The 144179-nt window shown below is 37.4% G+C and overlaps 5 protein-coding genes across 8 annotated transcripts in view; 2 read left to right on the top strand and 3 right to left on the bottom strand.

Annotated features, from left to right (window-relative positions):
• Positions 1-27926, top strand: part of LOC139121182 (small ribosomal subunit protein mS29-like) — an 84090-nt gene extending 56164 nt beyond the window's left edge. The window contains exons 4-12 of the mRNA XM_070685869.1: positions 6163-6264; positions 10970-11171; positions 22553-22686; positions 23550-23630; positions 24438-24599; positions 25523-25582; positions 26190-26282; positions 26693-26807; positions 27521-27926. Coding sequence (XP_070541970.1) covers positions 6163-6264; positions 10970-11171; positions 22553-22686; positions 23550-23630; positions 24438-24599; positions 25523-25582; positions 26190-26282; positions 26693-26807; positions 27521-27606 — 1035 coding nt within the window. The 3' untranslated portion in view covers positions 27607-27926. The remainder of the gene's footprint in view (positions 1-6162; positions 6265-10969; positions 11172-22552; positions 22687-23549; positions 23631-24437; positions 24600-25522; positions 25583-26189; positions 26283-26692; positions 26808-27520) is intronic.
• A 2086-nt stretch (positions 27927-30012) lies between these two features.
• LOC139121181 (uncharacterized) lies at positions 30013-63336 on the bottom strand. Its single transcript, XM_070685868.1, has 14 exons — positions 63268-63336; positions 56242-56387; positions 53176-53311; positions 52056-52219; positions 50889-51015; positions 48693-48858; positions 46341-46489; positions 45774-45930; positions 44189-44524; positions 43577-43712; positions 42271-42481; positions 39255-39533; positions 38367-38683; positions 30013-35154 (listed from the first exon to the last, which is right to left on the bottom strand). The coding sequence occupies exons 1-14, from the start codon at positions 63326-63328 to the stop codon at positions 34048-34050; spliced, it is 3492 nt and encodes a 1163-aa protein (XP_070541969.1). The 5' UTR covers positions 63329-63336; the 3' UTR covers positions 30013-34047.
• A 963-nt stretch (positions 63337-64299) lies between these two features.
• LOC139121178 (cilia- and flagella-associated protein 161-like) lies at positions 64300-74335 on the bottom strand. The gene is made up of 7 exons (XM_070685860.1): positions 74147-74335; positions 73460-73549; positions 72586-72827; positions 72015-72096; positions 71324-71482; positions 69736-69809; positions 64300-66320 (listed from the first exon to the last, which is right to left on the bottom strand). The coding sequence occupies exons 1-7, from the start codon at positions 74213-74215 to the stop codon at positions 66167-66169; spliced, it is 870 nt and encodes a 289-aa protein (XP_070541961.1). The 5' UTR covers positions 74216-74335; the 3' UTR covers positions 64300-66166.
• Positions 74336-77102: 2767 nt separating this feature from the next.
• LOC139121176 (Golgi phosphoprotein 3-like) lies at positions 77103-91110 on the top strand. The gene is made up of 4 exons (XM_070685859.1): positions 77103-77512; positions 83383-83629; positions 87155-87468; positions 88065-91110. Exons 1-4 carry the CDS (start codon positions 77324-77326, stop codon positions 88173-88175), a joined length of 861 nt encoding a protein of 286 aa, XP_070541960.1. The 5' UTR covers positions 77103-77323; the 3' UTR covers positions 88176-91110.
• A 2338-nt stretch (positions 91111-93448) lies between these two features.
• LOC139121175 (PDZ domain-containing protein 2-like) lies at positions 93449-127049 on the bottom strand. 4 transcript variants are annotated; one of them, XM_070685858.1, is made up of 10 exons: positions 126057-127049; positions 123219-125167; positions 122314-122463; positions 114602-114738; positions 105320-110428; positions 103554-103792; positions 102908-103097; positions 100163-100297; positions 98755-98771; positions 97674-97823 (listed from the first exon to the last, which is right to left on the bottom strand). In XM_070685858.1, the coding sequence occupies exons 1-9, from the start codon at positions 126279-126281 to the stop codon at positions 98764-98766; spliced, it is 8142 nt and encodes a 2713-aa protein (XP_070541959.1). In that variant the 5' UTR covers positions 126282-127049; the 3' UTR covers positions 97674-97823; positions 98755-98763. The 4 variants fall into 4 exon arrangements, 3 of the variants coding, with proteins under 3 accessions (XP_070541957.1, XP_070541958.1, XP_070541959.1); XM_070685856.1 differs by lacking the exon at positions 98755-98771 and having other exon boundaries at positions 93449-97823; XM_070685857.1 differs by lacking the exon at positions 98755-98771 and having other exon boundaries at positions 93449-97823; positions 103554-103708.
• Positions 127050-144179: the final 17130 nt, after the last annotated feature.

The following is a 144179-nucleotide window of genomic DNA, read 5'->3' as shown; positions in this document are numbered from 1 at the left end:
GTTCTATTGAAAGGCATTCACTAAAACTGAAGAAAAAATAAATGTTCTTCTTTGGAATATTATATTGGAAGGTTTTTACTACGAAGAGAAATAAAAAATATGTCCTTTCTTTTGCGCATGACGAAAACACAGAACGGCATTTGCTTTATTAGCGTATTTTGCGACGTTCGAACATCCAAAGTCGCTACCGGATAACGGCAATTTGTAACGCACATAGTCAGGATTAGCGATGCATTTATTCTCGGTCATATTTCGAATATCTACTGCATGTCTGTCATTTTCATAACTTGATGTGTGCTACGATACACTCAGTGTGACAGTTTTCGGACAGGGTAGTAAATTTCGCCCAAAGTCGTTTCGTAAATGACCAGCAATACAAAATCTTATTACCATACCTTTCGAAACTTTATTCTGGTTATCCTCAAACTCAGTTGACACGACAGGAGTGATATTTCGGGGTCAAAGTTGCCAAAGTTTTGACCCCATGTCGATGGCGTAGTAATCGGACTGCAATCCCAGAAATCGGACGTCGTGTTTGGAATGTGATTAGGAGCTAAGTATTGATAATTTGATACTTCAAACCACCGATTTTTAATGTCAATGTGTTTAGAAAGCTGTATATAAGAATATTTCATGATAATTAGTTATGTTTAATCCATGGACGACTCAACCGTATTTTGACGTGTGTGGTGCTTACTTTACCGCACATGGGCTGTCTGTGTGTGTTGCTTTCGGCACCTTGTATCGTACGGTGTGGCTAACTTTGGTAAGATTGTTCAGTGAGTATTACTTATAATTGTTTCCATTGCATATTTTGTTTGTATTAGAATAACACAGGCATTATTTAATAAAAATAGCGAGTATTTTCATCGTATGGAATTATTTACCTGTCAAGTTTTTACGCGGTAAGTCACTTACTACGTTCACACGATTATGCTAAATGTTTTCTGTCCCACAACTTGTACACTTCTTACATTCATTAAATGTACTTTTTTTCTCGAAACAACTGCGCAGTTTTCGTTAAAACTACATGCAATCGTAGCGAACAATGGAAAGAATATTTTCAACATCATTATTCTCCCCCACATTCAAAATTCAATGCTAAATCAGGACTTTAGTCAAAATTTCAGTTACTTTGACCTGACGGCAGATGTTGACAGTATCACTGACGCGGTGTCAGACGACAATTTGTTACCGCCGCTCGTAGCGAACTCAATAGCTTCTACCAAAAAAACTATCGAAAACGGGACAACAGTGCCACCTGACCTAATATGAGGTCACATGACCTGTAAAATGCTATCGATACGGAGCGAAGTGAGTGTAACTAACAGCATATCACTAAATGTCCGAAAACTGAGGTCGTCCGAAAACTGTCACACTGAGTGTACCATTTCAAATTTCATACGTCGTTTTTGCGACGGAATTTGACTCATTTCATCGATAAATAATGTCGTCCAGAAATGATTTGCATACCCTTGTGTATATATATCATTATGTGAAACGACGCAGCGCAGGTCGCGCAAGTGTACATATAGGACGCGTATATATGCGTGCGTCGTTCTGCCGCAGCGTTTAGCATCGAAAGAATGCGGTCGATGTGGTCGCTTGTGACGTTCACGTAGACACGTCCAACCTTGATCTGGTTTTGTAGCTAAGTCGGCATTTCAATCTGAACGGCATTCTGTTATAAATTTCTTGCACACTTATCATCAAAGTTCGTATTTACATATAAGCTGCTTAGTTTATTCAGACTATCAATTCAGAACAACAGAGTGCCCGTGGTCTGTGTTTGAAAATGTCTGATATGGTAATAAGAGGCATACACTTATGTATGAGAACTAAAAGTGTTTTCCCGGGAGCCTTCAGCTATGTACCCAAACTATTCTTTTTCCCCAAACTCCCTAGTTTACTGGTCTTTAGTACAAACTGACACGTGTGTTCCTAACATTTACTTTTGTTGTACATGATCTGTCCAAGTTCATTGTTGAAATGTGTTTAAGGTAGTACGCGCATCGAAAGTAACAGACTTAAACCTTTGCTCAAACTTTCCTCAATAAAACTGTCAACCATACTCTTACCAAATCAAGAATAAAAACCATTGGTCATCATGCAAAGTTTGTTACTAGAGAAGCAAATTATCTGACAGTATCCAAATTATTTGAAATTCAAAATTGCCGTTGTCCTTGTGTTAACTCTATGGGGAAAATATATATTTTGAATTTTTTGAAAAACTAAGTGAAAATGTTTCTCACTCCAAGAGCTTTGAAATGAGTCCCCACAAGTGGTGGATCAGAAAAGAATTGTAAGAATTTGAGAGTCCCAATATCTGTCCCCTGTGGCACTCTATCTTCATATACATGTTTATATACACATCAAATAGCAGTATCAATTCAGGTCAACAGTGCTGGGCAATAGATCAAGTCATTATACTCTGGACTGACAATTACCCGGCTGAAAAGAGTACAAACATCAAAGAGAATCAATGTCCTTTTCTTCCAACTTGAACTTTTATGTGAATGGTATTTCCTGCCTTCTTTCCTCCTGGCACTTCAGTACAGTAGTTTGAGCACCTTTAAATTCATCATTTGGTTTGAATCATAGACCATGATTGGTACATTACTAATATGTGCAAGTAACATAGCTTACACCAATCAGTACGTCCGGCCACTTCATCACCACATTTCGGTTTTTGCCAAATTACTCACCAGTTGTGAAAAGTTCATAGCAATAACCGTAAACGGGAACTGAATAATTTACATCTGTCTCACGCAATTTATGCAGTTTTTATTAGCGGTACTAGTATGCAAAGAATTCTGTTGAGGCTGGTGATTTCGAACCACATGGTATCTTTCAAGAAACTCAAAATGTTTCACACCAATTTTTGACATGTCATGTCATGTGTAACCCTGATGCAATGATCCATTGTGCCATCATTTGGACACCAGGATGAAGGTAGAATGTGTATCAGAGACAGATAATCTGAATCTAAAACTTTTACAATATTCTTTTGACTTACCTCTGGTGGGGGCTCATTTTGACACTTATAGGGTAAATAAAGGTTTTACCTGCTTTGTTTTGTGAAAATCAGGAATTTTATTTTCTCCATACACGTAACACAAGAATTTCAGCCATTTTGTATTTTAAATATCATTAGATATTGTTAATTTGTTTCTCTTGTACCAAAATTTGCACATTGACCCTGATTTGCATTTATAATTTTGAAAGAGAATGGTTGAAAATTTACTTGAGGAAAATGTGAGCAAAAGTTCAAGTCTAGGCTTTTATTTTCAAGGCACAAACTACCTTCAACCTTTTCTGATATTGAAAAAATACTGTACATATGAAACCATACAGGCGGTTGAATACAACTGCTTGGACAAAAAAACTGTAGATGAAGGGTAAACAACCACATTGGCATTATTAAATTCCCGTCAACCTTTTTTTGCCCAAAAGTACAGGAGGTGCAGAGTATCTCAGCATATTTTAGATCATTTGCCATAGCTTGCACTTTGAAGATACACACAGCCCCCAAATCATCCATTAACCAAGCAGCAATACAAAACTCTGAACTGTATACATTTAGCATGACAAACACATCTTACATGAACTGTGTCAGTGTTAAATTTTGGAAAAGTAGATAAGAAAAAGCATTTTAATAAGAGGGATAATGTATATACTAGTATTCATCTTTCAAATTCCTGCTGATTCCAAGCTCTATCTCCCATGTCCAAAATGAGACAATCCTAGACTACCACTGCGGGTAATCCACATCAGCTGTCACTGAATATTCCTGATAACAGTGACACCTGTGGAAAAATCAGGTCAAACCCTAATTTTTCCCATCAGCTGTTGATTGCCTGAACCCCAGAAAATTATCCTCCACTGGAATGACTTCTCAAAGTTTGACTCGATCTCCATAGATTACTGTCTGCTACTGAATGATGTGTTTGGCTTTCGAAATATTTTTGTTGTTTGAAAACGAACGCAAGTCCACCTATATGCAATTTGTGAGTCACCATCAATTTGTTGAAAAGTGCTTTGAGTATTACACTATCAGCTGTGGTTTATGTGGAAACATGTTACGTGACTGCTTTTTCGAGGGGTCAATAATCTAAAATTAGATAGTGGAATCAAAAACAGGTGTATAGGAAACAAACTGTTATGAAAAGGATCCATATACTCATATTTAATTCTATCACAAGCTTTCAAAGAGTGCTGTTCACTTATGAAACAGCTAGAACATTGTTCTACTTACCTGTGAAATATAATGTGTACAAACTTACTGATTAATTTCTGTTCGCTAGATCTTATGGTCACCTCATGCATCAAAAGATTACTGTCACATATTTGCTACCCATTGTCCATTGCACCCACGGGCAGTTTTTTAACTATCACATGACAATGTGTCACGTTCTGCACCCTGTGACTTTATGCCAGTTCCATTGCACAACTTACTTTTGTCATCGTAGTGCAGTCAGAACAGTATAGAAAACAGTATAATTGAAGGATTGAAAATTGAAACCAAATAGAAACACGTTTTGAAACATGACAGATTCTGTTTGCTGATGATTTACTGGTATATGGAGTTTAGCAGCTTTTTACAATGTCCAACCCTGGACGAGTGATTGTCATGAGTATTTTGTGGTTGGCCTAAATCCAGGATGCAGTCTCTCAAAACATCCCTCCAGCCTGCTCCGCATATAGCCCCATCACATCACAGCAAAATGCAGATTACCGGTACTGTGTAACAGTTAATCAGTCCCAGGGTTCAAAATCCCAGAGTGACAGGTACCACGTCTCCATGTTTACAATAATCACAGGTCTCACTGCCAGTACGTTGGAATATTATATCCCTAATGCTTTCCACTCAAGTTTTAATTTAAAGTTGAAAGTACACCTTCTACTGTCCATTTCAGCATCTATCAAAGCAGGTATGCATATATTTCTGTTGCGGTAGAATGTGCCTCGGTGACAGAAATTCCAGCTTTCAAATTTTAGCAATTCTCTTATATCTATCTACCACTTGTGAGGGCTAAAAAAGCTCTTGATGAAAGAAAAATTTTCATCATCTTAGTTTTTTAAAATCAAAAATTTTATTTTTCCTCCATAGAGTTTACACAGGGATAGTGGCCATTTTGAATTTCAAATATCGGGAAATCTTAGGAAATTTGTGTCAGTAGTATCAAATTTTACACTATGACCCCTGATTTTTATGCTTGCATTGGTAAGAATGCTTGAAAGTTTCATTGACAAAAGTTTGAACAAAAGTTTAAGTCTTTCACTTTTTAAAGGCACATTTTACCTTAAGGTAGAATGTGCCTCAGGGACAAGCATTCAGAATCTCAAATTTTTTCATTTTTTTCTGTTTTACCACTTGTTTGGGCTCATTTAAAGCTCTTGGAGTGAGAAAAATTTTCACCAACTTTGTTTTTCGAAAATAGAAAGTGTTGTTTTTCCCATAGAGTTAACACAAAGATGACGGCCATTTTGAATTTCAAATATCTGTAAATGTTAGGTAACTTGTTTCTCTAGTACCAAAATTTGTATGATGACCCCCTGATTTTTTTATTTTGTAAAAGAACAGCTTAACTTGTCATTTTGGAAAGTTTGAGCAAAAGTTTAAGTCTTTCACTTTTGATGCACATATTACCTTGGGTAATCTTCAGCCTCTCTCCTTCTTTAACCACAAGACCATTTGATCTATACCTGTCAATCACATAAAGAGTCAACATTCATTTCAAGATTTATTGTTTTGAAATACCAAAGGCACTGGAATTCCAACTTCAATACCAATTATATAGGGATTAAAATGGCTGTCAGACTTCATTTTGAAGGGGTGGGAAAAAATTCTAATGGGGAGATTTCAATTTTTTCTTGAGAATGGTTGTTGTATAGGGTTTTAAAATTCCATATACATTATATGGACTGTGCCCCTTTCTGTACATCTACTTTCGCTGTGAAAGGTAAGCTTGTGACGTACTCCTTCTGTTCAAAGAATTTTAAGATTTTCCTCGTAATCTTTGGAAATTCAGCTCTGATGGTATGCCAACAATGCGTCTTTGAGTAAACAGTGATTATGAAACTACTGAATGTTTGTTTATTTATTTTGTGCTTTATTTTGTCTTATTCTCACAATTTTTTTATTCAATGCCTTTTTTCCAGGTCAGGCACTCATTACAACATGAAGCCCAGTTTTACACAATCCCTGAAAATGAAGTTCAATCCCTGTTTCCTGTCGGCTTCAGAAAGAGATTTGTTAAACAGGTGAGGAATGCCGCTAATGATAAAACTATTTAGTATTCAGCCACCATCCCCTAGGGTTCTGTATACTTAGATTCACATTGCACTATGAAGGCCACCTCCGTTTCCTCCATCTTAACCCTTTGAGTGCTGCACAGTAATTTTTCCCCACCAAAATTTACTGCAACATTTTGTCAGTTTTTATGAATTTTTCTGTAAATTTTTGGATAATTTTGGACTCAATGAGCATCAAATGTTATTGGCTACAGCTTGTTTTATCAAAATTTTGGGAAAAGTCTGAAAAAAATTGACAAAGGTGCATTTTGTAAAGATGATAAAAATTAACTCAAAGGGTTAATACTCATGCACTTGGAATGATGTCAGTGATACACAAAAGCCTAGTAGAATGAACACAAAGTATCATCGGGCTTGTCATTTCCAGACTGTCAAAATCTAAATCTTTGAAAGAAAATAGACAAAATCCATTGAAAAATGAACATTCTGAAGTCCAAAATGTTTCTGTGTATGAGCATGAGATCATCACATGCAAGTACAGTAGAGATCACATGCAAGTCCAGTAGAGATCACATGCAAGTCCAGTAGAGATCACATGCAAGTCCAGTAGAGAGCACATGCAAGTACAGTAGAAATAACATGCAAGTACAGTAGAGAGCACATGCTTATATGTGGAAACTCCTGACAACAAAATGCAAGCACGTGTAAAGAAAACAGCCTTTCAGTTGATTTTAAAGTTGAATGCAGAAAAATGTACATTTATAGTATAGTCTTCTATGCCATAAAAACTATATTTTGTAATGTCTGCTGGTGTTTTGATAAAAAGTACAGTTAGTCCTAAGTAATTATAATATAATTTTTAGCTCACATTTGGTGTACCAATGTGAGGTTATCGTATAAGCTGAATCAGTTCATTTGCATCTGATTTGCATGTCTGTATGTCTGTATATTTGTGGGTATGTGCGGATGTATGTCCGTCGCACACAAAGGCTCCCATACCGCCAACGCTACCATCTCAGTATTTGGTGTATAGGTAGATGCAGGGGTTGAGATGTGAATTTGTTCAAATGAACACATCAGTGTCAAAAATGTGCAAATGAGGTAAGAAAAAGTGAAATCCTGCAAATGTGCAGGAGGCATGCAGTGAGAAACAGGCAAACTCCACTGATCTTGACTCATTTCCTGTCATTGTTCATGAACTGTTACATATTAACAGACCAGCTGCAACCATAGACAGTAGATGGGGAAGACCGTTTATACTAAACTAAGAGGGGCTTGTTTCTGCTATGCATGTTGCTAAAGTTGACCTCCAGTACCTTAAGTTAGACCTTAATTACTTTTGTCATTCTTGTTTTTCTGGTTTAAATATTTCTTGTTGTTTTTCTGGTTGTACTGTGCAGAAATCATTGCCATAACATCAACGTAGAATTTTCCTCCACTGAACAGATAGAAACAACATTTATTGTTGATCATTGGTAACCCATACTGGTATATACCAATTCTGATCAAATTTGAGCGACACCGTATAATTGCGGTATTTTTATCTCTTGTGGCAGTAGAAGTGTTAACAGGAGACACTATTAAATTCTCTCACATATCAAGGCAAAATAAAAAAAATAGGAAAAGGCTGAGATACTGTCACATGACCATTTAAAACACATATTGCATAGTGCACGGGATGAGGCAAAAGGTTTAAGTTGTTCAATCTCCACCCTCCCCCTCAAAGACTTAAAATCTTTTCTCTTTAATCTTCCAATCCCAAGATTTACAAGTCATTCAACCCTTACCCTCCCCCGCAGTGATCACCTTCCTCACAAAATTCAGGATTTCCAATCTACCCTACCTTGATTTTCTTCATCCCCTCACCAACTTCTCATCTGTCAAGATAATCAAATGTATCAATTTACTTCAGTAAACTGTCATTGTAACTTGTCCCATGGGTGCAGCAGTCGAGGAAATAGTTTTTTCATTCTAACAACATTTAAGAAAAGACAAATTTATGTGAGTCATTATTGTTGAAAGCAATTAAATGACACAGACAGAAAAAATATTTAAGATTTTCTTCCAAGCCATTGACTGGTGATCCAACAAAGTGATAAAGAACACCTGTTTTGTTTTGATTAATTAATTAAATTACTTCAGGTTTTCACTTTTGAACGGTACGACAAAGGCCAGTCTTGGTGATTTATGTTACATTTTAACAGTATACAAGAGCACTTCAGAATTTTGAATGGTGTTTAAATATTATGAAAAGCTAGACATGTTTGATCCATTTCCTCTTTTGCATTCCAATACAGAAGTGATATTTAAATCTATACATCAATACAGTACAGAATTTTTTATTATGTTGATAGTGTGTATTTATTGGTTTACATTGGTACTCATAATAGGAGGCATTGAGGGTAAAAATAAACCCGACACTCCAGTGAAAAGAGTCGTTGTGTTGAAAGCATCATTTACCAGTCTGAACAGATCAAAACGTGAATGTGATGAGTATAATAACCGCCTTTTGATGGATTCACTCAAACGCTTTACGGCTTCCTGTCCTTTGTGTGCCATGTTTTGTGTTGTATCGAGAGTGCATGTGAATGCGCACATGATTTGACGCCTCAGTGCCAAAATGTTCGTAATCCGGTCTGACAGTTGCAAAGTGCGATGTGATGCAACAAGTGCTTTTCAGTTTTAAACAACTTCTAAATCCTGCACTTATATAATTTTTTACATTCAAACAAAAAAAAATCTCCTTGGTACAAAATGGCCAGAAATTATTGAGATGAGGATTTATTTTGAGAGAGACAAATTGTTCTATCAAAAAACCAACATTCTTTAAGCAAAGAAGTTCACTCATGTAATATATTGCTGATTAGAAAAATGCCATGAAATTTTTTTCAAAGAGCAAAAGAAATAACATTCACCTAGGTACTTCCTTGATTTTTTTATCAGCCCTGAAGACTAATCTTAAGTTAATTTAACTTTAATATTTCCCAGCCATTTGTCAGAAGGTGCTGGAAGACTCAAGGACATTCCACAAAAAATGCAACAATTTTTGAAAAGTCTCTTTACAGGCTGAGTCAGGGTTCACTTCAAGACAAGAGACTGTTATTGCTGTAAACGTAGTTCTGTGTGTGTAAGAGTAATTTTAAAAAATAATTTTTTTCATGGGATCCCTGTTTAACAGAAAAGTAAAGGAAAGTACAATCCACGAGTGACAGAAGTAATATTATTCTTCAAGGTTACTGGAATAGCATTATAATTTCTTTTAGAAACATCATCAAAATATTATATCATACTACTAAAGAATAAATTGCCCTTTCAAAAGGAAATTTTTTTTTGAAAATTAGGATCACGTAAGCACAGTATAATGAAGTGTTTATCACAGTATGGGAACCAAATTTCAATTAACTGTTGTATTGGTAATTAAGTGTTATATTTGTAGATTCATCATTTTGTACCGCACTGATGACTTGCCTTTGTAAGCAGTTGACCATGAAATTGCTCTTCATCAAGCTAATGATGCAACCAGGTGCGTGAAAAAAGAGAGAAAAAAAATTGTATGACATCATTGAGGATATGATCAACCATAACTGCATGTCTTTTCGCCTGATGTGCAAGAATAATTTGCGCCCATCTCTCCTGTTGTAACAGATACCATGATTGGTTTAATTGTTGTCATGTGATATCATTTGGTAATCCAAGATTGGTCAGAGAGATTCCCATCCAGCACATGCTGTACATGTCATCAACGTTCACATTCACCCTCAGATAAAGACCCACTGTTGTTCAAATCATCAGTTTTGAACATACTCCTTTTTTCAACCTGCCCTAGAAATGGAACAGAATTTCCAATTTAAAAAAGTTTAAATCAATCAACAGAAAGTCTGCCAAATATCAAAATAGCACTGAGTTTCTCAATTATCCTTCAGTGAGATACTGGCCCAGAGCATCAAGTAAAAAATATTCTGCTAGAGCCTTTCAATTTAACTATCATTCTATTTGCTTTTGCACTATTTTTTATCACTCAAGTCACTTTGACAGCAAAGGCGTCAATTTATGATAATATTGATGTGAGTGTTCATTTTTTAGACAAATATTATTGTGTATATTTGAAAAATTTCAAGGCTTTGGTTGATTGAAGAGCCCACGGATCACCAGTGTGTATCACACATGTACACATATATGTGATAACAACATAGACTCTACATTTTGTGGAATTCGTAGCATATTGGGCATCTGTGTGTAGGGTGATCTAAGCTTGCTCTAATGAACCTTCAACAATCCAATCTGAATCCTCCACATAAAATTTGTGCGTAGCCCGGAAAAGCTTTGCTGTTATGAGGCCCAAATCCTGCCTTGAAATCTGCCTCTGTTATCCAACGCGTAATGAGGGAATTGTGTGCTGCTGGTGGGTCTCAGCTTCATTTCACGACATTAGACAGGGCCTTGTCAGTAAATTGGGTCTTCATGTTGTATTTATGATCGCCCAATCTGCGGTCTACAAGCATGGTATTAAATTGATGACTGTTACTATCTGCCAAAGTGCTGCAATTTTGTTCATGAACTCCATTTCCACAGGCAGTCCAAAGATAGTGTTGTCACTCTTGTCAGCATTAAAATTTTGATTTCTTCATCATCGTAAAAAAATAACTGACACAAAATAGGTACAAAACTACAGGAAAATAATACCTTCTTCCACTCTCCCATTTTTTCCTCTCAGATAAAAACTTTCAATGAAGCTGCTGTCATGATCAGAAAGCCAGCTGTTGAAGTTATACACTCACTGAAAGAAACCAACTTTGAAAATCCACCGATAAGATATGTCCTGTTTGGCAAGCGGGGATCTGGCAAGACTCTGTGTCTGGCACATGTCATGCACTATTGCATGAAAGAGGGATGGCTTGTCATCCATGTACCAGATGGTAAGTTCCTAAAAAGCAAATAAATCAAGGTCTGTGTGTAAGTACCTACCAATGAAAAGACATTCAGTTTCACAGGATTGTCTATGATTTGTCACTATTCCTTTTTGAAGCCAGCTAACAAACAGGTGTGCATATATTAGCCTTGTGGATATTAGATTTACATCTTCTGTGGCACTGCATGCATAAGCCCCATATAGACAAATAATAGTTAATGATGTTGTTTATGTCAAATTGTGAATTGTAATTTCACAACCAATCTTCTATGTGGCGTTTTATGTTATGTTATAATCGTACCAACTACATGTACCGGTATGTTATTTGATCACACATGGAAAGGTTGTCCGTCAAACACCTCATACTCATAACACGATGCATTGAACGGAATAAACTTGGAAGATTTTGTTGATCCTGCGCTTGAAAAAGGGGGAAAACAGGAAGACTTAAATTACTGCTGGTATAAGCAAATATGAACCAAAATGCAAAGGGGAAGGTATACCAAATGTGAGGCTTGAAATTTCCCCAAGGAGGGATTTTATTGCAGTATTCAATAAGACCAGATCAATCTGTGAGAAAACAAAACATAAATCAATGTGATTACATTACCGTCAATGCAGATGTTCAGGTCTTCATGCACTCATACAAGAGATGTTCCTACAGTGGTTTTTGACATTCAAAAATAAATATTAAAAAGTGCGTGGGTATGTTTTAGAGAATTTAAATTTCATGTCCATGAAAGTTTAAAAAGTATTCCTTACTTTTAAAAATTTATGACTTCTTAAAATTGTTGAGCTCCGCTTTGACAGTGAAGGTGTAAATTTATAAGAACATATTGATGTGAGTGGTCAGATATTTAGATGAAAAATGTATGCGTATATAATTCAATCTAGATTCGTGTATACACTGATTTCTGTGACCGAATAAAACAGTTCACAATTAATGATCATGAGCAGAATTGATGTCAAGGTAAACTTCATTCATTTCATTTATGATATTTACGTTCAGTCCAGGACTGTGGTCCCTGGCTCGTAAATTGAAAATTAAATGTTCTTCCCATTTTAGTGATTGTAATTTAGTTAGTTTTAGAGAATGCATTGTGCATCTGAATGTACAGCTGTCTTTGTGGTCAAAGCTTTGGTTATGTTTTATATCATTCCCACGATGCATCTCAGCCAGTGCGCCTTCTAACCTTCAAGCTCTGAAAATTTCTATGCATCAGCAATATACCAATGACTACGAACTAGTACATGTGAAAATGTAAGGTTTTCTTGCATCACAGAGAATTTTCGTGTCAGTCGCGTGTTTTACAGACTTTTATATTTTTTTGAATATCTTTTAACCTTCCATTTCGGTATCTTGTACATCAACATTGTGTGCATAGTACACATCATTTGTGTCTAGGAATGTAGCATGTTTCAGAATATATCATTATTACCAGGTAGCTCTGAAGTACAACAGCACCGAGGTAGCTTTCAGAGTCGATCAGTCTGAGCTCACTTCCAACTATCAATTTACTTGTTAACTTTTGGAATTGCTGTCCATCTATTCACAGTTCATGTAGCATAGCATTGCCTTTGTGTTTTATTATCACGTGCTACATAGTGCAGTGAGCTTTGCTACATAGGGCAGTGAGCTTTGCTACATAGGGCAGTGAGCTTTGCTACATAGGGCAGTGAGCTTTGCTACATAGGGCAGTGAGCTTTGCTACATAGGGCAGTGAGCTTTGCTACATAGGGCAGTGAGCTTTGCTACATAGGGCAGTGAGCTTTGCTACATAGTGCAGTGAGCTTTGCTACATAGGGCAGTGAGCTTTGCTACATAGTGCAGTGAGCTTTGCTACATAGGGCAGTGAGCTTTGCTACATAGTGTAGTGAGCTTTGCTACATAGGGCAGTGAGCTTTGCTACATAGGGCAGTGAGCTTTGCTACATAGGGCAGTGAGCTTTGCTACATAGGGCAGTGAGCTTTGCTACATAGTGCAGTGAGCTTTGCTACATAGGGCAGTGAGCTTTTAATACTACATAGTGTAGTGAGCTTTGCTACATAGTGTAGTGAGCTTTGCTACATAGGGCAGTGAGCTTTGCTTCATAGTGCAGTGAGCTGTTATCAGAAAATAGATTGGCTTAGCGATAATGTAAGAATCCTGTGACATCTTGCACACACTCTGAGAGGCAAACCTTTTGATGACGGGAATAGCTGAAGGAAATGCCTCCAACAGCAAAAGTTTTTGATGCTTGTGACTGCAAACTTTCTCTGAGGTTAAAGTTTACCTCCCATTATTCATCTGGTTTGGACAAAACAAAAATTGTTTTTAGGAAAAACAAACATTTTCAAACAAAGACAATCATTGCTGAGTGCAGTGCAGACTCTGAAAATTTTTAAATACTTTAGAAGTGTAGTTAACTGAATACAAATTTTCATACATTATCCATTGAAGACGCATCTGATCATCATCATGAGGGTATTTGCTACTGTGTCAAAGCATATCTGTTTATGTGTATCTGTTTATTTGTCAGTCCATCTGTGTATGTTTTGTGGATTATCTTTGCTGCAACATTTTCAAATTTTATACACTCAAAATGTTTATTCATATTTTTTCAATTAGCCTTTTAAATAATTTTTGCCTATTGTTTGTAATTATTATATGTTGATTACATTTTTTAACATTCTGGCACATTTAAATTTAACACCGGTATTCTCTGTATATATATAGAGATAATTTTATATGTGTTGGTTGAGCCTGAGTCAATCTAGCACAATGAGATTTATGAAAATGTCTTTCTGGTTGACGTCTTTTTGATTTGCTGAACAAGACAAAAAAATTTACATTCTGACATCTGTTTTTTGACATCATGTTTATATTGATGTGTGCAAAATATGGAACTGAAAATTGCTACATCAAACTCTCACAACTGTAGCATCAATATAATGGCCGTATTTTACTGGCATTGGTGGATTTCACATTTATCAGTAAAGCTGTATGTCTCCACTCACCTACTTCAACGCTTTTATTGCACGTACGATTTGAACACAGATGTACCCAGCTTTTGAGAAAAAGCCGCACACTCAACATCAAATGAGACACTGCAGTGTGACAAATTGAAATGCAACAATACGGCGCAATTCGACATGGAATATGACCAGACAACAATAACGCTTACCGGCTTTTTTAATACATAAATTACCCTCCAGCCTAACCTCAATTTGCTTTCCTTATCTGAAAGTGGCACCGCAAAATAAATGAAATTCACACATTGTCCGATATTAATTTGTTGAGACTTGTTCCACAAGTAATGATTGAAAAAATCAACCGACTATTTATCGAGATCAAGCATGTTTGTGTAGAGAAAGTAATGGAATAGTGTCAAGATGAGAGGTTTTTTTGCTCCCTTGCAGAGCAAACACCAATTATCAATCGTAACCGTCGGAGCCGACAGCATGTTTTAGTTGTGTACAGTCGCGACTGCTATAGATTATCCGATAGCTTGGGGGGGATATAAAGTCCTATAATGCCTCGTGGTCTCCTGAGAACTAGCTTGCAGAAAACAAACAGATAATTGCTAGCTTAGTGCGGGATTTGCGTCTCTTTGAAATGTTACCAACAGTGCCAGAGGAAAGAAAGGTTGGAGAGGAAAAGAAAGTAATTCAAAATGTATTATCCATCAACATACCTGTCGGTGTACAGCTAAGAATTTACTCTTTCTGTAGTCATTTTTCAAATTCTAGGTTAACTGAGATTCTGAAAGTCTGTCAAACAAAATTTTGCACTCAACAAATTGTGTTGGCCATAAAGTGATATAGCACTTGTAATAAAATTTATTGACCTCATGCATTCAGATATTGACCCGACGTATTTCATGATGTTATTATAGATATATACCAGAGAGTATAGGATTGAAAAATTAAAAAACAGAACTTTGATAACTTTGAGTCTTCATGGAGAAATTGGCTTTTGTGTCAACATGACACAAGTCATCAAATTTTTCCGTGCTGAATATCGATGAATGCTGACCTGAGATATAATGTGAATATTGACTCCAGATATTGACCGATTGGAGGTCATGGACTGAAGTATTCTCTCATGAATGATACTTTCCCCATCAAAGTAGCTAAGGAATGAATGTGTTTGCATGGTAAACACAAGTCCTTTTCATTGCAGAGGAAATTTCATCAGGAAACATCTCACCGGAACAGGTTTATGTTTTCGTTGTTAGCAATAACTGTCAAATTTTTTGGAGATTGACCAACCGCAAAATTGCTTTCAGTTTTAATGTTTTTGGGTAAGAATAAAATATTTAGAGGCAGCGAAAAATGTAAAATTGGTCTTCGATGTAAAGTGTTCTCAATGAACCAGGCTCATAGATTCACAGAGCATATTCACTGTAAATAGCATAGTTGCTGCTCAAGTCTGGAGGGACCGGTTGAAATTATAAGCTGTATGTAGCAAGTTGTTGTGATCATTCTTTCAATCAAAATATACTTGACTTTATTCCACTACAGTTCAAAACTATTATTCCAATCAGCTGTAAATATTATTGACTCGATCTGCTCACAAGTATGGACCAGAGCATCATGTCATGTGACCTGAGACACTGAAATATTGACTTTGAAACATACTTATTGTTGACCGCTGTTGAGGGCAGCAAAGCATCAATCCCATGACAGCATATAAAATAACACACCATTCACAGAATTAAACATTACCAAGCCCATTAAATTTTGATGAATTATATAAACCATGCAACTCACTTGTCGCAAATTGATTTTCAAGACCTTGAGAAGGAATGCTAGATATTGATTCATGGATAAACCAGCCTAGAGTGTCAATCTCTGGTTGTCATACGTTTCAAGGGCGACAGGTCAATCAGACTACAGGTTGCATGCACTGCAGGGAAATGGCACCATCACCATCAGTATGTCCTGAAGCTGTTGCACAAATCGCCTAATTCTGAAAAGCTCACCCACGACCTTTGTAGCCTCTTAGCTCCAAGTCTTGACCATGCAAATAATCAAATGAAAGGTACCGCGAACTCAAAAAGACATATCTACCGTATATTAATGCGACTTACAACATATGATGTTAAAATCAGAAGCCCATTTATACAGGCATCATACTCATTGTCAGAAATATAAATGTTTGCAATATTATTCATGTCTTCACTTACTAGATATATTTTAGATGATTTATGTAACTTGTACATGATAAACCATATCAGTATTTGAACCAAATCCTTTTTTGATAGAATTTATTCAGCCTAGTAAAAACCATGTTCTATGTATAGGATAAAGCCCGAGTACGAGGGCTCTTCTGGTGTATAAAGTCCAACCCGACGATAAAATGTCGAGGCCGCAGGCCGAGACATTTTATAGTAGGGTTGGACTTTATATACCAGAAGAGCCCGAGTACGAGGGTTTTATCCGACTTAAAAACTATCGCCCCTAACTGATATATTTTCGTTTTCAATGTGTTTACGTCAACCGTCCCCTTTGTCAATGTAACATGTTTAGGATATGAATTAAAACTTTTATTTGTGAAATAGCCTTCCAATGTAATGGAACATCCTATAAATGCCCTAGTGCACATTATATAAATGCCCTAGGGCACAGCAGATTTTGTATTGCAGCTGGTTTCCGCTGTGTTACCAAATTTGAATATTAAAATGTACCAGATGTCTACAGAATATGACATGTTCACTTTTGATTGGACAGTACTTTACTACGGCGCTGTCATTCGTTTCTGGAATTTGGTGACCAAGGCTTTATGAGTAAATAAAACACCCTGAATTGAGCACTCTGATTGGTCAATCAACAGTAGATAGTTTTTAAGAAGGTAGTATACACTTCAATTTCATAAGGGAAATAAATGTGTAAAGTGTTATAAAAAAATAAGCATTCAAGTCTCACATAAAAAATATTTTTTCAGTTCATTTTTGGTATAATTTATTGTAAATATCCATCATTGGTGGGTAAGTAAATTGTTTGATTGCACTAAAAGCAACCTAGTGTTAAAATTCCAATTTCCTGTATTTGGTGGAAAGATGGTATAATTACAATTTGTAGAGAAATATTGGTTTTGATTGTTGAATTTGCATGTTATTTTGACAGCTATCTGGTCCTGGGCCAGGGCAATGTAAATTTAGCCAAGAGGATAGTTTTTGCCAGTTTTTGGGCCATCTCATGTACAAATGCCAAAGCGTGCCCCCAAGGCTTCTCAAACATGCTTGCGATCTTTGTCAGCAATTCATCGATCCGTGCAATCGGGATGTTATTCCAACCAGTTAAAACAAGACTATTAACAAGAAAGGAATAACACAACCAGCCTGGCATGAAATTTGATTATGTCTAGTTAATTAAAAAAAGATGAATAATTCATGCATTGCCGTTTAAGCATAATTAGATTAATTCTCTTTGAAATGGATGTTCTTTGTCTTGTAATAAAAGCCTCAAATTTAAGTACTGATGATCGTTTTATTGGCACAGGTGCTGCAATTACAGTAAAATGTAAATTTATTAGCTTTCTGTGATGATAAACTGTTGATTTTTCTGATCCATCCATCCCCTGTTATTTTTATGACAAAGGTGTTTTTTTTAAATGGATGATGAAACACAGTCAGTTGATAAGTACAATGCTGTTATTGGTTTTGTTTTTATCTTAGGCTTTAAAACCCGAGCTGTGCAGGTTTTTTGGCCAGGGAATGTATTTTTGAAACTGTGAAATTTTAGCAGAATAGTGCATCTGTGCTTGTACATGGTTTGTGCACAGAGCAAAATTCATCAACGGACAATACAGACTGTACAGTCAATTATCTGAGTGCTTTAATTCATATTCTGTTCACAGACAATCTTTCTATTCTACCCAAGTGTAACACCCCCCCACCCTTAACACCAACAACCCATTGACAATGCCCACGGCTTGCATTTTACAACCCGCAACTTTGCCCACCAAAACACCAATATCAGTACACGCCCACCCAGACTATCTGTTTACCGTTCCATTCAGTTCAACTGAAGCGTGAAAAATGAACACAAAGCAGTACATATGTATCAATTTCCATAGCTTTATGAGGGCATGTAGTGATGATAGCCAAATGCTGATAGCGGTACCAAACATCAAACCAAACTCAAATCATAATCCTGATTTCCACCATATCGGTTTAAATGTCAGAAATAATCTGTTCAATAGCTATTTTCCCCTTCTGAATTGTTTCTGTTTATTTTATTTTTTATCACAAAGGTCATATAAAACTGGTCTCCCTTTTATCAGGTGTTTGTGTTTCCACTGTATCTATCAAGTTCAGCTTTTCCAAAGTTCAAGGTTTTATTGTGCAGCAGATGAAATTTATCACATTTTTGAACATTAAGAGGTGAAGTGCCAACTTTCTTGACAACCTTATTTTGCCATTTTTTCTAAGTTATATTTTGATGAATTAATATGATATGTTGCCTTGCCACTCCTGAAATTTGGGTCATAGTTGATATAGATTTTTACTTACTGATATACAAACCAAATATTGATATTTACCTCTGAAAATTGACAATAGGATGCCATTTTATTTCATCGTTCTGGACTTATACACAAGCATTGTTTCAAGACTAATAACAATTTTTAATCAGGATAATTAACATTTAATGGGAGTTCGATAAACAAATTTACACCATTGATATCTCAGGACTGGATGTGTATTACTCCCATGGATATTGTCTGTAATAGTCTCAGGACTGGGTGGGTATTACTCCTATGGATAAAAATATCAAGGAAGGATAAGTTTAGAGTTACAGCCTATGGCTTAACACAAAGAGTTGTATTTGCATATTTAATTAAAAATATATTGAAGCCCAGGCATTATGTGAGGGCGCCTTCACTAACACGAACAGTCAGCATGGATGCTGTGTCCCAGAATGCATCAGTCCAGTGGAACAACAGGGTCATCCACTACAGAGTAACTTTAAAACTTCAATGGGAAGCACTGCCTAGATAACCAAATACACACAATAGGAAGTACTGCCAAGCTAATCTAAACACACACATGGACAGTTTATACAGTCACTCATCACATACCTTAGTATAATTGAGCCTACCATGGACTATACATGTTATCTAAATACCTCACTAATACACAGTAAACATTGTGGTATATTGTCTGTAATAGTGCCTACTTAATCCTCCATGGTGGTCTACCATGCTGCTATAAATGAAAGCTGTGATTTTATGTTGCGGAATCTCAAATTAAAACCTTTTCTAACTGCAGCTGTTTGAAATGTAAGCTCAATATCTAGGTGATGAGAAGTCATCCGTGGACGTGCTATGAATACCTATTTGGAGATGGATGTGCCATATAAACCTCTCCAAGGATACACAACCTTTTCACCCCATTGCTGGCATAATGGTTTAAACCACAGGATAGGAAAAACAATGGCTTACCCAAGTACCATTGATGAATTTACAGAGTAAACAGCTTATCAAAGATGTAGCCGTTTAAGAAATGATCGCAAGCTCCATATCGTTCCATCTCTGTGAAGTGTTCAAAATACCCACAGGGCCGATTTTTTTTGTTGCAGTTTGTAAATGAGCAGGTGGTTCATTTTCCCATCCATTTCACAAACCTGTCTGGCTTCATTTTCACAGCCATAACACATAGGCTGATGTGTATTGGAAAAATATTCCTTTGCCAGTTGAAGGTGTGTACCAGCTGCCATGTGTTGGATGCTGGAATGCTCCATTTTCCCCTCAAAGTGAACAAATAAACCTGCGGATCTGCACTGAACTGTATATGCTTGCTGTACTTTGTAGCATTCCAAACAACATTGCCATTTTATGTAGCAAGAAAAGTATCGATGTTGACACAACAGGTTTAAAGGGAGAGCGCCTCTCTGGACAGAGTTTTTTTGACTCTCACAGTTCTACAATTCACTGCTGGCTTGCTTGTACCATGTGTGGTCTCATTTCAAATTTGATAGGGGAAAAAAATGAAGCTTTAAGATAGTTTTATTGACTTTCAACAGTATCTTCATGTAATTTGCTGATAGGCCAAAAAATAATAGGTTTGTTTCTGGTCATTGACATGTGGCAAAAATGATGTGGCGGCGCGATATTTTTTTTCAATTGTTTATTTTTGGTGGAATTTGATACATAGTTCCTTTTTTTCCATGGGACAAATGAAAAAACAGGAAAAAAAAGAGTTGACGCGCATTCTTTGAAGTGATGCGGGCGGTGACCAGAAACAAATCAATTTTTTTTTTAACCAGTTTTACTTCATTGGGCTTCTACTCAAAATATGAAAAATAGAGATTGTGTGAACTCTTACGGAATTGAAGTTAGAATGTATGTGATCTTTACATTTACCTGTAGATAGCCTGCCCTCTGTATCACTTATCAGGATAAATCGCTCAACTTAATACATGCTCTTTCCTTTATTGCAAACTCTGTTAAACTGCACAGGCACTGCCCAGCCCATTGGAATTAAGGTAACAAATGTCATGACCCTATGAATCGTTTCACATTAAAAGCCGATGCTTAAGTGGACTTTTAGAATTGTCATCAATAGTCTCCGTGCCGTAAAAATAGAATGCTTATTTCCGTTCGGCATGACCCCGTTGACCCTTGTGAAAAGTTCATGCAGAGTTTGTGTGTCTCTGTACAAACATCAACACTGTATGTGAGTTCGCTACTGTACTCTCAAGAATTAGAAACACGGTTAATATCACACTCCAATCATCAATCTTTTGTTCTCATCTGTGATCCAATGAAGGATTTTTTACACTTTCTTCGACATTTTTGCAACATTTTCAGCAGTAGCATGTATCCAAAAAATTGCAGCAAATTCAAGTCACTACAGCAAAGCACCAATAGCATGAATGATTGACAGCATGCAAATTAGCCATTTGACTTCTGACCCCGCAAACATCAAATGTTAAAAGGCCCTGTTCATTTGTTATGCTCAATTTCATTCAAGCAACAAATGTTGAATTCTACGGATCACACAAAGTATTTTGCTTTTGTAGGGTTTTTGCTTTGCTTTCATAGTTTTTCAGTTTCTTTAAAACATTTTTGGGCAGAGATTTACAACTTTTGTACAGATTATCAGAATTCAAAATTTTACCATGTTGTACGGTATAACTGCCTTTCATTGACTTGTTATAGAGCTGCAGAGAAAATGAGATTAACAGTCTCGCTTCATGAAAATAACACATTTTAGTTTTCACATGGATTCATAGATCCTAGAGTGTATGCTAATACAGTGAACTAATGCTGTTATTAATGTAAAATATACTGTAGGTAATTTTTCGGCAATAGAGTTCTGTAATTGAAAAAATGGTAATTGATTTAAATATTCTTCTCATGGCTTCTCTTCACGTGAAGGATGAACCACAAATTGTAACATTCATCCTCAGAGCACACATCACTTCAAGGGCTGTTTTGGCTGTTTTACAGTCTGAGACGATGTTGTCATCTTCATTGATGTGAAGAACAGAATATCTGCATATTTTTCCCACCTTCACGCTGCCCAATTCTTTGTGAACTTCTCTCTTCTCAGCGTGTCTGTGAGGTCAGTGCAAGAAAGTTCATACTCCAGTGTCCATAAAGCAGTGCAGGGGATGTTCATATGTAGTGTCAGTGTGCCCGTGATGAGGTTTTGTTAAACAGGTGCACACGTTTGTTTTTGGTCTTCATAAACGTCAGGCTGTCTATGGTACGAATGTGTTGATTGACTATCAGGAGAACCTGGAAAAGTGATCTCGGATATCAGAGTAACATGTACCGGTATGCTGTCTTAAAGGCACTGTTCGTGATCCCTGGGATTGCCTTTGTTCTAGTCTGTTAGAGGATTATGGAAGTGTGATGGCCTTTTGTTTCCATTGAAATTGTAATCTGGTGGGTAAATTTTCTAATGAGACAATCTGGTGCCAACACAGGCCTTTAAACAAACCCAAAGTGTACATGGAAGTGACATTTGACAGGGACAATATTCGTATCCATAGCAGTGTAGCGTTACAGTATGTTACATGGTTTCATCCAGTTTGTTTGTAAAGCATACATGGTTGTCCCGTGAAGGTGCAAAAATCTGAGATTTCTCACTATTCTGAAATGAATGAAAAAAACAGGAAAGATCCAAGCCCTGTATGTTTAAGATGAGTTCAAGTCAGGAATGGTTTCATGTCGCAAAACTTAGTTCCCATCGGAGACATTTCTATTTCTTTCTTTCTTTGTTTATGTATTGATCTGTTTGTTTGCACAAAGCCATTCTTTCTTTGAGTCATCCGATAGCATTGTTATGACTTTGGTCATAGCCAAAGGAGAAAAAGGCAACGTTTTCCGTTCATTCATTCGATCCATTTCATATCTAGATCTCATTTATTTGACCTCCTGGTACTCGTCCATTTCAGGTCATGGTTGGAACCGAGCCAAGAGATGGGATGTGAACGCTTCATCTTACAATGAAGATCTAGTGGACAAACCAATGACGGGCATCGAGTGGCTCAAACATTTCAAAGCCAGAAATGAAGGGTTCCTCAAGCAGGTACCACACATCAGTTTATTACAGAAAGAAACTTTTATACGATCATTGAAATGACTAATACTTTAACCCTGGTAATATTCTCTCAATACCGTGTAAATAGGCCACAATCACAATGGGTATTGGCCAACAAACAATAGTCACTATGGTGAAAGGGTTAAAATTCAAGTCAAAATATCAAAAAATTAAAATTAACGTTTTCATCGGTGATGGAATTTTCCGATGTGTTTGGATCATGTACAAATGCATCCGTAATGAGCAAATCTGATGTAGGCAATGTATCATATGGCTTAATTTCATGCCTTCATTCCTTACTCATAATAAAAATTACAATTCAACAGAGATATTTTGAAATAGAATACAAAGATATGATATTGTTAATGTTACCCCAACTGGCTGTAATTAACTCTCACACAATAGACAAAGAATATTGTAAAACCAACGTACTGCTAATAAAGATAGTAAATAATATTTTAGGAAAATGAGACTTTACCTCAAAAGAGGAACATTTAAACTTTTGCTTAAACTTTTCCTAAGGAAACTTGAAAACATTCTCTGTTATAATGAAGAGTAAAAATCCGGGTCTCGGCACAAAGTTTTGGATGAGAAAAACAAATTACCTGAAAGTCACTCATATTTGAATTTCAAAATGGCAGCTACCAGACGTATATGGAGAAAATACTCAATTTTCGCAAAAACCAGGACTCAAAATAAACCCATACAAGCAGACATCTGAAAACTCTGAGTGACATAAATACTTGCCCCGAGGCACATTCTCCCTGAAATACAACCTTTCACAGTAGTGAAAGCCCCTCTATAGAGATCATGTCACTCACCTTTCACCCGCTTATTTTTTGCAAAAAAAGTTGAAAACAACAAACAAGTACACGTGGAGCAGACGTGAAGTCACCGAAGCGGGTCAGCCTCTGATGGAAGTCGTTGACCAGGTAAAGAAAAACACACTTATTAAACATAGGTCAAGTACGGGAAGGAGCAATAATAACTCATTTAGTCATTGATCAAGTTTAATGCACTGTGCTGCATGAAGGATTAGGTCAAGTTCAAAGGTGTTCAGCTAATGACAGCCCGCCTTTCTGTCACAGAAAATCTAGTATGAACAGAAACAGCACAGTGTTTTCACTGCATGGGTAAGACATTGAAGACATTGACCTCACTGGGGTGATTGAGCTTGAAGATATAACCCTGTTGACATTTGTGAAACCATGATACAGCCGGGTGCAAATACCAGCATGCTACATTGCTGACAAACAGGGGTATCATATTTCAAAGGGAGCCCCTCATCATGCTGCACGCCTTCAAAACAAACCATTATGCTAGTTTCCTGAGAAATGTCACGCCCACCATTCATGAATTCTTGCCATTGAAGAAAAAAAATACTATTACTTTAAAACAAACCAATTTGCAGGGCAGTGGCATGGCAGAAGTCAGTGACACAGTTTGGCACAGTTTGGCACAATCTCCAATATGTTAGCATGTGTATTTTTCAACCGCAGAGGGCGCCCTTCTGTAGTTGCTATCTGTAACACATTGTGGTTTTTCCTTGCCAACTATAGGGCTTACTTCATGCAGAATTGAAAAGCTCATTGCATTATCTGTATTATAAAAGCATCACACAGCTGACTGAAAGTTGGAAGCCAAATGCAGAGTTTTATTTTTCTGCATTTTGTTTATTTCTGAGACTTTTGATGTTTATTTTTGCTCATGAAAAAATGCCCATCACTGATTAAATGCAGGGTATCAACAGAGCCAAGAATTCCTGTGATGCAGTGGGTGTCGTACTCAAAGAACTGCAGCTCCAAAGTGGGCCTGAAACTTTCAGACTGCTTCTTGCTGTCCGTGGCGTCAATGCCTTCTTTGGCGACGTCACACAAACCAGGAGAGATGACAAAACTATTGTGAGTATTGTAAGCTATACTCTCTGCTTGGTAAATTTGACCAATACCCTTCTTGTTTATATAAGGAAAACAATGAATAGTCATGGAAGCATTTGTAAGAAACATTATGATTGGATGAACTTGCTCACAAGTAACCTAGGTGTAATATGACAGCCCTCAGTGTCAAAATATCTGTAAAACATTTCATACAAACAACATGACAAACATCTTAGTCAATGAATTATAACAATTTTGTTCTGTTTTTGAAATGCTGGTTATTTTTTCTGCTCCCAAAATCATGTCCAAATGCATAGCGTTCAATTGTTATCACAGCTTGTATGCATGCAATGTATAATTACAACTGGATTTTTGCAAAGACTAAAATTTCATTTGCCAACAATTATATCATCCATGGTACCCGAGGCATGATGTCAGCGAGGCCATTAAATGTACTTTGAATTTCATTGTACTCCAGGGAGACAAATAAGAAAATATATTTATTTTCTGTAATAAATAGAATGAAAATGTTATCAAAACTTATGACCACTGTGTCCCTAAGATCAGAGAAGTGCTGTATTGAGACATAACACTGATTAGCTCATATTTGGTTTTATATATAAATACCAAAAAGAGCTTATATGATGAGTCTGAGTGGCGTCTGTGTCTGTATATTTGTGGGTATGTGCGGATGTATGTCCGTCACACACAAAGGCTCCCATACCGCAAAAGCTACCATCTCAGTATTTGGTGTACAGGTAGATGTAGGGGTTCAGATGTGAATTTGTTCAAATTAACACATCAGTGTGAAAAATGTGCAAATGAGGTAAGAAAAAGGGAAATACTGCAAGTGTGCAGGAGTGGTGGCAGTGAACTGAATCAGCCCACACATCTGAATAAGAGGATTTTGACCTTTAACGTATTTTTTTTTATTTGTCTTCAAACAGGTACATGTCAGAGAACTGTCATTGGTTAGACATTTTAAAAAGACGCTGAAAAGTGACTGGGTAAGTGTTTGTCCTTAGGTATTCAATCAATCACACCCATTACAGCAATACATGGCTTCTTTCTGATAAAGGTAGGGTATATAAAATTACTGAATTCAAGAACCGTGGCAAAATACAGATTATTACTGAAAAACAGCATTTTTGATGCGTACAGTAATAAGCGTTTATCAAGGGGAAAGGCTCTGAGATACAGGTCCTGCAAATTTACTCATTGTACATTTTTGCTACTGTTAAACTGATCCAGAATGTCATAGAAAGCTTTCCTTCACTGACTGATTTTATAATGTAAAAACAATTTCTATGTGTAGTAACACTCATGAAGGAGAAACATGCAGTGACCCACTGAACAAGTCACTCAAATTCTGATCAAATTTTCATGTCAGACGTACTTACTTCATTGCCGTCGTACAAGTGTGTATCAGATACGGACAGTGAAATAAGCCATATGCATCAAGTCTTTGAGGCTAGGCAATTAAACTTATTATGGCAAATAATACATCTAAGTTGACTAGACTTCTTTTGATGGAGAAGTTGTACTGATTTCACCTCTGAAAATTTATCCAGGATAAATTCTTAGATTATTTCATTCTGTCTTCGCATTTTGCAGAAAAATGGTGCCATAGTAAGCTCAGTGGATCAACATGGAGCTTACAAACAACCAGACGAATCACATCTACCAAAGTATCTGCTCACAAAGGAGGTAGACAATATATTTTCATAGAGTGTACACTCATGTCTGCGATAAATGTATCATCCATGTCAGTGTCTGTGGCTTGATTGTTGACATTGTGATGATGATATCCCGAGAATGCACCTCGGTAACAGACACTCTCAAATTTGTACAATACTGTTGCTGTTTGTGTTGACTCATTTGTAATCTTATTGAGTAGTTTCTGAACTGTGTGTACATACTGTATCTAAATATATTTTTACTTACATCAAAAGTGTGATGTTTTGCCTGTTTTTCCCAGTATACTTACTTGATCTGCAATCAAAAATATCATGCGTTGGTTCATATGGCACAACAGGTGGTACTTCATAATTATATGCAAATTTTGTGAACCTAAAGGGGAGACTTACATAAAACGCGTTGATTACTTTCCACTGCAGGGGTTTGAACTGATGGATCCATTCATTCCTGTGCATGTTGACAAATACAGTGAGAAAGAAATCGAGAGCTGTTTAGATTACTACTCAGACAGACAGTGGTTACAACATCCGCAGGGTGAGTTCAGCTTATCTCATAACTCGTCCTGACCTCTGCACTGTATTCCTTGAATAAGTATGTATCTCAGTGTCTGACGTATGCATCGACCTATGCATGAAAACCCATATTTGGTTGCATTGATTTATCATGAAATAAGGCAATGCTGTTGAAGGCAGCGGACCTGAACTATATTTTTGTAGTGGGACAATGACAGAATGCATGAGCTCTTGAGTCTGATAATCCACTTAACCGTTCAGAAGCATGCAGGACAACATCAGACCTTGTTTTCCAACAACGTGACCTTTGTTTATGCATCGTACTAGTCCAGCATAACTGATGCCAGTGGTAAACTGTACCAATATACATGTACATTTATGGTGTTGTTTTCATTCATTGTGCCAATTCTGTGCCTAGGTTTAACCCTGTTGCCACCAAAGTTTGATACAAGCTAATTGATTTCGATCACAGCAACTACACACACGTGCACTTGTGATGAAAAAATTGAATGACTGATAAGATCAGTATTTCAGTTGCTCATTTGTAAAATTCTAAGGTTCTTCGTTCGCTTTAAAGTTCTCTGTATATATGCACCTTGGAGATATCATTTTTGGTGTATTGTGAAAATTAAAACCATTCAAATTTATTCTGATTTTGAGAAGGATTGACAAAAGCAATGTGAAAGATATATGTGTCAAACTGACAGGTCTCCTAAAATTTCATTTGTTTTTCAGCACAAACTGAAGACGGCAGAAAGGAGTTGAAATTTCTAAGCTATTACAATCCAGCTGAGCTTGACAGAATTTGTGGCGGTCTGTGAATCACTGGGATAGGTGACAAGGATGGCCTGAAGCTGCCAAGATGTACAGACTTGATGGATGGAATGTAAAAGTTACAAATATGCCGCCATAACAGCCTTTCAGTGAACTGAAAGAACTATTACAGTAACTGTAACTGAACGATTGTCTTCACAGAACTGACCAGAGAGGGCGCTCTATGCCATTGCCATTATTGTCCTGTGAACACTGGATGGAAAGAAGTTGACTATTTGTTGTTTGCCATGCCCTATTTGGCGTAAAGAAACCCATGTCTATGTAACTTAATTTGAATTTGAATAAAATGTAGCAATATTGATTAAAATCTGTCCATTTCGAATATTTCAATACACTTGAATTCCAAATGTCATTACAAGTAACTACACGCATTGCTTTTGATATCTGGAAGGTTGAAATTTCTACCACATATCAATTCACAAGTCAGATGGTATCATGAATCAGAAAGAATATACCCTATTCTTAAACAATAGACAGAGAATATTGACTGCATATCACTGTAAACTTATGGCATCGGGATTGTACAGTGATATGGCAGCCATGCTGTTCTGTTCATGAACTGCTCAGAAAGAAATGACATGCTTACACCTCGTAATTGAAAGATTTCAACTTTTGCTCACATTTTCCTTAAGAAAACTTTTAAACCATTCTTTATTGAAATCAAGAATAAAAATCAGGGTTCAACATGCAAAATTTGGAACCAAAGAAATTACTAGTACCCAATAGTAAATTGACTGACACTTCAAATTCAAAATGGCCACCATTCCTGGGTTATTTCTCGGGGAAGAATATGAAATTTTTGTTTTTCACAAAAAATAAGCTAGTGAAAATAATATTTATTCAATGAGCTTCAAAATGAGCCCCCACTAGTGGTAGACCAAACAAGTATTGAAATAAGTGTGAGAATCAGAAAATCTGTCTTTGATGTACATTTGACCTCAAGCTGAAGCCATTGAAATAGAGTGGGGAACCGTCGTATCACAGACTGCGAAACCAATGATGTGACTGGAGGAAGCCATCATTTTGTAACAGTGACAAATTGACAGTTAATTCAAACTAATGTCTTGGGTGACATTATCATATCATAAGGGACAGTCTCAGATTGTAGCACAAGTTCACAAAGCGAAAATTGTTTGTTTATGTGGGGAGGGGGTTTGACCTCCATTCAACTAATCAATTTCACTTTCGCACTTTTATTTTGTGATGACAAGTCCTCTTTACATGTGTAAATATTAACAAAAACTGCACACTCGCACCAACAAATTTTACTGTAAATGTTTCCAACTCTTTGTGTCGTGCTATTGTTTACTCCCAAACACAATTCACTGACAGTAACATTGTACGCTAAACGTTTCATTCATCAAATTATACAGATAAAAAGTATCGTTTTTAAATTTGCTGAGCATCTGCCTGCTTTAATCAGACATGCACCTTGTCATCTCATTCTCACTGTGTTCATGAAACAGCACAGAATACTGCAGTCTTCGCAAGGTTCATAATTCTCAGTGAAAATACACCCTATATATCAGGATAGATGATTCTTATTTGGTAAACCAGTTGTTGGCTCACAACAATTCTTCGAAAAACACCACGACTGTGAAATGTTTGTGGAAGCATACATGTTTTTACACTTCTAAACACATCCATGTGGTAATATGCCTGGTTACGTTAATACTAAAATTTGATCATTCTTGTGATGTGGCCAGGGGATACATATCCTTCAGAAGCTGTTGCAAAATACTACAGTTTACTCTCCAGCAGACATCAACATTTCACACTTTTGAACTTTCATTTTGGGAAGGGGGAGGGGTTTTTAATCTAAACCAAGTATTTTTGTTCTTGAATGTATATGACAAGCTGAGATGGTACCTATTAAAATAGCCCTTCATTTTAGAGTCAGGTCTTTTCGTTGTTTCAACCCAAATCTTATTGCAGTGTACCCTCTGATAGCATAGGTGGATCTTACCAATAACAGAATAAAATTATGGCTGGGTTAAAACTCCTTGCAGATTGTCATTGCTCTGAAAATTAATGTGCTCAAGCTCTGATCATGAAAATAGCATTGATCGCGATTTCAGGTTTGTTACTAAAGATGGCTGCATGCGCACGAGACTTCAGAGAATGCCTAAAATCCAGGCAAATTTTGTTATTTTATGTGCAGCTGTAGTTGCAGCTTGTAGTCTGAGCCATAAATTCATATGAATTATAGTGTGACTTTTAGCAGCCACTGTAACCCTAGTAGGTTTTATTTTCGTCGTTTATGTGGAAAATGAGGACAAATATGTATTTATGCATATTAATAAGAGAAAAACTGATGTCATTTGAGATCAGTGCTATTTTATTTGCATATGCAAGAGTCAAAAAACAACAAGACAACACAAAGTGATTTGTAATTTTGCTAAACAGAATTCCAATTGGGAATGCACATTTTTATTTTCTTGGAAAAAGAAAACATGGTATTTACACGGGCAAAATGATCACTGTGCGAAAACATGGAGGTTCCAGTTTGAAAGTTTTAGCATATAGTCAAGAAAATTAAGAATGCAAGCACTTTCCAAAAAACAGAAAGTGTAAAACGAGTATTCTTTCACAAAAGAAATGATAAATGTCCAAATACTTTATGTACATTGGTCAAAATGGACCGGTCTTCAGTTGCAACAATAGCCTGTTGGCGACAGACCACATACCAAATCCAGTTTGCTAATTTAGTCAATTGCTACTTGAAAATCTAAACCAGTATATACTTATAAAATATTGCAACAGGGTTTGTAAAAGTTCATTTGCTTGCAATGTTTGTTACAACGCAGGTCAGTAATGCCAGAGTGCACAAGCCAGGCTTTTTTTACTTTTATGTTTGACGACGCATACTTCAACACATGCTAGTATCCAATCAATGGGTCTATCTGCACTACCTTTGAAAAAATCAAAGAATAGTGTAAAACCAATAGGGGCTCACCACACCCATTGGGCTTGGGCCCTTAACCCTTTGAACCCGGCTCAGAAAAAAATGTCCATATGATGTCATAGGTCACAAGGGGTCAGGGTGCAAAGGGTTAATACAGGATGGGTGCAGGCATTGTACAAAATTGCGTCGCAGTAGGACACAGTGGTTTGCAATGTAAAGTCTCAGATTGAAACCAAAAAGTTGATTTGTACACTCTCTTTTCATTCATTGATTTTGAAAAAACTAGACGGTAAAACACCCTGTAACACCTGTTCTTGGAATGGTACGAATATATGTAACAGTTCTTTTATCAATTTTTCTAACCCTCATGTACAAATCTGTATACACTCAACTGTAAACTTTCCTACGCTGTCATATTCTATTATCTTATTCGGGTCTAAAAGACCTATTTGATAGGAGTCAATCTCCCTAGCTATCTAACCTGTTCTGATTGGCCCAACTTTGCCTGCTGATGATGAAAAGAAAGTTTGGTGATGCAAACATATGACACATGGCCACTAGAGACCCATGTCACCATTGGTACAAGAGATCTTGAAAATGTAATCTACCATGTTTGAATATTTTTAATTGAAGATTTGACTTCAAAGCACAGACTGGGTTGTGCACTGCAAGCAAGGAGTCTCCATTGCTTCAAGTCTCAAACATCCAAAAACGCATGACTGAAAAAATTTGAGAAATGGCTACATGCTACAGAATACTACACCAACAAATTGCAAAACATCTGGTAAGCTAATGAGAGAAATCTTGTCCACATTGAATCCATGCGCTATTATGAAAGCTGAACTTCACATCAAATGGCAATACATTATACAAAGTTTTGAAACGCCATCATGAATAAACGTGCTTTTCAAAATGTGAAAGGAAATGGTACATTTAGGGTTAGCGAGACCTCAGACATTGGTCTTAAAAATTGAGACTCCCTTACCAACGAAGATTCTATGTGCATTAATCTACATATGCAAATTAGCCATCAGTTCATCGTAAATGTATGTATTAATCTATAGAAATGGAGAATTTTCCAAATGGCAGGGCAACTCTGTACTGTTCATCAAACACATTAGCTGTCATGCAACTAACCAGTAGAGAAAAAATCTTCAATATAGCAGGTATTGAAAAATGCAGTGGTACTGGAGTGTGTAGTTTGAGAATCAAACAAATGTCTGACCAGAATGGCTGAGAGGTGAAACACTGAAAATTTGATGTTTCGGACCCAACGCAGCATCTCCAGTACAGTCCAGACTGTTTCCTGTATGATTTGATTGAATGATTCTGTCCATTTCATATTATTTATGAACTGATATTGGATGGTCAGAACTGCTGAAAACTTGGCCTCACAGAACCAAACTTCATTCATAACCTTATATAATAGTGGAAATAATAACCAGAGTCAGAAAACCACACCTACAGCAGGATAAAGGCAAAGGTTCTATCCCAGAATAAAAAGATGCATGGTGTCCTACAGTCTCAGTATGCCACAGAGATCACCTGATGGCAGTACAAACAAACTCGCACGTACAAACAGATATATTATGCGTATTTCTATGCACATTTGAGTACATGGTTTTGTTTGTACCTGGTCCACTCAAAAACAGCTGTAACTTTTGATGGCATTTCCAGTATTCTGTTCCTTCTTCCTACTCCATGTTGAAATATAAAGTTTTGCCTTGCAAACAATGCAATGCAATATTATTGTTGACAAACACTTTCTTGTCAACAATAAAATTCTGTTGTCAACACACAAATTTGACCTATACACATGTAGGTTGTGTACACAAGTGCAACACTGGGCATTTGTACATGATTTTACAAAATGGAACAAGACTACTGGAAAATACATCACTAGTTACAGCTGGTTGATTTTAAATGAGTGTGACCAGTATTTTGTACAATGCGGCCATAAACCTGTTCCGGCAAGTGGTAGGCTGGGGCAGCGAACAAAACTAGACAAAAATTCAAATACTGTATACATATAACACATAAGGCTACTTCTTGCCAATGAGGCCTCCCTCTGCCGGTAATGTGATAGCATGAATGTAATTGGGCAAGAGTCAGGATTGGCAAAAAAGAAATCTGTATGGTGTCATGGGATATGTAACACATAGTAATTTGGTTGGATAAAAAAACAGATAAACATGACTGGAAGTGATATGGCATACAGCTAATTAAATCATATTGACACAAATACTGAACAGGTGCCCTGTATGTGAACTTATCTTTCACCTACCGTCTTGATATCTTTTTCATCAGTTAATTCATCTGAACTTTAGTGAATTCAACGTACCACTACACACTGAATAACGGAGGGGTAATATTATGATGTGAGAAAGAAATATACATAAACAACGAGGAACTTATAATTTTCAAGAACTTGAACCAGAATATAAACCTTAGAAGTTTCCCTTCATAGCTTCTGTGAAATCAAGACAGGAAACAAATTGGAACTCTTTACAAGTGGAATCACAGAGATAAAGCTGATATGTCCCAACATAAAAACAGCTTTGAAGACAGAAATAATGAAAGTGTAAGTCAAATAAATCTAATATGTGGCTACTGGCTTGGGTTACACAATTTATCACAAACTTTAAACACTGAACTTCATGCCTCTGTTACCTTTCATTCTCAAAACCATATTCTGTAATGACATTCAACCTGGGGTTCTACTTGACTGAAATGGTTTCAATCATCCAGTGTTTTTACTTTCATTCTATTTTCATTTCTTTTGGAAAAAAACAAAATAATTGCTGTTTTGCATGACAGAAAACACACAATTAAAAACTTTGGGTAATTTGATGCAATGGAGTGCGGGGACTCTAATATGGAAGTCAACATTCCGACACAAGAAATGTCCAAAGAACTCGTGCAAAAGCAACAGTTCCAAAGGACACGTTTGCAGGCCCTCTGGAATTAAATATGTATTCACTCTCTGCATACTATTCTGAAAGACTGTTTAAACGACTTTTTTGATCGGAAGTTTCCTACTGCCACAAAGAAGTTTCAGAGCAAACACATGATGAACTGGTCAAAGGTCAGAGGTCGGGACATTTACATGAAGTTCAGCTGTCTAAAGTTTGCTGGCAAGGAATGTTGCTTTCTCACATGCCTGGAACAACTCTAGACTATTGAATGCTAAATTACATTTTGTTGACAAAGTGTGCACAGATGAAAAATGCACTATGCACTGTTTAATGTATGTTTGTATCATAAGGCCATGATATTTTCTTCAATAATGCTATAGCAAAATATGATTCTTGTTTTTCGGCAAAACAACGCATTCCTATTACAACAATATACTTTTTAAACCCAAAAAATTGAGTACTTGGAAACATATACAACGACATATATGGCATAAAAAAGAAATCAAATGTCTTCAATATTACAGTAGTAAAGTTTTGTTCAGCTTTCTGTCTTTGTTTTAGCATTATCACTCCAGCCACTGAAGCATTTCCGAGATTGCTCTCTCCAGTCAATTTTCCTGTTTGATCTCCGGGAAAGTTCTATCCATGAGGGAGCATAGTTTTGGTTTGCGGGTGCACTCGTCGGCTTCACGGATGGGCCTCATGACTTCCCTTCTGAAGACCTCCTTGCTGACTTCCGCACACTTTGAAATTGAAACCTGGAGGGCTTCCACAAAGTCCTGATACACGTTGGTTGTCGTTTCGATCCTGCTGAGCCAGCCGGAGAAGAACCCCTTGTACCCTGCCAGAATGATCTCCGAAAATGGCTGCTGGAACTTCACCTGTCCGTTCCTCTCTCGCAGGACATCTTGGAATTTCTCGAAGTCCTGCTTCCGCGAGCCCCAGAATCGGGACAAGTTCTTGCCGTAGACCTGTGCCACTGAGCTGTAGCATCTCTTGAAGTCTTTCACTTTGGAAAGCAGGATATTGATCTGGGTGGCAGTGCACGAAGTGAAAGCCCATTTCACATAGTGCATTATGCTCTCCTCCCTTCCAAGAAGCACAGAGTTATTCAGATTCTCAAACGCTGCTTCAATAAGCTTCTGGCTTGAGCCAGATGGGTGGCGCCCTCGCTTGAAGTAATGCCGTGCCAGCCGGAATAGGCTGTTGGCCTCGTACTTGCTGGCATTGGCAAGGATAATGTTTGGCACCACGGACAGTTTGCGGTTTTCCAAGTCAAACACAATCATCATGTCCTCTATATTGCTATCAGTTAGCATCGGCGACAACGATAGGTACTCTGTCAGCAGTTCCACTATGATGTCTGGAAGGGCAGCCCACTCGTCCTGCCCCATTGCATTCTTAAGTTTCCTGAGGTAATCCATAATCTCTGCCGGTTTCAGGTAGTCCTGCCAGCTCCCTAGGAACAGCGGCACGCCCTCGACTCCCAGCTTTGCGGCTAGATGGAAGACGTCGTTCTGGTGATGGAACGATGACGTGTAGTAGAACCTGCGTGATGACGGACTGACATGCTTGAAGCATTTGATGCCTGCAATGCCTACCCTGACCACGGCAATCATGTCAATCTGGCTGTCCAGTTCCGCTCTCTCCTTGAGAACTTTAAAGATAGAATGGATCAGGTCTGGATCTTGGAAGTTACAGATGCTTTCTTGAACCTGAGTGTTGGAGTAGAAGAGAGAAAGAATACAAAGATATTTTAATATTATTTGTTGTATAGCACATCACATACAGCATTTCCTCCAGGATGGTATCAACGGGAGGGGATGTTTTCCCAATGTCCCCACTTTACCAGAAAATTTAGGGGGAATTTCACCAATTTTCACCTGTGTCATTGTATCTCTAAGATGTGACTGCACCATTTCATGGGGAGATGGTCTCCACTTCCACAAATTACAAGGGGTGCCAACATGTCAACAGAGGGATGATCCTCCATTCCCCTGTCTAGATGAAACACTGCACATAAAAATACCACAATTATACGGTGTCGCTCACATTTGATCAGAATTGGTATATACCAGTATGGGTTACCAAAGATCAACAATAAATGTTGTTTCTATCTGTTCAGTGCAGGATAATTCTACGTTGATGTTATGACAATGATTTCTGCACAGTACAACCAGAAAAACAACAAGAAATATTTGAACCAGAAAAACAAGAATGACAAAAGTTGGACATGCTGCTACAGAGAAATAGATGTTTTGATCAAAAAAGGGCAAAAATTGTCCTAAAAACACAAATATTGAAATTTCACCACATTTTTTGCAAACAGCTTCTCAGCTTGTCAAAAGATGATCTGCAACATTTCGCAAAATCTATCAGCAATATAAATCACTAGGCCATATGTATGTTGTAGTTACAGCACGCAATCTTATTTGCGCTAGTGATATGGATGTACATTGTATCCTCAGACAGCGTCGAACTAAATAAAAATCATAAATCTGAAAATTTACTCAGAAAAAAAAATTAGCACAGCTTTTCTCATTTGGAAAAAATTTTTTTTAGAAATTTACAATTGTAAAAAAAATGTTCACAATTTCATTGTGACCAACCCCCTCCCAAGATCTAATGGTCCGTCCTTTAGTTTGAGCAGGTCTGTTTATATGTAACAGTTCATAAACAATGACAGGAAATGACTCAAGGTCAGTGGAGTATCCTGTTTCAGTCATTAGCATGCCACCACTCCTGAACATTTGCAGAATTTCCCTTTTTCTTACCTCATTTGCACATTTTTGACACTGACGTGTTCATTTGAACAACGTCACATCTCAACCCCTGCATCTACCTGTACACCAAATACTGAGATGGTAGCTTAGGCGGTATGCACAATGGGAGCTTTTGCGTGTGACGGACATACATCCGCACATACATACCCACATACATACATACAGACATACAGACGACACCGACTCACCATATAAGCTCTTTTTGGTATTTAAATAAATACCAAATATGAGCTAATAAAATACCTCAATGCGCTTTACATTAAAAAAGTGACAACAACGAAAATCTACATAAAAATATGATTATATCAAATCATGGTATGGTTTAAAAGACCCTCACACTGGTACCTGTCAATTGAATACCTTATAATTACCTCAGCTTTAAAAAATCGTCTAGTGTGTGAATTGACCCAAGGTGTGCCAGTAAGGCATTTAAGAAATGAGGTGCAAAAATAATGACATGCAAAAATTGATAAGGCTCTTTGTATATAATGAGCTGTGTGACCGATAGATTAGTGTAACTTAATTTCACCATTTGAATGTGAGTTCAACATATGACCCGTACTGCGTCTGGTCAACAGGTCCATCAGCATAAAATGGTGCAACACTACATAGACCTTTAAAAGTGGCACACACAAATTTTAATTGGATTCTCTGCTAAACAGGGAGAAGAACAAAAGTCGAGTGATCTCTTGTTTCCCTTCTTGGCGACAGGTCCAGCCGCCAAATATTGAATTGTTTGTAATATATGAATTTCAAATGCAAATTATCAATTTGTCATTACTAGATTTAGAATCTGCAACAGTTGACGGAGTAACAGTTTTTGAGTTGTGCCGTGCAAAATGGTATACAATGACAATTTCCATGATGATATCTTCAAAAGAATGACCTTATGTTTGTGAACATTTTACAATTTTTTTTAGTCAGATGTCCAGATTTGGGCACATCCTACCTCTTGAAATAACATCAAAATGTCAAATAATGTAAAGAGTGCAAAGTTCATGGAAAGACTTCCATCTACTGCATTGTCATGACAACAGCAGCCTTACATACGTATGCAATTCTCTGCTAAATTTACCAATGTGACACAGAAATATGGAAAAGGTCATGAAAGTGAATCCCTTAATTTTCATGGACTCTGAGAAAAAAGAACAATATTGCTTCTCATGGGCTGTATGTCTTCATTCAAATATTCTAACACTGCACAACAAAATGTCTTCCATGCTTAACCTGGACCAGCTCTGTACAGGAATGATGCTTTAAAGGGACAAAGTCGGCCATTTTTCATGAATTTTGTTAAATACAAGATACTCCTTATATTGACATATTGAAAGATACTGAATAAAAGGGTGACCATGCATATATTTGACCCCAGTTTTAGACAAATTAAATGAAACCATCACAAAAATGAATTAACGGTCATGACCATTAATTCATTTCTGCGATGGTTTCATGTATCGTGTCTAAAACTGGGGTCAAATATATGCATGGTTACCCATTCATTCAGTATCTTTCAAAATGTCAAACAATGTAAGGAGTATCTCGTATCAAACAAAATTCATGAAAAATGGCCGACTTTGTCCCTTTAATAAGTGTCAGAGTTAACAGCAAAACAGCTGTTACTTTTGATACAATTTTCACTAGTTTTCTTTATGAAAGCAAATACATTTACTTAAGGCACTTTGATACAATTTCAGGAGTAGAATAAGAAACTGAATTTCGCAAGAAATGGAAAATACATAAAACAAGTCATAGTACATGACAGTCCCCACTCAGATAATAAATTTGGAAACCACTAACGGAAATCCTGGTGACGTGAAATTGCTAAAAGCATATCCAGAAAATGACTGAGAAAGTATTAATCTTGTATTGATGTGCATGGCATGTGCACTGTTGATAATACACATGGAATAAGCTCAGCTAAATATGTGTAATAGTTGGGAAGGACACACAGACGGATACGTGGATGGACATACCGAGCAAAATCTATAAGTCCCCTCCAGACGGAGTAAAAAGTTAAGCCGGATGGGGGTTTACATTGTGTTTACATAGAATGGCAATTCATTAGTCAAGCATGTGGAATAGCTCTGAATTTCAGACATGATCTATGGATATGAATGATTTGGAAAACATAAAAAAATACTGACCTCAGCCAGGTGATGCAGTTGTTTCTTAGCAACAACCATGTCCTCAAAGCTGGCTAGGATGGATACAAATATCTCGCAGGCCGTGCCAAGCATACTGCGCTTACTGACCTGCTGCAGGGGGTCATTGCTGAGACCCAGCACATGTTTACACATGATGATGAGCTTCATGCGTAGCTGGTGATGGATCGCCCACAGACTGCTAAGGAACTTTAGCAGCTTCAGGGGCGGGCCGTACGCGTAGTGCACGCTGGTTGCCCTTGTCAGCGCTTCCACGTACGTTTCAATGTACTCCATGGGATGCAGTTTATTGTTCAGGTCTGCAAACAAAGCAATGTAATTATCAAAGTGAATAAACCATATGAACTATTATATCAGCCATTGACTACTTGAACTACATCATCACAAATGTGTCAGTCAGCAAGAACTAACAGAATGCGACATTTTTGATCAGTTGATACAGATAATTAGGACTATTCATTACTAATAGATCAATTATAATAGACCATTTGTGTGCTATAGATTACATATAACAATAGAAATAGAAACACAATTCACTTTTGCCATGCACTGACATATCCCTACACAGCAACCACTACTTTAATAGGGATGGTGTACTCCCTAACTCATAGAGAGAGATGTAAATTCTGGAGTCAAAGAGAACATACTTTGATAAGAAGTGAATCAAATTGCATTATGAAAGTGTACATTGATTTGGAAAAGGCATTCCTCACCAAGGGCCTGAAACAAAGATTTCTAAAAAAAAATGGTATTACGTATACAGAAGTGACTTACCCTGTTCACCGTTGACCCCTTTTTTAAATAGAAAATACAGAGATAAGGACTGAAGCTAAAATGACATTGATGATAGAAATAAATATAAGTTCTTACTTTTCATTGTACGCATCATCTTCTCCTCCATCTTTTCCAGGAACTCTTGTTCCGTTTCCTTGATCATCTTGGAGGTAGCATACCTGAACTGTGACAGCTCCAGGGCATGCAGGCCTGCTTTGAAGGCCAGTGTCTTGTCCTCTTCACTCGCATGTGAACTCTTGAACACCTCCTCGCACAGATGCAGCAGGGCAAAGTTCAACTGGGCAATCTTGTTGGCACCTGAGTGCATTTTCACTTTGCTGGGGCTTGGTGGTTTTTCCTCTTTCTCTTTGATGGCTGGGATGGGATTGGAGACAAAACATTGAACATGTTTGGCGAGAGCCTTGGAAAAGCATGAGGGCAGGCGATGGAATGGAGACTGAATAGTATGGCTGTGATACACGGAGACTGTATAGCATGGCTGTGATACATGGAGACTGTATAGCATGGCTGTGATACATGGAGACTGAATAGCATGGCTGTGATACATAGGGACTGAATAGCATGGCTGTGATACATGGAGACTGAATAGCATGGCTGTGATACATGGAGACTGAATAGCATGGCTGTGATACATGCAGACTGAATAGCATGGCTGTGATACATGGAGACTGAATAGCATGGCTGTGATACATGGAGACTGAATAGCATGGCTGTGATACATGCAGACTGAATAGCATGGCTGTGATACATGGAGACTGAATAGCATGGCTGTGATACATGCAGACTGAATAGCATGGCTGTGATACATGGAGACTGAATAGCATGGCTGTGATACATGGAGACTGAATAGCATGGCTGTGATACATGCAGACTGAATAGCATGGCTGTGATACATGCAGACTGAAATGGCAGACTGAATAGCATGGCTGTGATACATGGAGACTGAATAGCATGGCTGTGATACATGCAGACTGAATAGCATGGCTGTGATACATGCAGACTGAATAGCATGGCTGTGATACATGCAGACTGAATAGCATGGCTGTGATACATGCAGACTGAATAGCATGGCTGTGATACATGCAGACTGAATAGCATGGCTGTGATACATGGAGACTGAATAGCATGGCTGTGATACATACAGACTGAATAGCATGGCTGTGATACATGGAGACTGAATAGCATGGCTGTGATACATGGAGACTGAATAGCATGGCTGTGATACATGGAGACTGAATAGCATGGCTGTGATACATGCAGACTGAATAGCATGGCTGTGATACATGCTGACTGAATAGCATGGCTGTGATACATGGAGACTGAATACCATGGCTGTGCTACATGGAGACTGAATAGCATGGCTGTGATACATGCTGACAGAATAGCATGGCTGTGATACATGGAGACTGAATAGCATGGCTGTGATACATGCAGACTGAATAGCATGGCTGTGCTACATGGAGACAGAATAGCATGGCTGTGATACATGGAGACTGAATAGCATGGCTGTGCTACATGGAGACTGAATAGCATGGCTGTGATACATGGAGACTGAATAGCATGGCTGTGATACATGCAGACTGAATAGCATGGCTGTGCTACATGGAGACTGAATAGCATGGCTGTGATACATGCTGACTGAATAGCATGGCTGTGATACATGTAGACTGAATAGCATGGCTGTGCTACATGGAGACTGAATAGCATGGCTGTGATACATAAAGACTGAATACCATGGCTGTGCTACATGGAGACTGAATAGCATGGCTGTGCTACATGGAGACTGAATAGCATGGCTGTGCTACATGTAGACTGAATAGCATGGCTGTGCTACATGTAGACTGAATAGCATGGCTGTGATACATGTAGACTGAATAGCATGGCTGTGATACATGCAGACTGAATAGCATGGCTGTGCTACATGTAGACTGAATAGCATGGCTGTGATACATGTAGACTGAATAGCATGGCTGTGATACATGGAGACTGAATAGCATGGCTGTGATACATGCTGACTGAATAGCATGGCTGTGATACATGCAGACTGAATAGCATGGCTGTGATACATGCAGACTGAATAGCATGGCTGTGATACATAAAGACTGAATAGCATGGCTGTGATACATGCTGACTGAATAGCATGGCTGTGCTACATGGAGACTGAATAGCATGGCTGTGCTACATGGAGACTGAATAGCATGGCTGTGCTACATGTAGACTGAATAGCATGGCTGTGCTACATGGAGACTGAATAGCATGGCTGTGCTACATGTAGACTGAATAGCATGGCTGTGATACATGGAGACTGAATAGCATGGCTGTGATACATAAAGACTGAATAGCATGGCTGTGATACATGGAGACTGAATAGCATGGCTGTGCTACATGGAGACTGAATAGCATGGCTGTGCTACATGTAGACTGAATAGCATGGCTGTGATACATGGAGACTGAATAGCATGGCTGTGATACATAAAGACTGAATAGCATGGCTGTGATACATGGAGACAGAATAGCATGGCTGTGCTACATGGAGACTGAATAGCATGGCTGTGCTACATGTAGACTGAATAGCATGGCTGTGCTACATGGAGACTGAATAGCATGGCTGTGATACATGTAGACTGAATAGCATGGCTGTGACACATGGAGACTGAATAGCATGGCTGTGCTACATGGAGACAGAATAGCATGGCTTTGATACATGCAGACTGAATAGCATGGCTGTGACACACTTGACACAGTACAGTTAACAAAAGCTACCACACTTTCTATTGGCTCATTGGTTATTTGGAGAATCAAACTCTGTATTTATAACACATGATTCTTGAAATTTCCCTTTCATAATAATCACAATACACAAAACACATACATTTCTTACACTTACACTTTCAAAGGCAGTTGCTGCTGGAACTTTGCTGCTATTACCCAAACAATTTCAGTGAATTTTTTCATTTGTTCATGATTATAGGAAGAAATCACCCACATGCCTAAGTTAGCATTCAAAATCACTTGTTTTTATAACAGACTATCTGCAAACCTTGAGTATGGCTGGCTGTGTCATCTACGGATGAATACTGAAGTATCTTACCTTTGCCTTTACCTTTGCTCTTTCCTTTACCCTTGACCCCTGACCCTTTGCCTTTGCCCTTGCTTGTAGGGTCAGCATCCTCCTCCTTCATGGCTTTGGTTCTACTCCTAGTACTCTTGCCTGATATCTTTCCTCCTTTGGACGTGCTGGGCTGATTGTCTGTCAGTTCCACGTCTCGATATGCTGGCAACTGCTGACTCAGTATTGAATCCTGTCAAAGATTTGTTTACCCAGCCAATAATTACTTGTCACGTTAATAGTAAGTAACCATTTTTATTCAAGGCCCATACACTGTCACTCAGTAACTTAAATTTCAAAGACTTTCAAGGACTTTTTCAGCAAATTTGAAAAAAAAACTTTTTGAGGTCAAAAATACCACTTTCCAGGTATCATTTTTTTCTCTATATTTTTATGTCATTCTATATATAGCATTTTAACGATATCATGACCTATCATTTTTGTAATTTTCTAAAACTCTGGATGATTTATAAATCATGATTTACCAGGACCCTGTTTCATTTGTAAGGACTTTCCAGGAGGTTTTTAAATTAGAGAACTTTCAAGGTGTGTATGGACCCTGTTATTTGATAATTCCTTGAATCAAAAGCGGATTTGAACCATGAATGAAGGTGAAATACAGCAATAAACAGAACATACCCGAACAGAGTTAAGCTTTGTTTACCTTTTCTGTTAATTTCGTTTCAGTTCTATGAAGCTACTAGACTGCGTAAAATAATCACATGTTCAACTATGTTCACGAACCCATAACTTGCAATTTATTTTAAAAATATGGCAGTGCATTTGACATGTCCCATCCACACGACACATAAATGGCCTAAAGCTAATACACTTCTATACACACAGTTTGTTGACAACGATATTTCTTTTCCATTTACGGTATACCGGTAGCATCCCCATTACTCTCTGAACACTTGCCTTTGTTCAATCAAATCCATTGATTTGAATGAGTCGATTTCATTGACAGCCTTACATTTTCACTCTTTCACAACACCTGACCACAGATTTGGTTCAACCTGTTCACCCCCCTCCCTCCCATTTCCTTGTAAACTGGTCAATAATCACCATTGATAACAATGGGATTGGGCTAAACCATGGTGGTGAAAGGGTTAACATTCAAAATCCTTCCATATCTCATGATATTCATACTTCATCTATCAGTTGTGTATCTTGTACAGGTCTCTTGAATGCCCTGATAAAACGACTAGGTCGATGAGACTTTGGGCCTTTTCCAGCACCAATATGTACTACAAAGTTGAATGAGGTTTGGGGTGGGTTTTAGACTTACCCTTTGCACTGAAGTCAATAGAACTGTCAGCTGCTTCACTGCAAGTTTCGTGGCAGATCTGTGATACCCATGAAGTAGCAATGTTTCTAGTATTGCCAAAGTAACGCTGAAACTCATCAATTTGCAGTCTGAACCTCTGTGTGGGAAACAAAACTTGCCATGAAACTCATTGTAGTGGTACTTGTAAGTACTGGCTAACTATCTTGAAATAACCAAGTTTTTGATAAGGTAGGAGATTCCTGGTATTCTGTATGTATGGTATTTATTGGAAATCTTTTTACAATTCTATTGATACCCATTATGCACTACATATGATGCTTGATTGGTTATGCAATAAATACTATGCAAATAATTAAAAATTTAACAATAACATTACAAAATGAACATTACTTAATTAAATTAAATTAATTATTTAATTCAACATTAATTTTTTCAACGTGCAACATTTTTGAATATTGCACCTCTACTTCCCTGTAAATGGGTCCACAATCACCATCGATAACAAATAGGTTTGGGCTAAACCATGTTGGTGGTAGGGTTAACCATAGACCCCCCCCCCCCAAAGAATTGACACAACAAAAGAGCCACATGCACGGTGTGATGTCAGCTCACCCGATTCGAAGTCTCCTGTTATGAATTCTCAAAGTTGAGAGACAGAGAGCTTCCTTGAACAAATGGCCAGACTGCTGCAGATTGCTTCCATCATTGTGGATATTGCCTCCACCGCCATCAGCTCCTTGGTTTCCTGGCATCAGCAGTTCCCAGTTCCCAATATCTTCTTCTGTGTCCTGATCACTGCTGAAGGTGACATCGCTGTCTATTCCCAGAGGTGGTTCTCCAAGCAGCACGCTGACTATGTAGTCTTTGTTTTTTAGGACCGGCACAACGCTGGGCAGCTCCACCCACTGGCTGTGCCGAACTACATTTGATTTCAATCCAGCGCTCTCTCTGTGGAAGCCAAAACATGATGACGTTAGAAAAATTCCACAATGAAAATTTTCAATAATATCTGTGTAATGTCACACAAATACTGACTGGACTGACAGGCAAAATACTGGCCATTTTAAACAAGCTTCCAGACAATCTAATTCAGGAAATTCTTGACCAGATTTGAACTCACAACATATGGCACCCAATAACCTAGTGAAGACATTACAGTCAAAACCCCTCGGCTAAGTCCCTACCCTGAAAAAACGCGGTTCAATAATCAAGCAAAGTTGTTACAATTTTTCTGACTATGACCCCATCACATGCTGTAGAATTCACGAAGCAATTACACATGCATACTTGCCATCACACATCGCACACATAATCAAAGCAAGGAATACACTGCCAAATGGGCTCCTGACATCCTCAGGGACAATTCTGTCCACCGGCAGATCTAGCAACCCAGGGTAGAAAATTCAGCAAATTCTTGATCAGATTAAAACTCACAACATACATGACAAACAATGACACAGCTATTTGGCAAAATTTATTTACTGTGGTTTTGAAAAGAGCAAGTGTTACATTATTTCTAAATTAATTTTGAGGTTTTTCTTTCTTTCTTTCTGACTTGTACAACTTGAAGTTTCCTTTTTCAAGATTCAATATCTTTATTGTATGTGCTAATATGTCAGACTGGCATACGGTTCAATAAAGATCTATCTATCTATCTATCTACATCACCAAGTTGCCTAGTGAAGACATCAAAGTAGAAACCGTTGGCTAAAACACCACCCTTAAAGGTAGTGGTTCAATGACAGAGAAGTGTTACAACTTTTGTGTTATGGTGAAAACACTGATATCAATCTCGTGTCAGGTCTTTAATTTCCCGATCATTTCTCTGTGTGTCTATGCTCATCTCAGATCATACCAAGACAAGGTTGCCTCCCTAATCAAGTTTTGCGAACTATAAGCTGCAACTCAAGATTATTTCTTGTGATACACCTCTTGCTTTGTACGTCCAAGGTTCTTGTCAATCATTTGCTAACGCAATATGCTTATAATCAACAAACAGCCAGACAGCTTGTAACACTAGAGGGTGTACCAGTCACTAGACCAGCCAGTGTCTGCTGCCGAGAAAAGCCAGCGACTGGGGCCAGTCTAGTTGCAAATCAGACTTCTACAATTTGCAGAAGCTTTAAAATTACACCTGGAAACTTTGAAGGCTTGGTTTGCAAAGGAAAACAAAACGGTTTTGAAGTGCCAGACTTACCTATAGAGCTTCAAAAGAAATGCCTGCATTTGTTTCAGAACAGGTATGGACATGCAGGCTGGGTTCAGCACACAGGCTCTCATCAGCCGTTCAATTTCATGGCAGAATCTGTCTAGGTCAGGGGCTTCATATCTCTCTTGTTGGTTCTCTCTCATCACTGAATATAGAGAAAAGGGCAAAAAATGGAGGTGAATTCTGATTGCAACATGGTAACTCGAAACGTTACAAATCCAAAATCAATCTAAGGTGACTTTCTGATTGGCAAGTTGATAGAAATTTATTGTTATTACTCACATGCAATAAAACTACCAATGACACAGAGAAAAAAACACACTGGAACAAGTGCATCATGGGAAAGAAATAACAGACAAGTGAAATACACACACACACACACACACACACACACACACAACAAAGGCAACTATTGATACACCTGGTGTCTATATTTCAAGTTGTACCAAAGTGTTGCTGTACAACAATCATGTGCGTGGAACTTTACATATTCACTTGTAATGGTAAAATCAGTTTACCAATCTTTGCAATATGAGTGTGTCTCTCGAGACATACCTTTGACTGTGGCCTTTGCAATGACCATTAAAACCTGTCTGGCCTTGCCGTCTCTTCTGGCCATCAGTTCACGAATCCTCTTCACATGCTGGTAGAGAGTACTTCTTTCACAGTTTGACGGTGTGTGACCCGGACCATGGTAACATAGTCTGATTACAAATGGTAAAATCAAGAAGTCATAAAGAGGTCACTCAAATAATGTCTCTCTGTTGACATACTTGGGGTAAAGTGGGACAATGTGTCTGTTTGAATGAATGAATGAATAACTGAATGAATGACTGACTGACTGACTGAATGAATGAATGAATGAATGGAATGTGTGTGTATGTATATATGTTGTGTGTATATATGTATGTATGTATGTATGTATGTATGTATGTATGTATGTATGTATGTCTGTGTGTATGTATGTATGTATGTATGTATGTATGTATGTGTGTGTGTGTGTGTGTATGTATGTATGTATGTCTGTGTGTGTGTGTGTGTGTGTGTATGTATGTATGTATGTATGTATGTATGTATGTATGTATGTATTAATGGATGCATGAATGCATGCATGCATATGTACGAATATATTCAAGTAATTCATTTTTGAGTTTGTCTTTTTTACATAATAAAAAGCATGAAACTCGCTGAATTACAAAAACATCTGGTCTTTTTGTTGATAGATGCACATCAAGGTCTCTAAATCTATTAAATTCCAAGTTCTACATTTCTTTCTGTCTGTCTGTCTGTCCCTTCTGCCTCAAAATACAGAAAAAGTTTTCAGTGATTTTTATTATTCAGAGATCTTGAACACCACATCACACCACACACTTCAGGCACTAATGGCAGGGTTCTCGACAAGGAGCTTTTGAGGAGTAGGCCGACCCATAGACCCTCAAGCAGAACAGGACAGGCAACTGCGGTAAATATCAAAGGGATTTTGGATTAGCAGAGTACGATCCTACTTGGAATAATTAAGATGTGTTAATGGGTCAGGGACAGAATGGTGCCTGACGCTATCGACTGCACTACATCTGGTTCATAGAAACTGCATGCAGGTGTACGGTAATAATGTTTTCGGATTACAAGTTATTTCGGATTACCCGCAAGTCCATTTTTAGAAAGAAAAGTGTTACAAATATTTTGAGAAGAATTCATCAAAATGGTTTTAAAATATTTTTTACATATTAGTAGTGAGATAAGATGCAAATAGAAGTCTAAAGGGAGGCAGTGTGTTGCTGTAAAGTGACAGTGTTTCGAATACAAATCTGAAACACATATCACTGCAGTTCCAGCAGTTGACTTCACAGAGTTGTTTTCTTTCCGCAATCATCCGTATATCTCCAAATTTTCCCTCGTTTTTTGTGGTTTTTTAACCGTCGGAATATTTTTTGTGCGAGGAGTGATCCGTGATTCGGTCAAGTATGTTTCTTAACTACTGAGATGTTGTTTGAAAACTGTGAATGGCCAAATTTGCGAGGACAGCGTTTAGCTTTGTGTAAATGCTTGTCTACCTTACCGCTTCGGACTCCACCAATCATTGTTGCGTCCCGATTTATCGCAAGGTTTTGCCTGACAGCGAAGGACAGGGTTAAAAGTATTTTTTCTAGTACTTTGCGAGTGTAAACATGTTTAGCATATCCAAATTTTGGTGTTTCTTGAGGCTAAAACAGTACCAAAACGTTAGAGGTCGTGTACTTGAGCTCCAATGGAGTAGTAATTTTTTGTATACCCTGATTTTCATCAAATTTTGCGTGACAGATGAAACAAAGGTCAGATCTTCGTTTCTCAGGACTGGGGAAGTGTAGACTTGTCTACCTTGTAAAGGTTTGTTGTTATCGGAGATTTTTATGGTAGGGAATGTAAACTTTAGATGTCGATACCTAGCAAGAGTTTTCTGTAGCGTCTATGGCTAAATGTACACTGTTTTTATCGTCTGGTGTTTTCCTGTTGGCTTGGGCTAGAATCCAAAACGTGATCTTCATCGTTATCAAAACATTCACCATGACTGGTATCAAAAGACCCTCAAAAATCTGTGTCATTACTCTGAACATGCCTTGCAAGAGCAAAGTGTACATATGCACAACGTCAATTTGATCGTTAATGAGATTAAATGTACGTATGAAGTATTGCTTGGCAAATAAACCTAATATATTCCAAGATGGATCGTACAAAGAAACAACAGCAGTTGCCGGTCCCGTTTTTCTCGAGGGTTTTTCGCAAACCCCATTTTTTTAGTGAGATCCACATGTTAATAGCCCTACAAAGAATGCATTTTTACAACAAAAGAATATGTAAATTATGTATTGTTATGTAAATCCCATTTTCCAAAGCTGTGGAAAACACTGAAGCGGTCATTTTTCAAACCTGTTATCGTGTAGTATGCTGGCTTTCTTCAGCTCAGATATCGTTTTCCTTTCCAGTATTTCAATGGATCGCTGCCACGTGTTTGAAATTCCCTCTGCCAAGCCAATGGTCGGGTCAGGAAGGGCGTCTGTCTGATTAATGTCTGATTGCACATCCCGAACATCATCTGCATAGGTCAGAGGTGAAATCATTATGATACAATGGTCAAAAGAGAGGTCACCAGCCTGGCATGATGCACCATGGATATGCAAGAGCTCGATTTGACAGATAAAAATCCTGCACATCACGTGCGATGGTACAGGTGTTGACAATAAAACTTTCAAGAAGAAGCAGAGAATACTATTCATGAATACATTTCCAGCAAAAGATTGCTCTTGGTATCTCTGGTCCAGAGGAAGACAGCAAAACAAGGACACCCACAGCATCAGTGTATACATTCTGGTATTGGAGCTCAAGGTGGTCCCTTGCTGTATGAAGTTCTCGTGAAACTTCTAACCTTTTTCCTTTTTTTTCTTTTCTTTTTTTATGTGTGTGTGTGCGTGGGGGGGGGGGGGGTTGCACATCTCTCTGCATAAACCATACCAGGTGTAAAGTTTTGCTTCTAACATTGACACATGGCAGAATTCTAATGTTTGTCAGTGTACAGTTGTTCTGATAAATAAACCCATTCAGAATTTTTTTTTATATCATTGGCTTAGTGTTTGATGGTGATGACTCAAGTGTGTGGTTATTCTTAATCCCTCACAATCATGTTTTCCTCAGACATCAATGACAAGTTGAACTGAAAGCCAACACAGAATGAACATTTCAAACAGGGTTTCTACACCTCTGTGGTCAGTTTCTGTCAATAAGAATTACATACCCTCAATATGACAACACAAAAGAGTGTCGTTTCATTCACTTCACAATACGCTGTTTTATCAAAACATTTATGGGTCCAATTGTCTGCATCGACTCAGTGAAAGGAACACGCTTGAAGGCTTATTGGAAGAATGAAAAATGTTTAAGAGAATTTAAGGCATGTTTTCTGATCTCAGATGCTATTGTACAGGTTTACAAACTTCATTCCATTCCTATTGTTTAATGCACATAAAATATAATAAATGGTACATATTTGATCTATAAGATCCCGCTGAAACAGTTTCAAATTACACATTCCAATGCCACTGTTAGCCAAATAATCATGATATCCATTTCAGACTGGATCATAACATGACTACATGACTAAACACTGTGGTTAAGCCTTCACAATACCAACTTTCTGGCTCAATGCATAGAATTAGAATTCATCAGGCAATAACACCACATTGCCAAAGACAAGCAACAGTACCTTTCTGCACAACTTCAGTTGACATTAATATTTATGAGTATGGTACGCACCGTGTACCAGAATACTATTTGAAAAGTACCAAGACTAATACAAATCAAGATGATATCATCTGAGGGCATTTGCAATTTGTGTCATGTCTGCTGTTTGTTTAATGAGCAAATTTTCATAATTATACAGTTTTGTTTTTTGTTCTTTTAAATTTGTTGTTATTGTTGTTTTATTTTGTTTGTTTTGGATGCAGAGAATGCAGTCTTAACTCTTCTCACCAGAAAACATCAGTCCCCCATCTGCAAAGTCAGTGAAATGTGGTATTTAGCTAAAACTTTATGTATTTTCAGCTACTTGGCTTGGTCTGTCATAGCAGTTTTATTCCGTAACAATTATGTTTACAGCATCTATGTTATCAGGGGCCTTCAAACGTTCAATGTTTGTTAAAATGCACCGTATGGGACATATTGTACTTTACTGATTTTTACAAACTTTACGTGACGGTGAAATATGAATTTGGCAGGACAAGGTTTAAACAAGCAGTAGTACAGTATGTGCCTTGAAAACTTTTGCTCAAACTTTCCCAAACAACTGTTCTCCTAACAAATCTCACTGTAAACTCTTGGTACTAGAGAAACAAATTACCTTACATTTTGTACTGATATTTAACATTCAAAATGGCCGCCATCCCTGTGTTAGCTCATGGGCAAAAATCAAATCTATATTTTCATATAACAAAGTCAGTGAAATCTTACTGTAAGAGCTTCAAAATGAGCCCCTGCAAACAGTAGACTGAAGAGATGTGTAAAATTCTTAGAGTCCGAATATCTGTCACAGAGGTGCACTCTACCTCACAACAGTCTCATTTGCATACTCACCAAAATGTTTGAACAGTTTTCCAAGCACTAGCCCTGGGTCTTCTGCTACGTGATACTGTAGTAGTTTCTGAAGTTGTTCACGACTGAGAGCTGAAAGACTCTCTGTCATGGGTGCATGAATAACAACCTGCAGAACAGAGAAAAGAAATCCCTAATAAACATGACCCGAATTTCCTTTCCAGTCTATGGCTGATTGAAGTGAGGAGCAAGCTTGTGACGTTTTGAAAATGATCATTAATGTGTCCTACAGTCTATGAAACTTATCAAATATCCTAGACGTAGAATCTATGTGTGCCTCTTTCAGACCAAATGCATAACTACGGTCTAATACATAAATGAGTTCAATATAAGATCCTACAAGATGGATACAGACTCTATACAGACACTACACATAGACATATGATATTTACAATCTATTAGTTTGAACTTTTGATGCATTTTCCAGTATTTTTGCTAGTTTTTAAACATTGTTTCTTGTTCTCCATGCATAACAAAAGTTATGTGGAAATGCCTTCTTTTCAACTTGTCAACACAGCTTGTATGTGTGTAATGTCCGATATCATTGTTGTAAACTGAATTTCCACCAAGACTAGATTTATCTGTCTCTGTACTGAATGCAGTGTGTTTGCTAAAACTTAAACTTTGTATTTCAATATACTTATGTAGGTTAAAGTAACTGTATGTTTTAAAGACAAACACAACAGAAAATTTGTCAATAAAGGCAATTTCAAATTATTTCCCGCATACATGAATAACAAATATAGTCCTATGATTTATACACGGTGTGTGCCCCCACAGTGACAACTGAAAAATTTGAGATTTCAGAAATTGGGAAAAAAATTAATAGGACAGCCATATAGCTATAAATGAAGTATGCTATCTTGTCTTAACCCTTTCACCACCATGGTTTGTCCCAAATCCATTGTTTTCTATGGTAAAGTTGGACCTGTACACAGGGAACTGGGGGTGAAAGGGTTAAGACACTTTGATGCTGCATTTGTAAATGATACAAATCAGGTTGCAAATAATAATGTTGTAATTGTATGTGACTGAGTCAGGCATTTATGTGAAATCAATGCAGAAGGAGGTTGAAAACTAGAATTCTAGTACGGCAGCACTGTGCTATCAAAAACACTGGAAAATACCTGAATATGTGCGTCAACCTACCTTGTGTGAAAAGCGGATTCTATATATTACAGCGGCAAGAATATGAGAGCACCACAGTTGTTTGACACACCCAGAACATGTGGATGATACTATTTTACACCGTTCAAACGTAAGTGACACTTGATATGGACGGCCATCACTGACGCTAGCAGTAACCATAAAACCTGTGGTGGAGAAGAATACATCTGAATTAGGGCAACACATTCTCCAAGATAACTTTGCTTTAAATTCTTTGCACATGCTTTGATAATAAGTTATTGCTTTAAAATATGTGAATGGCAATTTGGTTCTCTTTAGGGAATTAGGTATGCAAGGATTTTTTACTACATAATGATGTAGACTACAGCAAGATTTCTTTCCTTGTGATTGGCTAATTCTTAAACCCAAGTGTTGTTTTATCTTCTCGCTTTCAAAGGCAATGTACCAGAGGCAAGTGGATCGGCTTTTTGCCATTCTGCAATATTTCAGTTATTTTGCATTAAAGTAGCATGCACCTTGAATGTGACAGACAAACTTTTGTTTTAACTTTCCCCAATGAACCTTTCAACCATTCTTCTACATAATCAAGAATACAAATCTGGGTCAGCATGAAAATGTTGATACTAGAGAGACAAATTAATTAACATTTATCGATATTTGAAAATCAAAGTGGCCGCCATTACTGCTACGGTAACTCTATCAGGCAAAATAAAATTTTTGATTTTCCAAAAATAAGATGCTGAAAAGTTGTCTTATTCCAAATGATTTAAAATATGTCTCAAAAACGATAGGCCAGAAAAGTATTGAAAAATTTGGAGGGTCCAAAAATCTGCCCCAAGGGTGCATTCTGCCATAATAATTAAAGACAAGAAATATTCATGGCTAAAATCCTGCCAGATCATTGATCATTCAAGCCTTCCCTTAACTCATACGCCATAACAATTTGGTTAAAACCCAACATACTGTTCACACACTGTGGTAAGATAACTATACAGTAAATAAGGTGGACATTGAGGGGGGGGGGGGAAGCTGTCAGGATCCTCCTTTGCAAAGCTTTCATCAATTTCTGTTATCGAGAAGAGAGAGAGAAACTTGCCATATGAAAGACATTGAAACATTAAAATACAGGAATTTCACATACCAACTTGGATTACATCAGTGAGTTTTTCCCTTTCCACAAACTTTGCAGCCATGGTCCAGGCCTGCTCATCAGTGTTGACAAGCTTGAAGTACAGCTTAATTTCAGATTCATCTCTTGGAAATGCCCAGAATGCAATCTAGTGAATAAGGATGACATAAACACCAACAGTAAATGTTAGTATTTTGCAAACTGTAGATGACCTTGCAGAACAGAATGACATGTTTGAGTTTGTGTTTGTTTTAAACACCAACATAATTGCAATAGCAGTGCCATCGATCACACCACAAAAATCAATTAAAACATCTACTTAAAATTTTAAAAAGGGAAGAATACACTTAAATTTATTCGTATTTATTCGTAACAGCAGATAAAACACAAAAAACAAACAGACTTTAAAAAGAATACACACTCTGACAAAAGAATCTTGATACTGTGAACTGTTACTATTTCTGTTCCTGATTCATAGCACTGTTATCTTGTCAAATATATATAGCCAGTATGTGAAGAGTAGTTTCATTTCTTTTTTGTGAGGGCAATCTGTGGATCACTGAATCATTTTTCAAAGAATAAGTTGACGGATCAACAACAGGGAAGCTCAGGTTATCAAAGACAGCGGCACTCGTCATGCACTGTAAATGTTACCTCAATCATAAATAGGACTTGTTTCAATTTTTTGAACAGTTCATGAGCTTTATTCTTGTACTGCTTTCATGATTGGTCTTGTTCAGGAATATCTTCTGTTTCCTTTGATTCCAATGGAACATTGACAACAGTGGGTTTCAGCTCAATGTAGGTGTAACTAGAGATGTTTCATATTCTTTTGTGTGAAATCATAGAAAGAGCTTTGAATCGTTTACCTGACTGATCAAATCAAACAGTACATATTTACATAGAAAAGTACCATCAGATAAAGTAAAGAATGGTATTTCCATTTGACGTATTCAAACAACTCAAAAATCCGAAAGCAAATATCACAGAATATTTTGAGAAATGTCTTTATGCATTTTCTAACTTCTTGTCACTATGTGAGCAAAATATTTTTCCAGTGAACAGAAATCACACTCTTTTTCATTACAGAAAATGTGCCTTGAGACCTTAGATTTTTGACTTTCTAAAATGAGTTAAATTATTTTTAGGAAAAATATGAACGAAAATTCAAAATTTCTTGGCAAGGGGAAAATTTTGCATGACTGTTAAATTGTCTGATAGATAGCAGAGTCCCTTTTTCCTCATTGCCATTATATTTCCCAAGAGAGGATTTTTAATGCTGGTCACCATTTTAAAATGTCACATGTCTCTTTAATCAAGTTTGTGTGCTTTTATTGGTGGCAATCCCTTCAAAACAGACACAAACCAGTGTCAAATAACAAGAATTACAGGCATTTTCGTACCTACTACATGTAGTTAGCTGTTGAAATATTCAAAATTCAGGAAATTCATATTTGTGATCATACATGAGGCCAAAGTAAGTAAATTCTTTGTTTTCTGTCGACTCAAAATTCCCAGAGACAGGTAAGCAGTTACAAAACACGCAAAATATTGAAACAAGAAATCAAGTTGCCTTTATTCAACAGTTATCTCATCCAGAGGATACTGTAATACATCAAAACATGGTTTAATATTTGTAATATGACTACACTAAAGCAGTATTTGTTTCAATGTAAAAAGTCATGGTTAGTGTTGCGACAAAAGATTGCCAACAATGGAAAATTCTGCTTGAAAAGTTTATGTTTTTTATTTAAAAAACCTGAAACCTGAAAAACATACAAAAGGATGCAAAACAAAGATTTTCCTTACTCTTGGTTTTCTTTATGAGGAGGTAGGAAAACCAAAACCTTAAAATACCATATTTCTGAAATGCTAGTCAAACATATACTTATATGTATGCAAGACATAATATCAATCTTCCATTCCTATATCTCTCATAGAATGATCCATCTTATTTAAACCATGGGGATGTACCAAAATATGATTTAAAAGGCGTAAAATAAATAATATTTTCCACTGACAAGAATGCAAGAGTAGGGATATTCCTAGCCATTTCACCATGGTTTGGGCCGATCCAATTTTCCATGGAAAAGTTGGACCTCTGTACAGTGATCCAGGGGGAAGGGGTTACCGCAAAAAAATATCTTCCACTGCCAACAGTGCATGACTAGGATTATTCATAGGGCCTTGGAAATCATTCTAGTGCTACTGGTAATATGTGAATTCATAACAAAAAGCTCTGTCACCATCAGCAATGCAAAGGGAAGTAAAACCTGCTCAACAGTGTTTTCACTGCTTTCTTGATCAATAGTCATTTCAAATAGCTGAAAGAAAGTCCCTTTACACTTGTGCATAGTGTAGGCGTACATGCCAAGCCTCACAGTACAGACTGATACAAGACAACAAAACCCTGAACTCGTGGTCTTTTGTATTGACTGAGTGAGTAATTTGTGTTTGGACACAGAGGAGTGTTCAGTGTGATGGACAGGTGTATTTACCATGTGATCCCTGGCTGATTCAATGCAAACAAAGAATGCTACAGTGATCAAATACCACTTAATAATTCAATAGAGGGCAGTTTTGCTTATTTTAACTATTACACTATCAAATGTGCCATTTTTTAAAGAAATTCCTTGGTGAATCCTCCTGGTTGATGATGAGTCACTGACAACATTTTTACTAAATTACTGTGTGTTCCATAAAGCTGATTTCAGGAAGTGAATACAACTTGTAGATTGACTTTGAGCCAAATTGTCTCTGACAGGAAGGATTTTGTTTCCAGAAACAGACATGTACCATACAGAAATAGACCTGACATAACGTCAGGTGTAACTGTACTTTTCTTTCTGAAGGGATGCTTTGAAGTTCCCCATTGCCTGTTTATACCGTAGCTTGACTGATGCATTTTTATTCTCTTCAAACAAATAAATAAATAAATAAAAATAAATAACCCATATAACTAATATATATAAATATATATAAAGATATATATATAAAGAGACATATATATATATATATATATATATATATATATATATGTGCAGTTCATTTCTTTTTGAATTTTTGATAGAAGCTTACCTTTTTCCACAGAGCGTCATCAAACGCCAGGTTTTGTGACTCAAGTTCATCACAGCAGTAGTACAGTGATGTGGCTTTGGCTGCTGTATCCAACAAACTCAGTGGCTGATAAAACACTTTCCTCTTTTGATCTTCATCGTCACTTCCTGTAATAGATGACAATGGATAAACATGACATACAACATCATGTTCTTGGGTTTTGTTAGTATGCTACATAGTGCGTCAAAAGAGAAAGCTGAAGCCATAGATACACCTGGAACAAACAACTGCATTACAAAGCATTATAATATGAATATTTGGATTAATATTTTGATGATGTTAACCCCATATGTTTATTGTATAACATGTAAATATCAAACATTTTGCCTGTCAAAGTACAATTTCTACAGAAACTGACCAACTTCAAGTGGACATGGGATAAATGGAAGTCTTCAAACCATGTGCTGGCTTAATCCAAAAATCTAGGAACATATTTATATAATGATTGCAATTTTAAAAGAAGACAAAAGACAGAAACGCCTCATAATCTTCTTAACACCTCAGTTAATCCTGATCCCGATCCCAGGCCTTTTTGAGCAGGGGTTTAATGAACTATGCACTGAACTGGAAACATGTTATGGTATGTACATGTGCTGATCCAATCCCTGATTGTATTGCTGTAGTACAACTAAATACCTCAAGAGCCTTAGCTACACTGGACAGGCTTTGCAAATTACCCTTCTGTAGTGACAAGTGCCATCAAGTGTAATTATAATTCACATTCACACTGTATCATCAGAACAGACCTGTATTGAATCCACCAAGTGTCTCTGGCTCACAAGATTTGAAATTTAAAAAGATCAAACTGCAGCCTGAGGCTTTTTTACCCACTGAAAGACTTAAAAATATTCCTTTTAAAATACACATGAACTTATCATCACAATTATTGTTGTTGTTCATTATTACAAAACTTTTAAGTTTGTCTTGTCCCAGCCAGCGTTGTGCTAAGGTTTGGCTGCATGGGTAAGTGATTTTGAAACCTGGTAATATTTCTGTTGTAACTTTACATGCACGCATTAGTTTACTGCTGAGAAACTCCATAAAATGACCAGGTGGGATGGGAGGGGGACACCCCCTCTAAAATTAACCAGGCGACTCACAAGGGTATAATGCATCTTGGGGATAGATATCTGGACTCTCAAATTTTTACAATACTATTTTGGTCTATCACTTGTCGGGGCCCATTTTGAAGCTCCAGGAGTAAATATTTAGTTTTCACAAGCTTATTTTTGAGAAAATAGAAACTTTGATGTTTCCCCATAGAGTTATCACAGAGATGGTGGCCATTTTGAATTTAAAATCTCCATAAATAACAAATTTTACCCAGTAACCCGATTTTTATCCTTGATTACAATAGGGGATGGTTTAATGTTTTCATATGGAAAGTCTTAGTAAAAATTCAAGTCTTTCAATTTTGAGGAGCAGGCTATTAAACAAAAGCACTGCTGAGCACAGGTTGAAGACGACCTAATTGAGTGGAAGTACTTAAAACCATACACCCAAGAAAAAGATCTTTTCCTTGGGTCTATATTTAAAACACATACTATTTTGATGTGACAAAAATCACAGGGCCACAGGGCTTTTTTAATCTTGTACTTGTCCTCCAGTGTCACATTCAAAAAGTGATACATGTCCATAACCCTTCAGATACTATGTTAAACAGTATAGAGTGTTTATATCAGGTGGAACTGTGCAAGAAGTTAGAACCAATTGATGTCTCATGGCAATGTGTATCTGTAGAATTCATTGACGGTACTATCACTAGCATTGCTGTCACATTCAAGTGATCAAGTGTCAACTTTGATGACTACCTTTATTGAAAAATCACCACGCCTATCATTATGAATCTGTTACATTTGTACTACTGGTATGTGGAATTCCCCTAAACTAGCTTAAATACAAAACATTTTGCTAAATCTGGCTCTGAAGCCTGAAAATATTACTCACTTGAAACAGAGTAACAATGAAGAAATATTCATAAACGAAGTTAAAAATTAGTCTCACTGAACGGAGTAAAGATGATGTATAAATGATTTGTGTATAGTTATCTGAACAAAAGCCAATATTGTCCTCCATAACTCATTACTCTCTACTGTACACATACAATGCAAATGCTGTCTGACAGCCAAAACAATGACATGGCATGGGCAGAGATTTTGTTGAAACCCATCCACATTGTGAGTCACAGAGCATGAATTTGCACGTCTGTATTGGGCCATATGATATTCTTGAAAGGGGTCAGGGCTAAAGCAACTTGAAACATACTCCTTAACAGACTATCAAAGGCTAGGAAGAAATTCTGAATCTTTCATTCTGATCTTCGGAACTTTCCGGTAAATAGAGAGACAGTAATATTGTACAATAAACTAAATTTGGTCAATAGCTTGTAAAATAAGTCATAAAAGCACTCCTGAAAATGACACAGCAAATTTTAAGGTCAGTTCCTTTAGAGTATGTGCACAGTTGACTTCAATGACAATATAAGCCAGTCAGTAAAGTAAACCACCTACCTGGAAACAACAATAGTTACACATCCATAAATCTGACTAACACATCACAATAATAATACAGGAGTCAATGACACTACTTCCAAACAATTTCCTGTTACAATTTTTATATTTTTTTTAATAGAGCAATGGCAAAATTAGCAATGTCTGAAGCTGTTTGAGGGTTCTCAGGAGGCTGAATTTGGACATGCAGTATTTAATAGAAAGTATGTCATATGTTCTATGAACTTAAAATGCTCCTGTCAGTGTGTGTGTGCTATGGTAATTGACCTCTGACCTTTGTAGTCTGGCAAGCCATTCAAGTCAGAAACCCAGTACCAGTGTGAAGGGTTAGTGTTCTCAATTTTCAGCAGTACTGGGTATAATAGCCACATTTGAAGTTCAAAAAAGTTTGTGGCATGTAAAATGAATAAACACATCAAAACAAAACCCTTGACCTACATATTTAGTTAGAGGTTATTACCCAATATCGCCTGTTCCTGTGTCGCATCAGCATGAGTGTCATTTGTGCTGCGTCAGACACAAGACGAAGTCGAGTGTCTGATGCAGCACAAATGACACGAATGCTGATACGACACAGGGAACAGGCGATATTGGGTATTATATCATACTAGTATATTGATGGCCAAAATACAGCGATCTGAATGGTCGAGACGCGAAAAGAACGTGGTATATTGGCGATATACCACGGCTGGCATGCACGCGAGCTTTCAGCTTGAGCAAAAATCCGTTTATGACATTTCATGCCAGAATTTCAATATACTGTTATGATATAATAGCAATAAATCACACCCAGCGATGGTATACCACTCGATTTTGACCAGTTCACTTCATATATGTACTCGCTATCGCTTGTGCATATATGTCGTGCCATGCCAATAATTTTACTAATAGTGCAAAAAAACTCAAATTTTGAGGCTTTACTTTATTACGCCTCGCACATAAATATCGGAATATTTATATGAACAGGCTTCATTCATAAAGTATACAACGAAGTCAACATCACGCGCGACATCGATGCAAGTCCTCCATATCTCAATGAACCCCAAGAAGAAAAACACCGGGATTCAAAATCGTCATATAGAAGGAACATTTTAAAGTGCAATATGCTATTACAACTGTAACCGATCAAAAACTGTCCTTAGCTTAGGCTGATATTTTACGGTGAACGTTACTAGGATGAAGCAATATGGGCATGGGTATATGATAATACTTAAAATTGACCAATATGAGCTGTCTGAGTACAAGCAACGTTAATATGGTATTTTTGCCCTCCATGCACAGTGTATGTATTTAAATGCCATAAAATGTGCAAGCAATGCCAAATTCAACATCCAAGATCATGCAAGACACATGCTCCCAATCATAAAGGTATCCTATGCAGAGATCTATGGTATTATTCAGAATGACAGCAAATGACAATCTTCCGGGCAACTTTTCTTTCTACACGAATCCATATTAAAATAAACACAGATTGACTCAAAGCTTAGTGCAGATGATAAAACCATCTTTCAAAATTTCCTTCCGGGGTAAGTCTCACATGGACATTTGTTTACCTTCGTCACATTGTGATCCTATGATGTACATGAGTACACCCCTATGGCTTCATAATTACAGTCATGACGCATTCACCTGCGCCACCCTTTCACCTATCACACTTTGGTTCCACCCATTTTCACTTCAAAATAGACAGAATTTTTCCTACATAAACACTGGACCGCGCCACACAAGGAAATTGGGAGTAGGGGTGTTACATTGTACCCCGAATGATCACAGTGATTCTGTCTAGTTCAATGTACAGAGATGGGAGGTTTCAATGGTGCAACTGACGTAAACACACGACCCTTGATTGAACAATCTGTATGATATAAATTATAACATGTGATCACATTAACAAGTAAATTATTAAATCAGCATATAATTTTGTATCCTATATCGCATTCCACATTTAAACTATTACTCATTTTTGAAAAGTATTGAGATCAAAGTGTACTTTACGTTCTGTTTGCACAAGGAACTGAAGCACTGACATGTCATGGTGACCATGTTTCCTGAAACTCATAAAACTGATCCAAACAATAGCTGAAGTTTCACTTTGATATCTCAAGTGTATAAAAACATAGCGCAACTTCTCAGTAAATATATCCATTTGAAAATCTTCAGTTTACATGTATGCTATTTAAAAATGCCTTCTGAAATTGACATTTTTAGTTCTTTTTTTCCCCTCTGTTTGATTTTTACATATTAAATATTCTATTAGAGTATCCACTCCCTTGACACTACATGTACGACAAGGCTAGAGACTTGTCTTCGCCTGCCTCTGGTGACACACAGTAAATAATATGTGATACGTGCAAAGCATTTATCAGTGGTTGGAATATACAATGATTCAGCAAAGTCAGCCTTGTAAGAAGTAACATGTAATACATCTGTAGTACAACTGATACACACAGGTGTGTATTCATATTTGTGTATGTTTATTCATTTATTTATTTACTTATTCATTTATTTATTTAATCACTTGATATTTTATGCCCAGATCCTATTACAGCTAACTGGCAACAGAAGGTCAACAAAAACTGGGTGATGAAATTGGGGGGGGGGGGGGGGGGAGGGGGTGGTGGATGTACTACGGCAGCCTATAGATGGCATAAAATGCTTACTAGAGTATTTCCAATTCTTGCTATTTCAAAGATTATATCAATAATACATTCTTTGATATATTCTAGTAAAATGCATATCAAAACTGTTAGTGTTACCATTCAGAAGCTCAGAGAGTTACAGCTACATGTATGGCACAGATGATATTTGGCAGGTGGTATATAGTAAAGTGCTGCTGCTGTATCCTAGAAATTTAAACAAGCACTACACTATGATTATTTTATACATAAAACCATTACCATGTCAAATATTTATCCATGACAGGCATTTGTCTCGCATGAAATATTAGTTTACCTACACTTTTGCTAATATTCCTTGTAATTGCCTTCTGGCTCTGGGACTGCAACAATGCTATGCAAAATGATTCAATATACTAGTGAGAGACTGTAACTTGATCCAGTGATTTCTCAACCATGACATTAGGACCATTATGACAAAGGTTATACCTCACCTAATGAATCACACATTCACAGAAATGATGAGTGTTTAGAGGGAACCTCATAGAATAAAATACAGCCTGTATTTCAGGGTTTAAATTCACCATTTGAATTTGGGTTTTATTTTCTGTTCAAAAGGTAGTCCTAATCGTCCACGGTAAAAATGATATTAATGTAACTGCCAACTGTATACAGTACTAACCTGGAGATCAACAGATCTTGTACATAAATGCGTAAAAAGTTTTAACCTCAAAATAAAGTTAACATTTCCCACTACAGAAAGTGTGTTTCTCAGACAAATTGATCTTAAATTTGTAGCAACATAGTATGAAGCATAATTTCACCAGTGTGTGTGCAAGTGACACATACAGACACTAAATGCTGTCTCGTACATTAGGAGTGTCTTTGCGAACAGTAACTATATGCAGTATGTATTTTCCTCCAGCCAACAAATGTGTTTGAGCAATTTTGGCAGATGTTCAAGAACAGCTTTTGCTGAGCTGTGCTTAAAAATGGTTTATGGTGCAGGGAGGAGTTTATAAAAAAATGTCAAAGTTACAAAAATAAAATTACAGAAAATATTTCATATATGACTGTAAGGAAAGAACAATTTATGCAGAGCGGACACCAGCATTTAGGTACTAGTCTAGTCTCAGTGCAGAGTGAATCATGAATATCAATAAATTTGATCACGAATTTTCACATGGAAACAGCGCCCGCTTCAGAGGTTTGTTTACATTTCGACAGCCAAGTATATAAAATCCATGCGCGGAATTACCGCTACAAATAACATACGGTCGAAGTCTGAGCAAATGACATCTTGAAATATTAACTCGCATGTCTACGATTCCTTGATTCTGCGAAGATTCGTTTTCGATTTGGATGAATTTCGGAAACATCGAATCAAAATTGACGAATAGAATCACTGGCAGCACAATACATCGTTCCAGTGTTCGAAATTTATGCCATGGTCAAAATTATGTGCATTATGTCGTAATTACACATGCAAAGTTTTCGTCAGTCACTGCGTGCAGTATGTCCAAAGGTTGACGGGCATATCTATGAATTATGTAAATGTTTTCGGGCGGGAACCGAAAATTGCCAGAACGATTCAGGAAATTCAAGTTTAAATGCTTCGTAATCAACCCTGTAGCGCGATCTTTTCACGGTCCCAACGAGTGAACGATAATCCATAAAGGTTCACTGCTATGACCTGATTACTGAAACTTCCCATAATCGGAAGCCCGACCGCATACGTGTTTTATATTCGATTTGGAAGGCTAATACACCTCCATTTTGGAAACATTTCCAAAATCAAACTTCGAGAAACACTGTTTGTCTATCGGAGAACAGGCTCTAACAATACAAAGTCACAGAATTACCTGCATCGACGTCAATCGACAGACGAGATCGCTTCACAGACGTTGCCGGGTCATCCGCCATCTTGGGAAGTAATTACGTCATAAATATTTGTCTTTGAATTTACCGCTGTTGGAGCGCCCCCACTGCCTCAGGTGCCGAGAAACAAAACATTCTAACTGCTGTAGTATTTACATGATGAACTTATTGATATTTTAAATGTATTCGACGCACTTTCAATTTCCTCTCTTCATTTCTTATCTATAATTAGTCCTTGACAAGATAACATAGAGTCACAGTGATGGGCTCATGACCTTTAGTCGAATACCTGAACTTGATGCCTCAAATGTAAAAATAAATTAATTTTAAAGGACGTAAATAAACATGATGACCTCATTTTTGGGTTGTTTTTTTGTCAAAAGCAGGGAATATTTGGTTAAAGCTTCAGTGTGTTCTTTTTACTACTCCTGTATATGCAGATGGATCAAACACATGAAAAAAAAGTTGATATTGAGCTGCCACTCTGCTGAACATAGGAAGAGGATGTGCAGATGTACTGTGATTAAGATCTTCCCCCTTTTCCGGCTCATGTAGATTTTTTGAGCGAGGAAATGTTGATAAAATGTAGACCTTTGTTTTTGATATCATCAAAATTTTTGACCTATTACTTTGTGTAAATTGTAGAGTTTTGACATACTTGGTCAAAAATGTAGACTTTTGAAGATTGTAGAGTTTGTGCTTTGAAGTGTGAGCTATCCAGGGTACACCTGTATCCCAAATTCAGGTTGCAAGCATAATTTCTACTGGAATTCATAGTGGCATTAATTGAGTTAAGCCAGATTGTCACCCAAATGCCTGCTGACCTTGAGGGACAACCATTGGTAATTTCTTTTTAATTCAACCATTGTTGCAAAAATGGAAAGTTGTCATTCTGCAGACAAATTATTTATGTCAATAGAAAGATCAGCTTTGCAAAATTTCAAAACAATTTTTTGATAAATGTTTATAACATTGGAATGTTGGTCAGAGTAACTAAATGGGCAAAATGCAATGAGTTATTGGGATAGTATGAAAATTTTTACTTTATTGAATACTCAGTAGGTAAACATATCACAGATGAAAACAAAAATAAATGCACACAGCGCAGGCAACTTCACATTACAGCAAAGAATGTTTTCTAAAGATTGTTAGATTAGTTGAACGCTTTGCTGGAAGAAGTCAGTGGATGTGGTGCTCATTTTTTGAGACAGGAAATCGTGACCTGTTCACCCTAATTTAATGTACAAAATATTGATTACATTTTTAAAAAATAATGAGATTTGACTAAAAAATGATAGCACTGGGGGTTAGAAATATTAATAACCAGCAAAAACCTGTAATACTTTTCAGATGCAAAAACAAAAAATTGTAGAAGTCACAACAGTTTGCATACTTGTCAAGTGATCACTTCGATAGTTGTACGGTGTTCCTGAGTCGATTCTGTCACACAAATTTTTGGCCTGAATTCTAAATGTCTCTTGACCTTTCATAACCTGCACACACTTTTAAATGTCTTGACAAGAAATTAGAAATGTTGACATCATGATGACTTGAACTACATATGATAGATTTTGAAAGTCAAATCAGTGTTGTTATCATGACTGATTTTATAGAATAATACTGATGAACAACACCACTACAACACACTTTGATGACAGTGTTGGTACAGTAAACATAAGATGCTATGGGTGTTAAAGGTTACCTTTGTACATAAAAATTCAGAAAATGCTGTTTGCTCAGAACTTTCGGTAGCTTGACTTTGGTACGCCAAAAAAAAACAAAACAAAAAAATGCTGCTGTGGTGTTAACACAAGTTAATTGTCATTAAAAGTAGAAACTTGGACGGTTTTTATGGAATGCTTTAAGGTGTGGTGTAAATAGCTTATAACTGCTTGAGTAAATCCTGCACTCTTGAGCTTATGACAGAAATATAGATACTGACTGAATCAACTGCAAGCACGCCCTGACCTCAAAAGGTCAGAGGTCATAGAGTGCTTACAAAATTACTCCATCTTTTCAGAATAAGTCATTGGATTAATATCTTGAGTTATAAATTTTTTAGCAAATGTTAACAGTTTCAACTTCAAATATGTCAATGCTGGAAGGTACATTCAGATATATGGTTTTTATGTGAAATACTGATCCATTGGTGATTAGTTTCCTGCTTTGGTGACTTGGAATTTTCAAAGACGACCTTACTTCATCTTATAATACTGGGTAGCTGAGTAAGTTTTACAGATTCAAAAAAACTGGAAAAAAGCACACTACTAGATAAGGAATCATTTCATTCATTACGTTTTGGATAATAACTTCCGGGTAATTAAAGCAGAATTTGTAAAGTTAAAAAAAGGCACAGTAGCACTAATAGCCACATAAAGGTGACCAACAGATCTATCTGCCATAAATTACTATATTTTAAAAATGGATAATATGTACACTCTCATTTACAATGAAATTGGCCAGCTTTGTTACCCTTCCACTCCCATTACCTGTACATAGATCAAACAAAACTACTGAAACCAAAAAGGTTTGCACCAAAACATGGTGGTGTATTAGGGATCAACACCTATCTAACATGACAGCTGTAGACTTCATCCCATATCCCTTTGTCCACCCCAACAAGGGTGGTATATATGCTTGATCTACACTCTTTGACAAAATTACTACTCAAAATCAAAACACTTTATTTCCTACAATTCAAGAAATATTTCAACTGAGTTTCATTGTCAAAATTACTGATAAACAATTCCCATTTTGTATTCCAATGCAGATCTGCGCTTCAGACAATTTACAGTTTCTATGAATTACTTGATTTTAGCCCCTCAAAATATTATGACTGTACATCCCCTCCAAATTTCTATGCTTGGAATGGTTCACTTGGTTTTACTGTCTTGCACCAACTGGAAGAGGTTGTTCGGGAGACGACGGGTCACTTGGTGTTCCAGTGACAAACACCCAGTGGTTACTATCCTCTTCTGCTCTATGTGAATCCAAATTGGTGTGGGCAGTCACCTCATATTCACGTCCAAAGGGTGTTCTGAAATAAGAAAAAAAATGTTACGTTGAGATACATCATAACATGCATTGCATGAAAAATGGCTAATTCTGTGTGTTAATATAATGAACAATTCTGAGATACATACACGAAAAATGAATAATTCTGTGTGTTAATATAACGAACAATTCTGTGCATTACAATTGATTGATACAGACTGACAAAATTTTCATATTTTGAAATTTCACAAATTATTCATTGCACTAAGCATTAAAAAGATAAGAAGATGTCCGAAAGTTTACGTCATCCATGGTATCTTTTAAAGACGAACATTGATGGATAACTGGTAATGTACAATAGTCATTTTTGGATGGTCAAACATACAAGGTTTTATGTTTAAGGGATAGGAAATAAGAGTTTCCGGTTGACGGGTTGGATGTGCCTCGGGGACAGATATTCAGACACTCTAACTTTTAATATATTCTTTTTGGGCCTTCCATTTGTGGGGGCTCATTTTGAAGTTGTAAATAAAGTTTTCTACGGCTTAGTTTTTTAAAAATCGAAAGTTTTATTTTCCAACATAGAGTTAACACAGGGATGATGGTCATTGTGAATCTTGAGTGTCGGTAAAATACTGGGTAATTTTTTCTTTAGTACCAAATTTAGCATGGTGAACCCTGATTTTTATTCTTGACTTCAAATAGGAATGGTTTGAAGTTTCCTTTGAGGAAAGTTTGAGCAAAAGTTTGAGTTAGAAACTCTCTGGAAATATTTTTTGGATATTGAGATTGAAATTCTTCTACCACCTCTGAATAATGGTGGAATACTTATGCATCAGCTTGATTTTGTTTGCATGAAAGAAAGAACACCAAGAGAGATGAACATTTTACATCCATGTTAATCAGAGTTGCTGACTCATTGCCAACAGAATAAGTATCAAGTCTTGCAGAGGTAACACAACTGGCCCTCAGTACAAACATTTATCAATCAAATATACGTTTCATTGATGCCCAGACACTCTAATACTAGCTCCAGCCCCATGCTAGGGTATGCAAATGTCTATGGTGTTCGGTAAGGATGCAAAGTAAATTAAAGCTGCAAGCAGCGTTGGCGGGGCCCAAGCGGTTAACATGGTTGAAAAATCTTGCACTAATGATATTATGTGCAAAATTCGAGCTTGAAAAAGTAGGATTTTGAACATCATCTACTGGTTACTGTACGTTTCACTTGGAATTTGATATTTTACGGAAAATCCAATATGGCGGCCAAACCACCTGACCGATCAAAACGCCTTTCGCAAACTTGAAAGAGATCACACTTATGATGTTACATGTCAAATTTCAGTCGAATCAGTGTGTTGGTTCTGGAGGAGAAGATTCTTAGAGATTAAATGACGATTTTCGCAAAATCCAATATGGCGGCCAAATCACGTGACCGATCGAAATCTGTTTTACAAACTTGAAAGAGATCACTCTAAGGATGACATGAGTAAAATTTCAGCTAAAACGGTGTTTTGGTTCTTGAGAAGAAGATTTTTGAAGATTAAATTGCGATTTTCGCAAAATCCAATATGGCGGCAAAATCACGTGACCGATCCAAATGTTTTGCGCAAACTTAAAAGAGATCACTCTAAGGATGACATGAGTAAAATTTCAGCTCAAACGGTGTTTTGGTTCATAAGAAGATGATTTTTTAAGATTAAATTGCGATTTCGCAAAATCCAATATGGCGGCCAAATCACGTGACCGATCGAAATGTTATTCGCAAACTTGAAAGAGATCACTCTAAGGATGACATGAGTAAAATTTCAGCTCAAACGGTGTTTTGGTTCATGAGAAGAAGATTTTTAAAGATTAAATGGGTATTTTAAAAAAATCCAATATGGCGGCCAAATCACGTGACCGATCGAAATCTTTTTCGCAAAATTGAAAGAGATCACTCTAAGGATGACATGAATAAAATTTCAGCTCAAACGGTGGTTCGGTTCATGAGAAGAAGATTTTTGAATATTAAATTGCGATTTTCGCAAAATCCAATATGGCGGCCAAATCACGTGATCGATCGAAATGTTATTTGCAAACATGAAAGAGATCACCCTTAGGATGACATGAGTAAAATTTCAGCTCAAACGGTGTTTTGGTTCTTGAGAAGAAGATTTTTGAAGATTAAATTGCGATTTTTGCAAAATCCAACATGGCGGCCAAATCACATGACCGATCGAAATGTTATTCGCAAACTTGAAAGAGATCAATCTAAGGATTACAAGAGTAAAATTTCAGTTCAAACGGTGTTTTGGTTCTTGAGAAGAAGATTTTTAAAGATTAAATGGGTATTTTTCAAAAATCCAATATGGCGGCCAAAGTCACGTGATCGCACGCGATTTTATTTACAAAATCTGAAGACCTTAGGTCATGCTTCCTACAGAAAAAAATTCAAATTGACCAGACCCCTAGATCATTAGAAGAATCCGTTTTTAGGTTTTTGAAAAATCCAATATGGCCGCCAGGTCACGTGACCAATCGAAATTTGCATACCCAGGTGCACGAGATCTTATAGGTACCTATTAGCCCTGCAAGTTTTAGAAGTCTGCGGTGAGCGGTGTTTGAGTTATAGGTCACCAAAAAAGGAGCGGAAGAACGAAAAGAAGAAGAAGAAGAAGAAGAAGAAGAATATTGAACTCCTATAAAACCAATAGGGGCCCAGCCGGTAGGCTTGGGCCCCTAAATATGGCTTGTGTGAGGGCAGTATTCAGATCGGCACATTCGAACATGTGATATATTGTGAGTGCATTGACAATCAAATATTGGTGCCATACAATTATCATATAGTTGTGTAGTATGCTGTGTTTTTGTAAGCCCATGTAAATGATAAGAAACACAGTGGAATAAGCTTCTAATCAATATTTTATACAGTTCTTTTGGGCATTGATTCTACAATCAATGAAGGGTATTTGTGGGAAACCAGGCATGAACAGTGAATTAAGTACAAAACAACGTTTTGGAAAACTAAAGTGTACAGATTAAAGATGTTAAAATTTCTCACACAGGCCATCTTAGGTCATTTAAATCACACAACATCTTAAATTCAGAGTTCATATCATGAGTACTTTTGATCCTTTTGTCAAAAACCTCTGAACCTGGCAACAGCTGTTGCATCTCTGATTTGGAGCTGTAGTGGCTTTCAGAAGCCTAAATGCAAATCTGTCATAGCTGGATGGTTCTATAACTGTCATTTGTTGAATGCTGCAGAAGATCTGCTCATTAAGTCCTGTACCAGCTGATGCTAAAAAAAAAATTGTTGATGATTTTCAAACAAAGAGCTTGAAAAACCATGAGCAGCTAACATATGCCAGTAAATGACATGATGGAACCCTTCCAATGAAAGTGAAAATTCAACAATATATATGTGGGTCACTTTTGCTACTCCTTAAGCCTGGTGTTTTTTTTGGGTTTCTCACCTTAGTGAAGCACTGCTGACAACACTCAGGCCTTGGTGGGATTTACAGTGGAGAAGGACAATTTTCTGATTTGCCTGTGTAAGCAGAGTAAATATTGTAAAGAGAATAAGAGACACTGTACCTATAAAACTTAAAAACATAGTTGCATTATATCTGGAACTCATATGTTAAAAGTATGATACTGTCATAATTGCTTTCACATGAAATCAAAATTTAGAATCATGTACTATGATATATATTATGTACAGTAAATAAAGCAAAGTAGAAAATTTGCAGGATCATGCACTTCAAATCTAACTTATCTTCTGAATTGTATTAATATACTGATAACATTTTTTAATTTTATGTTGTAGAAATGATAGCTGACGGTTATTGTTGATCATTTTTTTTATTTAATTAAAAATGAAGAAATCAACTACACTCAGCCATTTCATGTGATATATGTCCCACATCGAAGTAATAGTGATACCATTTAGCGAGAAACCACCTCAGCGATGGGTACCCCACAATATTTTGACCACTTGACGACATATGTGCATGAGTGATAGCAAGCACATATGGAGTGAACTGGTCAAAACTGAGTGGTATACCCATTGCTGTGGTGCTTTAAAGCTATCATATCATGACAGTATATTGTGGAAATTTGGCATGAAACCTCAAAAAAGGAAATTTTTCTCAGCTATTTAAAGAGTTTGTGTGTGTTCAAACTGTGCTATATTACAATTATAGCATGGTTATTTTCACGTCTCAACCAATCAGAGCTGTATTTGGGCCATTACTACTTGGCATCACTATACTGGTATACAATATATAATTTGCCTTCACCATCACTATCCAAGGCAACGGCTGTCAAAGGAGTGTGAACAAACTGACAGCTTGACATTGTATTCATCCTTATGACACATCTATTCACAGCAAGTTTCACCATTAAGGTAGAACGTGTCTCGGGGACAGATAGTCGGACTCTCAAATTTATACAATTCTTTTCTGATCTACCACTTCTGGGGGCTCACTTTAAAGCTCTTAGAGAAACAAAAACTTTCACAGGCTTAGTTTTTCAAAAACAAAAAATTTAATTTTTCCCCCATAGAGTTAACACAGGAATGGCGGCCATTTTGAATTTCAAAAATCACAAAATGTTGGGTAATTTGTTTCGCTTGTTCCAAACTTTGTATGATGATCCTCAATTTTTATTGATTTGGTAAGAGAATGGTTGAAAGTGTCATTTAGGAAAGTTTGAGCAAAACTTAAAGTCTTTCACTTTCGAGGCGTATACTACCTTAATTTCTATGCACCCCACGTCCCTCTGTATTGATCAAGCTTTTCCACTGAAAACAATAGGATTGAACCAAGCCATGGTGGTGAAACAGGTAACTCAGCTTATCAAAATGTTTGACTTTCAATTGATGCACATTTCATTGCCCAAACATCTAAATTACTCTTCTCATTTGGACGATGCCCTAATAACTCCATGCATTAACTTTGATGCCTGCCGAGATTCAATATTTTTTCATTTCTGCATATTGAGAGTTACTTTTGCGCTGATCTGTTAAAAAAACAAAGCAGAGAAGTGTTTTAGGTTACTTACTGGTACAGGCAGTCCTTCCATTTCCATTCTGCACAATGGATTGAAGGCAATGACCTTCCATTGAGTCAAATATGACACATCATCGACAAGGGTTACTTCCTGCTGTCTGGTCTTTTTGGAGGATTTTGTAAAAGTAGCAATGTCACTGTGCAGTTTCAACTGGAAAGAACGAAGTTCAAAAAATACAAAACAACAAATTATACATGAGATTTGTCCCTTTTTTTTTACAAAAGTGAATGATTAAAGACAATGTTGAATTTCTACTCTGGCAGTGCTGAATTATTTTTTCAATTTCTAGCCCAGAAAAAATTGCAAGACCAGCAAGACTGAGGATGAGTCTACACAAACCTTTGGATATAAACAATAGAGTTTTCTCTCGAGTCCTTTTGCCAATGTACTCTACCTTCTTGCCTAACCTCTTAGGATTCCCTTTGTTGCTGGTTTATCTGTGCAAAACGTTGTATTCTCTTTTATATTATAATAACCTGATGTACATGAGTGAATGGATATCTTTCAACTGGAACAAAATTTCAGTTTATTTTAGGCAAGCAATATCTGCTTTACAGTGTGTACCGTTCAGATCAGATCATCTTTATTGTTTTGTGATCTTCAAATATTATGTCATTACATATTGATGTAAGCGCCATCAGAGCGAAAATATGGAAAATGAAAGTGAGTTACAAAATCTTACATTTCCTCCCTCGTTAGGTGGCGTACAAATCAGAAAGTGTTGTCCATATGTCAGCGCAGCTCCAGGTGGGGAGTTATCAACCCTGGAATACAATGAAACATCATAGAAAATGCTTTAGAACCTTTTTAATAACACCCATTCTTTAATATCCACGATCAAAAACAAAATGGCACAAGAATTCCAGTGTTGACAATGACAAGAACTATGCAATGTTCTGAAAGAAAGCTAGAAGCACAAATATCTACGATTTGTGTTGTGACATTATTTATAAAGTATTTGTTTACCTTATCATGTTTGAATTGTCATGAAAAGAAACTTGACAGAAATATTTACATGAAGACATTCATGAAACAGCAAAGTTGTCTTTTTTTGTGTGTCTTGAATGAGATAGTTCATATCTCTATTGTATATAGTTGAGCTCGGAATATTGGTTATAAAATAAAGAAAAGGGCATTCCAAAGGTATTCAAGATCAAAGCATGAAAATACTGAACTAGATTGACGTACATGTACAAAGTACTTGTCTCCTATAACTTATGTATTTTGTTTCAAAGTAATACAATATCACTTACGGCATGATTACAAATATACTCCTTGCAGTTGGCTGGATGCTCCTGGTTGCAGAAACACCGCATGGCCCTTCAAATTTTTGAGCTTCATGCATCTTACTCTCGTCCATATTGACAGCCAGGGCAGACATAGCGCGGGGTTCTTGTCCCCATTCCACACCTGTCTCATCTTTAGCTCCTGGGTTCACCAGCATGACGCAGTCTCCAAAGTGTACATAGCCATCACCTGTTATGGACAGCTCTGTCTGTAGAGTGTAGAAAAGACAAGGGAATGTTTTACAATTACCTTTTACTTGTAAGTATAAGAAAGAACATCATCCCAAATGGTAGTCTTCAAGCAAGACCATCACATCGACCTGATGGCAGATTTATCAACAGGAACAAGTTGTCATTTAATGAAATATCCTGGCATGAACCATGACAACTGTTGGTCTGATTGTCAGATAGTTTCTCACTCTAGACCAACGTACCGTATATTTGTACAACTGGTTTTTTTTAACTACCCTAACTTTCTGATTAGTGTGCTGCCTACACTATGAACATTTTGAAGCGTAGTTTTGTCAAAATCATGGCTATTTTACTTTCCCCCATAGAGATAACACAGGATGGTGGCATTTTGAATTGTAAATATTGAGCAATTATTACTCTTGTACCAAAATTTCCATGGTGACCCAAAATCTTTATTCTTGATTTTGAAAGAGAATGGTTGAAAGTTTCCTTGAGGAAAGTTTGAGCAAAACGTTTAAGTCTTTGACTTTCGAAGTTGGATGGCTTCTACATATAACTACTGTCCACTTTCAGAATAACTCAAAATGTTGCGGTTTGTGACAGCTAAAATGCTCCACCATAGACCTATTTCATTATGCAATGACATTACCTTTCTAAGGATGCTTGAAGATAGTTTTGATGCCTTCTGTATTGAAAGTTCTCCTCGTTCCTTTTTTTCAAGGAAGTCTTTCAATGTGTCCTAGAAGAAAGAGAATGGTACCTTAAAAATTATCTTGATTGATGATGTTGACTTTGTAAACACTGATTGGAAAGATACAAAGAAAGACCTGTATCTATTTGAACCACCAAAAAAATCATTTGTTGACTTTGTTGGAGAGGTTTAATTAATCGCGTTTGACAGGGAAAAAAATTCAAGAGCTAGCTGGGCTGCAATTGAAGATACTATCTTTGTTAGTTTTGTCACTAATTTCCTCCTGTACAGTTCTCTCTTGATTGTTTAAATGTACAATCAAATATAAAACATTTAAAGTTTCCATTACTGTCAGCGTGGAGGTCTCCGCAACTTGTACTACCTCATGCTGTCAGTAAATGATGATGAAAATTAACCCCCCCCCACCAAAAAAAAATAAATAAATAAATAAAATAAAATTGTGAAGGGCAAGACTTATAAAAAAGTTATTGAAAGACAAAACTCGTCAAGAAGAAATGACACTCTATGAAAGGACAGTCGTTCGTGACGGTTCGAAGGGTAATGGTCGCAATTCCAGAGGATTTTCGAGCAGAGCTCAGACAGAAGACAAAACCCTGCAGATTAACTAAAACACAACACACATACCTCTTCTAGACATATATCTTCGCTCCAGTTACCGACGAGGACTGAAGGATTATATGTTCTTACACTCATAGTTTTTAAATATACGTTTTAGCAACAGAGGAAGGCAGACTAGGGTTATTATTTACAAGATTCCTCACATATGCAGCTTGTGCGATTACTGGTCAGCTCCTTAGCAACTCACGTAAATAGTTCATGGAACATGCGTACTTGTCAGTGAAGGTTTCGTAATGTCACCGTAAGTGGCGCACTATAATATTGAAATCGGTGATCCAGAGTGGCTGCGTCTAGACGCGACGTTGACCGGAGCGTAGCCACGGAAACCATTTTTACCTCCGTGCGGACACACACCTTCCCTAGAGACTTGCGCGAGCCTCCTGAGGTAGCAGCGAAACCCTGGATGGCAAGTTTGTCATTGAAGTAAAGAGTAGGCCTAAATATTGCAGACGACACCAAAAATATACCCGTGGACGAAAATGAAGGAACATTCATCATTTAGGCCTACTACGACTCCGGGGGAAATATGTAATGTTCAATCTGTGTTAGCCTATAACCATAAGCTTTTATCTAGGTTCAAGACAATCAGCGTTGAAGTTGCTACTTTTTCTCAACAGGAAGTTTCAATTACTGAATATCAGAGTGAAAGACGTCCCGAAATTAAAAGTTGAATTTCCTTCATAGAAGAGGGAAGTGGCGCAAGCTTATAGCAGCGCTTACAGGATTGAGAAATTTATGTTCTAATCACACTTGAAATTATTTGATTTGGCTCACCTCTTTTTAAAAGAGGACCTTTCGATCGGAACTGTATTTAGAGCTCATCAGCAGCTACAATTACAAAGGATTGTAATAAAGAATTCACATTTTTCAATTATGATACTAGCTGATCGATCAAATCCGTTTTACAAAAATAAATGATGTTTATATATGTGGCATCGTTTTGATCATCTCGCTGGGTTTAATTTCTCATTAGCATAAGGTAAACAAGAAACTCTAAAGATATGTGGCATGTGTGTGGTCTGTATTTAAATCATTGTTGACACTAGATTTTAGTCCGGACTGTTTTTTTTTTAAACAATAAAATTACATGTTATACACAATGTGTTATATTTGTCAAGCTAATATTTTGTATTTGGACATACTTCAGGGAGAAGAATAAGAAGATGTAGGCCTTACGTGTCTCAGGAGAATTGATGAAAAATTGTCAACAGTCATTGCTATGGTCAAATTAATAAAAATAGCAATGGACATTCGCATTTTCTCGTGTTTCGTGTGAACGCAAGTCAATAAAATGAAGTTAATTTCAACGATGATTGGATATTCTTCTGGTTCTGCATTTACATGTCAAATTGAAAGTCTTTCGGTGAAATCGCATTCACTTTGCCACTTATACGTATTCAAAAATGCAAAAGTTTTCTTTGGCAAATGTTTATGTTGACTTTTCAAAGGACTATCAAGGCGACATTCCAATATTGCAGTAAACACAATTCAAGTCAACACACAGGCGAGGATAATCGCAAATGATTCATCAGTAATTGTTAAAGGAATCTTGATAGTCTTGATGGATGTAAGCTTACATACGATGGGAAAGACACTCAGCCAGTATCTTTCTAGAAACTTTTACACCTCGATACTAAGCTTACATTTACGATAAAGACTTTCGCTACACGTAGAAAGTTTGAAAAATGTTGTATGTAAATCAGCTAATTTAACTTATTTATGTAGAGTAAACTGCTTGAGTTCTCCCTACACAGTTCATCACAGGGTTCGACGAGTACAAAAATTAATGTATTGACTATGATAACATTTGAACGCAAGCCAGTCCCGAACTTCTTGCCGATCCACGTCTCTCTTCCGGGCTCTGTAATATCGATGTCCGCTAAATTGTCCTCGCGACCTACATTCCTCCATGAGTCATTGCAAAGACAGTGTCTTTTGTTTCTGCTACCGATCACCAACATAAAGGATTATTGCCATGATAACTCGTTAACAACTACGACTCATATTATGAGGTAAATTGCCTGTGTCATCATTGTCTGGGAGATGTAGGCCTACAAGCTGACCAAGACGGAGGCACGTGAAACAAAGTGTGTCAGCGATATGATGAATAAGTACCGGTAATTTAGTACACAATCATTATTTCAAGATAACTTTAGTCATCAAGTTTTGAAAGGCATTTTCAAAGTGTTTTATGGGATATCGAGAAGCGTATTGTTTTTGATGTAATAAATTTTAGTCCGGACACGCAATAAGATTTTATTCATGCATTATACATTCATTTTGTGTGTTTGCCTTAAATATATTACACAAGTTTTTATATTTATTTCTGGTGTATATAGGCGATGCTTTTACTGTTTTGTTACCCAAAGACCCTAAAAAGATGCCTATATACCCACTGTGTTTTCACGGTTCATCCCTAAACCACGCGGAGAAACCGTTTTTTTTTTTTAATTTACGAAAATCCATTTTTCGAGGTGGGGGGAGAGAGGGGGCTCTGTATTAATAAAAAAATTAAGCCTAACAAATGTGAATGAATATATTTGCAAGTGAAAATTTGAGTCCCGAGGTTTTTCAGTCACGGAATTAAAAGTACACATGATATACCTATATTGATATGTGGGAAACACGTGTGCAGCTTGTGCAAAGTCACTGAACGGGCATGGCATCATGTGTATTATCAATATTACTGTAAATTGATGCGGATACCTGTAGAAAGAATTTGATGGTCTCATACCTCTCGGAGAAATTCCAGGGAGAAATTAAGCTTAAAATATATTTTAGAACGGGCCCGGGTACTATTGAGGACGCTGACTACAAAATCAGTACGTATGTCCATCTAAGTTGCGTCAGTTATTCTTACGTCTGTCGATAAATATGTGGATTATGTGGTACATGTATAGTTGCGCGCGCCGAATGCGTTCTGCAAACCTTTTACAGCCGAGCCTAGGGCCGAGGCCGAGCCGAGTCTCTGTATGGCATTCGCCAACTGAAGGGCGTCATGTCATATCATGTTACAAAGAGCCACCTGACGCTTCGGAATAATTCGGATCTATTCGACTCTTATCGACGATACAAGCGCCATATTTATTACGTCATTAGACTGCCAGAAATCGACTGGTTGGGATCACTGTCCAGCAAGAATCTAGGACCGTGTATATCCTAGTTCACTCTAAATATAAGAAAATGACATCAATATCACAACGATCTAGCGGTCTTGTTCAGCGGAAAACTGCCGCTACTGTTAGCGCCGAATCCAGGGAAAATGAGGCCGAAAATCAAAACGATTACGAAGACGAGGACGTAGGCGATTCAAAAGAAACTCGTTTGACCCTAATGGAAGAAGTCCTTTTACTGGGTTTAAAAGACAGAGAGGTAATGTAGCCAAGTGGTCTTCGTAAAGGTTGAGAATTGTATTGGAATGGTGTTTTCCCTATTTTGCCGACATACGGCATAATGTTGACATATCGCTGGGAAGGAAACCATTTCCAAAATGGCTGACCACGTCGCTTCTGTATTTAAGTGTCGCACTAAAACAGTCCCGAATGTTGTATGGGATGTTGGGAGTTGAGCACAGCTGTGTATACGTGTCGTGTCAGATTTAAATCCGTCACTGGCCAGGCTTTCTACGTCGCTTCGCCCGAATTCGACATACGCCCACCCATTGTATATTATACCTTGGTCTTTCGAAGTTTTGTACCTTCAAAAGAAGCAACCTGGCGGAAGAAGTGTACCTGGTACTTCGCGTGGTGAGAGTCATGCACGGTTATTGTCAACAACAACGCAATGTGTGTCAGTCCATGTGTCAAAAATGGGTGTGTGAATAGCACGAAAGTATTCCTCCAAAATTGAGCCGAATTATCTATGCTTTACTCCTCCTTTACTTAAAAATTATAAATTGCACACATTACACAATTTACTGATATTTCCCCAGTGTGGGGAAATAATACAATCTCTCAGTAAATGGTAGGCAGTTATGATTTCCATGTTGACCACTTGTTCGCTTTCCAAATTCTACATCCGGTTTTGCATAAACGCCTCAAATGAAATCCCAAAGGCAAAATATAGTCGTTTTAATAAGTGATAAATTCGCTGAATGAAAATTTGAATGCTACTAAGCAGCTTAAACAGAGAAAAACAAGTATTGGAACCCTTGCATTTGCATCAAAACAAACGGTGTTGGTCATCACATTGAATGCCACAGAACAACATACTTATAAATCTTCTTGATTTTATGCAGCCCAGAATTCAGTTTCAGTGTGTATAACAAATTTTATTTTATTTAAAACTCATGTAAACTCTGACAAAACTAAATATTCAATTTGTTGTCGTTCATCATGTAAAAATTAGAAATGAGAAGGTACTGATTCCCCCCAAAATAATGAATTTTGTATCATTAAATGCAGAGAATGTGTTGTCACTCTGTCAGATGTAAACCTAGCAAATGCTTCAAGTACATATCCAATACTAGTCAGAAACTATATTTGTCTGGTCAGGATTCGGCTAGCCAGGTCAGAAGTGAAGTTTCAACAGGGTGTCAGCTTACTGTCACAGACCTAGTACTGCCACACGTCCAAAAATTATCGCCTCCAGCAGAGTAGTTTAAACTTGAAAGTTTGACCCAAACGTCCATATTGATCAGCATTGAAATGTGAAAGCTTTGAATTTTGAAAGATTGCTTATAAACTATAAGACAGGGTGTGAACAAAACACCACAGGAAGTATCAAACTTTATTAAGGTCAATAACATCGCAAGGCTTGTAGTAAGGCTTCTTCTGAGCAGGCAACCTTGACTTCACCAGCCAAAATAATCAAAGGCTTTCACACACCAGTACAATTACAGTTATATCACACCACATACAACTTAAATAAACATTGCAGCTTTTGAAAGCACTAATATCCATGGGTCAAAATTTGTGTGGTAACTATGTAAAGATAACATATATATATTTTTAAAATACTATAGACAATAAACTGTTAACAGACAAGAAATATGCATGTACCAATGTATATTGGGTTATGTATTCAACGATTGAAACTCCACAGTTATGCTGGTATTAGACTACCGTCATATTGATCTTAGATAAATCTACTATATCACAACCATTCTTAGATTGACACCTTCTAACAGTGAATGTAAAGTGGTTCAGGCTTGTCATTGGTTCTCCTTGCTTTTGCCAAGCACGCGCTATATTTTTATATATTTGCATTTTAACTCAGTATTACATCAAGGCAATTGCAGAGTGATATATGTGGCCAGTGTGAATTTATATTGGCAGCAGTACTGGTACATGCACATAAATACTGTTTTTTTGTTAAACGGTCACATCTGGTAGCAGATTATGATGGTAAAAATTGTCATGCAAAGAAGGCTTCTGCAACATGTGGCTGTCAGTAGATTTCCAGCAAACAAATCCATTAATAATGCAGTTGCTGATTAAGGTAGCTCAAACATTAATATTTTATAGATGTATGATAAATCACTTTTTTGCATTAAAGTCTTTTACACATGATTATCAGCAGACATTTTAAGCCAACGAGTAGTGCTGTCTGAGCAAAAAAGAGACGTAGAAAAAGAAAGAAACCAGTTATCCATGATTATTATAAAGACAGAGTCTGAAGGCATAGACCCTACAGAAAAACAGGGTCTATGCTGAAGGATAGAATGTCATACTTTATTGTGTGCTTTGATTCTCATATTAAGTGCATAATTTCAGTACAAAGTTTTTGTGAAGGTGATTATCATAAGTACTGGGTGCAGTGTAAATAGAGTCAAACATGGCAGAAGGATTGTGTATATTTATAAGTTCCTAAATGATTATGAGTTTTGCTGTCACACTCAAGTTTGTTTTCTGTACCAGTGTTTCTTGTCAGTGAAGAAGCCTCACATAGAAATCATGTAATAATTCTTGAAGAGCATATTTATCGACAGAATGAATGGTTGTAAAATTTACATGTATTTCTATGGTTTGTTTATGGAGCCTGGTAGAAAGAGGATTATACTGTAGGTGCTTGTATGGTACAGTTGTAGCATAACACTTTGCAAAGATTCCTTATTTCCGAGCTATGCAATTCTTGTATAGGTAGTAGTAGTAACATAGAATGTTAACATGTTTTGATATTGATGTGAGTATTGTAATACTGCTGGGAGACATGCCATGTCCTGAAAGGAGACCTGGCCCAGAAACTACACCTTTACTCTGTGTTCATAGACACAGAGGGGAGTTGGTTTCTATCTCAAAAGGCAACTTTCTGAATGGAAGTGAATGTGTGTACATGTACTGCACACTCTTTGAAGGCCAACTGTGGTAATGTTGCAGAGACACAGGACACAGTTCAAACACATTATGTACAAACCTGCAGCAACATGACTAAAAACACTACCCCTGAATGAAACCCATTGATTTAATAACCTATACTCTGAATAGAACTCTGAAATTTGTTTGTACCAAGTTATTCATATGGCATCATTTATAACTTCATACCGTCAAAACTGGCATTAATTTAGCAAACCTGTTCAATTCTCATGCAAGTAATCAGTTGTCCATGTGAAATCAGTTTCATTTGTTTAGATAATGTCTCCTTTGACACCACATGTATGTGTATTGTAGTTACGGTCTATAGGTGTAGCCTTACTCTGAGAACATAAAGCAGGGTGGAGCTGATCAGAGGGAAAACAAATACGAAACAGGGCCTAGCCCTTTTCCATTGCAACAGAACAAAGAAATATATCCCTTCAAGGAGAGATGATCTACCAGAAAGTGTAGGGCTTATGTAATACCAGTAAAAGGAAATGAACAAGAACAAGGAAAAGAAATTTACACTTAGACTTCAAAAGATAACAATCATGATAGAATGTGTTCAGGTAGTTACAAAATTGTTTTAATGCGCATTTAAAAGAAAATGTCTAACAAATTTAAATAGATTGTCATGACAGGAAATGAATGGTTAGAAACAGCAAAAGAAAAAGTTGGCAGGAATGAAGTGAATCTACAGTCATGTTTACCTCTTTCCCCAACATATTCAGATCCTAATGGCCACATTTAGATGACAGGGCAGGGAAGTTGGTAAATACTAATGGTACTGTAAGGTAAAACAATGTGAGACTTTTGACAGTGTTAGAAATTATCGTTCCTATGCAAACACCTGTATCGGGAAAGGGAAAGGGATTAATTAATAATAATGTTATAACGTAACACATATACATGTACCACGATTGGCATCAAAATTACATTTTGAACTTGCCAAGATTCATAGGAAAACCTACAAAGAAAGCACAAGTTAATTGGCGAAAAGTCCAACAGACACCTGTAAGAAAACAGAGACGCAGACAGCCTCAGTAAAATGGTTGTTAACCAGAGACCATTACCGAAAGTTCTGGTGTGAAAATCTGTTTTGAGAACAAGTGAATGTGTGATGGACCCCCATCATGCCATTCAAAGATTATTGAAAGTGTGTTTGTTACACTTAGTGTGTACAGCTAAACTTACATGTAAGCTCCATAGTTACTTGCCTCTTACTAGGAGAGAGAGTAATGAGAAGTACATTTTTTATATATCACAATGTTTTGTCACTAATCCTCATATTGCCTCAAGTTGTGAAATATAGAAAGGGATTTTTTATTATAAAATTTTAACAGTGTGTGTGATAGATTGATGGATAAAATCATTGTAAAGGGAGCATTGTGGTGCCATGGTTTGAAGTGCAGGGGGAGGTATTCAGGCAGTATGCTAGGTGAGAAACAGGCAGACAATATGATGGTGTAGAAAACACTATTCAGCACAATTTGATCATATTGTTCCCTTTTTGATCAAATGAACCTACCGGTACTCTTTGTACAGTCAAAATTAGTATACTGTTAGTCTCAGTACAAAAAACTGGTTTTGTACAATCCTATATTTCCATGCTAGGATTTCGTATTTGGTCAGCTGACGCATTGAGAGATGTTGACACTGAACAGCTGTAAACATCACCTCCAAAGTTACAGGCCCCTGTGCATGATTTTCAGGGGTTTATAGATGGCAGGGGAACATAATTCTTTTGTAATGTAAGGGAGAGAAAATTTGTAACTAGGGTGAATTCCTACAAATTTTGTATTTCAAACGTTTGCATATACCACAACCAAGATCCTACATTGATGACTGTAAAAGTATTCATTGAAAAATAAATAAACAATTGCTGACTGTCCTAAATGTAGGAGGAGGAATTTCAATGTCTGCAGGACTTGTTTAGTGTAAAATTGATGACAATAAACTAGTAAATGTAACCGTATCAGGACATGAACAGTTTTGAGGATCATTTTTTCTTCTAGATATTTTTCCTGACACTATCTCCGACCCTTCCACCCTCACTCAGTCTTCTGGACTACAAACCTTTATCAGTGTGTTTGACATGTATTGCCCTGGCCTTGTGCATGTTTTCAATGTTTTTGAAATGGGGGCCGGGCCAAGATACACATATTTGTCCAAATCAGTTAAAAGATTTATATAAGGGTACTCCAATTTTTGTGTACACTTTGACAAAATTTTAAATTGCCAGTCTAGGTTCTATCTGTCAGAGGAAAATAAATGGTAATGTTTTGGTTTCCTTTGCCAGGACCCAAGAATTTGTCCATACTCCTAGGTCCATACTGCTACACCCATAAGGCAGTGGTGATGTCATTAATTTTGAAAGAAGAATGTTTGTTCCACTTTTTAAATTGTATCTGTAACCTAAGATCTTTGTGATTTGCATCATATATATTAAATTCTACATGTGTGTTTTAAGAGAGTTGAGTCACATTGAAGGCAACGAAAAAAATTGTAAAGGATAGCGAGAGAGACCAGAATGCTTAGTATGGCTCATTACCTCACAGGGATTTGACCGTAGTGTTTGTACATGTGTACAAGACAAAGAAGTCTGTCTGTAACCTTTGTACAGAGTTTCAGTATAGTTTCATGTACAGGCACTGGGAAACTGTTTCGAGCCCAATACTTGTACAAACAAAGAACATTCCACAAGTACATCATAAATGCTATATGTGACGAATGCCTGAACATGTACAGTATGTATCTAATATCTTAAGTGAGGGTTGATCTTTTGTGAATGATGATTTGCCAAACATACTGTAAATTGTGAGATTGTGATAGTCAAATTGATGATTGTATCCTATCACAAATTTGTTATTGTCACATGGAATGGGTGTGTTGGGTTTAATATGACATTTATAGATTCAAATGTTTTTTTCCTTTTTGTTATCATTTCAGGGTTACACCTCGTTTTGGAATGACTGTATTTCTTCAGGCCTGAGAGGATGCATGGTTGTTGAGCTGGGCTTCAGAGGGAGAGTTGAGCTGGAGAAAATAGGCATGAGGAGGAAAAGCTTGCTCAATAGGAAATTACTCTACAAGTCTGACAGTCCAACGGGAGATGTACTCCTAGATGAAGCCATCAAACTCATAAAGGAAACAGAACCACCAGAAACAGTACAGACGTGGATTGAACTACTAAGTGGTAAGTTTAGATTTTTTCACATTTAGAAAAAAAGAGAGGCCTTTTGTTGAAGAATTACTGCTTTATTTATTATTATAAGGTAGAAAGTGCTTTCAAACTCTCAAACTCATACAATATTCTTTTGGCCTACCATTTGTAGGGGCTAATTTTAAAGCTTATGGAGTAAATATGGTTTTCATCTGTTCAGTTTTTTGAGAATCAGGAATTTTATTTCCTCCATAGAGAAAACACGTGATGGCGGCCATTTTGAATTTCAAATATCGGTAAATATTGATTGATTTGTTGCTATGGTACCAAAACTTGCACAGTGACCCCTGGTTTTATTCTTGATTTGGAAACAATGGTTAAAAGATTGTTTGAGGGAAATTTGAGTAAAAGGTTAAGTCTTTCGATATTTCGGCGCATATTACCATAATCAATGTGTAATTGTTGGTGTAGACAACAAATAATAAATAAATAATTGTGTAGCAATGTGAGTAGCAATATGAATGGATTACATGGGATTTATGATATGATATATATTATAATTGATCAACTACAGTGCGATATCTGGAAAAAAGTAAATATAAACTGCTATAAGTCAGTGAGAGAAAAGATTTCCAAGAAAGTCTGGAAAAATAAATTTTGAGATAAGGTTTCAAAACATTGTAATGTAAACAAAGATGACTGGCCAGAGTAAGGTGGGGAAGAGAGATACCCAGTGAGGAAGTAAAAATACATCTGAAAGCTTGACAAGGAAAGAATCTTGACAATGACAATTCTCAGGTGAGGTAGTAATGAGTGTGTGAGCAGTTTAAAACAATTACATAATGCAAGCATGCTGTGAAATAATATTATCCCTGGTTTCCTGTTTATGCATCATACCAGTCCACTGATAACACCTTCATCATCCCAACATTGATGGTGGAAAAATGTTTTGAAATATTATGAAGTACAAATGTTCAAGGCTGGAGACCTGTGGTTTTGTCATTTAATTTCCATCTGGTATAGTACAAAGTGGCAGCAGCTGAAACTATCTTGTTATGCTCAGTTATGGTTACTCAAAATTGTATTGTTAAAAAATAAAATCGTGTATATGCTTAGACAGAAGTGTATGCACACAGCTTTGCCATGGATATCAAATGGCATTCTATTAAATAAAAGATGTTGTGGGTCAAGTATGTAGGTGAAATCAAGATTTGAATCGTTGGAGCAGTGGTTGAGTGTATCGTGTGCTTTAGGAAGCACTTGCTTTACACAGTGGTATGGCCGTTGTGTGTGGCGGTAATGGTCTTCCTAATGCACTGCTAATGGACCTATGTGATTTATGCCCTGTCCGCCTATAATGGGTAACATTTCATACCAAGCAAGAATAATACATCCATGTACAAGTTCCCTAGTACTTCTGAAATATTCATGGATTTTTTTTATCTTATGAGTCTCTTATATGGCATGTTGCTGGTAAAATTGTTCAAGAAATTGTTTAATGAATTTGGATTGGTTAGTTCTGCGTACAAGGGAAAAAGCATGATTGCTTTGGTGCCGGTTTTGTTTCCATGGTAACAGTAAATTGTATACTGTGATATCTTGTAAAGCTGTGCACTCATGCTTAATTAAATGGAGATTTGTTGGAATTTTCAGCTCATGATCAGAAGTTCTTAAAACTCTGATCAGGTACATTTTCCCCCTCCACATTAGGGTAGCGAAGTCAGAAAGAAGCTACAGAAAATGGCTTGATTATCCAACCATGTGCCAATAACAGTATATAAGCTATTTTTATGGATAGGATAGTTGGATACCGTACCTTTTTGCAACGGGGATACAGAGCAATCTCATCAAACTGCTCCATGAACTCAGTCATATGGGAATGTCTGCTTGCACCCCTGGTGAAGAGAGGGGTGTAATCACTGTTGGAGGTGCTGCTGCTGGAACTCCACATTTTCTAGTCTCTCTCTGTCAACCTGTGTTCTGTGAGTGTGCCTCTGAGTCTGTGCTCTGCAGTCGACAGTGAGTCAGAACAGGTCACTGAGTAACGAGGGACCCTACTATGCACTTGGTGCCATTGCTCCCTCCATAATCACTCTTCTACACCTACTTAATTCCTGTGGTGATGGCAGCACCAGTGCACCTGCCGAGGTCATTTCCAGCCCCTGTGACAAACAGGGACAGCCTTTGACAACAGAAATCCCCCAGAGTTGCATAGTTGATGTTTCTTGTAACAGTTTGCAGAGATACGCAAAAATTGCTTTTGCAAAGATTAAAATCCCTGGGGAGTCAGGCACAGCAGTCAGAGCAATTGTCCCGCCAAGGGGTAGGGGATTAGAGTCTTCATGGTGTTTTGTTCCCTGCAGAGTTGCATTTCGTGGCCCCTAAATATAGCAACTGTAGTTCATATGATTGTATAGCCAAGATTCTGTGAACTTGTCAACTGAATTTTTTTGTAAAGATGATAGAACAAAACTAATAGATTGAGATGTATCTGATTATATAATGCCTGCAAGTACTAGTAGCTAATGTGTGGATATGCAGTACATGCGACAGTATAATACATTGTGATCTAAAAATATTTGCAACCAATAATTTTGCAGTCATAGCAAAAGTGAAGCACATGTGAAAATCCATTTAAACATAGCTGTTCCGCATCAGTGTGTATGTGTCTGTTACTTTACATTTTCATCTCTGTGAATGTTTATGAATGTTTATGTTTATGCATATCTATGCTTATATTTTTTGTTGAATTGCTAATTTTGTTGTGAAATACACCATATGGAACATGTGTTACTTCACTTAAATGTGACCCAACTTGACCTGATTGTGAGATATGAATTTGGCAAGGGTTAATACCGTAAATGATAATGGTACAAGTATGTACAGATGGCTTGTACTTGCATCATATTCTGGTTCAGTAACGGAAAACAATATATTTTCTCATCCACCTACAAACCTGTTGCAATTTTAACAGCTTCATATCACATGCCACAGTAGTGAAGACAATTACTGAGTGTTTAGTGATTCATTGAACTTGTGTACAAACTGGAAATTGGTAGTACAGGCATGTTATAAATACAGTCAATATGCCATTGTAGTGACCCCTGTATGACCTACATCCTGGTATTTTGGTGAGGCAGCAGTACCAGCAAAGTATCAGGTATTCCAAATTCAGCATTTTGCTTTTAAAAAAATGCAAACAGTGTCTGTACAAAGTTATAGGGGCAGTTCAGCTGAGAATTCATTGGTCATGTATGCTTTTACAGGGTAGTCAATGTAGATGGTAGTTTTCACAAAAGAAAATGCCAGGACGTTTATATACTGTTATGCACATGGGCAGTGAAAGTATCCAATTTAACAGGCTAAGGTAAAGTCATGTGTGCTGTAAATGTAATCAATTAATAAGCTAATCTGGTTGATTCTGAAGAGACGTAGATCACTGCCTCAACTTTTGGACAAAGTCATTTTCCTCTGGTTCATGACATCAGAAGGTGCAGCTCTTCAGACTTTCGGTAAGAATTTTACCTTTAACTGACTTTGAATTCTTTATTCTTTCAGGTGAAACTTGGAACCCAATGAAGCTGCGCTATCAACTTCGAAACGTTCGCGAACGCCTCGCCAAGAATATGGTTGAGAAAGGCGTCTTGACAACTGAGAAACAGAACTTTCTATTGTTCGACATGACCACACACCCAGTCACCGACACCAGCATAAAACAACGCCTTATCAAAAGAGTTCAAGATGCTGTCTTGAGCAGGTGGACGAACGACCCTCACAGAATGGATAGACGAATGCTGGCTCTAATATATCTTGCACATGCCTCAGATGTTCTTGAAAATGCCTTTGCTCCACTTTCAGATGATGACTACGAGGTATTATTTTTTTAATATATGCGTTGTCAAAGACATTGTACATGTCACCACAAAGTCTGTTTTCATAAATTTGTAGTGTGTGTCATCGAGAATATCCGTGATTTCGCTGTATGGCTTGTTGCACATCCAGTGTTGGGTTTTTGAACATTGCATCTATATGTGCTTGATATCAATGGCTATTTTTGACAATCTAAATTTTGGCAAGACAACTGTTGACAATGGAAGCGTGTTTTACACAGTGTATTATATAGTTGCGATATAGGAAGTGTGGCCCTTGAACCAAATCAATGCACCACTGACTAAAGAAATGTTGTTCTTATGAGGCATTGCAATGCATGAATAAGTATTGGGCTGAAAAAATGTCTGGAAAATTTCCAGAAATTTTCTGAATTTATATGACAATTGTACATACATATTTCAGAAATGTTTCTAGATGGAGGATGGTGTTGAGGTCATGTCTTTGATTTGAAAAACTAGTGCACACTTCTGAAGATGTGCTTGAAATTATCAGCAGTTGTATGATTTATTTGGTTTTGTTCATCTCTCAAATGATTGCATGAGTGGATTGCTTATTTTCCTATCCCTTTCTGTTTCAGATTGCCATGAAACGTGTCAGAGAACTACTAGACCTGGACCCTGAGGTAGAAGTCATGAAATCAGGAGCAAACGACACCATGTGGGCAGTCATTGCATCGTTTATAAAATGATAACAATACATTATAAAATAGAGAGAGAAAAAAATATATGGACTTGAATTTGTTTAGAAAAGACACTGTCACTCTTTCCTTAAAAAAAAATATCCTGGTGTATGGAGCAGGAAGAAAGGTACCGGGGAAGATGAATTTGAGAGAAAAAAATAATAAAACTATAAATTAAAAATGAACACTAGGACTTTCAGTGAAGGTCATTCCATGTCATCCATTTCAGTGGGACCGTAGCGATACAAATTAATAACATTAATAAAAGATCAGAACCAAGTATGTGAATTTTTCAAGGGTATTTGTAAATAGGAAATTTTCAACAGCATTTCTGAAGGCATCTATAGTTTTTAGTTCTCTATAGTTTCTGTTTCTTATTTCTTACCTAATCTTTGTTAGCGTTTTTGAGGGTCACGTTCTTTCCTCGTTTTCTGTTTATTTTTATCGTGGAGACCATTGTTCACATTAAATACAGTGGGATAGGCAATGTTATCATGTTATTAACAAGAGGTTAAAAAAAACTGAATAGGAAAGAAATCTTGTTTGAAATGTAGTCATGTGATAAATGCTGAGCCAATCTTTCCTTAGCGAGTCCTATGTATTTTCAGGTAAATAATGTTGAAACCCAGCCTTAGGTTCTCAGCATGCCATTTCAAAAAGATCAGTGTTCGCAATTTACTGTTCACTTCAGCTGTGTCTTTCCTTGTTTTCTATAATCCCCTGCTCCCCACATAATAGGTGCTGTGCTTACTGACGGATGTCCTCCATTTCCAACAGCACCCATGCACATATTTATACCCCCTTCAGATCTCTGCCCCTGCGTTTGGTCAAACCCCATTGTTTTACACAGGGTGGTTTGGCCCATTTACAGAAGAATGGGGAGGATGGGGTTGAGAGTGATTCCCATCATAGCATCATATGAAACAAGACACCTCATTACAAACAAGTCAATGTAACTTCAGGAAAACCTGCTTTAGCAGTCCCCACTTTTCTGTCAACTTTGACTGTTAGAACCTCATTCAAATACCCACCAGGTCCTGCTCCAAAAGCTTTATTCTTACTTGCATGCATTGGTCTCAGTCTTCAGGAAATGAAAAAGCCAACTATCAAAGTCAATGCCATCTTCGAGGCTTACATCTCTGCTAAAGTAACCAGTCATCCCCATTCCCTGTCAATTGGCACAGCTGTGAAAATGGTAAGATTGAGACAAAATCCCTGACAGTTTATATCCCCCTTTCATTGACCCTGTCATGTTGCAATATTTCCATCGTGTACATTAGCATATATGTTGAGATGCATGAATAATTAACGTTCATATCTTGGACATGCTCATTTCTGTTGTACGGTTTTGATTGTTTGCTTCCTCCTTCATGGAATGGTTAGCTTTCTGTGGTGAATTGACGCCGAGGAGGAACTCCCTCCACCCCCACTGTTGTACATTTTCTCCTGGATTGTGAATTATAAAATCACGTTTAGTTTCACAAAATGTAAACTACGCTAAGCACATTTGATAAAATTCCACACAAAGTATGTAAAAATCACAACTAGTGCCATGCATTAGGGGAGCATTTATGCCTTAATATTCCCATTGCTCACTATGCATGTAGCATTTGCTAATATATTGTATTGTATTTATTATATGTTATAATCACTGATTTCTTTCAAGTTTGGAAACATTTTTAGCAAATTCCAATGTTGAAGCAAGTCATATACTTAGAATGTATACTTCTAAATGTCACTTGAACAAGTTTGGTTCACCAAACCGCGCTTGGCAGTGTGTATCTGCAATGAGTGTATCACTTTCACACTTTGGGAAACTTAACCGTTACATTAATGGTAAAGGCTTTTCCACAGATTGCAGTAGACTATGAATGAAGTCAAAGGTCATGTAGATTATGTTCAAGTCAAAATACAACCATATCTCTCCACTGTCTGAGTTTGTAGGTTATGCATGTGAGAGACAATTCTCTGTTTTTACCTGTAGCTGCCAATTTCCTCAGACTGATCCTGTGCATGTTCTGAAAATTTTGATTATTTTGCAAGCCCCTTTTCACATTATTGTCATACTATAATCTGTGTGTGAAATGCTAAAGTTGTATTCACATTGCTATTGAGAATTGTCACAACGTTTAGAATTGTCACAACGTTTTAAAGTAACTTTACTGGAAAATCTTGTTTACCAGACCAGCCATGCATCACCCAGCCACAATGTGAAAAAACTATTGTATTCAGTTCTAAGTTATAACAATTGTAATCTGTTCTGACAAAGTTTGCAACTATATGCATTAATAGAGCTGAATGTCTATAGTGCTTTAGCAATAATTTTTATTTGGCATTACGGTGTGTACATTGAGTGATTATCACATGAAAAATACAATATGAAAGGGCTGGCTTCTGTAGATTGTAAAGAAAATATTACTTCCTTCCCTTGAACTTCTGTTTTTGATCAAAATAACAGTCATTGCCTGAATGACTTTTGTGCACACTGTCTGGCCCTATATGCTTGTTTGTAGGGGACATCCTAGTAGATCTGCCGTATAAGATGTAATTTGTACAGATAAAAATATTAAACATGTTGCATGATTTTACAATGTTTGTAAGACTTCAATGGAAGCACAGACTGCACATTTGACTATATATAAGTTTTTATCAGATAAGTCATACCTGTAATACATACTTCAAAGCGTCACAAACATTCTTGTGTTTGATGTGTTAATTCAGTTTCTGTTTCCTTGTTTTTTTTTAATATTGTACAGGGATATTGGCAAGTAGTGATTTAATTAATTTAATGTACTTGAGGGAATTGGAATTTCATAGTCTCTTGGGATTTTTGTTTTCCTTTTCTTATTTTCAGAAAGGAAGCCCATCCAAGTAAGCGACATTTGCATATCTGGGTGTGTGCATATGTTGATCATGAATAAAACATCACAGTGGTTGAAGAAAATCTCATAATATGTACTGGTCATTTATGTGTCCCTTACAGACACCCTCTGGTATCAGAACAAAATTCTCTCCATCTCTCTCACTTTGTCCTAGATCCTCTTCCACTCTCTCCTCTCTCACTCTGGCACTGTCTGTCTTTATGTCTCTCTCCTTTTCCCTCTATCTGTCTGTTATATATGCATATCTTCGTAAAGTGCCTGAGAATGTCATTTTACAGCAAATGTAGAGAACTTCTAACCCAATAGCAACCCCTCTCTTTCTATATATATATACGTGTGTGTGTGTGTATATTTTTAAAAAAATGCATTTATAAAATATTAAACACTGGGTAATCTGTCATTTTACAAGCATATGTATGTAGAGATCTTGTTACCCAATATCGCCCCTCCCCTGCTCTTTCTCTCTCTCTCTCTGCATATATATATGTGTGTGTGTGTGCGCCAGTACCTTTATGAAACACTGGGTGATCTGTAATTTTACAAGTACATATAGAGAGAAAACTTGTTATCCAACATCATCGCTGTTCCCGTCATATCAACATGAGAGTCATTTATTTGTGCCTCTTCAGACTGGACATTATTGAGTGCCTATGTGTTACTAGATCAGTTTAAATTTAACAAGGTAACCCTGATATAAAATTGTTTTAGAAAGATGAAGAGGGAGTGTAAGGTATTCATTTCGTTATTGTGTGGCTTCAAATTTGATGACCAGAATGTGAAGTAAATTAAGAAGCAATACGAACTTTGTGCAGACTTAGCATATAGGGGTTGAAGTTAAATGATAAACCCGTACCATCACAGACTTAAAATTACCATATCTTTGTCAGAAAGAAATTTCTATAGAAAGTAGGAATTGTTTTGCGTATGTTCATGTTCTGCTAGGGTCACCTCTGTATAAGTGGTTACCTGGTGGCAATTCTGTAACATTTTATATGTTCAAGGCCCTCTTCATAACAGCCATCCTTTAAGTTGCCACAATACACAGGTTTGGCTGTATATCATTCATTGGCTGTGACAGAAAGTCAAACCACAACTGCCTGACATTCAGGGATATAGGGGAATGTCATGACCAAATTCTGTCTCTTTTCAATGCATTCATAAGGTGGATTTCATCATAATAGTACAGAAAAGAGGGCTGACTGTAAGCATTATTATTTATTGTTTAGAGAGATAGCCAACGCAGTACTGTGACTGCACATTACTTTGCAATACTACACCAAAAGACTATTTTCAAGGGTGTGCTACAACCACATGAATTTGACATAAATTCTGAATGTCATTCAGGATTGCAATGCAGTTTGGTACTTATGTAATGAAAGAAATATTATATTTAAATGTTCATAATAAAATTTATTCATAACAAACAATATTTTAGTTTTGTTATGGACTGCCTTTTGGCCTGTTAGGAAAGCAATACAATATGTTCATTTACTTCTCAAGGAGACCTATGCAAATTAGTAAACATCCGATGAGCTTTTTCCAATTCAATAGCAACTACATGCAATTTTTTACATGCTTTGACAATGTTTTGAGCATGGTGTATAAAAATCCTGTTATTGTGAGACCATGTCACCCACGTGCGCCCTCTTGTGTTGGGAGGTGTCTGTATAGGTGGCAGTATGCAGTGATCAAGCCCCACCACTGTTCAGCGTTTAATATGCTAAATGATGTTTACAGTAAACTGCAAAAACAGAAACTGCCCGGTTTCTGATACAGTTGTACTCTCAGTGAACTTGAAAGTGGATCAAAGAGAGATGCTATAGTGGTTTGTCAAAGGTCAATTTTTGTTTATGTGAGGTTGAAAGTTCTCACAAAGATTCAAGGAAGCCAGCAGAGGATATGAATGAACACATTTATTGTTTGTAATGAGTAATATTTCTGAGAATTGTAATCCAATGTAATATTCTAAAATGCAAAGTTTGGTCTAATTTTTATTGAATGTAGAACTATTCCTGACATCAGAGTGTTGCCTTGTAACAGCAAGAGTGAAAATAAACCATCTGGTGTAGTTTTTATCTCTTGATGTCTGCTGAGAAATTTTCAATCAACTTTTCTGCTCTTCTTCTGAGTGAGAAACTATGGCTTTTTCAATGGTAATCTTTACATCCCAAATTTTCAATCTTATAAAATTTCAAAAAAAAGTAGGTTGTCTCATCGTTGTGATATTTGTAATTATTATTTTGTATATTAATTTATACTTCTGGTGCGAAATACTATTTTTTTCCTGTCATGCCAGTACAAGTTATTTTACTGCCACAGTTTCTTCCAAATTCATTCATCAACTTCTTCATGCATCGCAAAATCCCCCTGCCATTGAAATGAAATGAAAACAAACTCTACTTTGAATATTTGAATCTTTTTATTTCATTCCAAGTAAATGGAGTTAATATAATTATAAATGTTGAAGGGTAAACTTATTCTCCCTATTTTTCAAAGGATAAATAATTGTACAAGTTTCAAATTACAATTGCTGATACATTTAGTTAATACTTCCTTCTCAAACCTAAAATCAAATGAATATTATAATACCCTTCTTCCCAATAGTTACATATTTGTAAACAAAACCATAGTTATTTCTCAAACGTAAATAATATACACTTTGTGATCAAGCTTATCTCATGATCAAAAAATCTGTAACTGTGATACTGAGATTACAGTGGTGAAAACCTGATGGAATTCTTTTAGAAAAATGTTGAAAATTACACTGAAATATTTGAGATCATGATCTCTTCTCTACATTGTATTATGGAAGCAGTGTTTTAGCACCGCTTGATAATATTTTTATACACTGGTAAGTAAAAGTACAAATTCTCTGGGTAAAGTTGATTGCTTCAATGTAAAACATCTGCGAATGGAACCGTATTCTCTTAGTCAACCCCTAGCAAGAATAAAGTGATCCACTTTTCAATACAACAGGGTTGTTCCATTATGTAATACACAATAATATGGGAGCGTCCAGAATGGATGACGCACCAACTCTGGCTTTTCACCATACTTTATATGTACTGATAACGTACAATCGGTTTCAATTTGGTGCCACAACTATGTATGAGGAAGTTTTAGCTTCAGCAAACATCTTCTAACTTTCAGCTGTAATTGTTACTAAAACAGCTACATTGTAGATCAAGTGCAATCAACTGCTCAGCTATTGGTCCAGACAGAGTTGCCCCGTGCTGGTATACTGTAAATGAGTCAGTGACATTCGAAAGGTGTGGTGATACCCAAACTAATCCTGTATATTGATTATACGTACAATGTGTCTGTCTCACATAGAGTGTTGTGGCACTGAATTTCAACCCACTCTAAAGTGTTTGTTGCACATTACTCCACTTCCTGTCCATAAATCAAGGCACTTAAAAGCAGAAGGCTGAAATTCTGCCTGTTAAACCCCCCTCCCCTTAGTCCCCTCCCCCTGCAGACCATTTGTACATCATGGCCCAAGCAGCTATCTTCAAGGCATTCTAATTTCAAAAAGCTAGGTTACTGTAAAAAATAGCTCTTCACCCCACCACCATTACACTGTCTAGATTATGAAAGGCACTTATAATAAATTCAGCCATTTAGAAAACATGTTCTGTATTTGGCAAAAATATTCACATCATGGAAGACAAATGTGATTTTGTCGCAGACCACTTGTAAGGGCAGACTTTCATCTGCCATGGTCGTTCTTTTTTGGGTTTCCTTAACTCTTCTATACCTTCACCAATTCTGAATATCTTCATAATTGTTAAACCAATCTTTACTATGATACATGAAGCCAAACTTTTCTTACAGGGAACTGATATGAGCTTGATGTCATGTGTTTCTGCTTTAATACTCCTTTGCCTTCAACACTTTTTGTTTAAGTTAGTACATGCCTTGAAGTGAAAGACTTAAACTGTCGCTCAAACTTTCCTCAATGAAACTTTCAATCATTCTCTCACCAAACAATGAAAAAGTTCAATATTCGAGAAACAAATCGCCTAACATTTACCGATGTTTGAAATTCAAAATGGCTGCCATCCGTGTCTTAACTTTATGAGGAAAAAGTAAATTTTTGCTTTTCAACGAACTAAAAGGGCAATAATTTTGCCTACTCCAAGAGCTTTAAAATGAGCAGATCAACAAAGAATTGTAAAAACTTTAGTCCAAATATGTCTCCAAGGCACATTCTACCTTAACTATGATGCAGACTACAAATAAATTTTGATTTTGATAGGATTATGTCACACACTTTGCTTGGAATGCCTAGCATCCTGAACTGTGAATACCACAAATTACAAGTCAGTTTGGAAATTTAATCCATCTAGGAATCTTTTCATTGCTGGACTTCCTGACAAAACCTTTAAAAAAAATGGAAGCTTGGAGGAAAATGAAAATTTTCAACCAAAGGCTTTCAACAGGAGCACCTTCGGAATGTTACAAATAGCACCTGATAACTTTTGGAAAGTCAAAATTCTCAACTCCACATTCCAAGGCTCGCTATTGGAAACTGGTAAACACAATTTGTTAAAGCATGAACTAAGAAACGCTAGATTGTTTACTGACATGGGAATAGTTCTAAACTGAATGATAGTGTGACAAATGACGCTCTAAAGTCACCAGAAATGACTTATCAAATGAACCAATCAGTGAGCAGTATTCGTTGACCTATAAAAAGTAACAGGTCAGTTGAAGATGAGACTGTGATTCACTAACACAGGGATACATGTTACATAGCGCCCTCACTGGTTGCATTGCGCACCAACTATAATGCTTTGAATTACTTTGTGAACTACAACAGACTTATCCAAACTGTTGATGTTCACTGTGGGTTCATGATAATTTCTTGCATTACGATATGTAACAAACACAAGCTTCAATTCCCTGATAAAGTTAAGCATGGTAAATAATGAACTGTTGAAATAAAATTACATCTTTTTCCAAATATGTACACCAGAAAAGAAATTTTAAAGATAAAAAACATGTACATGCGAATAATATACATAAAAAATAAAAAGAATATAGACACATTATGATGCAGAGAATACAATCCACTCTTTGCACCTCTGTTAAGTAGGATAATCCAAAAGAAAAGTCAATTTTAATTTGGATAATACCATATTAAAGTGTAAAGAGGGGAGGTATTATTAATTTCAATGTACTCATAAGAAAAATAAAATTTATTAAAAGAGAGAGAGAGATGCTGTATTCAAAAACTAAGACCTTTAAAGGTAAACTGTGCTATCAATTGTTGGAAAATAAAGTTGCTGAAAAACTAAGTGTATAACCACATAGCAATTTGGAATTCAAAAGAATTTGCTGATGTGCAGATTTTTTCTGGCATGTGGGACATATTGATATATCAAATAGAAACAAGAATTAGAGAAAATATACATGGGTAATAACTTCTGTCATGTGACAAGATGCATCCAATCAATGAGCAACAATGAGTTGGGCATAATCCAATAAGCTTTAGTGTATATTTCTTTGCATATTTAAATTTAATGATCTTTTTTTTAGCTGAGTTATGCTTGATCTTTTTTATAACTGCAGGTTAACTTGTTCATATCAGGAAATCCATATTTTCTGTCGGTTGTACACAAACATGATCACCATGGCAACCTCACCCTAAGAAGATAATTGACCTTCAGTATTCCACTGCTGATAATCAAAATTATGCCATGTTGGTAACATCAGCAGAATTATTGCTATATCAAAATGATTTACTTATAAATGGTATAAAAACCAATAATATTTTATAATCAGAGTCTTACGATTCTCGAGTAAATCATTGGTGAAAGATTATATATTGCATAATAGGAAAAAAAGCAAACAGTATTTTGATATTAAAATGACATTAAATGTTTGGATTTTGGTTAACTTCATACTCTTGATATGTATAGAGATTATTACTGCCACATTTTATTGGTCAGACGGAACCATAAAAAAATGAAAGACCGCCATAAACAAGGATACATTTAGCATAGATATTATACAGGTAAGATCTTGAGAGACAGGCGAAATTATTAAAATGAAACTGTGCTGACAAACATGGCAAAACAAAGCACGGCAAAATACAGCAAAGCATCTCAGATGTACTCTTAGCTCAGATATAATTTAGTTGTCAGATATAATTGCAAAAGCGAAAATGCATTGGAAAGAATTATAATTGCATTGCAAAAAGTTCTGGCAAAAATAAATTTAACTTCATTTTACTTTACCAACCCTTTTACCACCAGTGGTTTGGCCCAAGCTGTACTTTGTTCAATGCTTAGATTGGACCAGTGCACAGGCAAATCAGGTGAAAAGGTTAAACAGCATAATTTTTTCATTTTTAATCTTTTCTTCTACCTGAAGCTGTACTTTTCTCTCTGTATTGTTGCACAGAAAGCATCTAGGATTGTCCCGAAAGTATTTTTGAATTTTTCAGGCATTTAATAGCATATAGTAGATATACATTGCATTTTAGTATATTCAGTATGACTCATTTTCTTTATATATTTAAAAAGAAAATGCGAAACAAAATAATGTAAATTATAACTTTCTTCGAAGTGATAGATGTATATTTTCTTTTATCATTGATGTCATCAACTGGTTTTCTCTTGTTTGACAATTTCTAGAGTCACTTTTCCATCCGGTAGTTTTTTTAGAATAGTCCAAGCTTCAAAGTGGGTCTTCTCACTCACATCCTCTCCGTTGATCTTGAGGAGAACATCTCCAACGTGTATAGAACCACTTTTCTCTGCTGCTCCCCCTGTTAAGAACAAAATAATAATGAACATGTGAGAAGTGTATAAATTTCTCATCTGGTCGATTGAGGGCGCACTTGATCTTACTTGAAATTTAGTTTCTGAGCTGCATTAGTAATTAAAGCGTAATCAAGTAATTCAGGGGAACTACTTTCAACAAAATCATCAAGTATGAGATTACTTCACAATCTGGGATAAAATTCTTACAAAAATGATTAAACAGAACATAAATTAAAAAAAAAATTATGTTCAGAGTCGTCTCCAATAATTATCATTTTATGAAGTCAGAACTGAGAGATGAGTTGATTTGTACTGAAATTCAAATGGATAGTTGTAGATGTAGTCTTTAATGAAATAGAAAACTCAATTACATTTCAAAGACTTGGGCCAATTTGTGAAATTACATTAACATATTCAGAATTGCAACTCATACCTTATGAGAACAACACGACAAAAAAAACCATGGCAATAAAAGTTGGGAACTGCAAGCTGAGAGGATTTGAAGTCGCAAAATGAAATGCACTGGGGAAAACATGCACACATGTATCTTATCGTAAAATCAAGCATTGTTTAGTGCTTTGAGAATCATGCTTAACATACAGGCACGTATACTGAACAATATAAAAACACAGAAACTGATTACAACGAAATTTCCTTTCAATCTATCTAAATTAGAGTGTGTCAGAATGCTGTAGTATTTCACAATCATGCAAATTAGTGTCAGAAAACTGAAAAAATTGACAATACTCTGAAGAAGAACATACTATTTTATCGATTGGAAACAGAGCGTGTTCTACACACATGTATCACATCGGTCAACGGTTAGTCCAAATTTTTTTGTTAGTTTTCAAATAGTAAGTAGAACATGCATTGCCCCTCTAAGACCAAACTATAAATAGAAGTGCGTCCCCCTGACAAGGAGATCACATGACTTACGCCAAAGCATCAGCTATCTGGTTAGCAGCGAATGAAAGGAACCATGCGAAAGAATGCCATTAGTGGAGCACCCCATCGTATTTTTACAAAGACACTCAAAGCCTTTTTTCATCTACACTTTCATTTAGCACTTGAGTTTACTCAATTCACTGACTATGCCATGAGCAAAGGTTGTTCATTGTTATCAGAAAAATATGCAGGAGAAAACGGAATGATCCATGAAAGGCTGATTATACAGTTTGCAGCCTATTTTTATAATGGCCACAAATTCCCTAATATTTTTATTTCAAACATTTTCAAGTATAGTTGAACCAAACATGGAAAGTGAACATGAATCTTGATTATAATTTTTCCTGCAAGAATTTATCACTGCAAAAAATGTCAATAATAACATTTGCGGTCTCTGTTATTTTGCTCATGAAAGACTCAATAGAATTATTTTTTCCTGCCTGGCTAAGTCATGCAAATAATTTGGTAGTATTTAAGTTAACTGGGCCTTTGTACCACAGCAGCAAATCTCATTATGATGGTGAAATTATCTGTCTGTCCTTCATTCTGATGTAGAAGCCAAACGTTGCAGAAAGGGAATAAGAAAAGCAAAAGAACCACAGAAGTTTCAGTGCAGCAAAAAAAAATCATTTACAAAATAACAAAGATTTAAATGTGACTACCTTAATTTGTGGATATGAGATAGAATTTCAAGCAACTCAATTTTGACAGTATTTGATAAATCATTATCGAGTAACCACAAACAAGACACATCACAATTGTGAAAAAAATTCGAACACACAGGTTTATCACAAAATGAGTATTACTTTTTTCACCAAAATAATAGAACTTATTAAGGAGGGAGGTTTCTGGATTATCAATATTTTTGCATTGGCAGGAAAGAAAGGCACAGAAAATAGCAGAATTTGTCTGATGCATTATTGAAGTTCTCTAACATAGTAAATAATATTTTAAGCAAGTAGCACCATGGTCTTACTTGGGCATAAAATATGCCATTCTTTTTTTATCCTGTTGCATTTCTAAAAGCAGGTTGCCTTTCTTTATGCATTATTCAAATACGGCATGATTGTCACACAGAATTCAACATAATTTTCACAGTACATGCATTACATCCCACTTCGTTTGATGTATTTGCTTTGCTTACATTTGGGACATGGCTGTGGTAGAAAGTCGAAAGCAACATTTCAAGACACAGAAACACCATAAAATCGGAGTAAAAGGATTAAGAAGTTTCTCAGCTAGTGCAAATTTGCATATATGCTTGCTGCGATAAGTTGTACAGTAAAAATTAAATAAGTTGTACAATTGAAATGAAAACAAAACTTCAATGTAAATCAAAGTCTGGGAGACTGATCAATATTTAAGTGCTTCATTTCCCGTCTGAAGTCATTGCACTAACCTGTGAAAACTCTTTTAACTGTGATTGGAACATCCCCTTTGGGTGAGTTCTTGCCACCTTCCAGACTGAATCCAACGCCAGCGACTCCCTTCTCTAGTTCCACAGTAACTGCTTTTCCTTCTGTTATCTTGGCACCTGCGGACAATGCAATATGTAAATCAATGTTACTTTTTTTCTAACATCTGTTTTGTTGGAGACAACAAGTGTAATAGACATCTGTTTTGAAGTCTAAGTATGATCTATCGGCTAGTATGAAACTATAGCACTGATTTTAAAACTGCAGTGACAGAGCCAGTGGAAGGCATTAAGATTCTGGGCTTGGCGAGTTTTAAGTTTACAGTCACCTGCACGATGGTTCGATTGGAAATAGCTGATTTTTTGGTTTGATGAGCTGTATAGTATGAGAAATAACAGTAGTATTTTATCTCAGGCAGGCAACTTCCCTGCCAGGATATCTGGTTGTCATTTTCCACATAATTCCAACGCCGACTGTACAAGTTTGTAAGCATTGACAGTAGGGAAGACAACAATGCCAAAATTATATCTATTTCTCTGCTAGACAACTAACTAGAGCTGTTAGGAAAACGGGAGGGGTGATGTGGATGATGAGTTCATAGTTGTTGTCCTCCTTAGTTTTGGTTTTACTATCAAAGTGTAACTCATACCACAGGGTCCTCGAGCTCCGATGATGATGGTGATTAAACATTTAAAAATGAAGAAAAATAAAAATATATTTGGACTCAGTAAAGTTGTTGTTGTTGTTGTTGTTGTTATTGTTGTTGTAGTTGATAGTATTTGCAGAAAAGGACAAATTATGCGCTGCAAAATTCAATACAGCCTCACTGTACACATGGAGGTAAGCTACCTCCATGCTATACACAAGCGCTGCAAAATTCAATACAGCGATATTGATGATGATGATGATTAAATATTTAAAAAGGGAGAAAAATAAAAATTTATTGGACTCTGTAAATTTGTTGTTGTTGTTGTTGTTTTATTATTGTTGTTGTTGTTGTTGATAGTATTTGCAGTAAAGAACAAAGTATGCGCTGCGAAATTCAATACAGCCTTACTATACTATGCGCTGCAAAATTCAATACAGCCTAACTATACATGTGCGTTGCAGCTAGCCTAACTATACTATGCGCTGCAAATTCAATACAGCCTAACTATACATGTGCGTTGCCGCCTAACTATACTATGCGTTGCAAATTCAATACAGCCTAACATTACCCAAGGGTTGTCACTTCATTGCCACACACTTTTTTTTCAATCGCCAAAAATGCACCTAGCAAGCATCGAAATTGGTAAAATTCGACGTAGGGTCAAAGCACATTGGTCCTTCTCAATCATACTCAAACATTTTTACCTCTTACCGATGAAAAGTCGAGAAATCAGCAGGTTTTTCGGCGCATCTGGTCGTCTCTTACATTCCAGATTTAAAAGACCGCGCGGTACATTAAGTCAAGTGGGCGCATTTCAAATCGAACCAATAGCTGAGCCCGTACTGAATGAATGGGCCCGACGTGAAAACCCGGCAGTAACGTAAGTTTCTCACGTCTTTGGAAAGAACTTTCTCTTGCTATGGGTGAACTGCAACTGTTAAAGTTACCAGAATTTCATACGCAGACAGTGTCACCCATAGTCTTCAAAAGACGTAAGAAACTTACGTTACTGCCAGGTTTTCACGCTGGGCCCATCCAGCTCTGCTATTGGTTCGATTTGAAATGCGCCCATGTGACTTAATGTACCGCGCGGTCTTTTAAATCTGGAATGTAAGAGACGACCAGATACGCCGAAAAACCTGCTGATTTCTCGACTTTTCATCGGTAAGAGGTAAACATGTTTGAGTATGATTGAGAAGGACCAATGTGCTTTGACCCTATGTCGAATTTTACCGATTTCGATGCTTGCTAGGTGCATTTTTGGCGATTGAAAAAAAAGTGTGTGGCAATGAAGTGACAACCCTTGGGTAATGTTAGGCTGTATTGAATTTGCAACGCATAGTATAGTTAGGCGGCAACGCACATGTATAGTTAGGCTGTATTGAATTTGCAACGCATATTATAGTTAGGCGGCAACGCACATGTATAGTTAGGCTGTATTGAATTTGCAACGCATAGGCCATAGTATAGTTGGGCGGCAACGCACAGGCTGTAATGAATTTTGCAGCGCATTGTATAGTAAGGCTGTATCGAATTTCGCAGCGCATACTTTGTTCTTTTCTGCAAATACTATCAACAACAACAACAACAATAATAAAAACATCAACAGCAACAAATTTACAGAGTCCAATATATTTTTATTTTTCTCCATTTTTAAATATTTAATCATCATCATCATCAATATCGCTGTATTGAATTTTGCAGCGCATGTGTATAGCATGGAGGCAGCTTACCTCCATGTGTACAGTGAGGCTGTATTGAATTTTGCAGCGCATAATTTGTCCTTTTCTGAAAATACTATCAACTACAAAAACAACAACAATAACAACAACAACAACAACAACTTTACTGAGTCCAAATACATTTTCCTTCATTTTTAAATGTTTGATCACCATCATCACCGGAGCTCGAGGACCCTGTGCTCATACTGCAAGGAAAGATATTCTGACTTTATTAATAATAGATTTATCAGATTATCTAATGTTCCACATAACTCATTGGCAATATAATGTGTAAACTTTTCAACAATTCCAAGCTCTGGGCTTGATTAAATGTACCTCCCCACTTCAAAATCACTCACCTTCTGGTTTCCATGGTGATGATTTCTTGGACACGACCAGCACAAAGTAGCTGCGGTCCACTTTGAGGTAGCCATGGGCCTGTGCATGGGTGACGCCTTGCAGTGATTTGCCATTAATGGACAGTAGTCTGTCTCCAGGCTGAAGCCTGCCCTCACGGCTGGCCAGACCACCATGGATGACTCGGTGTACCTGTGTAGAGAATATATTTTTATAATTTGTGTATTTTATCACAGAAGTGCTGATAACAGATACTGGATTGAATGGTAGAGTTAGTCTCTTCAAGGCTTGCCACAACTGAAACTGCCAAAAAAGCATAACGTTACCTTAATTTTTTAATATGCCTGAGTGTTGGTTGTATGAAAAGTCTTCAAAACTTGCACGAGCAAAATTTTGTGTTCAAACACAAACTTTTACTCATGATAATAACAATAATTTTGCTTGATTTTTCCAACTCTGTCAGACAGGTATAGTGAAATTCTAAATGGCATAGAGCAAATACCAGACTGAGTGTGTTTAGCTCAGGTCAGCGATTTGGCAAGTGCTTCCATGGGTTTCACACAGTAGTTTTGCCAGATTTCCTTGGTATATTTCCAAAACCATTTTTCCATGTTCCCTGAACCCAAGCAACAGCACTGAAAATCTTACTGTGATGTCTTGAATTTCCTGATCTGATCCACCAGCTATGGTCAATCCTAGTCCCTGGTGTTCGTCGTCCTTGCGTAGAACCACCACCATCAGGCTGTCGTCATGCATCTCTTCAATAGACTGGTTGGCCTCCTCGATCAGCTGGGCCAACTCCCCTGTTGTCAGAAGCACAGTTGATCCTGAGCTCTCAGAGAGTCGACTTTCAGTGTCATTGTCAGTGTCAACGCTCCGTGGGCTATCTGCAGTGGGAAGGCAGGTGGGGAGATGGGAATGGGGAGAGTTGAAATGGAAGCAGAGAGGCATGCATAAAGCGTACAGCCACAGTTCACATAAATGCCACCCAGGTGTTAAGCCTATTGTAGGTGTACATTTTACCCAGATATTGACTCTTCCATGATGAGAAATGATAATGCATAGTCATGAGCTCAAAATTTTCTCTTGTTTTACTTATTCAGTATATATTACTGAAAGCGAGAGGATGAGGATTGTTACTGTATCGAGGCAGCATTGATTTTTTACGCAGATACAAGAATTGCAAGATGTTTTTTTGAAAATTTTCAGTAGTTTGAGAAGAATGCAACCCCACCAGAAAGTGATATACTGGATGAGTGCTTAGAAAGTTAATGCATTTTCTGAAGGTGACTTTAGATGTAACATGTAATATGGTTGGAAAACTGATTGTTCTTAGTGTTACGAGATACTTTGCAACTTGCGAGGGTCAATATTTCTGTGATAATTAAGACATACAGGTATGTTTGTCGTGTCACAGTTTCATATCATGTTGAGGGTCCAAATAACATATTTAAGAATGGATCAAAAATTTTACAGTCAGAAAAGTATTGAACATTGATGAGTGTGGTGCCCGTAACCAGATTGCAGAGAAACTGAACACAGTTGTTAAAGGATACCATGGGTCTCTCATGCAGGACAAGTATTTTTGGTGGATAACATGCAAATATATGTATTTGTATATCTTATGCATATTTTAGGCCTATTAAAGTCACTTATTTGAAATAGAGTACTGAACTAAATATGTCATTCTTTATAGACTGAATGTGTAAATAAAGTTATAAAATACTGGGGCTCAGGGCATGGATTTGTGTGAAACAAAGATCATACCGATATAGGATGGAATGAGTGACTTCATGTGTAATAAGCTCTAATGACGTGTAAACTGATTGTTTTCACAAAATGTACTGGAGTTAGTATGTCACAACAGTGTCAAACATTGGAGTTAGAAAAAAACACAATTATGCTGCAAACTATATTGTTGTTAGTAGAAAAGCCTATATTTAGTATTTAAACGTATGAGATTCGTTGGGTAGAGGACACTGCAAAGAGACAGTGAAACGTGATAATGAATTATATGTACAAACTAATTCCTTTAAAGTTGTCAAATTATACATCACATCAAAAATTTTATTATTCTTCATAGACTTAACACAGGGTTGGCGGCCATTTTGCATTTCAAAGTGTTGGTAAATATTAGGTAATCTGTTTCTCTATTACCAAAGTTTGCGAAGTGACCCCCAGATTTTGATTTTTGATTTTCAAGGGGACTGGTTTAATGTGTCTGTAAAGAAAATTTGGGCAAACGTTTATGACTTTCAATTTAAAGGCATGAACTACCTTAATGGAAAAATTTTAGTTCTCTTAGGTGCCCTTCCATTGAGCTTGTGAAGCAACTGGACCCTTTAATATTATGTTGATTTGTGATGTTGTTCAGTTTGGGGGCAGTGTTTTTTCAGTCTTGCAGTCTCTCTCACCTGTGTAGTGGGCTTTTTTCCAGTCAAACGGCCTTGGTGATGATCTGGCTCTGTCGTCATCCAGTGTTGCTCCATCAGAATCGCTGCCATTGCCTGATCCAATGTCACTTAGACGCAGGCGTTGGGAGGTATACGGTCTTGGCGAAGAGGATGGACTGTCTTCAGTTGTTCTGGATCTCCAGGAATATCGGTTTGTCAGGGGTGTGGAAGTCTTCATGGACACAGCCTCGTCTGTTGTCATGGGAGGTGGACTAGTCGGCAGTTCAGGAGCGCTTTGGTCAGATTGCCCTGGTGAAGAAAGTCTTTCATACCTCACATCCATGGGAGTGGACCATCTTCTTTCGGATGGTGTCGTGGAGGGCCTCTGAGAAGGCTTACCATACCTATACCGTACAGGTGGTTCTGAGGTTGCAGATTTGTCATCCTGATCCACTGAAGCTGACTTTCTGTCAGAAAATGCAGCTCTTTCATACCTGTGTTGTGTTGGCCCTTCCTGTGTAGCTGGTTTTTCACCAATTCTGGGAGCTCTGCCATATCTACGTTCCAGTGGGATTTCTCTAAATGAAGGCTTCTCTCCAGATACTGACGTGTCTTCAGACTTTCTGAGATACCCTGGTTCCAGAGGTGAGGCTTTTAATGAATCACTCGTAGATGTTCTAGGGTACCTTTTCTCTGTGGGCGAATTTATCGCAGATGTTCTCAGAATCCTTTGCTCCAAGGGAGATGCAGAGGTTGAAGAGTCTATGGATGATCTCAGGTATCGACGCTCAAGAGGTGACGCTGATGAACTATCATCATTCAACGGAGTCTTCTGTAGTTCTGCAGGAGATTCTTGACTCTCTATCCTGCTTGATGGCCGATCTGTAGATAGTCGTCCCTGTCTGTAGTCAAGTGATACTGGAGTGGACCACCTGTTTTGCGGTGGCGTAGAGTACTGCTTTGGAGTTCGTCTGCGAACGACATCTGTTTTTGATGTCAAATCTGAGGAGGTGGCTGCTCTTGTTGGAACATAGCCACCTCTCACTGGCTCCGGTTTTTTCCTCAGTGTAACATATTTGTACGGATCTTCAGCATTCGGTGCAGGTGCCCAGGCTGCATTTACATCTTTCGCTGCTTGCGAACCGGATGGAGACATGCTTTCCTTTAACATAGCCTTCCTCTGTGCTGCTACCTCAGCAGTCATGTCTTGCGCAGGTTTGTCAGAAGGATTTTCTTTAGCCTCTGCTACTGGAGTCGATTGCGGAGTCTCTGTCTTGTTGGATTGGAAAAAGTGATAACCTTTCTTTGTAAGAGGGGAGGGTAATTTCCCAGCAGATGTCACATTGTCCTTTGGTGACACAGTAATGTTTATAGGACTGGTCTGTTTATCAGTTTCTGGAAAAACAGGTTTTTCAATGGTAGATGCTGGCAATGGCACAGTGGACATTGGTTTGTTGTCTCTGCCTTGAGTCAAGTTTGATGGAACATCTCCTGGTGCAGCTTCACACTCAGTGCTTTCAATTTTACTGACCACAGGGAGTTCTTCTGCAGCAGACTCCGGTATTTGCGTTTCTTTAGTTTCATCTGGCAGAACATCAGGTTTCACACTCATTTGAACTGTTGAATCCTTTCGGTCAAGACTCTCTTCAGAAGCTACTTCTAGTCTCTCAACCTCCATGGTTTCCAGTGGTGGCGCTGTGTCAACAGTGTGTACAGCTACATTTTCAACGTAAGTGTGAACCACTATGGGCTGGACTTCAGCTTTAGGTTCAAGATTTTCACCCAGTGGCTTGCCAGCATCAATGTTCACTGATTTACTCTCTTTTTCAGTTTCTATAATTTCAGGTTTTACCTGCTCGGAAATTTCAGAATCATTCGATGACTGTACTTTTGTGTCAGTTGTTACTGGTTGACTTGAACCAGAAAGTGACTTTGATCTTTCAGAGGGAGGTTCTGATCTGCTGACTGCCTTAGGCTTATCTGTTTCCTTATCCTTTGCCGGGACTGATATTCTTGGGAATTCCATTTTTGGCAGGTATCTGGACCCTACTTTACTTCTTTCGCTCGGTGACTTGGGCGAATCTTCCTTTTTCTTTTCCACAGGTCGCAGACTTGTGAGACTGAACTTCAGACTGAATCTTGTGGAGGAAGATGGGGAGGGTTCACCGGAGCTCTTGAGAAACAAAGTAGGCGGGGTCTTTTTTGTGGCAGACCTGGGGAGTGTCGAACTTGGACTACTATGGGAAGATGGTTTATTTGGTATGGTGAGACCCTTCAGCTTCGGTCCACCGAGTCTTGTTGGCTCGTTCAGTGGAGACTGTATTTTGGCATCAACAGTCTTCAAGGGTGGAGCAACAGTTCTTGGCGTGCTGGATGTCGAAGAGGAAATGTTGCTTTCAGAGTCACTTGTGCTGACAGACTGTTTTGTGTCAACTTCAGCGGTGATCTGGTCTTGAGTTAGCTCTGTAAGCTGTTCGCTGGCATTCTGCAGGGCAATTTCTACAGTACTTGCCTCAACAGTGTCGATTGCAGGTTCAGTGCTCTCATCTGCTGTGATTTCTTCATCAGCTAAATCATGCACAATGTCATCAGTTAAAAGCACATCGTCAGTGTCTACGCTTGGAGAATCAAACATGGGTGGAGGACATGCAGGTAATGGAGGGGCGTCATCCAGGTTAATGTTCTCATCAAGCACTGGGCTTGGAACTCTGAAAGCTTCACCTGTACCACCCTCAGGTATTGATGGTGCCACATCTGCAACAGGAGGAGTGGTTGGCAGAGGTGGAGGAACATCAGACAGGTCAAAGGTTTCATCATTTGAAACATCTAAATTAATCTCAGGCAAGAGTTCAACACTTGGAATAGTGGCAATAGAAATGGGAGGCTCATTTTGTGGTACCTCAGGCAAGCTCTCTACATTTTCAATTATGTCCACAGAGGGCGCTGTCACCTCACTATCAGTTGGTGCTACGATCTCCTCAATGGTACCTGTTCTTTCACCCTCATCATTATCGTCCTTTTCAGGTTCTGATTGAGGTTCTGCAATTAGAGTCTGTGGTGGCAATGATGCTGGTAATGATGGTGGTGTGACTGCTGTTGTGCTATCTTCCAAAGTAGCCACACTGCTGGAATCACTTGATGAGGAATCTCTCCTTTCAAGTTGTGCCTCTGTGACCTCCACTTCTATTATTTCTTGCTGTTCCTCACTTTCAGAGGCAACGCCACTCACACTGGTGTCGTCTTCCTCCACCACTTCAACTGTTATGTCCTCAGACACTGATGTACCTTCACTGACGCTTGTGTCAGCTTTGTTTTCTTCATCTTGCGGAGGTTTTTCATCTGTGACTGAAGACTTCTCACTGACACTTGTATCCGCGGAGTGATTAGCAACATCAACGATTGTCGCTGCTTCATGTATGATGTCCTCCTCCAATGGCATTTCTCTGTGCACTGTTTTTTCAACTGTTGCAACATGTTCGTCTGGCAACTGTTGCACTGTGTTGGAGGCTGTCTGATACTGTGGTGGATGAGGAGGTGGGGTTTCGTATAATGAGGAATTGGGGGTCATGGATGTTTCAAAGTGAGTGGAGTCAGCACCTGGGGTTTCGTATAAAGAAGAATTGGGTGTTTGAGAATCATACTGAATTGGTTCCTTGGGAGGTGTGGAAAATCCAGTACGTCCATCAGATGAGATATCATATAAAACAGACTCCTGGGCTTCTGGGGAGTTTATGTCAAAATCATCCTGAACTTCATAAACTACAGCCACAGCAAAATGAGTTCCATCATCCTTCCCTTCAGCAACAGGCTTGGGTGTGCTTTGTGAATTAAGTACACCGTTTTCATTCATAGGCACTTTGGTAGCTTCCTGAGTGGTTTTGTCTGCCTGTGGACTGTACGTAGGCGTTGCATAGAACACTCCATCCCTTTGCCTTAGTCGTTCATAGGTCCTTCTCTGGGGACTGGTTTTCTTCTCCTGTGGTGAAGGCTGTTGCGAATCCTCGCTGGTGTCATATCCTCTGGCAGGCTGCAAGTGTGGGTTCAATGGCAACCTCTGTACAACAGTCTTGGCTTTCCCTTTGGCTTCCTGGCTGCCTGCATCAGCAGTAACATCATGGTCTTCAAGATTTCTCGACTTTCTGAACCCAGGCATGGATGGCAATTTCCTTCGCATGACAACGTTCCCAAATATTGAAGCCTTGTCTTGCACAGACAGGTCACTTGGATCGTTCTGTTCTTTCCTTCTGGATCTTAAAATCCTGTCTGAGGAATTGGTTGGTTTACTTTTGTCTGATAGGTCTCTTCTCAGAGGTATTGATGGTAATGTCCGTTTTTCAGTCCAGGCTGACCGTGCATCCAGATCCCCAGCAGAATCTTGTGAACGAGCCCATGGAGCAGTGCGAACTGGTATAGTAGCCCTAAGGGACCTTTGAAAATCAGTGGTTGAATTTTTAGATTCCTCAGGCGGAGAGTAACTTAGTTCACTTGTTGTTTGAGAATTTCTCAAGTTGTTATTTTGTTCCTCTTTCACACGATTGACTTTGATATCAGTAGAAGATATTGGACTGCTTGGCACATTTGTTTTATCAACTTTTCCGGAATTTGGTGGTTTATTGGTTGGAATTGGTGGGGGAGATGTACTTGGACATCTTCTGTCCGGAAATTCATGTCCATCAGGAGGCATTCTTGGTGACAGTGGAGTCGAATCTGCACTGTCTAAGGATTCTGATTTCTGATGGTAAAGACTTGATTTGTCCTTTGGTGACTGGTCAACTTCGCCTTGCCAAAAACTGTCTCCTGAGTCTGCATTGACGGTTGACGCCGCAATGACCTGGCTGTCCCCGTCACTGGTGAAGCCAACCGGAGGTTTGATCAGTGTTCCCTGTTCCTCTGAAGGCAAAGCATCCTTGTTACTGTCCATGTACTCATCTGAGCCTTTCACCTGAGTGTCAACAAGATAAAACGGTTCTTCATCATTCACTGATGCCCTGTTTGGCACAGGGGGATCTGGCGGAATTGGGGGCGCCTTCTTTCTAAATGGTGATGGAGGCTTTGGCGGTACCGGCGGTGGAACTCGCACAGGAGGCATTTTTCGTGTTACTGGTTTAATCTCTTCCAATGCAGGTTTATCTGTAGTGTTGAGAAAAAAGATTACATCATCACTATCAATTATTTACAATGTTGAAAACGAAAGTCCACGTGTGTATACATTTAATAGCACATACCAGAATGTTAATCAGGCACACAGTAAAGATTATTCTGTGTATATATTCATCACTGAAAAAAGAAACATGGTTTATATGGCAATTACTTACTGGAAACCGCAGAAGACCAACACAAAGAAAATCATTTCTGTTTGTGGCATTACATATAGCTATGCCTATTACACACGTAAACATTGTGTGTCAAGAAGTCTTTGGCAAACAAATGAAGACCTTAATCAGTGGTGCAGCCACAACAGACAGATGCAAATTAACCACTTCAGTGGCAAAAGACAAAAGTTGCCAAGAGTGAACAGTGATTGTTTCTGAATAAGCACTAATTACGAGCTGATGTCATCTACATAGTTGAGATTTTGATAGTCGTGGCCAAGAGTTTTTTGTATACTTCATGAAAAATTGATGAAAACGAATTTTCAAACTGATGAGTGTGATTTCACTGGCATATAGAACTATAAGAGCATAATTCCTGCCTTATGGAGGACAAAATGCTTCAAAAGACTTCTAAATTTTTTTTGTCATGGAACAATTAGAGGGAAATGGATAGTTAAAATACGGGAAGGCTGGTCACAATTCTGACTATTTCCTTTGTTTTTTATCCCTAAATTCCCATGCTACTCATGGTACAGAATATATCCTCTCTCTTCCAAATGGTGAGAGTGGCCTGCCATCTTGCAGTGTCATAAGTATTCAATAAATTTTCAAGCAGTCGTGTAATTACATAATGTAGAAATACAAAGTCAAATAAATGGAATCTTTTGAAAAGAATTCAGTACAAAATGCAATAAAATTGGCATGTTCAAAATTGTTTAGATTATGCTGTCAAAAAAGTATTATATTCAATTGTGGTCTGCTCATACCACACACAAAAGTTTGAATACATTCAGGAGATTAGCATGAGAAACCACACAGGGGCATATTGCTTTTCTTCTTCTAATGAGATAACATTCTTCAAATGTTTGTTGCAACATAAAACATTGTGTCAAACAAAACCGCAGAGGACATGGGAAAAATCTTGTGACAAATATTCTAATGCACAAAGATAAACAATAGATAATAGAAACTGTCTCTGTCAAATACTCAGGCATGTTGATGTGCAACACATATTTCCGGTAATATTCCATTGCCACAATTTCATTTTATCTTGATTGGCGTTGCATCCTTTTCTTCTTTGTTAGTAATAAAACAGTGCAGAAGTGAAAAACACAAACCACAGTAAAACAAAACAAAAACCAATGCAAACAGTGTTTCGTGAGGATTAATGGCACATCATCGAAATTCTTTCCATTTCTAATCCATGATCCGTGCCTTTCCTCATACCCCCACCAAATCACTCAAATACCTGCCATCTGGTCAAACGCCCTCCTCCAACTTCACATGCGGGGGTTATCACAACTCAGCTAGTTGCTGTAGGATGTTTCAGGAGAAGGGAGGGAAAAAAATACAGGGTCATCCCACAGCAGCAAGAAAATAAGAATAGTGTTCTTCTTCTTGTGTCTGTGTCCAACGACTAAGACTAAAAAGTCAGGTATCTGACAAAAAAAAGCTCTTCATGCGTATCAGGTGTACAGCATTCCTGAGCAAAAGTAGGGTTTTAATCCGGCAGTCGCATACAAAGAAAAAAGCCAGTTGATCCGTTTAAACATATGCTCCACAGGCCCCTTTCAATAGGACACATTGGGGAATTAAAATGCTTCTGTAGGCTAGAATGTGCTTTGGTCATCAAAGAATCCAAAGTCTAGACCGTCAAAACAAGAAAGTGGGTCACTACACTTGTTTACTCAGGGAACAATGAAGGGTTTTCTCTTGGTTTTCCATTACTGCTTTAGAAGCAAAAAACACCAAAGTACAGGCCATATTTAGGTCAGCTACATCAGCTGAAGTCACAGAGAGAAAAATGCTGACTTTTCCAAAAGTATCAGGCGAACCTGTTCGCTATATACACAAGGTTTTATATAAAATCTCTATCTTTTGATCGTATTTGATAGCAGTGGTTTCATATGAGAAGTGATGTGAACAGAACAGTTGCCAAATTCTACTTCCCAAACTGTAAATAAGTCATCCCAAAAGTTATTTTGTCGTGTCAAAGAAACAGACTGACATATCGGCATGTCAATTACTCAAATTTAAGGCATGTACAAATGTTAGAGCAACAGAGCATATCAATGTAAAAGTAACATCCAACTTTGACCTGATAGCCCCTAATTCCAAGTGAACAGGTCCACACCTAAAGTTTGATAACAATTGGTTTGGGCCAAACCATGGTGGTGAAAGGGTTAAACAAAATATGGGTAACACCATCCACCTGGTGTCAAGCTTACACATTTTGCTAATAATTTCAAATGTGTTATACGGTATGTTGGTGACAATGGTTTACAGCTTGCCAAATTTGACATCGATACACTATAATCACACATAAATTCCAATGCAATGTAAGTGTTTGATGTAAGCTAGTGGTAGATCACAACAGTTTTACAATACACAACCTGTATAAACAGCTCCTGTTCCCTACATGTCTATGATGGCAACAAGATACCTACAATATACCTTCAAATGACAATATTTACCAGATTTCTAGTTAAACGGCATAAAACTTTTTCGACATTTCCCTGGACAAACTGTGCAAAAGTACCTGTAAAACCCAGCCAGCACCAGGAAAGAGACATTTAGCCACGTCAAATGACAGACAGGTGTTACCGGGTTTCAGTGGATTGGAACATCCTTCAAGGCCAGACTTTGTTATCAGCTCTTCACCAACACTGTAATCTAGCCTAGACAGTGTGCAAAATTGTTTTATAGGTAACCAAGTGTGTCTAGTGACCAATTTAAAAAATTCCAAGCATTCCTGATGTCGTTTGATATTTTAATAATTTACAAGTACTAAAACTCAATTGCTAATTGGTCTCCAACCATTTATCAAGATACTCATACACTGTAGTCCCTATACGGGCTTTCAAAAACATGTTTACTCATAAACATTAAACACAATCCTTCTCTTTACAGGACAGCAATTAGTTATTCTCTACCTACAGTATGCTGAACACTGATATTTTGCTAATTCTGACATACCAGTATGAACGGTTGCTATGGTTTGTGATAAAAATAAGACTGACTTGTTAATCTAGCTGCAAACAAAAAACTCAAGTAGTTCTAAATTTAAACTGTACATGATTTCACAGTACTAGTTTCTTCCCTTCTAATTGTTAGATAATCTACCAATCTACAATATTTTCGTACATGGAGAATGGATCAGATTTTGAAAAAAATGTAAGGTATACTCCAGATGTTAAACTTTGTCTAAACATACAAATGCCCAATTGGAATTTCAACTTTCACATACTTCTTATTAATAAAAGTTCTTTTGGATTATTTCTCTGCATTACCTAACATGGTTAGATGTTATCAGAGTGATAGTCAATGTTTTCTCACTGCGTCACCCCCACATCATTAGCACCTGTCTGAAGACTAGCTCCTACCCTACATTCCAGATTACAGATATGGTATCTATGTTTGACCAAAACTGGATATGAGATTTCAGTCCTTGGCACATCCGTGATACCTGCTACTGCACTTCCCCTTTGAAAGACCAAGCGCCTTTTTTACTTTACAGAATACGGTACCACAGTCAGCAAATAGTAATGTTAATTGTGTTGTACGGTTCTAAAAGTATTTACCTTGTATTAGCATCTGTGGCAGTTTTTAAGAATTTATATCCTGCCTGAGATAAAAAACCTTAAGATAATGGATTGGTGTTAAAAAAAAAACATTTCATGATGATTCTGGAAGCTTTTGATAAAGAAAATTGTGACTCATGGAAGATTATGCTGCCAGATGTGTCCTGGTACCAGCCTGATAATCATACAGTAACACTGCCACGTACGTACACATCATTAAAAGTATCTGCACACAGGTCTATGCTGAACAATTGCTTTACCAGCTATGCTGTGGTTGGAGACGCAGCCAGTATACAACACATAGACACGCATTTCATGCAGATCTACTGTACACACACATGTACATACACACACAAACACACATACAAATATACAATGCTGAAAAAAATCCGAGGCAATTGTGTCCTTACCTTTGTTAATGCTGTTGGAAGACTGCAGAATCAGTCGTACTGTTCCTCTAGGCAGGGTGTTCAAAATATCTTGTGGGTTGGCGCTGGGATTCTCAGCCAGATCTTTACCATTGACTGCTAACAGAATGTCTCCGGCCCTGTCACGGAAAAGAGATGCCAAGAGAGTGTTTATATCTACTTGAAGCCCAGGGAGCACATTTTTGGGGGATGGTGTTTACTTGATGATTAATTAGACTGACCGGTATACCAAAACACAATGTGCAACTACGGGAGTGTTTGTTTGCACAGTTGAGTATCAGCATGCCAAAATACAAATCGTATGATATAACAGGAATTCCTAGTCTCCAGTGTCAAAGGTAAATGTCCACGTGTTCGATCCAATTTTTGGTTGTATTTCATTAAAAAACTGTAAATACTCATTTTATGAACACATATTTAATGAAAAAATATCTTGGTTTTGGCGCTATTTTGATGAAAACACCAAACAGAAACTCAAAATTTGAAGAGTTTAAAATTAAATCCATGTCAAGGTGTATGGGGAAAGGTGTTGAAAACAAATTGTACCAATACTATAAATGCCAATGCATTCTTTCTACATGGACAATTCCATTTTGTAAAATGTGTATTCTTTCTAAAATACATTAATTAAAACAAAATATATGCCAGAAGCTAAAATACAGTGTACACCAACCTGTATAGTACACAAATTTATACAAAAATATTTGACTCAACAGAAGGCTAAATTTGTAAACCAGCAAATTTTCACATGCCTCAGCGTCACTGGTTACTGACGCAGCAGGGCCTACATATTCCAGGGATGAGGAAATCCTATGGTCCAAAGTTCAGGACCACCTATTTTTCATGTGAACACTTCAGTGAACTTGTCATTCCTCTCATATGAGAAACCATAGCATGCTAATAAAATCGTATAAAGATGTACTTAAAGAAGATGTAAGACCACAGACCACAATGCTGACTTCAATGATATACATATACAGACACACACACACACATATATATATATATATACAATATATATATATATATGTACCGGTATATTCAAATAATCAATAATCCAAACTAGCAGTTCAGATTTACAAAACACTCACAATAAGTCAGGGAGACTGGTCACTGTTATTTACCAAGTTTTAAATCTTAATATTTGATCCTTGCAAAACACAATAAAGCTATCAAGATCAGATCAGCAACTTTTTTGCCATTATCAGAGGTTACACCACCTGTACCTGTACCAATCGATGAAAAATGTAGTAATGACCAAACAACGGCACAACAAAGAAATGAAAATTCAATAAAACGTTGCCTTTCTTATCAGATGAACTTTGATCTGAATTCAGACACACAAAAAACACTTGCAAACAACATGAAATGTATACTTCAGAGCACTGCAAAACTGCCGGAAAAGTGCCCCTCAAAATTTATCCTCACCATGGGTCTACTTTATTCCACATGCTACAGTTGTCTGCATTAGAAAATCACTGAAGCATGAGCGCAAGCCCTACTCTATATACATACACCCAGGACTTGCCTATTCACAGTACTCCATTGTACTTGCCGACAAATCAATACTTCCCATTCAATCCATACCTGCGCAGCAAAAATCTGCCAGCCAAAGTCGATCTACCCGCCAAAAATTCCCTCTGACCATTGCTTATCTAGTGTATACAGTATTGATTTTCAAGTAAACATGGACATGCTAGCATGGTTCCTCCCATCCCATACCGGTGACCCACTGTGACTGATGAAATCATTTGTCATAAAAAGTTTACTAAAATGCGAAGTGTGATGGAATAACAAAATAAAAATACAAGAATTCCTCTTCATATGTGTAATTTTTACCCCTGACAGCCATCTGTTAATCATCTCTCTCTCTCTCTCTCTCTCTCTCTCTCAGTGTGGTCATCTGTCGACGCACAACTTGAAAGCTATACATGTTTTTTTGACCTTGTGGTAGGGAGCATGTCCATTCATACATGTTATTCTAACCAATTCATTCTAATGGATGTTACACAATCAACCTTTACTGAGAACACCCGCAGGTACGGCAACTCAGCAAAACTTTCAGTGTCATATAGTGCAACTCAAAGGGCAAACAATTCTAGACGTTGCACTCTAAGTATGCACGAACCAAGGGCTGGCTAGTTTCAAAGTTCAACGTATATTTAACAAAATGTTTGAAATGGGCATTGAAGCAGGTACCAAACAGCAAATTTGATGTTTGATCTGCTGTCCTGGAATAGACAGCTAACTGTTTGCAAATACTTAGAACATTCACAGCCTCAAGGTACAATGTATACTCATTGAAGAAATCACAGTGCTTTTTGTCTAGCTATATGCCTTTCACCACACAGAAAGCTGACTGGAGCAACACATGTAGGCACACACCTCAAACATTCAGTAGCTGGACTATATAGTCAACTCAGGAAAAGAGAACCAGTTTGTCAAGCAGTAAACACATACCTATAGTGTCTGAAAACACAGTAATCCTGGTATAAAGCATTTACAGTTTTGTTTCCGAACACAGGCAGGTAAAGTCAACCATTGATGTGGACTTCAGGACACAGGATAGGTCATGTGTCTTCCAGCCCCATGGCTGCAGTTTAGAATTCCTGGCCTGTACGCTGTCTGAGGGATGTCACTCAGTCCAGCATGTGAGAACACACTGGCCTATTCACCTATTCAACAGGTCTACCAATGACACATGCTTCATTATGCATACCAGGCTGGCCTTTTGTAAAGACCAGTCTTTACAACAAAGGCCACTCTGTGAATTACAATCCAATCAAGACCGGAGGTCGTGGCACTTCCCTTTCAGCCTCTTGACTGGGCAGAATAGGCGTGAGACTGACTAATTTGGGAAAGCTTGATAACAAATTCAGCAAAGCAAAAGTATTAAAATTCATAGCACGAAAATCATAATTCGGAAAAATATGATTGACAACAACTGTCATGAACTTACAGAAGTGCGTAATTACATCAAGCGTGGCATAATTATCACAACATTTATGTTCAGTAGTAAAATTTTGAGTGTCCTGAGCTTGAGCCAACTGATAGAGCTTTTGAAAAATTTACAACCGATATATGGTTTGAACATTGCCTGCAGCTGAAAAAAGACTAGAAGCCAGAGGTTTTCACATATCCATACATGCATGGTTGCAGTAAAACAATAGAAAAGCCATGAGAAAGCTTTCCTGCAATTGCAGGCAAAACAACCTTTTGAAAGCTTGGCTAATGTTTGTTTACATTTACCATTGCATTGTGGCAAAATTAGAATATTATTTCATAAATATTTGACATGTCTTTCCATCAATGTATTGTATTTTGTCACTTTGATTATCATTTTTTCTTGTGGGTAAAAATTTTGTTTAGGTCTACAATCACAATTCCAGCTAATCATGACTGACATCCTGTTTACCAAAACAATCAAAGTTTGACTGAATAACTGAACAATCCAGTTCACACTCACACAGTTAGACCACATCATTAACATATCTTTGGGATCTACACATCTACCAGGCTGTATCTTAGCTTGCAGGGTGCCCAATTGACAGCAACTAATCTCATTAACACCTAACTGTCAACAAATGAACTAATTACTGAGAAATATTTTCCATCCTCTACATAAATACATGTATCTTTTGTAAAATGCCCCAGAAAGATGGCCTTGTGGGTAAGACTAAATTTTGGGAGCATCGTGTAAACCATCCCTTCCTGGCAGATTACTTAGATGCAGGACAGTAAAAAGCTTTCTAGCTGGTGTTTAACATACTTACAAGAATTAACATGTTTAAATCAAGAACTTGCAATGATGGGCCAAGTGTACTCCATTTTAGCTGTACACTGGACAGATTGATGAGCTATACATTAATTTTTGCTGGCTACTTTCCCATCAAAAATTTCCTCATCCACGAATGGGAGATGTACACCCTCTGTGTATTCCTCCTCTTCGCTGGTACAACACTTTTTTCAACTACTTGAAAAAAATGCCACTGTACTTGAAAAAAAATGCTTGAACGTTGATAAACATTATGAGTTCCGCCCAATTTAAGTACTACTGTAAAACATCAAAGGAAATCTTGTGAAAAACGGTCAGTGACACCACTTTTGTTGTGCAGTGTGATAAAACAAAAATTTCTACAGCCTTTACGCAATGAAAAGTGACCATGGCTATTCAACACACTGCATTTCAATAACATCTTTTCATCAGATTTTATGATTTGCATCATGAGCAGATTATGACCCATGATAAAAAAAGCCGTAAAAAGTCTGTAAGCATTGTTTTAAAGTCCTCTCTTCAATGAACCAGTAAGACCCTGATAAAACCTAACCTTCAATTACTATTACATAACCAGTAAAAAAAAGAGAGAAAAAAATAATGGAATGCCTCAGGTAGATCCGCTTTGCCGTGATCCAATCATGAGAAAATCTTAGAGATGTAATGACACAAACAACTTATCACAGGGTCCCAGGACCCCAACTTAAATAATAGAAATTCATTATATTTGACCTCTGACCTCTGGATAAAGACGGCCGATTGAAAAGAGGAGAGATTAAAAATCTGTGGCTTTACTTGACTGAAAGGAGGGAGCTGGGAAAATGCCACTGATTATCTAGGAACAATGACTGAATCAATAAAACGGAAAAATGTTGTGGATTACATATGTCACATAGCATCAAGCCAGACTTAAATTACTGGTAGTGAGATTCTGTGTTTCAAAATAAAATTAATATCACAATTTTTCTTGCAATGTATTAATAGTATAGTTAATGAAATTTTATATAATGTGCATGTTTCTCTGTCTATTTGAGCTCAGGAAATACTTTTCATTTGTACTGTCAGATTCTGAGTACATGTTCTTGGTTGCAGTTTTATTGCCATCTCAAATATCCTTTACATAATAATAGAGAGGAGTTTTAACCAGTCTTTGCCCCATTACCCAGTACACAGATCCTGTCTCACTATTAAAAACAATGAGTGTGGCCCAGACCATCGTGTTCAAAGGGTTACTCAGTCAACCAAAGTTTAAATAATTTTTACAACATTACATCAGAAAACAGTGGCATATCTGAACAGCTTGTGTAAGCAAGGTTCAAACACAATGTCTTTCCATCGTTTCTATCTTTGCTGCATCCACATACTGGCGATATGGTGTATTGGCGAATCAAATCACCCCAATAAACCAGATCAAGAAAGTCAGCAGTCTGCACGTCCAAGGGTTAAGACTTGAAATGGCAAAGGGAGGAATTGACATTCCTACGGCTTCAGCTGTATTCAGAGACAGGGTTAGTACATATAGAGAGGCCAATTACATTACTAGGTGTGTCCCGGGCACAGTGTTTACAACAGAATAGTGTCACTGTATGTAGATTTATTGGGTCCGGTCACAACAAAGCGGTTGCCAGCAAGTGCAAACAATGTCTGGAGATACTGCTATTGTCTAGTTTAATGTCCTTTGACGCACGTCTGTCCTCCCCTCCCACCGAACAGGATGCGTCACTGTCACCGTCACCGTCACCGTTGACATTCATGACGACATGCCATTTTACAGCTTTACTGATTAATGTCGAAACTTGACATAGTTAACAACTTTTCCAAAATAAATCTAATAGATTCCTTCAGGGTAAAACTTTCATGATGGTTAGGTCAAAACCCACCATGCAGAACTTTTGTTACTTCGATATCACGACTCTTGCTTCAGTGATCATAGCCATGTGACTGTCAAGAAAACCAACAACCTGAAAATTGTCTTGTCAATGAGCGCTGACACCCAGGATGTCAAAAGGGACAGCGCAGAAATCCACAGTCCATCAGATGTTCTGCGGTTAAGCTGACGTGCGCAATGAGCTTCAGGCAGACATGGTGATGACTTCGGGCACGTCAGAACTATTTGAATGGCACTTTGATCTCCTGACCTTTACATTCCCAGCATTTTATGGTCCTCATTGAAACACTGGTAGTGGGGAAAGACACTTACTGCACTGACACTGAAAAGGTGTTCTGTCAAAAGTCACCTGAGGCTGACATTTAAAACAAATAGCAATAATCCTCAAATCAAGAAAATTATTTTTAGGTTGTGGACAGAAATTTCTAGCCTGGAAATCATACAAGATTCGATACAGGGATCATCAAACTGCCCTTGATGGGAAACACAAAAGATTTGTAAATAAAGAAATCTGAACTTCAGACAAATCATAGGAATGTAGTCTCCACAATATAGGGCCAGTGGACGTGATACCTGGTAACCTCAAAATCTCTGGTGAACCGTTGAAAGAATTGGATTGCCTGGACAGAAATATCTGTCCTAGATTGTAGGCACTTTTGTAACATTGTCAGAGTTATAAAGTATACTTTGGATCCTCTTACAATGAAAATGAAATATCAAATATTATTGAAATCCCATATTTGAATGTATTATACCTGTCAATACACATAGATGAAACCCATTTTTCATGAATGTCAAAGTTTACAACAGAACAGCACTCAAGCACTGATCAAGCAAGTTTTTTCAACACTTCCATCTCTCCATGCTTTTAATGTTCTCAATGGCAACACAGAATATTTACTCACAAAACTGTGAATAATAATTGCGCTTGACATACCAATTTCATGATAAATATTGACAAAATCTGAAAGTGTTTTTGCAAACTTTATAAACTTATCGCCAAAATACCATATTCAGATTTTTCTGAGTATTAAAGTTTATCACTCTTGTTTTGCCCTGAAATGATAGACAGTTTCAAGCAGTCCTCCACAAAATTCACAGGTCTCCCAAATCTGCAACAAACTGTGGGACATCGAGGTACCATTTAATACCATCTGCCATGAGAAATTATACTGTCATGTGGAGCTGCCACCTTTTGCAGTGATCCTGTAACCTGTAACAACTTGGAAATACATGTACACATAATAGAGATGTTGTTGCTAGGGGCACTGTTTGATAGATCATGTGTTTCACAACCTGATAGTAACTGTTTAACCTTGGACATGTGAACAGTGGACAAGTGAACTTAACAGTCTGCACCACTGCGCACAACAAAATACATTCAGCCGACAGGTGATGAACCTTAAATGTTGACTCAAAGTTTCCAATTTTCATTGAAATAATAACATATAAAAATACTGTTGGCCTAAACAGCATCATTACAGTGATTACAGTTACTGTAATATAACAAGCAGGTTTCAGAAATCAGAAAAGATGTAATGTCGTCACTGATGGGCTTGCTGACTGGTTAAAGAAAGACAGAATGGTTTTGAACACTGCAAACTGCTGCAGGTATCCAACACAACTAGCGTGTCTGAAGAAAAGTATGAGTGTAATAACATACCATTCTATGGACTTCTTTTGTACAAAACATAGCATTGGTCTTACATTATGGGTCTATAAAATCAGAAAGATCTCACTCTGCAATCAGGTCATACACTATGGCTCTATAAGGACAGAAAGACCTCATTCTGCAATAAATAGTCTTATTTGCATATTATACTTGGCATGAGAAAAACAAATATCATTCTTTTGAGAGCTTGGATGTTAAGATTTGTTCTCAGACTTTGTATTTAACCCTTTCACCACCATGGTTTTGTTCACACCCATTGTTATCAATGGTGAGTGTGGACTGGTTTACAGGGAATCAGAGTATTTTGTGTTGGATTTTAAATATCTCAATGGTAAAATACACAGTATGTTCTTTCTCACCTGATGTGGCCATCTCTTGCAGCGGCGCCACCGGAGGAAAGTTCATTGACCACGGCACGGCCATTGGCATCGAGTGACACTTTGATGCCAAGTTCACGAAAACCTTTCAGCAGTTGGATTAGGAAAGGTCCATCTTCAGATCTCTTGTACCTGATGCAAAAAAGCACAAAAGCGTTTCTTGATTAAAAAAATCCCTTTATGCAATGACCTTCTCCACTGCGTTTTTGATAAAAGTTTGAGCTAGCTGGCAGAAGCAAATGTTCAAAGGCTACCTTTGCAACTTCCACTCTCTGCTGCTATTTCTGTTATTCACCTCAAGGCTAGTAGTACAGTCTCTCGTCAGAAAGACATCCACTTTGTTATTTCACAGCTTCAGGGCTCTTTCTTTATTTTTCAGTGCATTCAACTGCAGGGCCTCCCACCCCCACCCATTGACACATGAAAGGTACAGGTAAAACATCATTACAAAAGGCAAGCCTGTTTCAACATTTGGGTGAAGTTGGCCAGAAAGAGTCTCGGATTTGTCGTTTGTTTGGTAGATTCCTTTGCTGAAATGCCATACAATGTAAACAACATTGGTTCGGATTGCTGAATCAACTGCAGAAGTGGTCACTCTCACACTCACAAAGTGTGTTTGTAAACACCTGCCTCTGGGCACAAAAATGGTCTAGTGAACCCAATCATATATTAGGACATACCTCACTCGTGCTAAATGAAGAAACGAGCACGGCTGTCTCATAAACATGGAATACAGACAAGTTCTTCAACAGGTGATTGACTTTTAGACAATATCTCATTTCAAAACTACCATCACAACAGGTACACACAATTTCTCATTTCAAAACTGGAATCTATTGCCTCATACAGGAAATGTGAGGGAATGCTATTAATAGTGTTGCACTTACTTGGCCACAACCTTGCTTTCGATGAGTCTGCCACCTGATTTGGCAAACTCGGTCCATGGTTTACTTCCACCAATTGGCGTCTGCTTCATATTTTCATCCGGGGACAGCCGAAGTGGTGACCTGCCTCTTGGGTGCACTTCAGTTTGATTTGGGCTGCTCTTTGGTGATGTGGGCGGTGAGTGTCTGGGACTGGATGAGGGAGATATTGCTGGCTGCTGGCTAATGACTGACAGTGGCGTCATTGGCTGGACAGGCGTTATTGCCTTGATGCTCCCTCTATCGGCAAGTATTGATCTCACAGGTGTGGGCGGTGACATCTGCTGTGATTTCACTGGACCAGGCGATGACATCATCGGCCTCTTCTTTATAGCAAACACTGCCTTGGTTGGTTTCTCAGCTGGAATGTCACTGCTAGGAGACAGCGGTGATGTTTGGGAGACTGCTGTTGGTGGAATTGCTGGGTGAGTGTCGGGCTGGGTGACCTCAGGGTGTAGTGGTTCCTTCGGAGGAGGCATGGTTGGCAGATCTGGAGGGGGAGCAGAGGGCAGAGGTGGCGGAGGAGCAGAGGGTAGTTTTGGCGGCTCACCAATTTGCAGAAGCAGGTCGCTTGGCAGGGGTGGTGTCACAACATTGAGTGGGGAGAGTGTTATTCCATCTGTCAAAGAGGGCGTCACTTCCTGTGGCACCAATGGTCTCTCATCACTGACTGTATGTACCTGTTGTGATGGTAGTTCTTCATCAGCTGTGGTTGGTGCCACATCACTGGACATAGGTGACATAATGTCATCAAACGGAGATATTTCTACCTCATTCTGTAGAACAGAAGGCACTTCAGCATGCTGTACTTGAACTTCAGCAGATAAACTTGGAGCTCCTTCATTTGATAACGACAGCAATATTTCACTGGGCTTTTCATCAACCTGATTGGAAGATGGCTTTCCACTGTACTCTATTGGTACTATTTCTTTAGGTTGTGATGATGCTAGGTCATTCATGGCGGGATGCCTAGCTTCATATTGCACAGATGGTGTTGATTCGATATCCAGAAGTGGTGCCACTTCAATGGCTACAGACTCTGTCCCTTCATCAGGTATTACTGGTATCTCATCCAGCACTGCCATGGATTCAGGTATTTCTACAGATTTTGTAGTCACCTCTGACACTGGCGCCAATAGATCAGACACAATAATCTCCTTCACTGGTTCAGCATCTGGTGCCAACTCTGGTGGAAGACTCGAAGGTAAGGGTGGCGGCAATGCCGGGATGTCATCCGACGCAATCTCGTCGATATTGTTCAAATCTCTCACAGGGCTTGTTAAACGTGAGCTACTAGCTGAGGATGTTACACTCCTCTTTTCAGGAACATCATCAACAAGGCTTTCAGGCTTGGGTGATGATGGCTGCACATCATCTTCGATGTCCTCATCAGCTGATAACAATGCATCTATATCAGTCACTGGTACATCAAACTCATTGTAATACTGCTGCAGTGTCACTGGCTGAGTCCGAGTCAAAGAAACAGATTCCCCTCCTCCAACATTTTGATTATCATTTTCTTTCATATTTTCCATTCCCCTCTCCTCCTCTTCCTCTGCTGCATCCATCTCCTCCTCATCCTCTCCATCATCAAACTCGGTCTCCAACATCAGCAGATCCCCTATGTCTTCCTCGTCATCATCCAAGTGCAGATCCAGAGATGGGCTTTCTGACACTGACTGTTCCAGCTCCCTTAGACTGGACGAACTGCTGGTGACTTCCGGGCTGTGTTTGCCAGTCCTAGTGTCTCTCAGAAGCACAATCGTGACATAGTCCGTGTTCTGTTTAAGTAGGTCTAAAGCGGTTGTCATGGTTACATTGTAAAGATTGTATTCATTGATAGAGACCAGTCTATCTCCGACCTGCACCTTCGGGTCCTTTGAACAAACGCTGTCAGCTAGTATACGTCTCACCTGCAATGAGCAAAAGCAATGAATTATGTCCATGTATTGAGAAAATGTCACAAAATCTGCTTCTTTGATCTAAGGTCACACCAAGTCCAGGTTGTACTTTTTGTGGTTTGAGAAAGATCATGTCAATTTAGATTAATATCAACATTCAGGAGTTGTCAGGTCACCCAGGTCCCTCCTTATTTATCAAAGATTGACTTGATAAGGTCATGTGAGGTCAGTTGTCTGCATAAGTACAGCCAGGTCAGCTAGGGTCAGGTCATATGTTTGAACTGTATTGTTAGCAAAATGTAAAAGAAAACAACATTTCTGTAAAAATTTTATCTCAATTGAAAGCAAATGCAGCTGAAAAATTTTCTTGTTTGTATGGAGCAAACACAGCAGATTTTTGACAAATCTTTTAGTTTATTTTATAATGAACACAATGTTTTTGTTGGATTGAGCAAAGAGTTTAGAAAAGTTTTTCGAATCTGTGGTGATCTTTGATCAAAGACATCACTACAGTTATCGGTGTAAGATCTTAAAACTGGTGTACTCTGGAAAGCTAACAATTTGTTCAACTAGAAGGTATGAAAAATGAAGAATTAGCAAGGGGTTGGGACAGTAAAAGGAACAGCTGATCTGTTTCAAAGGTAGCTTGTGGACTTGTTGAAAACCTGTAAAGCAGTGGATAAGTCATGGATTTGCAGGTGGTTAAGTAAATTCATGAATATTGACAGACACGGTTGTTCCAGTACCTTTGGTCAGCTTGATTCAGCTTGATATGCTTCTGGGAATATATCAGGCATGATAATTGATGATAGATTCTTTGCAATAAGGCATGACAGGAAAAAAACTATCAATAATTATTGTGAAAATCAGTTCAAAGCAAAAGTGATTGCAGTACACTCACTTGATAAAAGCCCTCAGTTGGAGGTTGACTAGACGTAATACCAATTCCTAACACTGCATCAACTGGTTTCTCAAATGTACATTCTACAATTTCATATCCCTCGGGGGTAGGGAAGTCGATTGTCTTTGTCCTCGGTGAAGTGTCAACCTTTTGCCATTCAAGCTCTTCCATGGTGCTTGATGGCGGTCTAACACTGTTGATAATTCCAAGTTCCTGAGAGTTCATGGATTCTGCAAGTTTTCCCTCAACTTTGGCCCACTGTTCCTGCTCTTCTGGACTCTCCCTGAGACCTTCACCATCTTGGTGTCCATATTCAATGTCTTGGTTCTCATCATGATCAATGGTTTGGTCCAGTGATTCTGAGCCTCCCCATGATCTGTATGATTCATTCTGATCCAGGGTTTCCTCGAACACTGCCTCCCCCCTAGCTATGATGACCTGGGAGCATAGAGGAAGATCCTTAAATAATTTGACCACCTCAGTATAGCATAGTTCTTTGATATTATGTCCATTTACATTCAGTATCTCATCGACCGACTGTCAATCCAGTTTGTCCACCTTCTGCTCTGTCAGCTGGTCCTCCGGGGCTGACTGATGACACAAACACAGAGTCAACCACAGTTGGACTTCCACGATCTCCATTAATTTTCAGTCCCATTCCTAGTCGCTCTCCTTCTGTCCGTTTCAATTCCAAGATGGCAATTGGTCCTTGGTTGATTACCCGGTCCTCGTGTTGCGATGCGCCCAGCGACATCAACGTTGAAGCATTGGTGGAAATCATTTCTTCATCGAAAGCAGCTGGCCTAAATTCGTCCGTTTCTGTGACATCGTAAATTTCATCATCACTAATTTTATCATCCATTGCACCGAGTTGCCTAGCGTATTGAGCAGCTAAATCTAAACTATCACTTTTGCTACTAGCAACGGATGCAGGTGTACTTCTACCAGATCTACTAGAGGAAGGTGAGCTTCTACCTGACCCACCGCTTGAAGCACTCCTTGAAGGCTTTTCCTGATAAACACCTTCATCTTCACTGTTTTCTGTGCTGGCATCAGACGGCAAATATCCTGGCTCCCAACCTGATCCATGGTCTTCGATATTATACGTTCCACTTCCCTGGAAATTGGACTCCTTTTGGTCTCCGCTTTTACCTTCCACACTCCCACCACTGTCGGAACTGCTGAAGTATCCCTTCTGTTGTCCTCCAGGACTTGAGATTTCATTGGTCGGGGATGTTTGATTGACAGCTGCATGGGGTCTTTGATTGGCTGGAGACCGAGGTGACCTTGGGGATGTTGTCTTCATTGAATTTTCATTAATCTGTGCCAGTTCAGAATCAGTACTTGGGTAATCCTAAACATAATCAAGGCAGATAGAAAACGTACATAGTGAGTTCACTTGTGGCAGTGAAATGTATGCCTACTAACAAAAATAAAGTGCCAACTTACAACTATTAATTAAACTTTTTCTCTGAAATTCAGACATTCTATATAGAAAATGAGTTTTTGCTTATCCCTTGCAATTCACCCATTCTTTTCACCTCCATTAATTTAACAAAATATGCCATTTTCATCAACCCTACATGATTGTACACACTACCATCAGGTATTTTAGGTGGCATATATGTGGTGTGACACATAGAATTTTGGTGAAAAATGCAAATTTTTCCTTGAAAATAAGTTACTGTTGTATATGGTCCCCTGTTACAGAGCAGTTGATCACATTGTTGATTCTCACTGATGAAACAAACAGAATGTGAGGTCATGTTGGGTTCATTCAAATTGCTGACTCACACCATAAATTTTGAGAGACAAACATTTTGTATAGGATCTGGGGTAACACTTGCTTCTAACTATCTGTGGACAGTTATTCCATACATACGTCATACATATCAAAATGATCAAGAAGGGAAAATTAATGCACGTACATACCAATATACACAGTATTACAGCCAAGGTTCAATGAAACTTTCAATGAAAATATCTGACTTACTCATGAAGAGAATGTATCATTCATACTTTTATTCTGAGAGTATTTCTTGACCATTTTTAAAATCAAAAGTTTGACTGAGTAAAGCTAAATTGAAAAGCAGGGGATGTAAAGAACAGGATGGGATAAGCTACATCTGGTTGGAGCCGACATGCATCATGTAAACCATGTGTTTTAAAAAAATGCATGCTTAAGATCAAGCTACAAAATGAGGGATAAAGGAATGGTCTGTACCATGGCCATGATCTTATGCTTGCTCACTTTGTTAATGAAAGGCACTGGGATGTGTGTGGCGTACGCTGTTTAATATCGAATCAAACCACAATCACTGAACAGATTGATTGACGTGTCTGACGGGACACATTCAAAATGCTTTAGTTTGTGATTTAGTTTGTGTGCAGGAGAATTTAGAGCTGAAGTAATATGACACTGGCATATTGGGCTAAACTGGCTTTAACTGTCAAAATCTTTGTACAATACTTCTTCATTTTCTATCAAAAAGTTGAAAAATTTCAATAAATGGGGAATTTTCGATAGAAGGTGACTGCACTTCAGAACAAGATAATGAAATTCAAACAGAGACACTATAATATTTTGATTTATTATCTGCCATGGAGTAGATTGAATTTGTATGAAAGATGAGATGAATGTTTTAAACCACTGACAATGAATCATGTGTATTGTTCTGACAAACTGGGTGGGAATGGTACATCTGTAAGGGATCTCTGCCAAAGAACATATTTGCCTCATTCCAGTTGGTGGGCTGGTTCAACATATACACATCTTGGTAAATATGTAGCAGTAGCAAAAAAAAAGTCTTCTTCAAACAAAAAAGATGACAACATATAGTGAAGTCATGACTGCTTTTTTTCTGTAATAGCAACACTGCTGTTTCTCTGTTTCTTTTGTATTTCAATTTTATAGCTCATAGCATTTCTTTGGAATGAGACAGAAAGTCATGAACAAGGTGACAGAAAAGTACAGAACCGTAACAGAATATATGAATAACATAAAAATAATCAAAGCTGTCATAAATTTTTGAAAATGAAAAAAAAAAAATTAGATACAGGAGTAGAATTAGGACACCTTTTTTAAATGAACTCTGCATTCACAGGGTGTAAAAGAAAATTGAAATTAATGTTCTCACTTTCTTGCAATGCATGCTGGGTATTATTTATGTTGAAACATACCGGTAGTAGCCATCTGACACGTTTGACTGATTGCACTGGCTGCATATATTTACAATGGTGAAAAAAGAGAGAGTGAAGCATATGGTCTGAGTGATGAAAACACGTCTATAAACTGAAATGACAATCACATGAAACAGACCTCTGTCGCTGAAATATTATCATTGTAAACGCAGCAATATGCGTCACCTTTCTGTGAATAAATATTGTTATAGCACTTTGAATTACTTTCTGAAAAATCAAATATTGCTTTTAAGTGCCTTGAACTGAAAATACAAAAGATATGGATTCATTCAAGCATTGAGTACAATTGCTGTGTTTGTTTTGACATATGTCTACAAAGGTTATCTATTGAAAGTCCCACAATGGATGTAGTGAGAATGTGTTGAGAATCTTTTGTGTGGATGGAAAAGTGTCTCACCTGTGATTGGATCAAATTGGACTTGAGCAAGCTGGGAGAACTTGACCTTACCACGGTAATATCTGTTTGAGATACAAAATTAAACGACACACATTAAAATATTGAAAGTAAGCAGCTTTTATATGTATTTGAATTGGTTGTATAAAACCAATTTAAGTTTATATTTAACACGATTGGAACTACTTGAGAGAATAAAGTATTGTAGTAATGCTGGTTTAATCAGTAAAATTTAAGCTCATCTACTTTTCTTGTTTCCAATTCACTTGTTTTTATGGGCAATTTGTAATATTGCAACTTTCAGCTTCCAATCATGTTATTTGTAAACCTCCTGCTAGGGTAGAAAAAGTTTTTTACATTTATCAGAAATTAAAAAGTAGCTGGTAAACAATGGTGTCGTCCAAGTAAAATAAAAAAGGGAGTTTTAACATGCCGTGAGAAATATTTTTGAAAAAAAGACTGAGAACAAAAGAATACACACAATGACAATCTGGAATAGGAAGGCTTTTATTTTGTTAGAATATTCCAAATACCAATTGCATAACAGTAAACAGTCATGAAGTCAAAGAGGAACAAAGTCACAGCTGAACAATTGATCAGATAATACTAGTCATTAAGTTAACAAGTCTCTTCCGTGGGAGAAGTATTTGTGATATGGAAACAACAAATAAAAAGTCACTGTACATCATTTGGGACTTTTGTACACTTTCGAATACTTTTGAAGATGAGACAAAAGACTAACATACCTTGATTGACTAGCTGCTCGGGGACAGTGACCTCAGGGTCTGAATGTGGGGATGGTGTCAGGCCTCGGACTTCTGCCGTCGATGATTTGCTGTTGAAAATCTACCAACAGGACAATACACATGTCAGCGTACAGGTATGATGAAATCAGCCTTCACTATTGTTGAATATTTTTCAAGATGTGAAAAAAAATTTCCTTTCATAGTTTATCATGCATTCCCCCTGTAGTGGGTGACCACACTTGAGTATGTGCTGTGACAATGCCTCTCTGTTGTGAATATGATAAAATGGCATTTCTACTGCCTTCCAGAAGAGATACAAACCAATATTGCAGAAGACATTGCAACTATAATTCAGTTTAGTATCACTAAAACTGATATTAATGCCTTTTCCAGTGTCTGAAAAATCAATGATGTCTATGAATTTACAGCCTTTGAAAACCACAACATCTATAAAACACAGTGCGTGGATGGACACTACTTACCTGAGGGTTAGGATCTGCCATCATTTCCAGGTGGACCTGACCGGGTTGAAGTGAGCCGTAGACGTGATGTGCCTCCGTCAGTGAGACGTTGACAAGGCTGTGACCATTGATGGAGAGGATCTGATCACCGCAGCTGGAGAGAGCAAGAAGAGCAGATGAGACAAGACAAAACTGTCAAACCACAGAGAAAGCAAGGAAAAATGATGCTGAACGTAAATCAAGCAACTTTTCAGTATCAAGTTCAGATTTGCCTCTGTTGTTGTAACATTTCCCTTTTTGCATAGCTGAAAAGAGTTAAAACTTTGAAACCCAAAGATTTGAATAAAATTCCACACATTTCTCAACACAAGCTTTCTGACCTCACAGATGTGCTGCCAGCAACTTTTGCTGCTGAGGGGACAGCGATGTGTATACTGTTCTAAAGAATTATACAATAAGACCAATCGGCTATTGTCACAGCATAGAAAGGACACCCATCAAACAGCAATTAACAGACAACAATGGGAACATCAAAAGACCTGCGATGACACTTGAAAAATTACACAATGGAAACAGTGTGTCTCGCGACCTCAAGATGAAAAGTCCCTCATATAATGACATCTTTAATTTGATTTGTCCCATTGATTAATCAATAGGTAATTATTGGCGTTATTCAGACACGGAGGATGCCCTCTTTTCCAGAGGTTGGCCTTGTCATTCCACATCTCACTTTATCTCCATTGTAATCAGGAAAGTTAGCGAACGTTCCTTCCCTTAGGGACTAACCTCAAATCACAAACACACACTGTGCCCACATGACCCAAAGATACTCTTAGACTGTTGACCTGTGATCAAATTTCCCTTTCAATACCAAGACACCAATAAATAGTGTATTTTGGTGTCTATCGCGCTGAGATTTTTTTTCAATGGTTGTGGTTCAATTGATCAATGATACGAATTCACTGTGATGGGACTTGTTTTAAATTTCAATGTCCTGGTCTGTAAGAATGTGAATCTTTGCCACTAACAGCTGAGATTATAAGATGCTATCTAGGATGGTATATTTAACTTGTTCAATGGACTTGTTCAATACCAAGACACCAATAAATAGTGTATTTTGGTGTCTATCGCGCTGAGATTTTTTTTCAATGGTTGTGATTCAATTGATCAATGATAGGAATTCACTGTGATGGGACTTGTTTTAAATTTCAATGTTGTGGTCTGTAAGAATGTGAATCTTTGCCACTAACAGCTGAGATTACAAGATGCTATCTAGGATGGTATTTAACTTGTTCAATGGACGGGGAATTTCTTTTCCCTTTACTCTTTGAGGTCATGGCTGGCACACCTAGCCTTTCAATACTGTCTTTCACCGGTTAAAGCAGAAATGAGAATTATAAAGGAATAAACTGAACAACAATCATTGACTAAATCAGATTTATATGAATTGTGTTGGGAAGACTTCAGTTTGAATGGGACAACATCATAGAAGGAAGCTTTAATATGGATTTTCCTCTTTGATATGGCATTCTAACCACCATTTCTTATATGAAGATTCACCTACATGATGGTATATAATACATTTGTATCATTTTTTGCTCTAGAAAGGCCTCCTCGCTTCCCATCAAACACTGAACCCTGGCAACTACCCAATAATATATAAAATAGCATAACTGGTAGTGAGACATACATAAGCTTTGCAATGTTCTAGAAATGTGTACAAAAATTTTGAAACCATCATGGCAGCAACCTACTTTCCACCACGACAAACATTTTCTCTGGCAATCTATTTTTCACCACAAAAAAGGTTGTCTGTTTATAACCGGATACATAAACTGCACTTCTAAGTACTATTGGCAGCATAGCCTTGATAGAGGCCTTATGATATCTCTACAGTGGGGATTAGGGACCCAGCAAAAAAACATTTTCATTTTACTCTTTTGGTTTTAATTTTTATCTAAATTATGATGACACACAGAAATTACTTTCGGCAATACATTTTTAAATAGAAGCCATTTACTGTCTGAGACGTAGGTTAAATTTCTATTGTAAACTGGAGGCAAAACACCGAAGAGTCATCTTTTAAAAGTTCCATATTACTTACTGTATACGGCCATCCAGTTTGGCAGGAGAATTATCTGACAGGCGTTGTATGAATATTCCTTGTTCACCATTCGGCAGATCAAGACACACTACCCCTATGCCTAGACTGATACCTTTCTCTGTGAAAAACACAAAAAAAATAATTTCAAATTGATATATTTTTCATCTTGATTTCCGCTGATTGCAGTAAAAAAAGCTAATTTTCAAACACACGTTGACAGGTAAAAGTTAAGGTTACAAGTGTATAGGGTCCAGGCATTTTTCTCTGCCTTTCTGATTTATTGACAAGAGGTAGCTACACTCCACATTCCTTGCGAGTTTGTTGTTATTCGGAAACCAGGCTACCAGGTACCATGGTGAGTGCCATGCTATTTGGGGGTGTGCTTTTTGAAATCAACCTTGAGAAGAGTGTTCCTTATCTGGATAAGAACACATGCTTACTGACAGTATAGAAATCCAACGGATATGAGACGCCCAAAGTCACACCTATGTGATTATAATCATATTCAGTTGTCACATGGAAAACATATTTCAGTTGTTTTAAAGTTTGGTTCAACGATGAATGAATGACAGAAACTCACGAACAGTTCAGAGGAGTTTTGTCCAAATGATGAAAACATTTTACATTGAAAGTCTATCAGCAGCTTTATAAAGGCAAATGTTAACAGTGTACTAAATATAGGTGTTTTACTTAGCTGGGACTAATAGACTTAAGTGGAATGACAATGTCTTTCATATTTGGAGAGTACACAGCATTCAAACTCAGCAACAGTTAACAGTCTGTATGTTAATTGTCTCCAGGGCAAAAGTATACAGTCCTTAATCTCTAAAACACCATATTGAATAAAGACTGGAGTTTTTGCTTGACTTAAAAGTTCCTACAATGGTACAAATAGGGAATGCAGAGTTCATCTAAATGAAGTCATCAAACTAAATGTGTGGTACTACCTCTTACCTTTGACAAGTGTCACATTGTACAGTTCTCCCTGCCGCGTCGTGGTCTCCTCTGCCTCCGCCGTGGTTGATACCGACGCTGCCAGGACGTCTTCACCTGACGTAATATCTTCTTCAGATGTCTGTAATGGTGGCCAAGACATGTCCGCCTCTATTGTGGTGTTGGGTGATCTGTAGATTGATATGCAAACGCAGGCAGGGTAAACAAATGAAAAAAAAAAGAAAATCCCTGCAAGTGGCTGTTCAGTGATTTGGGACAATGACTTGCAGTCACCTGGAGGCTAGCCAAGATAATTGTTGAGAAACTCAACACACTATACCGTATTTCTTACCATTCCTAATTTGCCAACATTCTGAACTAATAAACATCGCTGACCCTTCCGTGCTCTCTTCATTAGCATTCCATAAAAATCTCTCAGACTCTAAAAAATGTGCAAGATTTTCCTACGACTATAATATTAAACTATGAACCATATATAATATTTCACTGTTTATATATGACTTAAAAATCTCTCTTACGGAGATACAAAATCTGATGTACTATACTGGTATATAATTGAGTACAATTCAAATTTTATGACTTCATTTGCCTCTCTATAAAGGCTGCACAGCTTTCATGTACCACATCTTGGCATTCTACCAACTTATCTTAAATTCCATTCAAAAGCTCTCCTAGACAAAGTAGAATTTGCAGCAATATTGGCCTGGAAGCAGGCAACTCTTGTATTTCAGTATTTTTTAAACTGACGATTTCATTTATGATAAAACTTTCTATTCCTGGTCTACGCAGCTCCACTCAAAGTAACTTTTTTTTAGATTGTGAGGAAGGTATGGCTGCTAGGGGTTGGTTGATGGTATCTTTCCGGCGTCTAACCCAAAGAATGGCACCAAACAATGCAACTTTTGTGTACTGCCTTTGCGACTTTGGGAAGGTTGCCAGGGCAGCTATACCTAACAATGATGTTACCAAAAGTAAGGTCATTTGCATAACAATAGTACATGACTTCACCTTCCATTCCACACACACTGAGGTGACATTCCACAGTATTTCAATCAAAAAAAAAGCAATCAGTACGACACACACCTATGTATGTGAAATCAGTCAGTATGCTCCTATGCCTATTTTATAACTCAGAAGCCATTAAAAAATGCTAAGTTTATTTTTCACTCAACTAATTTTGATCAAAAGACACAATTTTGTATGCTTGCCGTGATGAAACAATCTTGGGTATTATATAAAACAAGAACTTGAGTGTGTAACAAGATTATGCTTTTAATCACCACAACTTTGGATCAATTTTGTTATTTTTCATTGTTAACTCTGGGCCTGATCACTTACAAGCAGAGTTTATAGGTTTTTCAAATTTGCACACCTCAGCATTGTTTTTTTGCGATGCACGATAATTTTAGTCCAAGTTATAAAGAGTTTCATTAAATAATATTGTTGACCTGAATTTTTCATGGAGGAAGAAGAGCTGTGAGAAAATATAGGGTGGCGACATAATGCCAAAAAGTCAACAATCTACATATCCTGATCCAGAATTCAAAGTCCAACACTGGAAATAGTTGTTTGTCTGTGTTTCTGATTGCAGACTGTAGATTTTATAAATTATCATGCCATGTCCAAAATTCACAGCGTCATATGTGTTAAGTCACCACTGCTAGGCTACAGCAGATACTGGTTGTTTTGCACTATGTTTATGGTAAAACTCTACTTATATTAGACTGCATGGTGACTGAGAAATCTCTGTTATATGCATATAAGTAGTGCTTGTCATACCTATTGATGAAGCGTCTTGGCGTGCTCTTGGGGGTGTGTTTGGGTGTTCCTGATGGGGTACTCAGAGGAGATTCTCCTGGGGTGTGGATGGGAGTCTCCCGACTTCTAACGGTCAGAGTTACGATACCTTTCTTGGTTTGCTGTTGAGATTTGAAAACGCAATCACAGAGTCAACACACAGGAACACGCGTTGCTGGCACTTGGTTCTGCCTGACAAGGTTACTGAAATATGCAATACTGTGTGTAAACTTGCTAGCTAGACTTTTAGAGACTTATGATTATCTAAAAATATCTGTACACACCCTGACATGCGGCAGATACCAAGAATCAACACTCAGCCAATCAACTGCTTACCAATGACCAAACTTCAGAATTCGTGCAGACCTTGATATCAGAACACAGCATTTAATCACCTGATTAACAGATATTCAAAATCCAAAACAACGATGTGGGCACAAATTTCAAAATGGATGAAATCAATCTTTTTTCTTAATTTCTCTGATCATCTTGCTGGTAATACATGGCATGGGGTGAGTTTGTTGTAGACACATGTGCTATACAGTTGTCCACACCTTCTGAGTCAAATTTTCTGAAATTTATTTACAAGGTGTATGGTATCTAACAAAAAGATTAACGTTTCAATGGCCACAGGGACTGATTGGATTCAGTTCACCCCATTACAACAACAAATGGTATCACATCATTTAATTATCTACCTAGAAACCAAACCTTCTGCCAAGAAATTGTTATGTCCAGTTTTCCAGTGAATGCTTGATTAATTTAAAATATACATTTACCATATATAACATTTTATTAACTCATTCATATTTTAAATGCATATCACTGCATACTGCTTCAAGATTTTTTCCCTTGAATAACTTTATTGTGTCTGATTTGCCTGCCTTGCATTTCACCTGGACAACAGAAGAGTTGGAAAGATTTTATCTTTTCAATTACTATGGCAGATATATTGTTTAACTTATTTCAAAGGAAACATAAATGATTTCAATAAAAGAATAAACATAGTAATTTAGGCAAGTTTGATGAAAGCGTGTGTGTTGAAGAGGAAATGAGTGAAGATAAAGTCATATGAAAGAGTAGATGTGGCCACAGTAAGCACAGACAGACAGTAACTAGTGTCTACCCTGGGACATATGAGTTGTTCTGACAACTTTATGCCAAGAAATATAGAGAAACAAAAAAACGTTGCTGTTTACTGATAGCCAAGTGGCCATGGCCAACATTAACAGTGGCATTTCACAACATCTGTCCTTCGCTACTGATGGTGTGCACACCTTGACAGAGTGAACGACATTTTTGGGCAATAAATGCCAAATTCAGCACAATCCTTCACTCAAGATTATCAGAATGCTTGCATTATCCTACTTGTACACTTGAGGGTGTGACGGACAGCAGTTGAATTGCTGCCAGTATTTCAATCACAAAGTCAGACATTACAAAATGTTTAACAGTTTGCTCAGACAGGGGAGCAGGAAGCAATGCGGTCAAGAAACACAAGCCTATGTTTGGAGTGTCTCTATGGCAGCCCCCAAAAATAAATCACCTATTATCAATAATACTATTATCACCACGATAACATCAGAAGTCCATGTCCACATTAACATATCATAAAGTAAAATATAACAAACATAACTATGCACCCATGGAAAATCCTACCTGTCTTTAATCACCTGGCTGTGGTTTTTATAAAGGTGGCTAAATACCAATTCATTTCTGATTCATAGTTAACCGTTCGTAGCTAACAGAGAACCTCCACAGACAGTTGACTACTGCAGTTGACCGTTCAGGTTATAATATCATGTGGATACTTCAGATATCTAGATGGTAAATTCCCAAGCAGCTCAGTCAACAAGCGCTACCCTCCGCTAAGGCCTTACTAAAGTACACTGGCGCTGTACATTGGCTCACCTCTTGTTCATTATTGTCCTAATCTACATGAATCATTTCAGCTCTGAAAGGTTGACATAAAGGTGTGTAAACTGACCCTTGCCAGCCATAACCCGTAATAATGCCATACAGGGATCAGAGGTCAAGAAAGGTGAAAGGTGAACACATTTTGAGTAAAACCTTTCAGTGACTATGGTCTTTCTCTCATTTTATTCCCTGTTGTTCTTAGGTGACCTGCCGTCCTGAGCTTGAACTGGCTTTCTTGTTTGCTGATAGGTGGCCGACTGCACCATAGCAAAATAGGGGTGTTTGCTGATAGGTGGCCGACTGCACCATAACAAAATAGGGGTGTTTGCTGAAGACTTGTCACAAGACTTTAAGTTGAGCGTTTTGACTGAAATACCAGAACAGTTGGGCCGAAATACTGAAGAATTGTCCAGACAATCAATACAGACATATATCACTGCAAAGCTTTGTACTTTGTTTCAAACTGTACTGTGATAACACAAAAATATTATGTTTCTTCAAAAATTCAAATGAAACCAGAGTGGAGTTGCAGCATGATTTTATACCTCAGGTGATGTATATAATAGGAGATCTTAGCCTGATAGCTGTCCGTTTCAGACAGTTTTGCGATACCCTCTCACTGTCATTCCATCACCTGTGACTCATTTCCTTCTGTACTTCAATGATCAGAGTGATTCTCTCAAGTGTATATTAATTTCACAGACTGACATGTACCATGGCGACTGCAATTAGTTCTGGTTTCAATTACATCATGTCAGCTTACCATGTGAAAGTAGATTTTAATTGCCTCCTAAATTCTCACTCCCACATATTATATCATCTGGCAAACTTGCATTAAAAAAAGTCAGATCAGAAGTGAATACATGAATCTGGGAAAGTTTTGTTAGACAAGTTGTCCCGCTGGGTCAAAACATTCCTCCATGTACCTGTCCATTTCCATAAAGTGTTTACAGGACCTAATAACCTCAATTCCTTGGAGGCAAAAACCCACCACCCTAAATATTTGTATGGCTGCATTCTTTTAGTCCATGAGGTGATTCTTATCTGTTGTGAAGAGGACACTATTGACCGAACTACTTGGAGATGTTTATCTAGTAATGTAACCAACACATGGTGGTTCCACCTTAACCTCCTCTTGTGGCAATGTTTGCTGAGCACGGTCAAGTGTAATAAAATCTTCAGTGTCTGTGCCTCTAATACATCAATCTTTTCCCATTTTTAATACTTAAGACTATTGGTCAAATAAATTATCTTCTCATCCTTTTAATCTTTTTATTTAATGATTCCAATCCATGATATTTGCAAGTAGTCATTTGCAATGTTCTGTGTATCATTGTACACTCTAAGCTAACTTGGCCCACCACAGACTCAAATAGTTCTCTTTGATGCATGATAATTTTACATAGTGCACATATTGGTATAAGGCTGACTCTGGGAAATTTTCAGCAATGCTGAAACTGAGTAAAGGGGTGAAGAGATATCACAGGTGAGGCCACAGACACACAACGTTGTGGATATGACAATTTTCTGATGTCGATCCTGCTCCTGGAAGTGAATATCTTGTTTGGATATCACTATGGCAATTTCATTTTTCCTGATGAGCATTGCATTTGATGCTAGCTGATATATCAAATGTGCAGCATCACTCCATCGCAAACCTCATTTTTCTAGATTCATTGTACTGATCATTAATGACCCTTGACCCCACTTGACTGAGAATGAAAGACAATCACAACCACCAGGAAAAGTTATCAAAGCCAAAATTAATCACTTATAAGCAAAACACAACATCATTACCAACTTCTGCGATTGAAGCATATGTTTGAAAGCAGTACAAAAATCCGTAACTCAAGCAGGCTCTTTCTCTTTTTCATCTACATCCTCCTGTCACTGGACGAGAACAATATGTCAGTGAGTGTACATGTAGCTATTCATATTACTGCAAAGACAATGAATATGGGGGTAATGCATAATGAAGTAATGTAATACATGCATTAGACACACTTGACACACAGTTGGCTCGTCTGCACTTCAATGCTCTTCTAAATTTTGTACACTGTTACCTGTAAGTTCTATTCGAACCAATTTTTCAATCCAGAAAATTGACACAATTGGCCCCCTTCATCAAATGGAATGCCCAGCCCACCGTAACTCCAGGCAACAACCAGCAATATTCAGATGCTGAATACCAAAGACACTTGATCTCACGATTCATTATGCGATACATTTCAAAAACATTATACAGTATAAGCATTAACTTTGAAATTGTCACATAGCACTTTGAGAAAAGTGAAAATAAGTGGAATATTCAACTTCTGTTCCGATGTACTTTATATGATAGTGTACCGGTAGTTATTTTTACATTATTTGCTGTGTTATTTTCGTGCTGTGCATGTTTCTGACATGACAAATGAAAAAGCTATCTTTATGATCTCATCATCTGATTTCGATCTCACACCAACATCAGTAAAAAGAGGAACTCAAACCAACAGAACAGTGTTGGTAGAACATACATAGTGCAAGATAAAAAATATTACCCCTTCTTTTATGGGTCCAAAAAATGGTCACGGAGATATAGATTTTTATCAAAACCCTTGGTACAAGTGTTCGCTCTAGCTGATGACATTTCTTGGCTCTTTGAGTCAATGTCAGACTCTGATATGATGAGCATTAGGGTAAGTAAACATGATCTGATTCTCTATACATTCACCGATTTGGACCATTCCTTATGCATAACCCTAGTCCCCAACTGGCAGGTGGGACGAGTCCAGGGGTAAGTGTCCTGGTATCAAAATATTGCACAATCATGACAACTGATTTATAATGCTGTAAATTTTTACATTCCATCAATATTTCTGAAATAACCATTGACTCAGATAAAGTCTGCTGTACTTTGAGAGGTTAAACAACAATAAAAACTCTGTTTTATGAGGTTCCTTTGCAGTGTTCAGTAAGGAATAGACAGAAATTTCTCTCGTTATAATTTATTGTACTAAGTTTTCAGGAATTCTTGATGAAAAGTGAATACTGACATTGGTTAGTCATCACTTTTTCCAACTCGATGTTAACAAATTTCAAAATTACTGAAATGTATTGAGAAAATGGACAAGACACCCATGATATATCTTGGATGAATTAAGAACATTTGAATATCTAACACTTGAAAATCTTTAGAATTTACAATAAATAAATTAAAACTATCCTTCGTGAAGTATTTATTATTCCAACAGATCCACAAGGATGCTGTCACACTTGCAAAATCAGTCCATATATAGTTCGTCAATAGGAAAACATTTTGACTCACATAGTTTGAATACATTTATTAATTCACTTTTGAAACATCAATTTTGTAACATATATTGGACCAGGTAGAGCTATAATTCAATGAAACACCTCACTCAGCTTCATAATTTTCATTAGTGATCAAATAATCACACGATTTAGTATTCATTTGTTCTATAAAGAAAATTTTAATATTTATGATCTAATTTCAAGCTCATTATTGTTATAATTAAAAATCTGAAATTTAATAGCCAAACAATTTTGTAGCTTAGTAACCCGCATTGCTACCATTATTTCAGACCAAAATAAATCATATTTCAGACAATTCGATAAATAAAACGGCAATTTAGGTATTTTGACTTGGCAGATTGCCATGAGGTGGCATACACACAATGTTTACACTGTTTTTTCTTATTGGGTTCTCAATGCATGACTTGAAAAGCACAAGTATGGACACAGTTGATGCAACTTTGTCAAAGCACTGAATAAATCACACGTTCAGGAACCTAAGTCTGAAAAAACTAATAAATACACAGAGAATCAAGGAATTCTTATCTTGCTTTAAGAACATCGATCTTATTAAGTTTGTGGTGCTAGGGTACATCTTGTTGTAAAGACAAATGGCTTGTAAAAATTTGCAAAAGTATGAAGATGAAATTTCAAGAATGTTGGAAGCTTCATGTCATGGTTTCAAAAAGTTGAAGTAATGCTTGGTGTAAATTCATACATACAACATCAACAGAGATTTATTATCAGTACCACTGCATCTAGGATGTGAAAATTATGAAATTTTCATTCCCTTTGAGCAATTGATGCTGAGCAGAAACTGCAAAATTCACAAGATATAAGTCAGTACAGATTCCTGAAAATATAGCTAGCTGAGAATTTCTTGAACAACTTGTCAAGTGGATCTGTAATTGGCAGACATAGACTGGGATCTAAAAAGTTAAACTAAATGAACAACCAGATATGAACTGAAAATGCTCACATGTTTCATACAGTTATGTGTAAATTTGAACCTTTGCCACATGTTTGCAACTTCATTGAAAGTATTATGATCAACATAATGAACAATAATCACCGCCGATTAATTCTCAAAGGTCATGAAGTATACAAATATGTAATTAGCTGAAATAAAAATATTAAAGTTCTTTGACTGCTGTCATTGTATCACCATTTTATATAGCAAGTGTAATTACCGTTGGCCAAGTCCTTGAAGCCATATATGCCGAGCTGTGAAAGCTCATTAGATATGCAAATTGTAAATTAGCTGACATGAAAATGTGAAATGACTTTCGATATTGTTTTAACCAGGTATAATCATCAATGTTGTCATGTTTTGCCAACTTTGATCAAGTAAATCCCAGTATATATCCCTAATAAGCAAAGTTCATTAAATATGTAAATTAGGAATTGACTTCAGTAAAAATGCTTAATGATTGTCAATAATGTTGTATCATGGTATCTGCAATATATGTAGCAAATTTTGTCAACTTTGTTCAAGTCAATTCAGATATATATCTCTAATTAGGAAAGTTCATTAAACATGCAAATTAGGAATTGGCTGAAGAGAAAATGCTTAATGACTTTCAATAATATTGTATTACAGTGTCTGAAATGTACATAGCAAGTTACATCAATTTTGATCAAGTCAATTCAGATGAATATCCCTAAGTATGAAAATTCATTTAATATGCAAATTAGGAATTGGCTGAAGTAAAAATGTCTTTTGACTTTCAATAATGTTATATCACAGTATCTTTGATGTATATAGCAAGTTTCAATGACTAAAATCAAGTTAAATTGTGTTGCTAAGTTATCCCTATATACCAAAAATCAGACCTCTAGCTCTATTGGCTGGCTCAGAATTAGATATGTGCATAATTAATTAGGTACAGGATGTGATGTCAAAAGGTCTCCCATCATACCATATATGAAGGGTGTAGCACTTGGGGTTACTTAGTTATGGCCATATATGTATATTTGACGTCAAAGGTCATCGGGGTCACATGACATTTTGTCCAAAAAATGGTATTGCTAAGTTATCCCTATATACCAAAAATCAGACCTCTAGCTCTATTGGCTGGCTCAGAATTAGATATGTGCATAATTAATACGGTACAGGATGTGATGTCATAAGGTCTCCCATCATACCAAATATGAAGGGTGTAGCACTTGTGGTTACTGAGTTATGGACATATACTCATATTTAAGGTCAAAGGTCATCGAGATCACATGACATTTTGTCAAAAAATTTGTATTGCTAAGTTATCCCTATATACCAAAAATCAGACCTCTAGCTCTATTGGCTAGCTCAGAATTAGAAATGCACATAATAAATGAGTTGCAGGAAGATGCCAAGGTCAAAGGTCAAGTGGAATCCCCAAAATTCTGGAGAGCAATTTTGTCCCCTACTGGCCATTGTCCAATAGACGCTGGCTGTCTTGGACTTTAACATACGCCAGAATAAGCCACTTCCATATATAGCTTAGCTGCATAGGTATAGGGGAGGTCAAAGGTCATAGAAAAATCAGAAAAATAATACTTTAAAAATCTTCTTCTCAAAATTGGCAAGACCTGTGACTTTGATATTTGGCATGAAGGAGCAAGGCTATAAGGTCTAACCAGGGTTAGGTTGGTAGCGGGTCGAGTTGACTGGGGTCGAGTTGGTTAGGGGTCGAGATGTCCAGAAACCATGGTCATCATGCTTCCCATAGACTACCATGTATCACAAAAATTAAAACTGTGATAACTTCATTAATATGCAAGCCACGCCCACCAAAACCTTTTCAGTTCTAGCCATTTGAATTCTGAAGATGTCTACCAAATTTGACTGAAATACGTTCAGCCGTTTTTGAGATAATGGGGATACAGACACACACACACACAGACAGACATGGCTAAACCATATGCTCACGTGTGTGAACACGTGAGCAAAAAACACAATAATCTGAATAAAACTTTGAAGAAACCCACAGTCCTTCAAAGTCAAAGGATGTTTCTACTGAAGAGAATGGGTAAGACTTTAGGCACAGAATCCTAGAACCCAGTGTTGCATGGAAAACCTTTGTTACTGTAACAGTGCCCCCTCGCAGGCAGGACGGATGTTTTTGGATTTTTGCCAGGCATACTTCACCACTGCATGTACTAAAATGTCTACCTCTCACTTCTCAAAAGAATTCATCGGATTCCCTTTTCAAGTAAAAGCCATTCAGTGACGTGGGTGCATAACAAACTACATGTAGGACAATCACACTATTTACAGCC

The sequence above is a fragment of the Ptychodera flava genome, chromosome 21, assembly GCF_041260155.1.
Source record: "Ptychodera flava strain L36383 chromosome 21, AS_Pfla_20210202, whole genome shotgun sequence".
In the NCBI taxonomy this organism is placed as follows: Eukaryota; Metazoa; Hemichordata; class Enteropneusta; family Ptychoderidae; genus Ptychodera; species Ptychodera flava.
This window is presented reverse-complemented; position numbering and strand designations above follow the sequence as displayed.

What these genes read in the sequence shown, in the direction of transcription:
- LOC139121181 (XM_070685868.1), bottom strand. Translation starts at nt 63,328, where the DNA reads ATGGCGGATGACCCGGCAACGTCTGTGAAGCGATCTCGTCTGTCGATT. An exon ending in GTCGATTGACGTCGATGCAG is followed by an intron (nt 56,388 to 63,267) that starts GTAATTCTGTGA and finishes CATCTATTACAG; the next exon opens with GAAGTGACGATGAAGATCAA. An exon ending in AGCATACTACACGATAACAG is followed by an intron (nt 46,490 to 48,692) that starts GTTTGAAAAATG and finishes ATTTGTAATCAG; the next exon opens with ACTATGTTACCATGGTCCGG.
- LOC139121178 (XM_070685860.1), bottom strand. Translation starts at nt 74,215, where the DNA reads ATGAGTGTAAGAACATATAATCCTTCAGTCCTCGTCGGTAACTGGAGC. An exon ending in AGTATATTTGTAATCATGCC is followed by an intron (nt 72,097 to 72,585) that starts GTAAGTGATATT and finishes ATTGTATTCCAG; the next exon opens with GGTTGATAACTCCCCACCTG. An exon ending in CACCTAACGAGGGAGGAAAT is followed by an intron (nt 71,483 to 72,014) that starts GTAAGATTTTGT and finishes CGTTCTTTCCAG; the next exon opens with TTGAAACTGCACAGTGACAT.
- LOC139121176 (XM_070685859.1), top strand. Translation starts at nt 77,324, where the DNA reads ATGACATCAATATCACAACGATCTAGCGGTCTTGTTCAGCGGAAAACT. An exon ending in TGGGTTTAAAAGACAGAGAG is followed by an intron (nt 77,513 to 83,382) that starts GTAATGTAGCCA and finishes TTATCATTTCAG; the next exon opens with GGTTACACCTCGTTTTGGAA. An exon ending in GTGGATTGAACTACTAAGTG is followed by an intron (nt 83,630 to 87,154) that starts GTAAGTTTAGAT and finishes TTATTCTTTCAG; the next exon opens with GTGAAACTTGGAACCCAATG.
- LOC139121175 (XM_070685856.1), bottom strand. Translation starts at nt 126,281, where the DNA reads ATGAACTCTCAGGAACTTGGAATTATCAACAGTGTTAGACCGCCATCA. An exon ending in GAAAGCAAGGTTGTGGCCAA is followed by an intron (nt 122,464 to 123,218) that starts GTAAGTGCAACA and finishes TTTTTGCATCAG; the next exon opens with GTACAAGAGATCTGAAGATG. An exon ending in GAAAAAAGCCCACTACACAG is followed by an intron (nt 103,793 to 105,319) that starts GTGAGAGAGACT and finishes TTCCCACTGCAG; the next exon opens with ATAGCCCACGGAGCGTTGAC.